General features: G+C 44.6%; 3 protein-coding genes across 3 annotated transcripts; 2 read left to right on the top strand and 1 right to left on the bottom strand.

Moving 5' to 3' along the window:
- Nucleotides 1-1,526: 1,526 nt before the first annotated feature.
- LOC311143802 (NAD(P)H dehydrogenase [quinone] 1-like) lies at nucleotides 1,527-4,606 on the top strand (the record flags this gene model as incomplete). Its single annotated transcript, XM_084179683.1, has 6 exons — nucleotides 1,527-1,530; nucleotides 1,664-1,828; nucleotides 1,958-2,088; nucleotides 2,243-2,356; nucleotides 4,022-4,123; nucleotides 4,307-4,606. The coding sequence occupies 6 exons, from the start codon at nucleotides 1,527-1,529 to the stop codon at nucleotides 4,604-4,606; spliced, it is 816 nt and encodes a 271-aa protein (XP_084035809.1).
- Nucleotides 4,607-49,824: 45,218 nt separating this feature from the next.
- LOC311143454 (putative ribonuclease ZC3H12C) lies at nucleotides 49,825-58,736 on the top strand (the record flags this gene model as incomplete). The annotated part of the gene is made up of 5 exons (XM_084179271.1): nucleotides 49,825-50,516; nucleotides 50,681-50,820; nucleotides 56,715-56,949; nucleotides 57,072-57,178; nucleotides 57,274-58,736. 5 exons carry the CDS (start codon nucleotides 49,825-49,827, stop codon nucleotides 58,734-58,736), a joined length of 2,637 nt encoding a protein of 878 aa, XP_084035397.1.
- Nucleotides 58,737-63,526: 4,790 nt separating this feature from the next.
- On the bottom strand, nucleotides 63,527-124,019 carry LOC311143589 (radixin). The gene is made up of 13 exons (XM_084179439.1): nucleotides 123,993-124,019; nucleotides 103,215-103,298; nucleotides 93,681-93,899; nucleotides 92,455-92,606; nucleotides 91,694-91,777; nucleotides 91,408-91,554; nucleotides 91,031-91,127; nucleotides 72,450-72,613; nucleotides 71,842-71,972; nucleotides 69,265-69,425; nucleotides 67,310-67,402; nucleotides 64,505-64,714; nucleotides 63,527-64,174 (listed from the first exon to the last, which is right to left on the bottom strand). The coding sequence occupies exons 1-13, from the start codon at nucleotides 124,002-124,004 to the stop codon at nucleotides 64,010-64,012; spliced, it is 1,719 nt and encodes a 572-aa protein (XP_084035565.1). The 5' UTR covers nucleotides 124,005-124,019; the 3' UTR covers nucleotides 63,527-64,009.
- Nucleotides 124,020-144,179: the final 20,160 nt, after the last annotated feature.

Genomic DNA, 144,179 nt, shown 5'->3' with positions numbered 1-144,179 from the left:
AGCACAACAAGTTGAGTCCAAAAATGTATTGTATGCTGCTGCATAAATGATGTAATATGCCAGGGAGATATGTATACTGTAGCTAAGAAAGTAAGTCCATGCAAGAGAGTGGCAGTCGTGTGTGTGTTTGTGTGTAAGAGACAGAGAACAAAAGAGAGCGACTGGGAGAGCGAGAGAGAGCCAGTTGAGGAGCGCGGCCCACGCGGGTCTGATCAGAACGGCCTACCGGGAATAGTCCCTCACTTCTCGACATCCAGTCCGCCCCTGGCTGAAACCCTCATATTAAACAACAATGGTATTCACTATATTGATGGGTTATATTTAGGATGTTTTACAGCTTTGTCATTCTATTTTCTATTTTAAAATAATATTTTATTGTTTTATATATATTTTACATGTGATAAGGCCACACAGAGGGCCAGAGATAATTACAGACAACTGTGATAATCTGAGTAACCAAAAAGGCCACTAGATCTCATGTGATAAATTACATAAAATCCTTGAAAGTTACCAAATTAATCTTTGAATGTTACCAGAAATATAACCTCCCTTTGCAACCCTATCTGCACCTAAAGTGAACACACACACACAACACACGTAAACACACTCTGATGCCAGCATGCAAGTACTGTAGGCTCACACACAGATGCACAAACACATGCACACACACACACCTGCACATGTACACATGCACATACACGCGCAAACCCAGGGATATAGACTGGTTGGCCGAGGTCAGTGGTCCCACATTGGCCTGCGCCACAGGATATAGATATTGTCCAGAATAGCTTCAACAATGCTTGGCATGTTTCACAGGCAATAAGGAACACTGTCCAAAACTGTGATTAGTTTAACTTGTGTTCATCACAACAGTACATTGACTAAACAGTTGGCAGGTTGAGTATATAATAGTGTGTGTACGTATGAATGTGAGAGAGGGGGAGATATTCTGAATTGGGAAAGAGTCTCTCCTCCATGAGCCGGAAACCGATAAGTGGTCAAGTAGTGTGTAAATTCGTTAGTAGGGGAACGGAGGAGTGCCCTCCTCTCCTTTATAGCCTCCTCCCGCTGAGGAAGCACAAGTATATCTTCTCTGCTCCCTATCATGGAAGCATTTTGAAATCCGCCACACCCCCTTTGAATCAGCTGTTGTTTTCTCAGAGGAGAAAAGCATGGACATATTTCTAAACAATACGCTCCTTGTCTTTTATCTATAAAATGTATGGGACAATCAGCTCAATTTATTTTTGCCACTTCACACATATATTTTAGGATTCCATGAGAACGCGAGGAGTCGAGCAAAACCAATTGAGCTTCTCCTGGGAGAGGGAGAGAGCGATGACAGACTGATTGATTGAATGACTGACAGATTATTAGCTTGATTGCTGATTGACAGGCAGCTGTGTGAGAGGGTGTGTTTGGTCCAGAGAGCATTACAAGAGCAGCAGTCTCAGCCCTGTCAGTCTCAGCTAGTTTCCCTCCAAGTCACCTTGACCCTTAGCTCATCACAAGCAGCACTCTAGAAAATGGGTGAGTGATTTCGTACGTTCCAGATTGGGTGCCATTTTCACTTTGTCTTTATGCTAGAGAAACTAGTTTCTTTCATTGAGTAAGATTAATTGACTACAATACTTTGTGACTGATCTGTGATCTTGTGTTGCAGCCGAGAAAGTTCTGATCGTGTATGCCCACCAGAGTACTGGGTCATTTAACGCTGCAGCTAAAGATGCAGCTGTGACAGCTCTGACTGCTCAGGGCTGTAAGGTGGAGGTGTCTGACCTCTACGCCATGAAGTTTAAAGCCTCTGCTACTGCTGATGACATCACTGGTAACAGTCTGAACTATGAGTTGCTTAATTACTGTAGTGTGTGCCAATTAAATGCTAAACTTTTTGTGGGTAAGTGGCTTTTATTTTCTACCTCAACTTGCTTAGTCTCAGTCTGTTATGCTTTATCAGGGGAGGTGAAGGATGCTGAGCACTTCCGATATGGAGAGGAGACCATGCTGGCATGGCAGGAGGGCCGACTCTCTGCTGACATCACTGAGGAACACCGCAAACTCTCTGATGCGGAGGTTGTCATTTTCCAGGTGTGCTCTCCTGGGGTAGTGTCTGAGGGAACTTAGCCTCAATTTGAGCCTATAAATTAAATGTAGACCCTTCAGCTCTTTACTTTTTGGATGGTGGCTGAAATGCACCCATTCCAGGTACTGGTTGTTGACTAGTGTCTCCCATATTTCTCAGTTCCCCATGTACTGGTTCACTGTTCCTGCCATCATGAAGGGCTGGCTGGACCGGGTGCTCACACTGGGATTTGCCTACACCTCAGAAAAGAGGTACAGCCAGGGCCTCTTCAAGGTAAGGGACGCAATCCCATAGTCACTGTTAAAGGCCCAATGCAGCTGTATGTGGACACCTGCTTGTCGAACATCAACTTGGTAGTGCGTGTAACTGAGGACAATTGTTACGCACTCTGCGGTCCCGTTCTGAGCTTGTGTGGCTTAGAACTTGCGGCTGAGCTTTTGCTCCTCAACGTTTCCATTTCACAATAACAGCACTTACAGTTGACAAGGGCAGCTCTAGCAGGGCAAAAATCTGTCAAAACTGACTTGTTGGAAAGGTGGTGTCCTATGACTGTGCCATGTTCAAAGTCAGAGCACTTCAGTAAGGCCATTCTACTGTCAATATGTGTCTATGGAGATTGCATGGCTGTGTGCTTGATTTTATAAATCTGTCAGCTGTGACTGAAATAGCCGAATGCATTAATTTGAAGGGGTGTCTACATTTGTGTGTGGCTCAGAACCAGTCGGCCTCATGCAGCGTGACACAGCTCCTTCGCTTAGAGTTGATCAGGCTGATTGTGGCCTGTGGAATGTCCCACTCTTCAATAGCTGTGAAGTTAACTAAAACACTATCGCTCCAGAGCATCCCAAACATGCTCAATGGGTGACATGTCTGAGTATGCCGGCCATGGTAGAACTGGGACATCTTGAACTTCCAGGAATTGTGTACACATCCTTGCGCCATGGGGCCATGCATGATCATGCTGAAACATGAGGTGATGACTGCTGAACGGCATGACAAAGGGCCTCCGGATCTCGTCAATCTCTGTGCATTCAAATTGCCTTAGACTTCAAATGCAGTTGTCTGTAGCTTATACCTGCCCATAACAACTCAACCATGGGGCACTCTGTTGACATCAGGAAACCACTCGCCCGTTACAGATGTAAAGCCCACATCTTCAGCATGACGGTGAGCATTTGCCCACTAAAGTCTGTTACGCCACCAAACTGCAGTCGGGTCAAGACCCTGGTGAGGACAAGCGCACAGATGAGCTTCCCTCAAACGATCCCGCAGGTGAAGCCAGATGTGGAGGTCCTGGGTTGGCGTGGTTGTGAGGCCGGTTGGACATTGTGCCAAATCTCTAAAACAATATTGGGGAGGGTTTATGGTAGAGAAATTAACATTTAAATTCCTACAGTCAGCATGCCAATTGCATGCTCAACTTGACACCTGTGATGTGACAACATTTTAGTGGCCTTTTTATTGTCCTCAGCACCCATGTAATGATCATGCGGTTTAATCAGCTTCTGATATCCCACCTGTCAGGTGGATGGATTATCTTGGCAGAGGATAAATGCTCACTAACAGGGATGTAAACCAATTTGTGCACAACCTATAGAGATGCTTTTTGTGCATATGTTAAATTTCTGGAATCTTTTTTTTTCAGCTCATGGGACCAACACTTTACATGTTGCATTTATATATTTGTATAGTTTATGGCCTGGTGTGACGTCGCTGACACGCCACCCATCCCAAACCTGACTAAAGGTCCTGTGTAATAGTTGCTGGTTGAAAAAACAATCAGGAAATATCACTGAACACTTTTCCTGTCATCAGCTGTTGTACAATATGAAACAAAACACATAAATTAATTGACCGCAACGTGCCTTAAAAATACATGGTTGGAATGTTCCTGTGGTCCATTTTACATTTCTCCTCACCTGGATGGTTTTCCCCCAGGACAAGAAAGCCATGCTGTCCTTCACCACTGGATCCCAGGAGTCTATGTTCAGTGCCAATGGTATCAATGGAGACATGAATGTCACCCTGTGGCCACTGCAGGTATGTTAGGCTTGGCTGGCACTACCAGCAATGAGCTTTTGCTTTGCTCTGGTATCCCCACTGGATAACACACACATGTTTGACTTCCAGGCTGGCAAGCACTCATTTCAATAATTCACTTGGCCAAATCAATTCATATGTATCTACTTGAGCATGCTTAAACCAGTTAATTCCCTCTTCTAGAATGGCATCCTGCACTACTGTGGTTTCCAGGTTCTGGCTCCTCAGATCTTCTGGGCTCCACCCCACATCCCCTCCGAGGCTCGCCGTAGCATGCTAGAGGCATGGTGCACGCGGCTGCAAGGTCTAATGGGAGAAACTCCTCTCACCTTCACCCCCTCGGACAGCTTCGATGGAGGACTGGGCTTCCAGCTCAAAGAGGATATCCAGGAGAAGCAAGCAGCCAGTGAGTTCGGCCTGACTGTCGGAACCCACCTGGGCAAGCCCCTCCCACCCAACAGCCAGGTCAAAGCTGGGGTGTGAAGGATTCTGGAGGACTGTCATCCCTACACATGCTGCTTATGCTCTAAATGACAAATAAAGATTGGCTTCCTTAAACTGAATGGTGTTCACTTTAATAGCAAGTGTGGTATTAAATGCTTAAGGTTGCTTACTTCGTCAATTGACTAATAAAAATGTGTCTGCACTTATACACAAATTCTGGTATTTGGTGTAGTTCACTACTCTTGTATGGTATCTACTGTATTGAGGCTCACTACTTTACAAAAGCAGCGTCATTCAGTTCTGACTAAATGCCTTCTATAGTGCACGTCTACCATCCCCACACAGACATGCTATGATCTGTATGGGATGGCTTGAGGCCTCGGCTCCCTCCCAAAAAATAGCCTTTTGTTTGGATCGCTGGGAAGAGGGGCCCATACACTGCCCCTCAGCCTCCATACATGGGAAGGAAATGGATCCATGTAGGCTTCTCATGGGCAAGGTTGCCCCATGCTTTGTGTACATGTCTAACACTTATTGCGGTATGAATACGCTGCTTCTGATTCCAGTTAAGGATTGTTGCAGCCATCAACTGTTCGGTGACCCTAAATATACCCCAGCCACCTGGTGGCTGCTTGGTGTGAGGCCTGTTCGGAGTCAGTGGGGAACACTCGTTTCGGCAGAAAAGCGTTTGGAGCCTAAACGACGGGTGTGAATTAGAGGTTAACAGCACTGGTTGAAAATATCCAATAGAAGGCAATACTGTCTGGCACTGCATTGCAGCGCCTGAGACGTCACTACAGACCCGGGTTCGATCCCAGGTTGTGTCGCAACCGGGTGACGCACAATTGGCCCAGCGTCGTCCGGGTTAGGGGAGGGTTTGGCCAGGGGGCCTTACATGGCTCCTCTCCAAGTAAAGTTATGTAGAAACAATTATTTGTTACTGAAGAACGATCAATAGAGGTTAATAAGCAGAAGTTATGTAAGTATTTGAGGCCAATTTACCGCTTCTCAGCAGCACCGTCCATAATTATTAAGAATGTATGTGGAACTTTCGTAGAAAGACTTGAGAAACGTACTTTTTGGGTCTTTGCTTGTAGCTAGTTGCTGTTCTGTTTACCTGTTTCCTATTACTTTCCTGTCATTAGCCAGTTATTTCAGCGCTGTACTTAAGTTATAGTTTTACAATAGTTTCAGTGTACCTACTGGGCCTTGACACTATTCTAAAGCGATGATCTGTTCCCATGTAAATGACTATTTCACCATAGTTTGTGTACCATATCGTTACTTTATTTTTATGTATATCCAACTTAATTTCATGCAATTTCTCCACAGACAGATTAACACAATTACAGGTCAATTAAGCTACTATGTTGATTAATGGAACTTAATGTATTGTTAGTGTAGCCAGTCTGGGACCATGCTACTCTGTTCTGGCTTCTGTTCTGCTTGTGTTGTGGTGCATGTAGACTGACTGGACGCGGGACACACTGATGCCGGTTCTGGCCTTTTATTACTAGATGAGATTAACTGCAGTGAATAAATGCAGTGTGAAGCAGTAACATGAAATGGCTAACCGCTCTATGCTGCACTTTTGCTATTATTCAAAAGTAATCAACTGTAATATTTTCCTATTAAATAGTCTGAACAAAATAGTTTAGAATTAGTGTCATTGCAAAAGACCACTGGCTAATATAAATGCATAAAACAATGGCAAGTAGCCAAAAATACCAATAGGGTCTGGCTTCAGCAGATACTGTACCTTCTCAGGGAACAGATGCCATGAGGCATACGAGCTGAGACAGGATGTTGAATGGTCCCAGAGAAGATGATGCGTTACTGCCACCAACAGCACGGTGGTGAGATTACATGACTAGCTAGTAGCTAGCTGCTAGCTAGTGCGGACCAGAGCTAGCTAGATACTTGCTACAACTAGCTCCAGCCTCGACCAGAGTTAGTTAGTGCGGACCAGAGCTAGCTAGCTACTAGCTACACCCTGGACCAAAGCTAGTGTAGCACAGAATTAGTTTATGGGTTTACGACCCTAATATCATATACCATCTGACTCCATTATCATGTGAATGCTATAGGCCCATAATCGTATCCGATGGATCTAGCCAAGGTAGCAAGCCTTAAATCACCACTCGGAATACTATAAGATGCACTTGTCTAGGTTTACCGTTATGCAATTGTTAAGAGGCCAAGGGACAATGAGCTAATATCTTGCAATCAGTGTCCTAGCATTAAATGATTTAGTTAACCTCAGTTCAGAGCTGCACAGTTAGACACCAAACATATATGCAATGTAAATTGTAAATTACATTTACCATTAGACATTTCACCAAATAATAATTCAAGGAATATTACCCAGAAATGTGAGAAATGCAGTTCGTATCCATTTAAAAGTAATCAGATTTATTACAGTTATGCAATAAGAATAAAATAGGCAAATACCAGAAATCTTCACGATAAAAATAATTCAAAATATTCTAAGTCTTAACAGCATAGAAAATCCACTACTATGACATACAAACGTACATCAGGAGAACGATTTACCAATGACTCCATGATCAACGTTTGAACCCAGCTTTTATTATTCTAATAGCTCCAACTCCCAGTATCTCGTCTAATTAACATCACTTGGATGGCCCAAAACATTAAAACAAAAGGCATGAAAACAACACACGCATTATTGGATCTGATCATCACAACTCTTATCTAAATTATACGGGCGCACCCCTGTGCTGCTCCTCTTTGAGCTATCCGCCGTCTGACGAACAGAATAACAGTTTCTCTGTAACAATAAATCCATAGCACTCACAGTACAATGGAACATATAACAATTCATGAAATATTTAAACAATCCAAACATGACAATTTAATTCACACAATAACATGAATTTAGTCGATTCAAGTTTCATCAGTCTTCATACCTCTCCTGGCGTCAGTGACCTCAGGACCTATGACCAGTGCTAGTGTGGACCAGAGCTAGCTAGCTACTAGCTACACCCTGGACCAGAGCTAATTAGTGCAGACCAAAGCTAGCTAGCTAGCTACTAGCGATGCCCTAGACTAGAGCTAGTGGCAGATTATAGCTTTGGTCCAGGGCGTTAGGGCGCTCCATGAGCAAATACCAACTGAGACACAAAAATACCATCTGAGACATTCACAGACTAGGCGCCCTCAGCGCGCACAGTCTGCAGCAGGATGCTTCTAAAAAATACAGCATAAAGAGAAAACAAAATCAAAATACACTTGTGGACCAATTTACCTGGGTGAGATTAAACACATGCAGCAGTGAGTGAATGCACAGCAATTACATGAAATGGCGACTGGCGAGCCTCTCTACGCTGCACTAACACTTAACAGTAAATGGTGTCTATAGAAATGCCAGGGCCACAATGTCAGTGCCGAAAAGCAAATTGGAGAAGGGCTTTAAATTCTACGTGTCGTTCTGTTTAACCGATTACAAAGGTATGTATATATATATTATTTATTTTTTCTTAGGGGGTAGATCAGCTTTAATATTGTAGATAGATTGTAACTTCCATCAATGTAATTGTCTGCATCACTTCCAATCCCCCATATGTTTTTTTTCTCGCATATATATATATATATATATATATATACACATACATACACACATATATATATATATACACATACATACACATATATATCCTTTAAAAATATATATATTTCCCTTTATTACTTTCCAACCCCACTATCCCCTCCCTAATTGGAGTAAACTAGTGAACAACAATGCTTAGGCCTCTACTTCATACTAAATACATTTTATGGACACAGTCAATAATTATATTTTGTTTGTTTTTATTCCTGAACTTCCTCCGATCATTTTCGCATGTCTTACACTAGTTATCTTGTTGTTATTAGTTGTTATTAGTCCCATCCTTCAGCTCCATTCAACACCTACCATCTATCTCTTAACACCATCCATATTGGATTTCTATTTGCCATATATTTTTCAACTGTACTGTGATGTTTTACAAAAGTTCTGAACCTTTCTATTCTCATAGTTTCTACAGTTTGTGAATTTAAAATAAACATCTTTGCTAAAAGTATTATTATATTATTGATCGATTGACTATGACTTTTCAGATCACCCAGTAGTGCTATCTGCAGGGTCGGCGCCATGCAAATATTGCAATCCTTCAGCCATTCCTGGACCTGTGTCCAGAAACAAGCTACAAATGGACAGTACCAAAACAAATGATCTAATGATTCTGTCTCTTCACAGCCAAATCTGCAGAGCTGGGAAGATTGTATCCCCCATACAAATAACAGATGCTGGACACAAACTCTCACACACGCACACACACTCACACACTCAAACACTCTGGTCCCCCGTTGTAACCATTTCCCCAAGCATCTCCGTGCAGTCATACCTTTGATTATTTTGTGCCACCTGGGCCACAATAGTAAGCCCCCTCAATGATTGTCCGAGTGTGACCCCCTCCCCATTGGTTACTGCAGCCAGTGTTGCCAGCACTGCCACTACCTGGGTGGGGGTACCCCACCGGAATCCCCACCGGCTAGGTACAAGGTCGTCAAGGTTCTCATTAGCAGCTTTGAGAATTTCCTTGTATATTATGCTCCCCCATCGGGGGCTCTGGCTTTGTAGGACCAACCCTGCCAGGAAGGCTCAGAATCTTGAGGGGGCGGTGCTGCTCAAGTAGGCCTCTGACCACATTTATTTCTCTGTTTAGGCTGCATATAGGCAATTCACAGCAGGTCCATAAAACTGATGGGAACTTCTCTTTGGTGTATGGGTCGCTCAAGTGGGTGTCCAGGATATAGGGTTGGGGATCGTTCCATCATGATAGGACAATAAAAAAAATAGATTAGATGTATACTATATTTAAAAATGTATATCCCTCATCTACACAAAATTGAAAGCTCCCTCTCACAACCCCTGCTCATAGACACCCGTTGGTTCTGGGATATGCAACCATTTCCCCTCTCACTCACTTAACGCCAGACTTTTCCAAACACAAAAATGCACACCACATGGCTGATTGCGGATATGTCATTAATAGCCAACTAGCTAGCTAGCTAGTCTAGCTCAGTATTTGCCAGCCACGACAGCGTTAGCCAGGTCGCTAAACTAGTAAACAAAACACCAAAGTTAACTTATTACCTGGCGATCTAAGCAGAGTTGTGTCAATGAGGAGATCGGTTCTCAGATGGCTAACACATATCACAAGGCTTGTGCAGGATGAAATATGGTGTGTTGGGATGCTATTGGCAATGGTGTAAACTAAAGTACCGGTACTTAAAGATGCACACCAGGATCTAAAGCACAACAAATTTGTAACATATAGTACGAATTGGATTCGTAACATATCATACGAAATGGATGATGTAGTACACAATTTGATGATGTAGTACACAAAAAACGGGGACCACTTTTGGCTCATGAGCACCACTTTCAAAACTACTGGCTAAAATTATACAAAAGTTTGAGAGTGCATCTTTAATTAAAAATACTTGAACCCTTTGACACATATGATCACCTATTTGTGATCATTGTTGAGTGGTCCCTGCAATGTACAATCTCAAATATGTGATTGGAACAGTAGCAACAGAACGTATGACGCTACAAACACATCTAAACAGCATTGTTGTCTGAACAGCATCTAAATATTTGTTGGTACTGATGGAAAATAAAGGTCTTAAACTTTATTCCTCAATTTTACCTTTTATTGTAAAAGATAAATGCGAACTTCATCATCCAAGCATCACACAGAACACATCCACAGCCAAACTCATTCCATAAACCAGTTTAAATAACAGGTTGCGCTTACAAAAAACTAAACATAAATTAGCAACAAAATCAAAATACACTTGTGGACCAATTTACCTGGATGAGATTAAATACATGCAGCAGTGAGTGAATGCACAGCAATTACATGAAATGGCGACTGGCGAGCCTCTCTACGCTGCACTAACACTTAACAGTAAATGGTGTCTATAGAAATGCCAGGGCCACAATGTCAGTGCCGAAAAGCAAATTGGAGAAGGGCTTTAAATTCTACGTGTCGTTCTGTTTAACCGATTACAAAGGTATGTATATATATATATTATTTCTTTTTTCTTAGGGGGTAGATCAGCTTTAATATTGTAGATAGATTGTAACTTCCATCAATGTAATTGTCTGCATCACTTCCAATCCCCCATATGTTTTTTTTCTCGCATATATATATATATATACACTAGGGGTGTAACGATCCATCTACTACATCGATGTATCGATTTATATTCCTATGATCCAACTACATCGATCTGTGCTCGGCGAGTTGGCCTTTTGGACAACATATATCAATCTAACATCGTTTTAAAATGTAATAAATCGATTGTATCGATACTAGGAAATAACCCATTGGATTTAAGCACGTCAGACTTTATATGGATGTTTTTTCTTAGCACTTTTAATGATAAAGGCTTTAAACATTACTAGATTCAGTCTGCCTATCCGTGACGTCATCGCCCCGCGCCAGCAGCAGCGCAAAGGCGCAAAGACAACAAAACATAGCATGGCGGACGACAGAGGAGAAGCCGACGAGCGAGAAATTATCAAGCCACCATTGCGGTCCTTACAAGAAACAGGAATCTAGGAAACTTCACCTGCACTGTCCAGTATCCAGGTATTTATTTCAGTCACACTGGTTGAATTTTTGGCTAAAAGGTTACTGAATCGAAATCAAGTCACTGAATCGTTTCAAATCGTATCGTTCTAAATGAACCAATATCGTCCTTGAATCGTATCGACAACCACGAATCGTGATACAAATCGAATCGTTGTTAAAACGAATCGTTACACCCCTAATATACACATACATACACATATATATATATATACACATACATACACATATATATCCTTTAAAAATATATATATTTCCCTTTATTACTTTCCAACCCCACTATCCCCTCCCTAATTGGAGTAAACTAGTGAACAACAATGCTTAGGCCTCTACTTCATACTAAATAAATTTTATGGACACAGTCAATAATTATATTTTGTTTGTTTTTATTCCTGAACTTCCTCCGATCATTTTCGCATGTCTTACACTAGTTATCTTGTTGTTATTAGTTGTTATTAGTCCAATCCCTCAGCTCCATTCAACACCTACCATCTATCTCTTAACACCATCCATATTGGATTTCTATTTGCCATATATTTTTCAACTGTACTGTGATGTTTTACAAAAGTTCTGAACCTTTCTATTCTCATAGTTTCTACAGTTTGTGAATTTAAAATAAACATCTTTGCTAAAAGTATTATTATATTATTGATCGATTGACTATGACTTTTCAGATCACCCAGTAGTGCTATCTGCAGGGTCGGCGCCATGCAAATATTGCAATCCTTCAGCCATTCCTGGACCTGTGTCCAGAAACAAGCTACAAATGGACAGTACCAAAACAAATGATCTAATGATTCTGTCTCTTCACAGCCAAATCTGCAGAGCTGGGAAGATTGTATCCCCCATACAAATAACAGATGCTGGACACAAACTCTCACACACGCACACACACTCACACACTCAAACACTCTGGTCCCCCGTTGTAACCATTTCCCCAAGCATCTCCGTGCAGTCATACCTTTGATTATTTTGTGCCACCTGGGCCACAATAGTAAGCCCCCTCAATGATTGTCCGAGTGTGACCCCCTCCCCATGGGTTACTGCAGCCAGTGTTGCCAGCACTGCCACTACCTGGGTGGAGGTACCCCACCGGAATCCCCACCGGCTAGGTACAAGGTCGTCAAGGTTCTCATTAGCAGCTTTGAGAATTTCCTTGTATATTATGCTCCCCCATCGGGGGCTCTGGCTTTGTAGGACCAACCCTGCCAGGCAGGCTCAGAATCTTGAGGGGGCGGTGCTGCTCAAGTAGACCTCTGACCACATTTATTTCTCTGTTTAGGCTGCATATAGGCAATTCACAGCAGGTCCATAAAACTGATGGGAACTTCTCTTTGGTGTATGGGTCGCTCAAGTGGGTGTCCAGGATATAGGGTTGGGGATCGTTCCATCATGATAGGACAATAAAAAAATAGATTAGATGTATACTATATTTAAAAATGTATATCCCTCATCTACACAAAATTGAAAGCTCCCTCTCACAACCCCTGCTCATAGACACCCGTTGGTTCTGGGATATGCAACCATTTCCTTTCTCACTCACTTAACGCCAGACTTTTCCAAACACAAAAATGCACACCACATGGCTGATTGCGGATATGTCATTAATAGCCAACTAGCTAGCTAGCTAGTCTAGCTCAGTATTTGCCAGCCACGACAGCGTTAGCCAGGTCGCTAAACTAGTAAACAAAACACCAAAGTTAACTTATTACCTGGCGATCTAAGCAGAGTTGTGTCAATGAGGAGATCGGTTCTCAGATGGCTAACACATATCACAAGGCTTGTGCAGGATGAAATATGGTGTGTTGGGATGCTATTGGCAATGGTGTAAACTAAAGTACCGGTACTTAAAGATGCACACCAGGATCTAAAGCACAACAAATTTGTAACATATAGTACGAATTGGATTCGTAACATATCATACGAAATGGATGATGTAGTACACAATTTGATGATGTAGTACACAAAAAACGGGGACCACTTTTGGCTCATGAGCACCACTTTCAAAACTACTGGCTAAAATTATACAAAAGTTTGAGAGTGCATCTTTAATTTAAAATACTTGAACCCTTTGACACATATGATCACCTATTTGTGATCATTGTTGAGTGGTCCCTGCAATGTACAATCTCAAATATGTGATTGGAACAGTAGCAACAGAACGTATGACGCTACAAACGCGTCTAAACAGCATTGTTGTCTGAACAGCATCTAAATATTTGTTGGTACTGATGGAAAATAAAGGTCTTAAACTTTATTCCTCAATTTTACCTTTTATTGTAAAAGATAAATGCGAACTTCATCATCCAAGTATCACACGGAACACATCCACAGCCAAACTCATTCCATAAACCAGTTTAAATAACAGGTTGCGCTTACAAAAAACTAAACATAAGTTAGCAACCTAGACTAGTTTACAATGTACCACATCTCTGGTGAGCACAATAGACTAATGTAATGTTTAGAAAAGAAATGCGTGTCAGCTAAATTTACAGCAGCTTTATAATGGCAGCCATGTTTGTTTATGTTTGAATTGGCGAAAACTCCCTAATCCCAGAATGCCATTCACTATAAAACGCAAATAAACAAAGTCAAAGATGGCTGCGCTCATTGCCTGAAAAATATGAATTTAGTTTAGTCACTTTTCAGCATATTACAAATCGTTGATGTACTTGTTACAGTGTATACAAGAACCGGAGCACATGACTTTGAAAGTCATTTACCGTTTTTGACAAATCACAAAGCAAATAAAATGTTTTCACCTCACAGATCATCACACCAAATACAAGCCTACTGCGTAGCCTAACAGGTAGCGCGAAAGCTAAACAGGGATGAAACCATTTTAGGCGGGCTTGTGGGGGGGTTCAAGTCCATGGGGGAAGGTATCGTGGGGGGATATGATGCAGAGATTTATCAATAAATGGGGGCCAACACAGGAGAAGTTTATACACTAAATAAAAATAAAACCCCTCGAAAGGGGGGTCTGAGTTGGCAACCATGAGGTACCACAATTACAATCTGATGCCGCGTTCAAAACAACTGGGAACTGTGAAATCTCCGACTTCCGACCTCAGTGCGTTCAGGACAACTTGCAACTCGGGAAAAAACGAGCTCCGACTGGGTAAAATCGTTTTGAACGGTCATCCAACTCGGGCCTCTTTCTAGAGCTCCGACTTTCCGACCTGAAGATCATTGACGTCATGATTTTACCTAGTATTTTTCAGAGTTCACAGATGTCTTGAAAGCACCATAAATCAGTCGAGTGAACTATTCCTTGTTATAACATCTTTGGTCTGACAGACCCTTACGTGACAACCAGAATTGTCAACAAACATGGCGCCACACATAGCCGGCAAATAGCTTACTTAGCATTAGCTCATCATAATCAGCACAACATTCAAAAAAGTATGTTACACACATCATATGTGTCCATTACAATCTATGCAAGAATCAGAATCCATGATTTGTCACCAGTACTTGAAAACATGTGAATAAAACAGTAAATACATTATGATCCATACATTCATACAGGGTGTGCTACAGCAGAAACGACAACGCCATATACAGAAAATAAGCCACATACTTTGATAGGAACGCACACATGTCCAAAGTCCAATTTGTAAGGAAAACAACCATGAAGGCAATACGGGCGCCAACCAGAACATGTGCTGGGGGAAAACGTTTGTGCAAGGCCTGTTCTGGTATCAGTACTTTACTACTTTTACTTTTACTCCACTACAGTTTTAAAGAAAATAATGTACTTTTTACTCAATATATTTTCCCTGACACCCAAAAGTACTCATTACATTTCGAATGCTTAGCAGGAAAGGAAAATGGTCCAATTCACACACTTATCAAGAGAACATCCCAGGTCATCCCTACTGCCTCTAACCTGGCGGACTCACTAAACACAGTTGCTTTGTCTGAGTGTTGGAGTGTGCCCCTGGCTGTCCATAATATTTAAAAAGTACAATAAAAAAATGTTTTGCTTAATATAAGGAATGTGAAATGATTTACACTACCGGTCAAAAGTTTTAGAACACCTACTCATTCAAGGGACTTTCTTTATTTTAACAATTTTCTACATTGTAGAATAATAGTGAAGACATCAAAACCATGAAATAACACATATGGAATCATGTAGTAACCAAAAAAGTGTTAAACAAATCAAAATACATTTTATATTTGAGATTCTTCAAATAGCCACCCTTTGCCTTGATGACAGCTTTGCACATTCTTGGCATTCTCTCAACTAACTTCACCTGGAATGCTTTTCCAACAGTCTTGAAGGAGTTCCCACATATGCTGAGCACTTGTTGGCTGCTTTTCCTTCACTCTGCGGTCCAACTCATCCCAAACCATCTCAATTTGGTTGAGGTCGGGGGATTGTGGAGGCCAGGTCATCTGATGCAGCACTCCACCACTCTCCTTCTTGGTAAAATAGCCCTTACACAGCCTGGAGGTGTGTTGGGTCATTGTCCTGTTGAAAAACTAATGATAGTCCCACTAAGCCCAAACCAGATGGGATGGCATATCACTGCAGAATGCTGTGGTAGCCGTGCTGGTTAAGTGTGCCTTTAATTCTAAATAAATCACAGACGGTGTCACCAGCAAAGCACCCCCACACCATAACACCTTCTCCTCCATGCTTTACAGTGGGAACTACACATGCAGAGATCATCCGTTCACCCACACCGTGTCTCACAAAGACACAGCGGTTGGAACCCAAAATCTCAAATTTCGACTCATCAGACCAAAGTACAAATTTCCACCGGTCTAATGTCCATTGCTCGTGTTTCTTGGCCCAAGCAAGTCTCTTCTTCTTATTGGTGTCCTTTAGTAGTGGTTTATTTGTAGCAATTCGACCATGAAGGCCTGATTCACACAGTCTCCTCTGAACAGTTGATGTTGAGATATGTCTGTGACTTGAACTCTGTGAAGCATTTATTTGGGCTGCAATTTCTGAGGCTGGTAACTAATGAACTTGTCCTCTGCAGCAGAGGTAACTCTGGGTCTTCCATTCCTGTGGTGGATGTCATGAGAGCCAGTTTCATTATAGCGCTTGATGGTTTTTGCGACTGCACTTGAAGAAACTTTCAAAGTTCTTGACCATATTAACTGACCTTCATGTCTTAAAGTAATGATGGATTGTCGTTTCTCTTTGCTTATTTGAGCTGTTCTTGCCATAATATGGACTTGGTCTTTTACCAAATAGGGATATCTTCTGTATACCCCCCCTACCTTGTCACAACACAACTGATTGGCTTAAACACATTAAGGAAATAAATTCCACAAATGAACTTTTAAGAAGGCACACCTGTTAATTGAAATGCATTCCAGGTGACTACCTCATGAAGCTGGTTGAGAGAATGCCAATAGTGTGCAAAGCTGTCATCAAGGCAAATGGTGGCTATTTGAAGAATCTCAAATATAAAATATATTTGTTTAACACTTTTTTGGTTACTACATGATTCCATGTGTGATTTCATAGTTTTGATGTCTTCACTATTATTCTACGATGAAGAAAATAGTAAAAATAAAGAAAAACCCTTGAATGAGTAGGTGTTCTAAAACTTTTGACCGGTAGTGTATACTTTTACTTTTGATACTTAAGTATATTTAAAACCAAATACATTTTTCTGGGTGACTTTCACTTTTACTTCAGTCATTTTCTATTAAGGTATGTTTACTTTTACTCAAGTATGACAATTGGGTACTTTTTCCACCACTGGCTATCGGTACAAGATAAACTTCATTATAACTAGCCAATTCATGTGTAGCACCTGGTAGTTACATTCTACTTATGTAGATATTACATGTACTCTGTGGTGTACTAGTGTTTTCTCCCACTTGGATCTCGCAGTAACACTTTACTTGACACCCAGAGTCATAACACGTTATGAAACGGTCATAACCATGTCATAATATGTCATAACAGTTGACATAAGTTGTCATAACCTGTAATAATATGGTTATAACACTGTCATGACACATACACTATATTATCAAAAGTATGGGAAACATCTCATTCCAAAATCATGGGCATTAATATGGAGTTGGTCCCCCCTTTGCTGCTATAACAGCCTCCACTCTTCTGGGAACGCTTTCCACTAGATGTTGGAACATTGCTAAGGGGACTTGCTTCCAGTCAGCCACAAGAGCATTAGTGAAGTCGAGCACTGATGTTGGGCAATTAGGCCTGGCTCGCAGTCGGCTTTCCAATTCAGCCCAAAGGTGTTCGATGGGGTTGAGGTCAGGGCTTTATGCAGGCCAGTCAAGTTTTTCCACACCGATCTCGAAACCATTTCTCAATGGACCTCGCTTTGTGCACGGGGGCATTGTCATGCTGAAACAGGAAAGGGCCTTCCCCAAACTGTTGCCACAAAGTTGGAAGCACAGAATCGTCTGGAATATCATTGTATGCTGTAGCGTTAAGATTTCCCTTAACTGGAACTAAGGGGCCTAGCCCGAACCTTGAAAAACAGCCCCAGACCATTATTCCTCCTCCACCAAACTTTACAGTTGGCACTATGCATTGGGGCAGGTAGCGTTCTCCTGGCATCCGCCAAACCCAGATTAGTCCGTCGGACTGCCAGATGGTGAAGCGTGATTTATCACTCCAGAGAATGCGTTTCCACTGCTCCAGAGTCCAATGCGGTGAGCTTTACACCACTCCAACCAACGCTTGATGTTGCGTATGGTGATCTTAGGCTTGTGTGCAGCTGCTCGGCCACGGAAACCCATTTCATGGAGCTCCTGATGAACAGTTCTTGTGCTGACAAATTGACTTGTTGGAAAGGTGGCATCCTGTGAAGGTGCCACGTTCAATGTCACGGAGCTCTTCATTAAGGCCATTCATTGCATGGATGTGTGCTCGTTTTTATACACCTGTCAATAACAGGTGTGGCTGAAATAGCCAAATCCACTAATTTGAACAGGTGTCCACATACTTTTGTGTATATATAGTGTATATTTAGACCTGTTGTGACATATATTGTATTATTTTATGGCTGGTTATGACACCTACATAAGAATGTCAAAACCCACAAAACCTACCGCACAAGGCAAAACATTCCGTTACACCATAGCCTACTTGTCAACAGTATGCTTATGTTATATAAAATGTTATATTCATATTAAATTGTCATTGTAATTGTAATTGCGTACACACATGCACCCCAATGCTCTGTTTCTGATGACTGGAATGATTGCAGGAGAAGATTTCAGGAGCAGGACAAGACACCCTATTTTTTGACTGATGATTGACATAAGGGCATACTAGTGCGTTTATTCTCCCACTTGGATCACACTTCCAGAAGCTTTAAAATGAGTGCCAGGTTGTCAGGATGGGTAATGTACTGTATAAGCACACATTAGTTACAGGTAAGTACCCCTCAAGACTTCATTTTAACTAGCTAAATCCTGTGTAACAACTAGTAATTACATTGTACTTAGGCAAACATTACATGTGCTTTGAAATAGTGTCTTATTCCTCATCTGGGATGACACTCGTATTCAATCGTTTTTTGTAAGCTCAACCAAGTTAACACAGATGGTACGTTTTATTTTGTGGGCAAGTGCTAGCAACGTTGACTGGAGATATATTTTGAACAGTGCACATTCACGGTTAAGTAATTAGAGCCTATTGAGCATAGACTATAATCTCTCAGACACCCAGCGCATCCACAAGGGATCCCAACCTTTGTCATAGTTGTTCATGAATCAGATGCAGCTGAGATGAAGCAAAACACTAAGTTGGTGAATTTAGTGGAAACCTGCCCATTTATAACAAGCATGGTAACAAGCATTTGTTGTTACAGTTCTGTAATTACAGACCGCAATTACTACCAGGTACATGTGTTTATTACATTGTAACTATGAGTCGTTACAGTTAATTACAAACGTTGTTACAGTGTAATTGCACATGTAATTACAGTGTAATTAGGACCCCTTAAAAGGAATTGTTACTATTTTTCATTGTACAGAAGTGCTTATTCAGCCTATACCGGTATAGTATTGGGAGTCATGTAAACATGTAGTTCTTAGTCACACCACATGGGGGGAGTCTATATCGGGCCCGCTCATTGTGAGGTGCAGTAGGCCTAGTCTGCAGTAGGCATATCTGCTCAAAGTAAAGTAATGCTCATTTTGCTCAAATTACTGAATTTAAGTAATAAATCATGGGCCATTTATGATAAAATAACTCAATTTCAGTTCAAATAGAATTGAATCAAATCTCTAGAATCCACTCTTTTCATGCAGAGGTTAGACAGAAACCTCTTTATCTGTGTTTTCAGATGGGAAGGTCTATGATGCTTAAGTTGTCTACCAGATGGTTGGTGTAGACCAAGGCATGGAGGAGAACGTGTCACTCTGTGAGCAACGTTCTGCCCACTGTCCTGGAGCAGAAGTGAGGCTTAGGACTCTTCATCCACAGCAGAGACGACTTACCTGGAGAAGGTTGGTTCTTTTAGACAATGCCCTGCCCTCAAAGTGGCAAATTTAACAGTAATAAACTGTTAAAAATGTAAACTTCTTCCACTCCTCTGTTGTGTACCCAGACCGGCGGAGGCTAATGTATGCGGCCGAGCAGGAGGCTGATGGTCATCCTGACCACCAGCTCAAGCTCAGGGTCAGGCTCAGGGTTGGGAGGTCAAGGGGCCAGTGGGGCTACTCATCCTCACTGACCCCTGCAGAAGACTATGACTGTCTGTCAGGTGGGGCTCCACCAGGCTCTGGTCCACAGTGAGATGAGCGTCATCCTCATCCAGCTGGGGGACATGGGGGAGGGGGGCTACACACGCCTGCCTCCCAGCCTGCAGCACCTGTTCCGCAAGAGCTCCCCTTTAAGGTGGCATGAGGGATGGCGAGTTTCAACGCTGCCCAACTCGAGTTTCGAGAAGAGAGTGCATTACATGATTCCTGTGCCGCGCCACTCAACTAGTATTGACAACCTGGTGAATATGACTTTTTTATGAGAATGAGGACTTGAAGTGCAGTTGGATGTCTGGGATTCTGTTATAGAAGAGAACACCACAGGTTAGCTCTGAAAACTCCTCATACAGGATCAGTGCTGTGTAGAGATGTGTCCGCTTCCATAATAACATATTGACTAAGGAAGAGGGGGAGTATCACATACTCTAAATCAATAGAAAAAAGTTCATTAACCGACATCTGATAACCTTGACTGTCTACTTACATAAGAAAAGGTGTCGACTATTATGAAAATAAACTAAAGAGACAAGATGGTGTACTGTAGGTTGCCCTTGAGTTTGTAAAGAGCTGCCTATCATTTACTCATGACGTGCAATAAAGAGAAATACTGTCATGTTTCTGTCCTTTCTGTCAGTCTTTATTGAGGTCTGTGTGGATTGTTTGGTTAGTGGCTGCACTGATGTTGGTGTGCCATATGTTGCTGCTACTGCTGTATCTAATCAGGCCCCATCTCCCAACCATCTGTTTTCATGACTCTTCTCTGGCACACACCTTCTCATGTTACAAAGCCATCCACACACACCTGGGGACAAGGTGAGCACGTAGACACACACACAAACACACACACACCTGCTTGACGAATATCTCATTCCAAAATCATGGGCATTAATATGGAGTTTGCTGTATAAGAGCCTCCACTCTTCCGGGAAGACTTTCCACTAGATGTTTGAACATTGCTACGGGGACTTGCTTCCATTCAGCCACAAGAGCATTAGTGAGGTCGGGCACTGATGTTGGATTTGATTAGATAGATCCATGGCCTGCATAGTTGGATCGCAGTCGGCATTCCAATTCATCCCAAAGGTTTTCGATGGGCTTGAGGTCAGGGCTCTGTGGAAGCCAGTCAAGTTCTTCCACACCGATCTCGACAAACCATTTCTGTATGGACCTCGCTTTGTGCACGGGGGCATTGTCATGCTGAAACAGGAAAGTGCCTTCCCCAAACTGTTGCCACAAAGTTGGAAGCACAGAGCTGTTGTTGCTCCTAGACGTTTCCACTTCACAATAACAGCACTTGCAGTTGACGAACTGGCTTGTTGGAAAGGTGGCATCCTATGACGGTGCCATGTTGAAAGTCACTGAGCTCTTCAGTAAGGCCATTCTACTGCCAATGTTTGTGGCTGTGTGCTCGATTTTATACACCTGTCAGCAACGGGTGTGGCTGAAATAGCTGAATCCACTCATTTAAAGGGGTGTCCACATACTTTTGTATATATAGTGTAGATGATGTTACCATAGTCTAGGATCAAATCAAAGTTTATTGGTCGCATACCCAGTTTAGCAGGGGTTATAGTGGGTGCAGCGAAATGCTTACGTTACGAGCTCCTAACAATGCAGTAAAATGCCAAACAGGTACACAAATAATCATTTTAAAGCTGCAATATGTAATAAAAATATAAACGCAACATGCAATAATTTCAAAGATTTTACTGAGTTACAGTTCATACAAGGAAATCAGTCAATTGAAATGAATTCATTAGGCCCTACCCTAATCTATGGATTTCACATGACTGGGAATACAGATATTTAAGGTATCTGTTGGTCACAGATACCTTTAAAAAAAGCTAGGTGTGTGGATCAGAAAACCAGTCGACCTTTACCAAATCAGAAAACCAGTCGACCTTTACCAAATTCACATAGAAATGTGTGTTATAGATGTGTCATTCTCATTTAAAGCAAGTCATAAAGCGGTAGATCTGTTCTAAGTGCGCCATTTCTATACGTCTTGTTCTTAAGTGTCGTTTTTGCGTCTTTTACTTTCAGTTTTGTACACCAGCTTCAGACAGCTGAAAATACAATATTGTTGGTTATGGAAAATATATTTCACAGCAGTTTAGATGGTACAATGATTCTCTACACTATACTTGCTTGTTTTGCCACATAAACTGAAATTAGGTGAACTATAAAAAAATTTGCAACCAGGAAATGGCGGAGCGATTTCTGCATAGTGCATCTTTAAAAAACTAAAACAGAAATAACAACAAGAAATTAAGAAATGTCAGAACAAATCCAATTAACAACCCAAATACCACTATAACAGTAGTCAAAATGCAATCTATATGTAACTATACCGGATGAATTTACACAATATATATAATTAATTATATTATGTACATCAGTAGATATATTAGAGTGAGCTATGTCAAGAATCCAGTAGGCTATATAAATAAATGTGCGGTGTGTATAAACAGTGTAACTAAAATGCAATGTATGTCACGCCCTGACTCTGGGGACTCTTATTTGTTGAGTCAGGGTGTGATTTTCTATGTTGTATAGATCTATGTTTTTAGTCTAGTATGTCTAGATCTATGTTGGCCGGTGTGGTTCCCAATCAGAGGCAGCTGTCGCTCGTTGTCTCTGATTGGGGACCATACTTAGGCAGCCTATTGGCACTAGTGGGTTGTGGGATCTTGTTCTGTGTGAGGTATGTTGTTTGTGTACCTTGGACCTTGGTCTGACCCGTCTATGAACGAACATGACAGAAGATCCCACCAAACAAGGACCAAGCAGCGTGCCCAGAAGGAGCAAACGCCGGGGATTCAACGGGAGGTAACTTTAGTAGATGTCCTCCTCGGTTGGGGGAGAATTACTGAGGAGGAGGCCGTCCGTTATCGGGAGGCGATGAAGGTTGATGCCCAGGTAGGAGAGGAGAAATGGCGCCAACAGTGCCAACGACGGAGACCCGAGAGGCAACCCCAATAATTTTTTTGGGGGGGCACACGGTGTGGACGACGAGGCAGCAGGAGGCCGTTAAAGGGCGGGTCTGCAGGTTAGGAGAGGAGGCCACCATGTTACGGGGGCTATTGGTTCAGAGGGAGCAGGAGTTATTCGGTCAGAGGGAGGCGCTACAGGAGGCTAAAAGGGAGAAGGAAAGTGTAGAGGCACGGCGAGAGGAGCTGGTTAAGCAGCAGAAGTAGTGGGGGTTAATAAAGGAACCCAGTCCCGCTCCTCGCACCAAGCAAGTGGTGCGTGTCGCCAGTCCGGTCCGGCCCGTTCCTGCTCCCCGCACTAAGCCAGTGGTGCGTGTTCCCAGTACGGCCTGACCCGTTCCTGCTCCTCGCACCAAACCAGTGGTGCACGTTCCCAGCCCGGCCCGGCCTGTTCCTGCTCCTCGCACTAAGCCAGTGGTGCGCGTCGCCAGCCCGGTCCGGCCTGTTCCTGCTCCTCGCACCAAACCAGTGGTGCGTGTTCCCAGCCCGGTCCGGCCTGTTCCTGCTCCTCGCACCAAACCAGTGGTGCGTGTTCCCAGCCCGGCCCGGCCTGTTCCTGCTCCTCGCACCAAGCCAGTGGTGCGCGTCGCCAGCCCGGCCCGGCCTGTTCCTGCTCCTCGCACCAAGCCAGTGGTGCGCGTCGCCAGCCCGGCCCGGCCTGTTCCTGCTCCTCGCACCAAGCCAGTGGTGCGCGTCGCCAGCCCGGTCCGGCCCGTTCCTGCTCCCCGCACTAAGCCAGTGGTGCGTGTTCCCAGTACGGCCCGACCCGTTCCTGCTCCTCGCACCAAACCAGTGGTGCGCGTTCCCAGCCTGGCCCGGCCTGTTCCTGCTCCTCGCACTAAGCCAGTGGTGCGCGTCGCCAGCCCGGTCCGGCCTGTTCCTGCTCCTCGCACCAAACCAGTGGTGCGTGTTCCCAGCCCGGTCCGGCCTGTTCCTGCTCCTCGCACCAAACCAGTGGTGCGTGTTCCCAGCCCGGCCCGGCCTGTTCCTGCTCCTCGCACCAAGCCAGTGGTGCGCGTCGCCAGCCCGGCCCGGCCTGTTCCTGCTCCTCGCACCAAGCCAGTGGTGCGCGTTGCCAGCCCGGTCCGGCCTGTTCCTGCTCCTCGCACCAAGCCAGTGGTGCGCGTCGCCAGCCCGGTCCGGCCCGTTCCTGCTCCCCGCACTAAGCCAGTGGTGCGTGTTCCCAGTACGGCCCGACCCGTTCCTGCTCCTCGCACCAAACCAGTGGTGCGCGTTCCCAGCCCGGCCCGGCCTGTTCCTGCTCCTCGCACTAAGCCAGTGGTGCGCGTCGCCAGCCTGGTCCGGCCTGTTCCTGCTCCTCGCACCAAACCAGTGGTGCGTGTTCCCAGCCCGGCCCAGCCTGTTCCTGCTCCTCGCACCAAGCCAGTGGTGCGCGTCGCCAGCCCGGCCCGGCCTGTTCCTGCTCCTCGCACCAAGCCAGTGGTGCGCGTCGCCAGCCCGGCCCGGCCTGTTCCCGCTCCTCGCACCAAGCCAGTGGTGCGTGTCGCCAGTCCGGCCCGGCCTGTTCCTCGCACCAAGGCAGTGGTGCATGTTCCTAGTCCGGTTCGGCCCGTGCCTGCTCCTCGCACCAGACCAGTGGTGAGTGTGTCCAGTCCGGCACGGCCCGTGCCCGTTCCACCGGTGCCTGGTCCGGCACCAGTCAGCAGCTCCAGTCCGGAGCCAGAGCAGTCCGCTCCACCGGTGCCTGATCCAGCTCCGGTCAGCTGCTCCAGTCCGGAGCCAGAGCAGTCCACTCCACCGGGGTCCAGTCCAGCTCCGGTCAGCGGCTCCACTCCGGAGCCAGAGCAGTCCGCTCCACCGGTGCCTGATCCAGCTCCGGTCAGCGGCTCCACTCCGGAGCCAGAGCAGTCCGCTCCACCGGGGTCCAGTCCAGATCCGGTCAGCGGCTCCACTACGGAGCCAGAGCAGTCCGCTCCACCGGTGCCTAGTCCAGCTCCGGTCAGCGGCTCCAGTCCGGAGCCTGAGCAGTCCGCTCCACCGGTGCCCGGTCCAGCTCCGGTCAGCGGCTCCAGTCCAGACCCAGACGTCAGCCCCTCTCCAGGTTCGGGGTCTCCCACACCAGGGTCCAGACAGGGCTTGGAGTATAGTGGGAGGAAGGAGAGGGGAAGCAGCGCCGAGGTCCAGTCCAGACCAGGGGCGCAACAGGGAGGCGGAGAATAGGTGGTTGTCACGCCCGGAGCCGGATCCGCCTCCGAGGCGGAATGCCCACCCGGCCCCTACCCTGTTAAGTAAAGGTTGTGCGGTCGGAGTCCGCACCTTTGGGGGGGGGGGGGTACTGTCACGCCCTGACTCTGGGGACTCTTATTTGTTGAGTCAGGGTGTGATTTTCTATGTGGTATAGATCAATTTGTTTAGTCTAGTATGTCTAGATTTATGTTGGCCAATCAGAGGCAGCTGTCGCTCGTTGTCTCTGATTGGGGACCATACTTAGGCAGCCTATTGGCACTAGTGGGTTGTGGGATCTTGTTCCGTGTGAGGTATGTTGTTTGTGTACCTTGGACTTCACGTTTCGTTTAGTTTGTTGTTTTGTCGTTGTTTATTCGGTTCAAATAAACATGTATGCATATCACGCTGCGCCTTGGTCTGACCCGTCTATGACCGAACGTGACAATGTACAGCAGTAGAAATATTAGAATGAGCTATGTCGAGAATACAGTATATAAATACACAGTACAAAACCCCATATCAAAATGGAATTTCAGGAAATTAGCTTCCGGAATATTAGAGTCCGGAATATAAATAATATATAGACTGAACAAAAATATAATGGCAACGTATAAAGTGTTGGTCCCATGTTTCATGAGCTGAAATAAAAGATCGCAGATATTTTCCATACGTACAAAAAGCTTATTTCTCAAAAATGTTGTGTACAAATTTGTTTACATCCCTGTTGGTGAGCATTTTTCCTTTGCCAAGATAATCCATCCAATTGACAGGTGTGACATATCAAGAAGCTGATTAAACAGCATGATCATTACACAGGTGTACCTTGTGCTGGGGACAAAAGGCCACTCTAAAATGTGCAGTTTTGTCACACAACAAAATGCCACAGATGTCTCAGGTTTTGAGAGAGTGTGCAATTGGCATGCTGACTTCAGGAATGTCCACTAGAGCTGTTGCCAGATAATTTAATGTTCAGTTCTCTACCATAAGCAGTACGTCCAATGGCCTCACAACAACAGACCACGTATAACCACGCCAGCCCAGGACCTCCACATCCGACTTCTACACCTGCGGGATTGTTTGAGACCAGCCATCAGCCTGACAGCTGATGAAACTGAGGAGTATTTCTGTCTGTAATAAAGCCCTTTTGTGGGGTAAAACTCATTCTGATTGGCTGGGCCTGGCTCCCCAGTGGGTAGGCCTGGCTCCCAAGTGGGTGGCCCTACGCCCTCCCAAGGCTGCACTCCTGCCCAGTCATGTGAAATCCATAAATTAGGGCCTAATTAATTTATTTAAATTGACTGATTTCCTTATATGAACTGTAACTCAGTAAAATCATTGAAATTGTTGCATGTTGCGTTTATATTTTTGTTCAGTATATGTATGTGACTGAGGAGGTTGGTGTCACCTTAATTGTGGAGGACTGGCTCGTGGTAATGGCTGGAGCGGAATGGGTGGAATAGTATCAATACATCAAACACATGGTTTGAATGTGTTTAATGCCATTCCATTTGCTCCGTTCTATCCATTATTATGAGTCGTCCTCCCCTCAGCAGCCTCCACTTGTATGTGAATGGTGTGTATAAACAATACGGACAGTATGTGAATAGAAAAGGTGTGTATAGCAGTAGTTATATAGGATGAGCCATGACTATAATACAGTATATACATATAAAGTGGGTAAACCAGTATGTTAACATGATTAAAGTGACCAGTGTTCAATGACTGTATACATAGGGAAGCGATCTCTAAGGCGCAGGGTAGAGAAGAGGGTGGTAGCCGGCTAGTGACAGTGTCTGAGTTTCAGAGCAGGGTATTAGGCGGAGGCCAAAAGAAGCCTATTTTTATTCTCAGCTTCTTCACTAACTCATCAATATGCTTTCTAAAAGACAGCCCGTCATCTATCCAGATGCCAAGATATTTGCAAGCAGGGACGCGATCTAATTGGGCACCATCCGAAGTACAAATGCTTAAATCATTTTAGTCCTTTTTACGCGCACTAGAAAACAATATATACTTAGTTTTACCCGCATTCAATACTAGTTTGTGGTCAATAAAGGTTTTCTGTGCAAAATATGTTTTTATTCAACTCATTGATTGATTACTGTTTTATAGGTGCATCAAGGCCAGTTTTGGATTGTTGAATCACAGCCAAAATCAGCTAATGGTTTCTGTTGAAAGATGTCATCATCCAAACGGTCTATCTAAGCAGCATAAGTCTGGAACAGTTGTTTTAGGGTTGTCACCACTCTCTCATCATCCAACAACCTCTGCTTGAAAGACATCAATTTCTCAGTCATCAAGATGAACATAGTTGTGGCTGCTGTACATGTGTATGTTTTTACATGTTTCTCTGCATGTTCCCATGTGCTCTTTCCCTTAGTCTCTAGTGGGACCCAGACATGACCATGGCCCCCTGGGCTGGACAGTGTGTGTGTGTGTGTGTGTGTGTGTGTGTGTGTGTGTGTGTGTGTGTGTGTGTGTGTGTGTGTGTGCACGTGTCGGCAGAAGCCAGCACACTCCCATTCAGAGGGGAGAGGGTGGGTGTTTAGGGGTAGTGATGGTGATGATGTTTGGCCTAACAGCTGGCACGGGGCCATAGGAGACCTGCTCCCCGGCTTTGTTCCCCTCTGGCCCCGGTGACATGGCACTCGCCCTGCTGTCCCCCCACTGCCTCCCCTCTCCTCCTCCTCCACACCCCTCTCTCTGGACCCCCTGAACCCAACAAACCGCTGTCCAAACCCCACCCTTTCAGGGGCAAGGCCAGCAGGGGCCAATCCATCACGACTTAATCAGAGAGCGCCAAAAACAGACAACAGACGCACAATAAATGACCACCACATAGATAGATATATATAGCCCAGGCATGAATCTGTGATCGGCCATATAGTCACTACCACTGCTATGGGTATTCAAGGACTGTCCACCACACCCTATTTGAATGCATTGTGTTAATAGAGAAAGCATATTGAAAGTGGTTGAAGTGAATTTATGGGAATCGTGTGGTGGTACATTTGACCTTGTCTCTGTATCATATATCATAGTGGTGACGGCAGCAGCACCATGTAGAAATGACTGGGGAGGTCTGTATAGGGCATTTCCTGCCAGAGTCTCTGTTAGGGAGGATACTGGGATTCCTAGTGTGCTAGTCTGGCTGGCACAGTGTTTCCTGGATGATGGGGAAAGTGTTGTTGAGTTAGGCCATAGTATCTCAGTGAAGTCTTTTCTCCTTTTTTCTGGGTTTGTAAGGGAGGAATCCACTCCATCACTATTAACCAACAGCTCTGAATGAACAGCAGGTGGTGGGGGGGGGGTCGTAGAGGACCCAGGAGGTACAAAGGACTGGCCTTAGGCCTACTGCCCTCACGATCACTTAAGGGCAATGTGCACAAACACACACAACACACACGGAACACACACACCTCCCAACACAATACTAACAGCCCTCACACATGCTCCCCCCTATGGAGAGGACGGCAAGACTGAGGAATCTAACAGGGCCCCATGCTGTGTGTGTTTGCACAATAGAGAGTGTGCATGTGTGGTAGTGAGCAGAGATAAGGACAGAGCATCAGCTGGGCTTCTGGACTACCTCTTCCCCTTTAGAGGCCTGGGGCTCCCAGTGCAGGTCCAGTAGCCTGAGGCTGGAGTAATCCCCTTTGCCTGAAAAAAGTGTGGCACCGTGGGGTTGAAGAGGAGGCGCTGCCTGGCCATAGGGACTGCTTCTGTTCAGGCAGTCTTTTGGTCAATAGGATTACGAACGCTATCCCCTTTATCCAGCCATCCCCCTCTGTCCCCTTCCTTTCTCCTTCTTCCTCTGACGTGTCTTTTTTCACTCACTGACCGCCTACTCTCTGTTCATCTTTTAGTATCTCTTTCTCGTGGCATGTCCTTCATTTCAGTCAGCATTGATGGGATGGAGTCTCTCTCTCTCTAGATTTTCTATTGGGTTCAGGTCTGGAGACTGGCTAGGCCACTCCAGGACCTTGAGATGCTTCTTACGGAGCTTCTCCTTAGTTGCCCTGGCTGTGTGTTTCGGGTCGTTGTCATGCTGGAAGACCCAGCCATGACCCATCTTCAATGCTCTTACTGAGGGAAGGAGGTTGTTGGCCAAGATCTCGCGATACATGGCCCCATCCATCCTCCCCTCAATACGGTGCAGTCGTCCTGTCCCCTTTGCAGAAAAGCATCCCAAAAGAATAATGTTTCCACCTCCATGCTTCACTTTTGGGATGGTGTTCTTTGGGTTGTACTCATCCTTCTTCTTCCTCCAAACACGGCGAGTGGAATTTAGACCAAAAAGCTCTATTTTTGTCTCATCAGACCACATGACCTTCTCCCATTCCTCCTCTGGATCCAGATGGTCATTTGCAAACTTCAGACGGTCCTGGACATGCGCTGGCTTGAGCGGTGGAACCTTGCGTTCGCTGCAGGATTTTTATCCATGACGGCGTAGTGTGTTACTAATGGTTTTCTTTGAGACTGTGGTCCCAGCTCTCTTCAGGTCATTGACCAGGTCCTGCCGTGTAGTTCTGGGCTGATCCCTCACCTTCCTCATGATCATTGATGCCCCACGAGGTGAGATCTTGCATGGAGCCCCAGACCGAGGGTGATTGACCGTCATCTTGAACTTCTTCAATTTTCTAATAATTGCGCCAACAGTTGTTGCCTTCTCACCAAGCTGCTTGCCTATTGTCCTGTAGCCCATCCCAGCCTTGTGCAGGTCTACAATTGTATCCCTGATGTCCTTACACAGCTCTCTGGTCTTGGCCATTGTGGAGAGGTTGGAGTCTGTTTGATTGAGTGTGTGGACAGGTGTCTTTTATACAGGTAACGAGTTCAAACAGGTGCAGTTAATACAGGTAATGAGTGGAGAACAGGAGGGCTTCTTAAAGAAAAACATACAGGTCTGTGAGAGCTGGAATTCTTACTGGTTGGTAGGTGATCAAATACTTATGTCATGTAATAAAATGCAAATTAATTACTTAAAAATCATACAATGTGATTTTCTGGATTTTTGTTTCTCACAGTTGAAGTGTACCTATGATAAAAATTACAGACCTCTACATGCTTTGTAAGTAGGAAAACCTGCAAAATCGGCAGTGTATCAAATACTTGTTCTCCCCACTGTATATATATATATATATATATGAGTTTCTCGGGTATCAAGTAATTGATGATGCAAGAAGATATTTAACACTTAGGCGGCAGGTAGCTTAGTGGGTAAGAGCGTTGTGCTAGTAACCAAAAGGTCGCTGGTTCTAATCCCCGAGCCGACTAGGTGAAAAATCTGTCGACGTGTCCTTAAGCAAGGCACTTAACCCTAATTGCTCCTGTAAATGCCTAAAATGTAAAATGTTCGTCTAACAAAAGGCGCGTGCTTTGCCTCTTGTCATCCAAACTACCAGACAAAGAAAACCTCTCAGTTTATATATGTCATGTTACACGTTTCTTCAACAACATCTGGTAACCATCTTTGATGTTATTACCTTGTACCCCAAGTCAGTTTATCATATCCATCAACCATTCTAAGATAAACCCCAGTAAGCTCCCTCAACATAATGGAATCCTTGGTATTCAGACTGTGCGGCACCCAGAATCACTTATCTACTAAATTTAACCTGGTTCCCACAACACTATGAAATGACATCATAACAGGCACTTTACAAACAAGTATACTGAATATAAATGTAAAGTGTTGGTCCCATGTTTCATGAGCTGAAATAAAAGATCCCCAAAATTTTACATACGCACAAAAAGCTTATTTCTCTAAAAAAAATGGCGCTAATTTGTTTACATCCCTGTTAGTGAGAATTTCTCCTTTGCCAAGATAATCCATCCAACTGACAGGTGTGGTATATCAAGAAGCTGATTAAACAGAATGATCATTACACTTGTGCACCTTGTGCTGGGGACAATAAAAGGCCACTAAAATGTGCCGTTTTGTCACACAACACAATGCCACAGATGTCTCAAGTTTTGAGGGCGTGTGCAATTGGCATGCTGACTGCAGGAATGTCCACCAGAGCTGTTGCCAGAAAATTGAATGTACATTTCTCTACCATAAGCTGCCTCCAACGTTGTTTTAGAGAATTTGGCAGTATGTCCAACCGGCCTCACAATTGCAGACCACGTGTAACCACGCCAGCCCAGGACCCTCACATCCGGCTTCTTCACCTGCGGGATCATCTGAGACCAGCCACCAGGACAGCTGATGAAGGGTTTACACAATCAAAGAATTTCTGCACAAACTGTCAGAAACCGTCTCAGGGAAGCTCATCTGCGTGCTTGTCGTCCTCACCAGGGTCTTGACCTGACAGCAGTTCGGCGTTGTAACCGACTTCAGTGGGCAAATGCTCACCTTCGATGGCCACTGGCACGCTGGATAAGTGGGCTCTTCACGGATGAATCCCGGTTTCAACTGTACCGGGCAGATGGCAGACAGTGTGTATGGTGTTGTGTGGGAAAGCGGTTTGCTGATGTCAACGTTGTAAACAGAGTGCCCCATGGTGGCGATTGGGTTATGGTATGGGCAGGCATAAGCTAAGGACAATGAACACAATTGCATTTTATCGATGGCAATTTGAATGCACAGAGATACCGTCACAAGCTCCTGAGGCCCATTGTCGTGCCATTCATCACTGCCATCACCTCATGTTTCAGCATGATAATGTACGGCCCCATGTCGCAAGGATCTGTACACAATTCCTGGAAGCTGAAAATGTCCCCGTTCTTCCATGGCCTGCATACTCACCAGACATGTCACCCATTGAGTACGACAGCGTGTTCCAGTTCCCGCCAATATCCAGCAACTTTGCACAGCCATTGAAGAGGCGTGGACAACATTCCACAGACCACAATCAACAGCCTGATCAACTCTATGCGAAGGAAATGTGTCGCGCTGCAAGAAGCAAATGGTGGTTACACCAGATACTGACTGGTTTTCTGATCCACACACCAGCTTTTTTTAAAGGTATCTGTGGCCAACAGATGCATATCTGTATTCCCAGTCATGTGAAATCCATAAATTAGGGTAGGGCCTAATGCATTTATTTCAATTGACTGATTTCCTTGTATGAACTGTAACTCAGTAAAATCTTTGAAATTATGGCATGTTGCATTTATATTTGTGTTCAGTGTAAATAGTTTTGTTACTACCTCAAAATCAATAGTACTTTATTCATTAAATCAATAGTTTATTTCCACTGAAGTAGCAGCACATGTAACAACGTCTTCAAGAGACCCACGCGTCTTCTTTAAGGATTTAAATCAAACCAAGTGAGGCGAGCAGGTTGCATTAGTTCCCTTCAGGCTGAGATAAGCCAGTTAAGGAGAGGAGAGCAGGGCAGTGGTGTTTTCTTCTGTAAACAGACAAGGGCAGAGTTTGAAAGGTGCAGGGCCAGACCGGCAGGCAGAGAGGAGGAGGAGGAGGACACCTGTTTATATTGGCCTTAGCAGCAGATGGCCAGTTCACGGCTCCCCAGGGGAAAGCAGTCAGCTGAGCCTCAAGGAGTCATCCACTGCACCGCAAGTCAAACTGCCCAGGATACCTCGCCCGCCTGCAATTACACTTACATATGGACTCACAGAGTTACGCACATACTGGATGCAGGCACACACACTCATATAGGCAACTGCAAACCCGTATTTTCCTTATGATTTCCTGCCTCAAACTCACCTTCCAAAAACACTTTCACTTTCATGAAGACCCTCCACACGTTAACTACTGGAGCCCCTAAACTATACCATATCACCCCAAACATGTTATTACCTACATTTACAACAGCCCAAGCCTTCCCCCCAGCATACCACACATATACATCAGACTGGCATGAAATATGCTGCCTTCTTGTGCTTGTCGCAAGTCGTAAGTCGGACATGATTGTGTTCAAGTGCTTTTGATGTCAGAACAATTCTTCAACCAATAAGATTTCAGCTAGCTAACGTTGCTAATAATAAAGTTAGCTAACTCGGTTAACATTGACAATATGGTCAAAATAGCTTTTTTAACCAAATTTCTATGTTTGTAGTTGTCAAAAACTGAATTGTCATCATCTTTTGGTTGAAAAGGTGAAAGGTCTCATGAGTTTCCCACTTGTAATTACGAGTCGGGGTGTAGTTCAAGCTAATCTTCTGAGTCTGAAACTCATGTTTTTGATCATTCCGAAGGCACCAATAGGTGTGAGTAAAGGCACCATTAGCAACAGATCTCAACTGGACTGGAGATAGATATGCATCACTGGTTTCAGTCCATTTCACTAAGTCAACACTTTTTTGATATGGAGGACATTTTTATTAAAACGTGTTGGAGCACCTCTAAGATGCCTTTTATGAGAATGTATTTTGTTTTCGATGCAGGTGTTAAGCATGAGTTTGCTTGTTCTGTGTTGTGTTTATGGCGAAGAATCCAATATGTAAATCTCTCTATTGATTGTTAAAGCAGTGTGGACAGTTGGGTTTGGATTTGTGTCTGGGAGATATTGCATTTGGGGTTTCTGTGTTATATGCAAATACAGTTGAAGTCGGAAGTTTACATACTGTACACCTTAACCAATTACATTTAAACTCAGTTTTTCACAATTCCTGACATTTAATCCTAGTAAAAATTCCCTGTCTTAGGTCAGTTAGGATCACCACTTTATTTTAAGAATGTGAAATGTCAGAATAATAGTAGAGATAATTATTTATTTCAGCTTTATTTCTTTCATCACATTCCCGGTGGGTCAGAAGTTTACATACACTCAATTAGTATTTGGTAGCATTGCCTTTAAATTGTTTAACTTGGGTCAAACGTTTCGGGTAGCCTTCCACAAGCTTCCCAAAATAAGTTGGGTGAATTTTGGCCCATTCCTCCTGACAGAGCTGGTGTAACTGAGACAGGTTTGTAGGCCTTCTTGCTTGCACACGCTTTTTCAGTTCTGCCCACACATTTTCTATAGGATTGAGGTCAGGGCTTTGTGATGGCCACTCCAATACCTTGACTTTGTTGTCCTTAAGCCATTTTGCCACAACTTTGGAAGTATGCTTGGGGTCATTGTCCATTTGGAAGACCCATTTGCGACCAAGCTTTAACTTCCTGACTGATGTCTTGAGATGTTGCTTCAATATATGCACATAATTTTACTTCCTCATGATGCCATCTATTTTGTGAAGTGCACAGTCCCTCCTGCAGCAAAGCACCCCCACAGCATGATGCTGCTACCCCCGTGCTTCACGGTTAGGATGGTGTTCTTCGGCTTGCAAGCTGCCCCATTTTTCCTCCAAACATAATGATGGTCATTATGGCCAAACAGTTCTATTTTAGTTTCATCAGACCAGAGGACATTTCTCCAAAAAGTACAATCTTTATCCCCATGTGCAGTTGCAAACCGTAGTCTGGCTTTGTTATGGCGGTTTTGGAGCAGCGGCTTCTTCCTTGCTGAGCGGCCTTTCAGGTTATGTCGATATAGGACTCGTTTAACTGTGGATATAGTTACTTTTGTACCTGTTTCCTCCAGTATCTTCACAAGGTCCTTTGCTGTTGTTCTGGGATTGATTTGCACTTTTCTCACCAAAGTACGTTCATCTCTAGGAGACAGAACGCATCTCCTTCCTGAGCGGTATGACGGCTGTGCGGTCCCATGGTGTTTATACTTGCGTACTATTGTTTGTACAGATGAACATGGTACCTTCAGGCGTTTGGAAATTGCTCCCAAGGATGAACCAGACTTGTGGAGGTCTACAATCTTTTTTCTGAGGTCTTGGCTGATTTCTTTTGATTTCCCCATGATGTCAAGCAAAGAGGCACTGTGTTTGAAGGTAGGCCTTGAAATACATCCACAGGTACACCTCCAATTGACTCAAATGATGTCAATTAGCCTATCAGAATCTTCTAAAGCCATGACATCATTTTCTGGAATTTTCCAAGCTGTTTAAAGGCACAGTCAACTTAGTGTATGTAAACTTCTGACCCACTGGAATTGTGATACAGTGAGTTATAAGTGAAATAATCTGTCTGTAAACAATTGTTGGAAAAATTACTTGTGTCTTGCACAAAATAGATGTCCTAACCGACTTGCCAAAACTATAGTTTGTTAACAAGAAATGTGTGGAGTGGTTGAAAAACTAGTTTTAATGTCTCCAACCTAAGTGTATGTAAACTTCCGACTTCAACTGTATGTGTGGTAAAATACATCTGTTATTTGCATTGGAAAGATTACCAGTACTAATGTTTCTAGTTGGCAGCCAACAGTGGTAAAGATACAGATATGCTCCAGGAAATGCAAACTTGTAGTGTATTCAAGGTTTTAAAAGGTTTCTAAAGTTTGTATTTTCCACTTTAAAATGTCAGACTTGATTTGTCCTAACAAAAAATTTATCAACCCCTACAACAATGTCCATTCATTATAATTCACACAATCATTCACTTTCCTGGTGCTGCAGGATTATTTTCCTGCTGTGAGAAACTGGTCAATTTAAGATCCTACATCTGTAGGTGATAATGGGATACATGTTGTCACGCTAACTGGAGAGGAAAGGTAATGTAACGTCACCCTGGCTCTCAGGGACAGCGAGATACCAACCCCAGTTGTTTAACTGTTGCCTCACACTGACTCTTTGACAACCTCAAAGTCCGAAAGTAATCCCTGTCTGTTGCCATCCGATTCCTTTGAAAAGAGTGCACCATTTTGTTGAAGTGTGTCCAAACAATTAGGATCCCCTCCCCACCCCCATGTGTAATTACATGATTCTGACATGCCAAAAACTTGGTATATTTAGAAAGAAGACATCAGGGAGATTATGAGGAAATGATCCGAAAATCAATAGGAGTTACATATTTCAGAATACACAAGATCAAGCACACACAAAATAACTGTTTTTTTGTTTGTTTATTTTGGAAGTCATCTTTCATTGACAAGCTATAAGTGAATGATTGATTCCCAGAGCTGGAAACACACCAGATGGCTTCCACAACATGTGAACAATATCAGAAAAAAATGGGATTGATAGACCTAACAGCTAGAAATGGGCAGATGTTTTAGTAAGTGATGTCAGGTGAGGTCACGGGACGTTTCCAAGTGTCCCTAAACCTCTCCAAAGTGGCATATGTCTGTAAATTAGATAATTCCAGTGCTATTACATATGTAATTGCAATCCCTAAATGCTATTTGTTCAGTATATAAAAACAATTTCTACCATATCAACCTCACTCAAACATTGTGGTGGTGTTATGGGGTATCCAGGGTACATTCAAGTGTCATTTCAACCTCTCCAAAGTGTCAGAATGTGGTAATTGCACTGGTTTTGCACACTGGATGTGCCTAGAAGTTATTGTTCACTATAAAAACTAAATTTCTACAACACCAACCTCTCTCAAACATTGTGGTGGTGTCGGGGGACATACAGGGGATATCCAAGTGTTTTTTCACCTCTCCAAAGTGCACATTTAGCCTAGGCATATCCAATGTATTGGTCCCACATACAAATGAACTGTTTACAAAAACAATATAAAAAGCAACAGATATACATAAAAAAAGAATAATGTCTTATCGAACACAAACTTGGTTACACACGTGTCCTTCACTAAGAAAGGTGCAAAAATAGAAATAAGCGGAACTATTTACAAATGGCATTCGTGTTCGTTTTACATCCCAGGTGTAGATTATTAGATTTCACTTTCACCGTAGCTTGTGCATGTCGTGATAGTCTTTGAAGCAGTCCCTCTCTGCCAGGAAACAAAAAGCGAACTGGCATTTTGGACAGATGATCTGGCATTTCACCGTTTCCCCCCCCACCCCTGTGTTTTGTGCAATGCTTGCAGTTCTATCTTTTGTCTTTTGGCATGTGTGTTGGATAGTGGCGCTCACCTTGAGTGGGGGGTCTTGTGATGGTTGTGAGGTTGCTTTGGGCCCCCAATTCAGCCATTTCCAACACCAGCTGCTCTCGGAAGGCCAACTGGGAGAGAGGGGTTTTACATTTTGCTTTGGCCATCTGCTTGTGGAGAATGAAAGCATTTACTTTAGCAATGTCCACAGTGGTAAAAAAAAAAAGTATTATACTACTTCCTGGTCTTGTGGAGGACCTGGTAGTAGCCTATCAGAGCATCAGATAGGTCTACACCCCCCCCCATGCTGGCATTGTAGTCCTTCACAGAAACAGGAATGGGGACATCCTTTTTTCACCCTCCTTGAGACATGGTTGTTATTGAATGCCTTATGCTGTGTGGTGAGCATGGTTACTTCCCTAGTGTCCTTCCATTTCACAAAAGGCAGCTTGTTAGTCCTGATCCAACGTATGGTCCCCATCTCCGCTGTCTTTGTCATGTGGTTTACCTTGGTCTTGGGGAAACCCATTCTGTTAGGACGAATGGTGCCGCAAACCCCTATTTTCTTTTTCAAGGGGTCTATGAAAAGTGGATGTTGAACCATCAGACGGGGTGATTGACATAGCAATGGGGGGTAAAGACCTTGACCGGCGGGGGCGCTTGCTGGGGAGGGGTGGCTCCCAAATGTCATCATCCAAATCCTCTGCATCCTCCACTCTGTGGTGAATAAAATAAAGGGATATTGTTGTAAGACACAGAATTACAGTTGACTACATTTACAAAACGACATTACTGTAAAGGAAAAACACCAAGCCTAAACTTTATATGTACAGTGATTCACATTGAAGGTGTGACGCACACACAATGCAAAGAGTAACACTTTGGAAACAAAGGCAGAAGTGAGAACCACAAATAAACAATGGTCATGAGAATTTAGTGGCCTCTCCAAAGTTATAAGGATGAAACTCAGAACAGCAAACAGTGAACTAATATGAAACATAACCAATAACTACTTTGGAATTATATAACATTGAAATGTCTTGTTATATGGGCCTATATAAACTAAATCCAAAGCACTCAACTTATAAAAAACGAAATACATATAGTAAATTAGCAATATAAAGTCTAGAAAATAATTTACTTACAGATCTAAAAGTGGATCCAATCCTTCTAGAAATCAATCTGTCGGCCGAGTCGAAATACTCCTTGTCCAAATCGCTCCCCTGATCCGAGTCCAACCAGTATTTTATTCAAAGCTTCTATGTCGGTATACTTATTCATAGCTGCCTTCTTTTTAGCTTCCTGTTCGATATTCTTAGTTTTTACCTTTTTCCCCCCTTTGAGAAGCCATATTTTATGCTAAAGCGATAAAGTCTGTTTACAATGTAATGTAGCTTGCTTTGTGCTCTCGTCTCTGAGCCAGGTAGCAATACGCATAAAGGGTTCTAGGCATTGCTTTGTCCCACCCAGGTCAACTGCATGTCCCACCCAGGTCAACTGCATATCCCTGGAAAGTTTATCTAATTTGCTGCAAGACTGTCAAGGTGGCATAGTAGCCAATCCCCTGTGTAATGGATGCCTTCAGCGCATAAGCAGGCAACGTCATATTTTTGATGCGCAAAGATATAGTCACTCGGTGGACATTCAATGATGTCATTCAGTCATACATTATCTGATAACATTGGCAATAGGCTAGATTTGTTCCTACCAACGGACGGATTAATTTAATATCCCCCATGTAGCTATAGCTCAAACACAGACCAAATCGAAGCTTACCTTGTAAGATGTTTGCTGTTTGGTGAAAACGTTGTGTGAAAAAAACATTTTGACCCTCAGGGCTGGTAGTTAGTAATGGTAGGTCACAGGCAGACAAATAAGACATCCTCATGATCTGTGGAGTCCCGGCTTTTGGTGTGTATCGACGTATTCCGTGTTTATTTCCTTTATGCTTCACAACGCTAACCGGAATGTAGGTAGCAGCCATGTTGAAAATAGGTCATTAGCTCAGCCTGCCCTCATACATTCGTATGCCCATATATGGTAGTAAGTCACACCAAATATTTTAAGGCACAGATCAATAGCCAAGATACTCAGCTTTCCGCAGATACCCTGCTTTTGCAGACAGGGGCTACCGTTCTCATACCAGACTGAATTGAATAAAACAAATCTAATAGGGTCCCCAAATATGGGGACTTTACATTAACGTGTTGGAGCACCTCTAAGACTTTTTAAATTATTTTTTATTTAACCTTTATTTAACCAGGTAAGCCAGTTGAGAACAAGTTCTCATTTACAACTGCGACCTGGCCAAGATAAAGCAAAGTAGTGCGGTAAAAACAACAACAACACAGAGTTACATATGGAATAAACAAAACGTACAGTCAATTACACAATAGAAAATCTACATACAGTGTGTGAAAATGTAGTAAGTTATGGAGGTAAGGCAATGAATAGGCCATAGTGCAAAATATTACAATTATAATTTAGTATTAACACTGGAGTGATAGATGTGCAGAAGATGATGTGCAAATAGAGATACTGGGGTGCAAATGAGCAAAATAAATAACAATGTAAATAACAATATGGGGATGAGGTAGTTGGGTGGGCTAATTACAGATGGGCTGTGTACAGGTGCAGTGATCGGTAAGCTGCTCTGACAACTGATGCTTAAAGATAGTGAGGGAGATGTGTCTCCAGCTTCAGAGATTTTTGCAGTTCGTTCCAGTCATTTGCAGCAGAGAACTGGAAGGAATGGCGACCAAAGGAGGTGTTGGCTTTGGGGATGACCAGTGAGATATACCTGCTGGAACGCATACTACGGGTGGGTGTTGCTATGGTGACCAATGAGCTTAGATAAGGTGTGGATTTGCCTATAAGTGATTTATAGATGACCTGGAGCCAGTGGGTTTGGCGACGAATATGTAGTGAGGGCCAGCCAACGAGAGCGTACAGGTCACAATGGTGGGTAGTATATGGGGCTTTGGTGACAAAACGGGTGGCACTGTGATAGACTACATCCAATTTGCTGAGTAGAGTGTTGGAAGCTATTTTGTAAATGACATCGCTGAAGTCAAGGATCGGTAGGATAGTCAGTTTTAGGAGGGCATGTTTAGCAGCATGAATGAAGGAGGCTTTGTTGCGAAATAGGAAGTCAATTCTAGATATAACATTGGATTGGAGATTCTGGAAGGAGAGTTTACAGTCTAACCAGACACCTAGGTATTTGTAGTTGTCCACATATTGTAAGTCAGACCCGCCGAGAGTAGTGATTCTAGTCTGGCAAGTGGGTGCAAGCAGCGTTCGATTGAAGATCATGCATTTAGTTTTACTAGCGTTTAAGAGCAGTTGGAGGCCACGGAAGGAGTGTTGTATGGCATTGAAGCTTATTTGGAGGTTTGTTAACACAGTGGCCAATGAAGGGCCAGATGTATACAAAATGGTGTAGTCTGCGTAGTGGTGGATCTGAGAGTCACCAGCAGCAAGAGCGACATCATTGATATACACAGAGAATAGAGTCGGCCCGAGAATTGAACCCTGTGGCACCCCGATAGAGACTGCTATAGGTCCAGACAACAGGCCCTCCGATTTGACACATTGAACTCTATCTGAGAAGTAGTTGGTGAACCAGGCGAGGCAGTCATTTGAGAAACCAAGGCTATTTAGTCTGCCAATAAGAATGCAGTGATTGACAGAGTCAAAAGCCTTAGCCTGGTCAATGAAGACGGCTGCACAGTACTGTCTTTTATCGATCGCGGTTATAATATCGTTTAGGACCTTGAGCGTGGCTGAGGTACACCCATGACCAGCTCGGAAACCAGATTGCATAGCGGAGAAGGTACGGTGGGATTCGAAATGGTCGGTGATCTGTTTGTTAACTTGGCTTTCAAATACTTTCGAAAGGCAGGGAAGGATGGATATAGGTCTGTAACAGTTTGGATCTAGAGTGTCACCCCCTTTGAAGAGGGGGATGACCGCGGCAGCTTTCCAATCTCTGGGGATCTCAGACGATACGAAAGAGAGGCTGAACAGGCTGGTAATAGGGGTTGCGACAATTTCGGCGGCTAATTTTAGAAAGAAAGGGTCCAGATTGTCTAGCCCAGATGATTTGTAGGGGTCCAGATTTTGCAGCTCTTTCAGAACATCAGCTATCAGAATTTTGGTGAAGGAGAAGCGGGGGGAGGGGGGGGCATGGGCAAGTTGCAGCGGAGGGTGCAGAGCTGGTGGCCGGGGTAGGGGTAGCCAGGTGGAAAGCATGGCCAGCCGTAGCAAAATGCTTGTTGAAATTTTTGATTATCGTAAATTTATCGGTAGTGACAGTGTTTCCTAGCCTCAGTGCAGTGGGCAGCTGGGAGGAGGTGCTCTTATTCTCCATGGACTTTACAGTGTCCCAAAACTTTTTGGAGTTAGTGCTACAGGATGCAAATTTCTGTTTGAAAAAGTTAGCCTTTGCTTTCCTAACTGATTGTGTATATTGGTTCCTGACTTCCCTGAAAAGTTGCATATCACGGATGGCTGTTTGATGCTAATGCAGTACGCCACAGGATGTTTTTGTGCTGGTCAAGGGCAGTCAAGTCTGGGGTGAACCAGGGGCTATATCTGTTATTAGTTCTGCATTTTTTGAATGGGGCATGCTTATTTAAGATTGAGAGGAAAGCACTTTTAAAGAACAACCAGGCATCCTCTACTGACGGAATGAGGTCGATATCCATCCAGGATACCCGGGCCAGGTCAATTAGAAAGATGCCTTTTATAAGAATGTATTTTGTTTTTCAATGCAGGTCTTAGGCATGAATTTTGTTTGTTCTGTGTTGTGTTTATAGCAGAGGAAGAATCCAATATGTAAATTCTCTGAGTTTCCCACTTGTAATTTCGAGTCGGGGTGTAGTTCAAGCTAATCTTCTGAGTCTGAAACTCATGTTTTTGATCATTCCGAAGGCACCATTAGGTGTGAGTAAAGGCACCATTAGCAACAGATCTCAACTGGACTGGAGATATGCATCACTGGTTTCAGTCCATTTCACTAAGTCAACACTTTTCTTTTGATATGGAGGACATTTTAATTAAAACGTGTTGGAGCACCTCTAAGATGCCTTTTGTGAGGATGTATTTTGTTTTTCAATGTAGGTGTTAGGCATGAGTTTGCTTGTTCTGTGTTGTTTTTATGGCGAAGAATCCAATATGTAAATCTCTCTATTGATTGTTAAAGTTGTGTTTGGATTTGTGCCTGGGAGATATTGCATTTGTGGTTTCTGTGTTATATGCAAATTAGTGTCGTAAAACACATCTGTTATTTGCATTGGAAAGATTACCAGTACTAATGTTTCTAGTTGGCAGCCAACAGTGGTAAAGATACAGATATGCTCCAGGAAATACAAACTTGTAGTGTATTCAAGGTTTTAAAAGGCTTCTAAAGTTAATAATTTCCACTTTAAAATGTCAGACGATTTGTCCTAACTGAAAATGTATTAAACCCTACAACAATGTCCATTCATTATAATTCACACAATAATTCACTTTCCTGGTGCTGCAGGATTATTTTCCTGCTGTGAGAAACTGGTCAACTTAAGATCTGTAGGTGATAATGGCATACATGTTGTCACACTAACTGGAGAGGAAAGGTAATGTAACGTCACCCTGGCTCTCAGGGACAGAGAGATACCAACCCCAGTTGTTTAACTGTTGCCTCACACTGACTCTTTGACAACCTCAAAGTCCGAAAGTAATCCCTGTCTGTTGCCATCCGATTCCTTTGAAATGAGTGCACCATTTTGTTGAAGTGTGTCCAAACAATTAGGATCCCCCGCTCTCTATCTCTCTGTCTCTCCCTTTCTCCCTCTCTCTGGACCTCCAATTACACTGAAAGCTTTTGCAGTGTCTCCCTCCACAACCCCATCTTAACTTTCCCCCTCTTTTTTCCTTCTTTCCCATCCACCCCTTCCCCGTTCCATCTCTTCTTACACTCTTTAGGAACACGCACTACTTTGAACATAATTCAGCTCATTGTCTGCCCCCCACCCCACCCTCTGGGGGACAAAGGGGCCAAGGGAGACAGTGGTCCCCAGTGAGCCAGGTGTTCCCCAGGGCCGCCGCTCTGTAATGGCTGCAGCCTGGTGCCTCTGCAGCTGCCCGCCGGCCGGGACCCTTTTGTGTGACTGCCATTGTCAGTGCACGCCCCTTGTCCATTCACGGCTCGAGCTGGAGGGGTAGGCTGGAGGGAAGGGAGAGGTGCTTATTTTAAGGCCCTATTGGTGTGTGTGTGTGTGTTTGTGTTTGTGTGTGTGTGTTGGAGGGGGTCGAGGTAGTGGGTTTAGGGTGGTGTGTGTGTGTTGAAGGGGAGGGGGTCAAGGGTGGGGGTTTAGGGTCGTGTGTGTGTGTGTGTGTGTGTGTGTGTGTGTGTGTGTGTGTGTGTGTGTGTGTGTGTGTGTGTGTGTGTGTGAATAAACGTGTGCCGGAGTAGTGGGCTTGGTGGTGGTCACTGCTGTGCTCTTATTGGTCATTAGGCAGACTGTGCGTAATGGGGAAATGAATGGTAGACACTGCAGCTCCATCTGTTCACACTCACATTGTTCAACCCTCCTGCCTTGGGACCAGACTGCAGCACTACCAAACCTAAAAAGGCATTGAGTTTAGTTGAGTTTGGACCACTGTGCTACAAGGAAGCTTATTTCACTACACCTCCCTTTTTCATTTTTTGTCACTTTATCTATTCTCTGCTGTATACAGAGAATCTGGATTTTTATGTACAAAACTTGGAGAAAAATTGAAAAAGCTGAGAAAGTCTTTCTGGCTTGCTGGAATGACCAAAGGTATTCTGTCAGGAGCATATCTTTAGGAGTTCTTTCTGTCTTTGTGTTGCTGATTTATTTTTTCCTTGAAGCCTGTGGTAAGTCTTTTAATAAACTTTTGTATAGGCAGTTATATAAGTTCATTTTATAGTTACAGCAGGTGTAAAAACTACATCTGAAATCTAGTTTTTCTCTGTCTGGTCTCTGTCCGTTGCACAGTTTTGTGCACAATTGTTCATTTTCATTGATTATGTGATTTACTGTAAGAAGTATTTGATTAAGTGTTTTTGTTTTCCAAATTCTAGGTGGGAAACAATCTTAAATATATCTAATGATAGATAAGCTTTATCCCAGTTTGATTATTTATTCATTTGATATCTATGATAATTTACTTGATAAGTAGACTATACTTAATCATACCAGTATACTATCAGTAAAACAGTAAAGACTTAACGTGCTAATTGTACTAAACATAGCTATGTAGTCCTCTGTAGCTCAGTTGGTAGAGCATGGTGCTTGCACCTCCAGGGTTGTGGGTTTGATTCCTGGGGCCATCTAAATGGCATATATTATAATTTTTATACTCGGAACATAGCAACCAGGGAATCCCTACCCCATTGAAGTTTACATTTAAAATGGTTAAGGGAAGGGTTAATGTTAGGGTTAGGCAAGGGTTATGGGGAAGGGGTTAAAGTTAGGGTTTAGTGTATGGATGTCCCAAGGATCGCACTAACCCATAAAACAGTGTTGGAGTAGACAATATAAGATGGAGTATATTGGTGTTGAAGTTTTTCATTTCACTTGTTCAATCCATGTAGTCAGGCGCTTTCAGAGTCATCAGTCTTCATGTTTAATGACAGGGAAAGACAGGTCAGGGATTGCTGACAAATAAAATAAAACTTACTTTCACATACAGTAGTCTATGATACAGTGAATATTTTGTCTGAGAGAGAGAGACAGAGAGAGACTACCTGACCACTGTGACTATGTACAGACTCAGTGAGTGTTGCTATTGAAAGAGACCGCCATGGCAGACTATGTGCCCACTGCCCACAAAATGAGGTGGAAACTGAGCTGCACTTCCTAACCTCCTGCCAAATGTATGACCACATTAGAGATACAGATTTCCCACAGATCACACAGACCCACAAAGAATTTGAAAACAAATCAAACATTGATAAACTCACATATCTGTTAGGTGAAATACCCCAGTGTGCAATCACAGCAGCAAGATTTGTGACCCGTTGCCATGAGAAAAGGGCAACCAGTGGAGCACAAACAACATTGTAAATACCACCAATATTTATCTGTTTATTTATCTTATCTTTATAGTAGTAACTATTCATACTACAACTATTTGCACATTGCTAAAACACTGTACATAGCTGATAATATACCACTTGAAATGTCATGATCTTTGTTAAACCTTTTTGAGTGCAATATTTACTGTTACATTCTAATAGTTTTTTGTTGATGTTGTTTTGTGTCTTCTCACTTTTGTTGATTGTTTATTTCATTTTCTTTGGCAATGTTTCCCATGCCAATAAAGCCCCATTTAATTTAATTTAATTTAATTGAGAGAAAGAGAGAGAGAAAAGCTAGAGAGAGATAGAGACAGGGGGGTCAGAATATAAAGTGAGTGAGCGACTGAGCAAATGGAAATTTGTGTCCATGTCTGTGCTGAGGGGTGAAAGTGAGGTCCATTACCGGGTCACATGACAGTGGTGATATGTATCAGCCTCTACTGAGCGCCAGTTGCCGTGGTCCCCTGTGGTTTCAGTAGGCATCTGTTGCCCCTGCTGCCTATACACCCCCCCCCCCTCCCCCTTTCCCTCCTCCCCCTCTCTCTTTCACTCCTCCTACCTCCCTTTCTTTGTCCCTGGCTCAGTGCAGACTTCAGAGTGTCATGGCTCAGCATTCTGAGACTGCCCTGGCCCAGGGGACTAGGTCAGGTCTGCCCCAGCCCCAGGGGAGATAACAGGGCCCTAGGGGGCTAACCCTGGCTCTCTCCCCCAGCCCCAGGTACAGCAGGCTGGGACACTGAGGAGGAGGCTGCAGCATCTGCTCACTGTAGTAAGACCTTAACTCCCACTTCCATCTCTGTCTCTATCTCTATAGTCATCTCCATGTCTAGATCTAGCTTGCCCTTTATTTCCATATTTCCATAGAATTCTTTGTCTTTATTTGAATCTCTCACAAGCTGGAAGTCTAGCTTCACATCTACCTCCACTCGTCTTTGCTGGAGACTGAGGGAGCGCAGAGGGTAGAGAAGTTTTGGAGTTTTTGGACTGCCTGTGCCTGTGGTTATTGTTTGCAGTTTGGCTAATTGTTGTGTAGATTTTGTGAGTCATTGAGTGATTATGTTTTTCAGTTGGGGATGTAAGGGCATTTTAGGAAAATCTTGGATAGAAACTTGTGGTAAGGTAAGTACCTCCACTCACAACTCATTAAGATGATATATTAGAGATCACATTTTTGTAACTAGTTTTTATTATTATAGTGTCTTGCATCTTTAGGATGCCCAGCCTACAACGAGTTGAAAGCGTTCCACAGGGATGCTGACCCATGTTGACTCCAATGCTTCCTACAGTTGTGTCAAGTTGGCTGGATGTCCTTTGGGTGGTGGACCATTCTTGATACACACAGGAAACTGTTAAGCGTGAAAAACCCAGCAGTGTTGCAGTTTTTGACAGAAACCGGTGCGCCTGGCACCTACTACCAAAGAAAAAGCCATATCTCAGACTAGCCAATAAAAATAAAAGATTAAGATGGGCAGTCTGAGATATGGCTTTTTCTTTCCAACTCTGCCTAGGCCAGCATCCCGGAGTCGCCTCTTCACTGTTGACGTTGAGACTGGTGTTTTGCGGGTACTATTTAATTAAGCTGCCAGTTGAAGACCTGTGAGGCGCCTGTTTCTCAAACTAGAGACTCTATAATGCATTTGTCCTCTTTCTCAGTTGTGCACCGGGGCCTCACACTCCTCTTTCTATTCTGGTTAGAGCCAGTTTGCGCTGTTCTGTGAAGGGAGTAGTACACAGCGATGTACGAGATCTTCAGTTTCTTGGCAATTTCTCGCATGGCATAGCCTTAATTTCTCCGAACAAGAATAGACTGACGAGTTTCAGAAGAAAGTTATTTGTTTCTGGCCATTTTGATTCTGTAATCGAACCCACAATTGCTGATGCTCCAGATACTCAACTAGTCTCAAGAAGGCACAACAGTTTTCAGCTGTGCTAACATAATTGCAAAATGGTTTTCTAATGATCAATTAGCCTTTTAAAATGATAACTTGGATTAGCAAACACAACGTGCCATTGGAACACAGGACTGATGGTTGCTGATAATGGGCCTCTGTACGCCTATGTAGATATTCCATTAAAAATCAGCCGTTTCCAGCTACAATAGCCATTTACAACATTAACAATGTCTACACTGTATTTCTGATCAATTTGATTTTATTCTAATGGACATTTTCTTTCGAAAACAAGGACATTTCTAAGTGACCCCAAACTTTTGAACGGTAGTGTATATAGTATATATATGCACACATATACATACATATACATACATATTCATATATATACACATACATACATTCATATGAAAAGGAAAAACAATAGAAAAACAAAAGAAAAACCTGCAAATTCAATTATATAACTTGAAAATAAAATGTGCAACCAGGAACACTTTCTAAATAGCCATTCAAGTTTCTCTTCATCTCTAATACAGAATAGTTCTGGTTTCTGTTGTTGCATTTAATAAAACAAGATTACTCTTAAGTCATCATATAAAGAAGTAAAATAAAGAAGTAATGGACACAGTCCTCCATAAATGAGTCAAAGGACCTTGGGCATTCATTGATCTGATCTCAAAGCCTTGGACCTCTCTACATTGTAATTTCAGTTCAGTGTGTATCCAGCCATGGTCCTTTACATCTGATTATAGTACCATCGCTGGACTGTGCACTGCACCACACTACTTATCTTCTTACTGATAACATTTCTCTCATATTTATGCAACTTACAGAAGTTATGGGGAGAATGAGTAGATCTATGATGGCTAGAAACATGGAAATAATCTGACCTCCTTATCCACTGCTTGTGGAATATTTTAATGGTGTCTGTGTTTGTTTGGAAGATTGTTTGGGTAAAATGTGTAGGTTGTGTATTTGTGTTTATGCTCGAGAGAGAGAATAAGAGTGTGTGTGTAGTGTTGGTGTATGTGTTGGTGTTGGTGTGTGTGTTCATGTTGGTGTGTGTGTAGTGTTGGTGTGTGTGTTCATGTTGGTGTGTGTGTAGTGTTGGTGTGTGTGTTGGTGTTGGTGTGTGTGTGTTGGTGTTGGTAGGTGTGTTGGTGTGTGTGTTGGTGTTGGTGTGTGTGTTGGTGTGTGTGTTGGTGTTGGTGTGTGTGTTGGTGTGTGTGTGTGTAGTGTGTGTCTTATCATGTTTAAACACTTGTGGATTCCATCTGGTGAGCAGTGACTCAGGCCCGCACAAGTACGTCTGTTCTGATTCTGACGGGGTCATTGTATGTGTGTATGTGTGGTGTGTGTGTGTGTGTGTGTGTGTTTGAATAGCCCCATCCACTGTCTGTGCACACCACACGGCGCTGTGGAACAATGCTCTGTCGGAGGAGTCCAGATTGGGATGGCAGCGGCTTTGTTTGGGGACAGCAAGCCAAACACACTTTAGCCCCACCATATTGCCCCCCCCCCTACACACACACACACACATGCACACACTCTCGCTTTCTTTGTGCCCCTTTTGTTGATGGAGGACTAAATTATTTCAGCTCTCTTGTGGCATTCATAGTGACCCACAATGGGGCAGCAGCTTGGATACTGAGGGGCAGGTCATTAGGGGGCTTTTTTTCCGGTACTGAGATCATACCTTTACCCTACTTATACATGCAGACACACACACACTTATACACACTTATATATCACTCCAGACATTCCCTTAAGTTTGATGTGCCGTGGTCTGGTGTAAATACTGGGCTATAAGACAACTGCTTGTGCACATTGATTAAATAAATAGTATAACGCAAACGTCTAGCAACCCAATGTTTCCGTGTTCGAATCTCATCCCGGACAACTTTAGCATTTTAGCTAATTAGCAACTGTGCAACTACTTACTACTTTTTAGCTACTTTGCAACAATTTTGCATGTTAGCTAACCCTTCCCCTAACCCTAACCTTAACCCTTTAACCTAACTCCTAACCTTAACCCTAACCTTAACCCCTAACCCTAATCGTTTACTATATTACATCTACCCCTGAGTCCAGGTTGCCCTGGATCGCTAGATTAGTGTGTCACTGTGCTCTGATGATGCTGTGATACATGTCCCTTTTAAAGGGGTCACTGAGCAATTAGGAGGCTGGCCCATTAGAACAGGTCTTTCTTTGTTTCAGCCAATCACAAACCCCAGCTGGGGCTGCACGCGACCACTGATCCTAGTTTGAATATCAGGTGGTGGATGTAAAGAGTTCCCTTTAAATCATGTCAAGAACAAAAAAATGCACCCATACTGCATTCTCCTGTTTGGGTGTAGGTGCAATGTAGAGTATGTTATTGAGTGTCAAGTCTGCTTGGTTTGTGTGTCTTAGCACGGTGTGTTGTTAACACCGACGTTGATTGAGAGCTTCTCTGACTGCTGATCTCATCGCTTCTAAAATGTAAATCAGTGGAAGTGAATGATGGAGATGCCGTTTTTAAACCTGCACTTTTGGAAATGCATTTGGTGTATCATTCAGTCTAATGCTTAATAACTCTACTACAGCTCAATGTTACCTACCGCCTGTAGCATGGGTGTTTGAGGGGAGGGCTGGGTCCAGTGATTTACGCTGGCTGTTATAAAGTAGCTCATGTTAGGAAATAGGAGTCAAATCACTCGGGGGTTAATTGTAACATTACGAAAGGTTCAGATAGGAAAGTATTGAAAATTCCCCAGATTTACAGGGGGAAACCAGTCTGATCAATGGGCTAACTTTTTTGCCTCTCACTCTCCCACAGGCTTACATCCCAGGATTGGTCAGAGAGCAGCCCATCAGCAGCAGTGACATTGGGGTCGTCCGGGGTCAGAGGTCCGGTGTCAGACACTGGATGTATGAGACAGCTTCATGGGCCTGAAGGACCATCTGGAGGATGAAACAGGCCGCATCCTCAACCTGGGGCTGGATTTGGACTACCTCCACGTGGAAGGCACCGACCGCCAGGCCAGCTTGAGTGCCACAGTCAACACCCACTCAGGAGCCTTGGAGGGGGATGAGACGGAGGTGGGAGGCACCCATAGCAGTGTCAGTAGTAGCAGCATCAGCAGTAGTAGTAGTTGTAGTAACTCCTCTGAAGAGAGTGCTGCGTCGGACAGCGAGGATGAGCGGGGGCTCCAACATGGCTCTGGTTCTGATGCTCAGACCCCTCACCCGCACCCCTGTCACCCTGCTGAGCTGGGCCCGGCACAGAGCCCCCACTCTAGGGACCCCAAACACTCCACCAACCCCCTCACTGAGTACCACTCCAAGATGGAGTTTGCCCTGAAGCTGGGCTACTCTGAGGAGCTGGTTCTGCTGGTGGTGCGGAAGCTAGGGCCTGACGCCCTCATCAATGACATACTGGGAGAACTGGTCAAACTGGGCACCAAGTCAGAGACGGATCAAGCTGGGGGGTCGGCCGCCTCCCAGTCGCCCTCCTCCTCCTCTTTATCCTCATCCTCTCTGGACTCCTGCAGGCTGGACTTCTCCTCCCAGCTACTGTTGGATGACAAGGAGAACATCAGGCCTGTGGTGTTGGATGGGAGTAATGTAGCCATGAGGTGAGTCAACACCAACTGCTGCTGCATTCAGAAACACTTTATTCAGGTTACTTTTCTCTCTGAAAAACCTCATCCACTCAATCCACTTGCTCTCCTGATCTATATTCCATAGTACTATAGAAATAATGAATAATAACCATGAATTTGTGTATGTTTCTCCACAGCCATGGGAATAAGGAAGTGTTCTCCTGTCACGGCATCCAGTTGGCTGTTGATTGGTTCCTGGAGCGTGGTCACCATGACATCACTGTATTTGTGCCCGCCTGGAGAAAGGAACAGTCCAGACCGGACGCCCTCATCACAGGTAAACCAAAATTTCCATGTGCACCCCCAAAATTCCATAACTCCCCACCAAACCCCCCATCTTATTTTGATTAAACCCCACCCTCACTCCTGTTTTAAATCATAACATTTCCATAAAATGTGCTAATTTTGACGGCAGACATTTTTCTTTTTTACCAGGAAGATAAAGTTGTCAAGGTCACACCCCAAAACATGTGATATCATTGAAAAGCCCAGACACTGTAAAGTCCATGGAGAATAAGAGCACTTCCTCCCAGCTGCCCACTGCACTAAGGCTAGGAAACACTATCACCACCGATAAATCTACAATAATCGAGAATTTCAACAAGCATTTTGCTACGGCTGGCCATGCTTTCCACCTGGCTACCACTACCCCGGCCACCAGCTCTGCACCCTCCGCTGCAACTTGCCCCCCCCCCCCCCCCCGCTTCTCCTTCACACAAATCCAAACAGCTGATGTTCTGAAAGAGCTGCAAAATCTGGACCCCTACAAATCATCTGGGCTAGACAATCTGGACCCTTTCTTTCTAAAACTAGCCGCCGAAATTGTCGCAACCCCTATTACTAGCCTGTTCAACCTCTCTTTCGTAACGTCTGAGATCCCCAGAGATTGGAAAGCTGCCGCGGTCATCCCCCTCTTCAAAGGGGGTGACACTCTAGATCCAAACTGTTACAGACCTATATCCATCCTGCCCTGCCTTTCGAAAGTTTTTGAAAGCCAACTTAACAAACAGATCACCGACCATTTCGAATCCCACCGTACCTTCTCCGCTATGCAATCCGGTTTCCGAGCTGGTCATGGGTGCACTTCAGCCACGCTCAAGGTCCTAAACGATATTATAACCGCGATCGATAATAGACAGTACTGTGCAGCCGTCTTCATCGACCTGGCCAAGGCTTTCGACTCTGTCAACCACCGCATTCTTATTGGCAGACTAAATAGCCTTGGTTTCTCAAATGACTGCCTCTCCTGGTTCACCAATTACTTCTCAGATAGAGTTCAATGTGTCAAATCGGAGGGCCTGTTGTCTGGACCTATGGCAGTCTCTATGGGGGTACCACAGGGTTCAATTCTTGGGCCGACTCTTTTCTCCGTGTATATCAATGATGTCGCTCTTGCTGCTGGTGACTCTCAGATCCACCTCTACGCAGACGACACCATTTTGTATACATCTGGCCCTTCATTGGACACTGTGTTAACAAACCTCCAAACGAGCTGCAATGCCATACAACACTCCTTCAGTAGCCTCCAACTGCTCTTAAACACTAGTAAAACTAAATGCATGCTCTTCAATCGAACGCTGCTGGCACCCGCCCACCCGACTAGAATCACTACTCTCGACGGGTCTGACCTAGAGTATGTGGACAACTACAAATACCTAGGTGTCTGGTTAGACTGTAAACTCTCCTTCCAGACTTACATTAAGAATCTCCAATCCAAAGTTAAATCTAGAATTGGTTTCCTATTTCGCAACAAAGCCTCCTTCACTCATGCTGCCAAACATGCCCTCGTAAAACTGACTATCCTACCGATCCTTGACTTCGGCGATGTCATTTACAAAATAGCCTCCAACACTCTACTGAGCAAATTGGATGTAGTCTATCACAGTGCCATCCGTTTTGTCTCCAAAGCCCCATATACTACCCACCACTGTGACCTGTACGCTCTCGTTGGCTGGTCCTCACTACATATTCGTCGCCAAACCCACTGGCTCCAGGCCATCTATAAATCACTGCTAGGCAAATCCCCGCCTTATCTTAGCTCATTGGTCACCATTGCAACACCCACCCGTAGTATGCGCTCCAGCAGGTATATCTCACTGGTCATCCCCAAAGCCAACACCTCCTTTGGCCGCCATTCCTTCCAGTTCTCTGCTGCCAATGACTGGAACAAATTGCAAAAATCTCTGAAGCTGGAGACACTTATCTCCCTCACTAACTTTAAGCATCAGTTGTCAGAGCACCTTACCGATCACTGCACCTGTACACAGCCCATCTGAAATTAGCCCGCCCAACTACCTCATCCCTATATTGTTATTTATTTTGCTCATTTGCACCCCAGTATCTCTATTTGCACATCATCTCTTGCACATCTATCATTCCAGTGTTAATACTAATTGTAATTATTTTGCACTATAGCCTATTTATTGCCTTACCTCCATAACTTGCTACATTTGCACACACTGTATATATATTTTCTGTTGTATTTTTGACTTTATGTTTTGTTTTACCCCATATGTAACTCTGTGTTGTTGTTTTTATCGCACTGCTTTGCTTTATCTTGGCCAGGTCGCAGTTGTAAATGAGAACTTGTTCTCAACTGGCTTACCTGGTTAAATAAAGGTGAAATAAAATAAAATAAAAAATAAAAAGAATGTCCTCTCAAAGGGACAACAGGACTTAATTCAGTGGCTTGTATGGCCTCAGAGATACGGACCAAGAACTGATGTCCACTAGAGAGGACAAAAATGTATTGCTGGGTCTCAGGAGGATAAGATTCATAATTTTGCTCACAGTGTAATTTCCCTTAATTTAAATTGAGTAACACCAATGATACTTTGTATTTAGGCGCACCAAATTATCAATGGAATCCCTTAAATGTATGACATACAAGGGTTTGATTAGCTAATAATTTTCCTTAATATAGATAACACTTTGCCACTGGAGGGAATGCTCAAGGTCCTTGTATATCTTTGGCGGTGATTTCCAAGGAGGTAACACCAATGACATAAAACTTAGGTACAAGCTCAAGTTGGCCTCTGCAACTGCGTCACACCCTCCATACGGAGCCTCCCCCCAAAATCCGGATCAAGCATAAATTGGCTTTTATACTAGGATAAAGTAATCCTTCTACCCCCCCCCCCCCCCCCCCCAAAATTGTAAAGTGGTTATCCCACTGGCTATAGGGTGAACGCACCAATTGGTGAGTCGCTCTGGATAAGAGCGTCTGCTAAATGACGTAAATGTGCCCTTGAGCAAGGCACTTAACCCTAATTGCTCCTGTAAGTCGCTCTGGATAAGAGCGTCTGCTAAATGACTAAAATGTAAATGTATATTTGTTTACTTTCTATTACTTACCTTCTTTTTGTCTACATTCAAAATATAAGTTAGATGTCTCTAAATCCCCAAAATATGTTACCACAACTCTACTCATCACTACTGGGATAAGCCAATTTGCATGGCCTAGGTACTTTGAACAATACATCTTTGCAGTATAAAGGACTTGCATTATGTTTTATCATTGATAAACCGTTCAATATAAACAAAGACATGTCTGATGTGTAACTATTTGTCATTTTAAAGTGTTTTTCATAGTTGCAAAGGCGAGGGATGCAAATGCCACAGCAATTCAAGAACAACCCTGTAGCCACTTTAGACTGTTATAAACTTGTCTAACCTTTTACCGATATCATTGCTGATTTGCATATAGGTGGGAATTGCGTACATTAACATTCTCTATAGGCAAAAGCCGAGCCATGGTTTTAGGCTACTTGACATTGAAATGTTTCATCAGAGGAGAAACACATGAATTCATTGGTTTTTACATCTCACCAGACTAAAAGTCTGAAGCCATAGTCGATTTCTGCACCCAAGTTCCTAGTTTATCTTATACTGTATAAGTTACACATTTCATATGACATCTCACCGTTAAAGGCGCTGCATGGTCAATCCGACGTCTACATTGGCCATGCAGCATTTAAGGTGATACAGCCTCTGCAGAAGTCAGGGCATTCACACTTCTTGCACTTCGGAGAGCAGCACAGAGCTGTTGTGAAGGAAGTTGTCAAGGAAGTGAGTTTGTGTTTATACAGGACCTCCCGCCCCCACCTACCGTCAACCAATCATGTCAATGCAGAGCTATATGGAGCTATACAGAGCCCTCCGCATTGTTACAAAATTTGAGAGGCGCATGGTGACGTGGTACAGAGCTCAAGTTGGCCTCTGCAACTGCGTCACACCCTCCATACGGAGCCTCCCCCCAAAAATCCGGATCAAGCATAAATTGGCTTTTATACTGTATTGCATAACCCATCAAATCAAATCAAATTTTATTTGCCACATGCGCCGAATACAACAGGTGTAGACATTACTGTGAAATGCTTACTTACAGCCCTTAACCAACAATGCATTCATTTTTAAATAAAAAAGTAGAATAAAACAACAACACAAAAAAAGTGATGAGAAAAAAAGAGCAGAAGTAAAATAAAATAACAGTAGGGAGGCTATATACAGCGGGGTACCGGTGCAGAGTCAATGTGCGGGGGCACCGGCTAGTTGAGGTAGTTGAGGTAATATGTACATGTGGGTAGAGTTCAAGTGACTATGCATAAATAATTAACAGAGTAGCAGCAGCGTAGAAAGATTGGGTGGGGGTGGGGGGGCAGTGCAAATAGTCCGGGTAGCCATGATTAGCTGTTCAGGAGTCTTATGGCTTGGGGGTAGAAGTTGTTGAGAAGCCATTTGGACCTAGACTTGGCGCTCCGGTACCGCTTGCCATGCGGTAGCAAAGAGAACAGTCTATGACTAGGGTGGCTGGAGTCTTTGACAATTTTGAGGGCCTTCCTCTGACACCGCCTGGTATAGAGGTCCTGGATGGCAGGAAATTTGGCCCCAGTGATGTACTGGGCCGTACGCACTACCCTCTGTAGTGCCTTGCGGTCGGAGGCCGAGCAGTTGCCATACCAGGCGGTGATGCAACCAGTCAGGATGCTCTCGATGGTGCAGCTGTATAACTTTTTGAGGATCTGAGGACCCATGCCAAATCTTTTCAGTCTCCTGAGTGGGGAATAGGCTTTGTCGTGCCCTCTTCACGACTGTCTTGGTGTGTTTGGACCATGATAGTTTGTTGGTGATGTGGACACCAAGAAACTTGAAGCTCTCAACCTGTTCCACTACAGCCCCGTCGATGAGAATGGGGGCGTGCTCAGTCCTCTTTTTTTTCCTGTAGTCCACAATATTCTCCTTTCTCTTGGTCACATTGAGGGAGAGGCTGTTATCCTGGCACCATACGGCCAGGTCTCTGACCTCCTCCCTATAGGCTGTCTCATCGTTGTCGGTGATCAGGCCTACCACTGTTGTGTCGTCGGCAAACTTAATGATGGTATTGGAGTCGTGCTTGGCCATGCAGTCATGAGTGAACAGGGAGTACAGGAGGGGACTGAGCACGCACCCCTGAGGGGCCCCCGTGTTGAGGATCAGCGTGGCAGATGTGTTGTTACCTACCCTTACCACCTGGGGGCGGCCCGTCAGGAAATCCAGGATCCAGTTGCAGAGGGAGGTGTTTAGTCCCAGGATCCTTAGCTTAGTGATGAGCTTTGAGGGCACTATGGTGTTGAACGCTGAGCTGTAGTCAATGAATAGCATTCTCACGTAGGTGTTCCTCTTGTCCAGGTGGGAAAGGGCAGTGTGGAGTGCAATAGAGATTGCATAATCTGTGGATCTGTTGGGGCGGTATGTAAATTGGAGTGGGTCTAGGGTTTCTGGGATAATGGTGTTGATGTGAGCCATGACCAGTCTTTCAAAGCACTTCATGGCTACAGACGTCAGTGCTACGGGTCGGTAGTCATTTAGGCAGGTTGTCTTAGTGTCCTTGGGCACGGTGACTATGGTGGTCTGCTTGAAAATTGATGGTATTATAGACTCAGTCAGGGACATGTTGAAAATGTCGGTGAAGACACTTACCAGTTGATCAGCACATGCTCGGAGTACACGTGCTGGTAATCCGTCTGGCCCTGCGGCCTTGGGAATGTTGACCTGCTTAAAAGTCTTACTCACATCGGCTACGTGATCACATAGTTATCTAGAAGCTTGTGGCATGTTTCTGAATGTAAATTATGGCTGCATAATGCATATCCCTCTCTCTCTCTCTTCTCTCTCTCTCTCTTCTCTCTCTAGACCAGGAGATATTGCGACGTCTGGAGAAAGACAAGATCCTTGTGTTCACTCCATCTCGTCGGGTCCAGGGCCGCCGGGTGGTCTGCTACGATGACCGCTTCATTGTCAAGCTGGCCTACGAGTCCGACGGCATCATCGTCTCTAACGACAACTATCGGGACCTGGCCAATGAGAAGCCAGAGTGGAAGAAGTTCATCGACGAGCGGTTGCTCATGTACACGTTCGTCAACGACAAGTATGGAAGTCCCACCAACACAATGGACAAAGAGCCTATAACTATTAGTATCTGCAGTTGTTTTTCCAGGGGGATTGATATGTGGTTATCTGATGGTGTGTCTGGTATGTGGCTGTGTCCAGGTTCATGCCTCCTGATGATCCTCTGGGTCGCCATGGTCCCAGTCTGGAGAACTTCCTGAGGAAGAGACCAGTGATCCCAGAACACAGGAAGCAGCCCTGCCCCTATGGTAACACCTAGCCATTCTCTCTTATGCATTATTCATCCAGCCTCCTCTGGCTTGTCTTATGATTGAGAGTTAACCATCCTGTATTCTCTCCTTAGGGAAGAAGTGCACTTACGGCCACAAGTGTAAGTTCTACCACCCTGAGAGAGGCAGTCAGCCGCAGCGCTCTGTGGCCGACGAGCTGCGTGCCAGTGCCAAGAACTCCTCTTCATCTACCTCTTCCTCCAAGAGCCTGGACGAGGCTCTGATTGTGAAGAGTCATAGCATGTCCAAGAGCTCCAGGGTAGACGGGCTCCCAGACCCCCGCCGAGCTCCCCCGAAGAGACAGTCGGACCCTGGCCTTCGGACTCCCTCCTGCAGCGACCTCCTGGAAGAGCGTCTGGGCAGGAGGACTAAAGCAGAGGCCCGCAGAGGGAGTAGCAGCAGCAGTAGCAGCAGCTCTAGCAGCAGCCTCCTGGCCTCTGCCCCTGGGGGACCTCCTTCCAGCCACGGCTTCTCTCTGCAGGACTGGGGGAACGGCTCCTCCAGAGCTCCAGGGCTGTTGGGGCTTGGTCACTCGAAGTCATACTCCACCTGTGAATCCCCGGAGCTAAGCTACCACTCCCTGATGAGGGCCTACTCCAGCCTAAGCCTGGTGGTGCCGCGGAGCCCCGAGCGGCTGTTCCCAGCTGACCTACGGACTGGCTCACTGGTGTCTGACTGCAGCAGCGAGGGCAGCGTGAGCTCTGACTCCTTCTCCCCTGATCCCCTGCTGGATGACAGCCTCAAGTGCCACTACCACCACCCCCATCACCACCACCATCACTGCCCTAGCCGCTACCCACACCACCCCAACCACCCACCCCCTGGTCTGACCCAGCACCCCCATGGAGGCTCCCACCATGGCTACCCTCTAGCTCAGAGCAGCCTGGAGGATCCTCCCTCCTCTCTCCACCACTTCAAGGCCCAGCTCTCCTTCCTTCCTCCCCATATTCAGCAACCGTCTGTGGGGAGCCACTCTGGCTGTTCTGGGAACTACCCTCCCCAACCTCTATCCCAGTCCTCCAGCCCCCACTCCCACTCTCACAGCTCTCCTCTGGGGCATAACCTGGGGGGCTCCAACTGGCAGGACAACAACAGCCTCTACGAGCAATCCACTGTCCACCCCAGGAGGATCTACCCTGGGCCGGGACAGGAGCAGCGGCTGGCCAGATGGGACCCCCACTACCAGCATCCCTCCCAGGCCTGCTACGAGCCCTTCACTTTCCAGTCCCTGCCTGAGGTCCGCAAACAACCCTGGCACTCGCCCTGGCCCAGGGGAACACACTCGCCCCATCCTCAACCCCCTTCCTCCTCCCATCCTCCCCCTCCACCTCTTCCCCACCCCTCCACGGCCCCCCAGCACCAGGAGCCCCCGGCCCTGGGCAGATACCAGGATGTGAGGGAGAATGTGTTTGTCAACTTGTGTAACATCTTCCCCCCAGAGTTGGTGAGGGTGGTGATGGTGAGGAACCCCCATGTGATGGACGCCCAGCAGCTGGCTGCAGCCATCCTGGCTGAGAAGTCCCAGGCTGGTTACTGAGCACTGACACTACTGTAGTAGAGGAAGGGAAGTGGCGTGCTCAACTCTATAGTCCCTCAAAAACATCTACGATGCAGGGGAAGATGCTTTATCTTTTCCATCAAATTTTCTTTTTTAAACCTTATTGTTGTATGTCACTGCCCTGCTCGTTCGTTACTGTTGTGCGGTATGAGAACACTTCCAGCACTTAAGGTCAGGATGGTTTATGGTGGGTGAGTGTGAGCATGTGTGTCACGGTATTCCGGAGACTCTTTGAATGGGATGTGTTGCTTTAAGTTATTTATTTTGTAATATGTTTTAAATTATTTCTATAGCTTTTTATATTTTGTTATGGCACTTTTCATTGATTTGTTATGATTTATTTTTTATCATAGGGTAAGGAGGGCTCAAGTGTTTCAGGGTGTTTCAGAGTTAGGGAATGTCCTGAGGTGTCAAGACAGGGTGAATTCTGGGATTCCTAGGGTATGGTTTGTCGTCATAAAATTACACTTCCAAACATTTTACACTAAAAGACAAAGGAAATACATAGGTCCAAGCTACACTGATTTCATTTTAGCTCAGTCATTTTTTCATCAGATAATTGTAAAAAAAGGTGGTGAATTTGATATCGTTGTTGAAAGATTTGATTAATTTCCCCTTTAGAGAAGTGAAACACAGGAACTCCAGCTGTTAAAGGCCTGATAAAGTCCATGTGAAAACCCAAGATTATTGTTTACTCTGACATACAGGAGCTAGTTCCTCTCTGGGGAGAGCCCAGCATGGAAGATTGCGATATTGATTTTATTTTATTTTTGTAATCATTTTTCTTTGTCCTCCAAAAAACATTCTGGCCATTGAAATCATATCAAGATGGTTCTTGAGGATATGCAAACTAGTGCAGGTGCGCTGTTAATTTTTAAGTACATTTTTATTATTTTATTTAAACGTATGAATGTGTTAATTTATTATTGTCCCTTTGACAATTTGGTTATGATTAAGAGTATTTTAGTTGAAGAGAGTATCATTGCAAGAGAAGACGTCAGGTGTAACCATCCAGACAAACAGATAGTGCAGTACTGTAACTTCAGTCTGTGGACAGGGTATTTCTAGTCTCTACCTCCTGGCTTAGAATCCATTGCAAGTTGTCACTATCGCTCAGTGAATAGAATAAACAGTTAGGCAATGACACCTCTGTGCCTTACTCACACACAGCAGGGACTACATCTATCCATTACAGTCCAAAACACTGGACTTGTGTTGTCAAGGTAACCTGACCACTACAAACTTTAGTGGACAAGAGAATGCCTCTCCTTGTTGATACAAATTGTATCCTATTAACTTAAACCAGATCATTGTTTTATATGAGAATATTTATACAAAAGGTATTTGAGTATATGTGCCGTAATTGGTCACATTTGTTACTGTTCTAAAATATACTGAACAAAATTATAAAGGCAACATGTAAAGTATTAGTCCCATGTTTCATGAGCTGAAATAAAAGATCCCAGAAATTTTCCATATGCACAAAAAGCTTATTTCTCTCAAATGTTGTGCACGAATTTGTTTACATCCCTGTTAGTGAGCATTTCTTTTTTGCCAAAATAATCCATCCACCTGACAGGTGTAGCATATCAAGAAGCTGATTAAACAGCATGATCATTACACAGGTGCATCTTCTTCTGGGGACAATAAAAGGCCACTCTAAAATGTGCAGTTTTGTCACACAACACAATGACACAGATGTCTCATGTTTTGAGGGAGTGTGTAATTGGCATGTTGACTGCAGAATGTCCAACAGAGCTGTTGAATGTTCATTTCTCTACCATAAACCGTTGTTTTATTTTTGTTCAGTATATATTTTGGGATTTTTTAAATTGTGTTTTAAGAGAGGACAGAAAAAGGTCGGTGATATCTGGGATCCTTGGGACGTCCCTACCCCATTGAAGTTGACATTTGAAATGGTAAGGGTTAAGGTTAGGGTTAGGTAATGGTTAAGGTTAGGATGGGGGTTAGGGTTTAAGGTAGGGATGTCCCAAGCATTCTGGATAGCACTGACCAGCAGGAAAAGGTGGTTGGGTGGTCTCAGTCATGTGAGTCAGCCTGTATTGACAGTCATGATCTTTCACTTAACATATTTCTGTACCGTGGTTCTCAGCTCTCTCTTCAAACTAAGTCTATCCCTTCAGAGGAACAGTGGAACACAGCTGACTTGACAAAGACAGTACTTAGTCTCTGGAGCCAAAAGGTTAAAATATTTTTATTTTTCAATTTTTTAACAAACCATGTCCATTCACACAGTGATAGTATTAGATGACAAGTCACTCAACAACAGTGTTATTTTCTGGTCCCCTGTTGGTTGGCCTATTGGTTTTGAGCTGAGCAACGTCTAGCACCTTTCTAGGGCACTATGTGCCAGTGTGGTCCGGTGTGTGGCAGAGTAGTAAATGCCTCTACATGGCATTGTGCTTTTTTTAAAACACATCTGATGATAGCCTGAACCATGTTCAGTTAAAAAAGTAACTCTTTTTACATGTTCTGATTTTAATTTGTTGTCAGCATTAAGAGATTTGAGGGGAATTGTTTGGGTGGTTTTCCTCAGTGTCACTGGATATGGCCTGTACTGTACCGTTCATCTCTGGTATAATGAAAGACCCTTTGATGAAGTGACTTGTGTTCAGTTTGCAGACAGTGTATGTATACTGTATGTCAGTGGAGGCTGCTGAGGGGAGGACGGCTCATAATAATGGCTGGACGGAGTGAATGGAATGGAATTAAACACATGGAAAGCATGTGTTTGATGTTTTTGATACCATTCCACTTAATCCGCTCCAGCCATTACCATGAGCCCGTCCTCCCCATTTAAGGTGCCACCAACCTCCTGTGGTATATGTGCTGGGTTTTGGATACAGTACTTGGTTGAATTACTTCCACCAATTTCTTTGGATTTTGGTTGATTTTATTTTATTTCGTCTGACTGGTTAGTATATTATTCTATTTGACTGTTTGTTTCATTGTGTCAGTCTGTATCCAAGGCCTACAATTCAGGTAAAAAACAATAAAGTTAATGTCAGACACTTCTCCAATGCCATGTATAATTTATTTAAATATTCATCCCTGCTGTGCTTTAAATCCAACATCATTTGTGCTACAATAAAACTGTTAAATCTAATGAATGCCTTTTAAAAGTGCAAAAAAACAAGGTTGGGATGCAGTATTCCGTCAGGGACCAAAGCAATCCGCAAAATGATTGAGGGTTAGCCTATGATATTTATGTATGTATTATGATGATCCTCTCTTCACAAGTGAACATGGGTCATTTCAAGCCAAAATGTAATGGAGGAAAATGGAGAACTGTGACCTGATGTTTTTGCCTTAGTGACTGTTCTGTATGTGAATGGGGGAGACAAAACAATGAGCTTTAAGTACTGTAACCCCAGAGCATTTGACTCTTTATGATACTCTGGCCTGTGTAGCAGACTTACTTGCCGATTCAGGGAACTGAGGCCAAATGGAAAATGTTGACTCCTTAGTGTTATGAATAATAAAGCAATAAAGCCTTCCTCAAGCTTTCGGGTGGTGACGATGAGTCATGTTTTGGGGGGGAAGGGATGTGTTTGCTGCCAAAATGGTGCTCAGGTTAATTTAGATACGGTAGCATGTTAGTGGGGCATGTGTGTATCATCATGTGATAATGATATTTCAACACTCTGGGGCATATGTCAGACATGTACCGTAGCCTACACTGAATGGCTTGACAGGATAATAATAGTAATTCACTGTAATGACACTTAATAAGAAGCTTGTCATTTCAACATCATGATAATAATGCTAGACTTTCCTCCACCTTTACATGTCAAATCAAGTAGGCCTACCTGAAATATTCTTTACAAGTTTTATATTTTTTTGTATTATTATCATACTGAACGGAATGTCTGAAGATCATGCGTACATAAATCAACTCTGACATCTGAAATTAAATTTAAAATTAAATGGTTGTTCATTTACTGTGGTGATAAAGTTGAATGAATAACCTAGTGTTCTCATCCACAACACTAAATAAAACACTGCACATGTTCTTTGGAAGGGTTACCACCACGTTAGAGTTACGGGTTTCACTTAAATGATTTGACATCAAGAAGAGATCGGTACATATAGTACATACTGTACTGTGGTTGACATTTAAGGAAAACACAGTTGACATTACCATTTTACCTAGTCTCGGAATTCCCAGACTGCAACATTGGTTACATTGTGGGAGGCAACCCGTCGGTCTAGACTAGAGAGACTGTTTTACCAGTTGTAGGAGGTGCTAGACAGATACTTTTTTTACATAACCTTAGTGTCTGTACCATGATTTAGAGCACTAAAATATCTCAGGCAGTTTTATGGTTATTTTCCCTTCTCCCATTCTTAAAATGCCTGGAAGGTGACGCATCTGGAATGTTCAAAATAAACAGTTCCTCATACCACTCCGTCCATATAATATTGAACTGCCGCCTCCCTCCCATTCTACCCTCATCCAACCTGGGATGAATACTTTGACTGACTGGAAGTAAGAAATAAACATGGATTCTTTATCGTGGACCAAAATCTATAAATGTTAACAAAAGCTTCAATGGATGGTGAACACATCAAACGTACAGGTTAGAAGGGACAAATAAAACGCTGTGTCCAAATTCTGGAGGAATTAAACCATTGGTTCAACATCAGCTGACCCATGGCTAGAGCACAGCTAACTCACCACAGTTAAATATGAAACCAAAACTAAAGTAATGTAAATGAAATGAGACAAATAAGGACGTTTTTTTTTTAGAAAACAATTTAAATTATTCAACTGATGACAAACAAAAAAAGTAAGGTACGGTATTTAAAGCTTTACATACAAGCTTGCCAGCGACATCAAAAAGCTACAAATGGCAATTCTCTCAATAAAAGCGATACCAAACAATTTCTCTCTACATTCTTTTTAAAATCCATGCTTACATCAGACGTGCAAGGGTTAAATTAGTCTTTGCTCAAGGAGAAGTTCATTTCGGCAGGATATGTTGCTTGCCATTCCAGATTGGACAATTCCAGATGTGGTTGGACGGAGCTCTAAGCATGGAGTGGTTTGATTGGCCAACCGCTAGTGGGCAGAGCTTTGGCAAGGCGTAGTGGGTGGGACATTGAATCCACACACCTCTGGCCTTTTTGCAAGTAGGGATTTGGGGGAACGGGATGGGAATGGGCAGGATCGGCTGTACAAGAAAGCGAGCTGTTGTCATGGCAATGCGAGGGTGGGAGGGTGCAGTCTCTCACATGGATTCGAACTCGTCAATGCGCTGCTTGGTGTTGCCCTGGCGGATCTGGCGCAGGGTCTTGTACTTGTCCCGCCCAGCCTTCACGTTCTCTGCATGTAGCATGTCATTCTGGGTCTTCTTGGTGTCGTCCCTCGCCTGGGCCAACTCTGAACTCAGAGCCTGACAAAGAGGTAGAGGGGAAGAGAGAGAACACTTCATTTTGATAGTTGCAGACAGATGGTGTATAGTTCAACAAATTATCAGCAAACTGTTGATCTACTAACCCCAACACTAGCCCTAGGCCTAACCATAATCCTAAAAATGTTTTGCAGTTGATGACTACAAGCGTTGATAGCTACAAGCATTTCACTACACCCACAATAACATCTGCTAAATAATTTATGTGTATGTGACCAATACAATTGTATTTGATTTTTAGCTTGTTGACAGTTTGAGCCTCTAGGGGTCTATCCATCCTAATGAAGTGAGACCACGTCTTCCTTAGCCTACCTGCAGCTGTTTCTTGACGCGTTCGTTCTTCTGGGCCTCTGTGACACGTTCCTCCTCGCTGCGGTGGCTGGTGATCCCATCACTGTGCAGCTCGGTGCTGCCCTCTGCGTTAGTCTCATCCTGCTCATCCTGCTCCGGCGCCGGGGGTGATGACATCACAGACTTCAGCTCCTCTTTAGTCTTCTCCAGGTCCTCCTGGGCTGAGATGGCCTGGGGGGGGGGTTCATGTGGGAATCACTGATTGTCACTTGGCGTTCAATAAAGTACTAATCTATTGTATCATAAATAACAATCATACAGTACTGACACATTTCAATATTCTATTTGGAACAGGCAACACAGACATTCTTGCTTACACACACACAAACTCATACACCAACACATTTCAAGACAACTTTGTCAAAAGACAAGGACACCAGTATTTAAAGGGCATGCAGGTGTAGGACCTGAGTAGACCAGAGACTTTCCAAAAACAATAAAACACTCATGCAGACACACACATACTAAACTAGGGGGTTAACATGCAAATAAGGGACACAATTACATCGTAAAAACATCTTGTTCTGGCTCACGCACACAATTTCAACCTCAGTTAGCTCTTACACATACATATACTGAACAAAAATATAAATGCAACATACTACAATTTCAAAGATTTTACTGAGTTACAGTTCATATAAGGAAATCAGTCAATTAAAAGAAATTCATTAGGCCCTAATCTATGGATTTCACATGACTGGGAATACAGATATGCATCTGTTGGTATCAGATACCTTTAAAAAAAAGGTAGGGCCGTGGATCAGAAAACCAGTCAGTATCTGGTGTGACCACTATTCGCATCATGCAGTGCGACTCATCTCCTTTGCATAGAGTTGGTCAGGCTGTTGATTGTGGCCTGTGGAGAGTTGTCCCACTCCTCTTCAATGACAATGTGCTAAATTGTTGGATATTGGTGGGAACTGGAGCACGCTGACGTACACGTCGATCCAGAGCATCCCAAACATGTTCAATGGGTGACATGTCTGGTGAGTATGCAGGCCATGGAAGAACTGGGACATGTTCAATTTCCAGGGATTGTTTACAGATCCTTGCGACATGGGTCCGTGCATTATCATGCTGAAACATGAGGTGATGGCGGTGGATGAATGGCACGACAATAGGCCTCAGGATCTCTTCACGGTATCTCTGTGCATTCAAATTGCCATGAATAAAATGCAATTGTGTTCATTGTCTGTAGCTTATGCCTGCCCATACCATAACCCCACCTCCACCATGGGGCACTCTGCTCACAACGTTGACATCAGCAAACAGCTCGCCCACACAACGCCATACACATGGTCTGCGGTTGTGAGGCTAAATTCTCTAAAACGACGTTTGAGGCGGCTTACGGTAGAGAAATGAACATTCAATTCTCTAGCAACAGTTCTGGTGGACATTCCTGCAGTCAGCATGCCAATTGCACGCTCCCTCAAAACTTGAGACATCTGTGGCATTGTGTTGTGTGACAAAACTGCACATTTTAGAGTGGCCTTTTATTGTCTTCAGTACAAGATGCACCTGTGTAATGATCATGCTGTTTACATTTACATTTACATTTTAGTCATTTAGCAGACGCTCTTATCCAGAGCGACTTACAGTTAGTAAGTGCATACATTTTTCATACTGACATGAGACATGAGGGGTGGGATGTGTGTTCTGGGTGACGGGTCCACACAGTGTCAGAACAACAGCATCCCCATGCTGACTAGTGGGTTGGCTGGCAGTGGACATATTTTTTTGTCCTGTTACTGTGCTACATTTGGACATGCTTAATTACCCTTTTTTCCTAGCTGTAGTTAGTTAGTTTGAATATTACCGTAGCTGCATATCAGACGAGGCTAGCTACTCCTGAAACTCACAGCCAGAGCTAACGCCACCAGCAGCCTAGCCAATACCGCGCAGCTAGCTAACCGTTTATTCATTAAATCAGACTCAGTCACTCTTCAAACAAGAAACTTTAAAATTACAAAAACTGCCCTAACACCATTATTGTTATACTACCATATGAGAGTTTTAAAAAAATCCTTGACGGCTGGTGAAGGAAGGATGAATGGTGGCTTTGAAAGGTGGTTCTGAGGAGTGCAGGGCAAGGTTGGATAACCTTTTCAGCAGGGGAGGCCTTGTTGTCATAGTCCTCAACTGGAGCAGCAGGTTGCTAGTGGCATAGCTGGGTAGCACAGGGACTGGTAATCATAGATGCATTGTGGGCATGGCAGCTTCTTGATATGCCACACCTGTCAGGTGGATGGATTATCTTGGCAAAGGTGAAATGCTCACTAACAGGGATATAAATAAATGTGTGCACAAAATTTGAGAGAAATAAGCTTTTTGTGCGTATGGAACATTTCTGGGATGTTTTATTTCAGCTCATGGAACATGGGGACAACACTTTACATGTTGCGTTTATATTTTTGTTCAGTGTACATTAGATCTTATGAATGCTGTTAAATGATTTGGTTTGAGGCCATACACCCCCACACATTTGGATACAGACACTATTATTTATTAATGTGTCAGTCCCAGGGGGCAGGGCAGGGTGCATGGGGGGGGGGTCAAAGTAGTGGAGGCTGCTGAGGGGAGGACGGCTCATAATAATGGCTGGAACAAAGTATTATGGCTTGAATGGAGTGAATGGAATGGTATCAAACACATGAAAACCATATGTTTGATACCATTCCATCAACTCCATTTCAGCCATTTTTATGAGCCATCCTCCCCTCAGCAGCCTCCACTGGATCAGAGAGCGGTAGCAGAGTTAACCGTTACTTTGTGTTGCCATTCGGTCGCCTCCTCTTCCTTCTTCCTCTTGGCCTCTTCAAGCAGAGCGATTTTGGCAGTGAATTCTCCTAGCTCAGCGGCCTGCGAGAGACAAGCACAAAGCACCCTTCTGTCAGACACACTAACACACTGGCCAGCAGACTGCAAGAGTTGGCCATTGCCTATGAGGTTTAATGGGCCAACCAATATGAAAATGTAATTGACACATGGTTCCGTGGTGAGTACTGTTAACCATGTAATACCACCCATGAAATCTTCCCTGAAATACCAAAGAGAGAGGGGGGGTGGTGAGAGAAGAGAATTCCCCCTGGTGTTACAGGATTGGTTCGCAGTTCCGGACCGACCCACTAGGTGTCATCCTCCGACAACCATAGCCACCTCCTCACTCACAGTCGGGACTAATTATCTGCCTATTGGTGTCACCTGTGGCTATCTGATTCACCTAAGTATTTATGCCCTCACTTCCCCTTTTTTTGGAGACCTATGTGCTCCTCATTTGTTTCGTGTATAGTCCGTTGTTTTGTATCCTGGCTTTTGGACCACCAGTAAAGATCCTTGTTTCACCATCTCTGCCTACTGCCTACTGTCTATCCTGCACCGCACCTGGGTCACACCTCACACCAACCCTTACACCCTAGGGCACGCTTCCTGCACATTAACACCTCAATCACAGATATCTGTAAGGACGCTGAGATTATTTTTAGTTATCAATGCAAAATAGGTAGGTAGCCTGGCGGGTAGGAGTTTTTGGCCAGCAACCGAAAGGTTAAAGGATCGAATCCCCGTGATGACAAGGTAAAAATCTATCGTTCTGCCCCTGAGCAAGGCAGTTAACCCACTGTTCCCCAGGTGCCGATGATGTCGATTAAGGCAGACCCCCGCACCTCTCTGATTCAGAGGGGTTGGGTTAAATGTGGAAAACACATTTCAGTTGAATGCATTCAGTTGTACAACTGACTAGGTATCTCCCTTTCCCTTAAAGGTTACTGCCTCAGGGCCTTCTAACACTGCATTCATCAATGTTATTTTCCATCACTTAACCCAATGACAAGGTGTCTAGTCTCTTTGGCTTATTGTCTCCCTCTCTCTGTAACTCTACCAACTTTGCAGTATATATATATATATATATATATATATATATATATATATATATATATTATTATTATTTTTTTTTTGGGGGGGGGGGGTTATTTCTCATCTTATTACTGTAGCTCAGATCGTCCTTTGCATTATTACATACAGCCGGAAATAACTTTTGGATATTACAGCGGCAGTAACTCACCAGCATTTTGTTTTACAAGCCTTTCGCTACACCCGCAATAACATCTGCTAAATATGTGTATGCGACCAATCAAATTTGATTTGATTTGATGGGGAAACAACTACATGAGCAATAAGCATACTGTCAGTCATTTGGAGCTGTAAATCATTTGTTGAGCTATGCGTTGAGCTATGGCATTTCAGGTTAAATACCAACATGAGGAATAACCAAATCACCTTTGGAATGCATGTCGTAAAAGCATCCATAAATGTAGTGTAAGCAGGGGAGGTGTTTACAAGAGGTCAGTCAGTGCCACTCATTTACATAGAACCGTATGTATTGATGTGATAATAATATAGCAGGTACAGTGCAGATATGTTGTAGGTTAGAGTGTTTACAAAGGTTTTAGTGTGTTGGACAATCCAGAGGAGACCGATGACTTAGAGAATTATACCTGTCTACAGTAGGTATATGTACATGGTTTTAATGACACTAATACCTGTACATCCTTCCTTCAGGTAATCAATAAATAGAAAGTTGAGTAAGGTGTCTATTATATTGCATTCATCAATCATTTAATATAAAATCAGTGATTTCTTCAAGGAAGGAAGGAAAGAAGGATGCACTGAAAGTATGTGAATGGAGCCCTGATCCAAAGTGGTGATGTGAAGTGAAGTGTTACCAGTTGTTCCTGGTTCTTCATCTGGTCAGCGGACTGTTTAGCCAGCGCTGCCTTGGCCTCCTCCGCTGCCTGTCTCTCTCCCTCCAACCTCTCCGCCTCCTCCTTCGCTCTCTTCCTCTCCTGGTCCAACTCCAGGGCCCTGCGCGTCTGCTCCTCCAGCTCTGTATGAGCGTGCACAGACAGACACACACACAATTACTGATTACAACAATGTACTGTATGACAAATATAATCAGATCTTAGCAAGAGTGCACCCATCTTTCCTGACATACACTACCGTTCAAAAGTTTGGGGTCACATAGAAATGTCCTTGTTTTCGAAAGAAAAGCAAATTTTTTGTCCATTAAAATAACATCAAATTGATCAGAAATACAGTGTAGACATTGTTAATGTTGTTGTAGCTGGAAACGGCTGATTTTTAATGGAATATCTACATAGGCGTACAGAGGCCCATTATCAGCAACCGTCAGTCCTGTGTCCAATGGCACGTTGTGTTTGCTAATCCAAGTTTATCATTTTAAAAGGCTAATTGATCATTAGAAAACCCTTTTGCGATGATGTTAGCACAGCTGAAAACTGTTGTGCTGATTAAAGAAGCAATAAAACTGGCCTTCTTGAGACTAGTTGAGTATCAGGAGCATCAACAATTGTGGGTCCAATTACAGAATCAAAATGGTCAGAAACAAATAACTTTCTTCTGAAACTCGTCAGACTATTCTTGTTCGGAGAAATTAAGGCTATGCCATGCGAGAAATTGCCAAGAAACTGAAGATCTCGTACATCGGACAAATACATTAGAGTGTCTAGTTTGAGAAACAGACGCCTCACAGGTCCTCAACTGGCAGCTTCATTAAATAGTACCCGCAAAACACCAGTCTCAACATCAACAGTGAAGAGGCGACTGCGGGATGCTGACCTTCTAGGCAGAGTTGCAAAGAAAAAGCCATATCTCAGACTGGCCAATAAAAATAAAATATGAAGATGGGCAAAAGAACACAGACACTGGACAGAGGAAGATTGGAAAAAATTGTTATGGACAAAGAAGAACATTTGTGAGATGCAGACCAAATGAAAAGATGCTGGAGGAGTGCTTGATGCCATCTGTCAAGCATGGTGGAGGCAGTGTGATGGTCTGGGGGTGCTTTGGTGGTGGTAAAGTGGGAGATTTGTACAGGGTAAAAGGGATCTTGAAGAAGGAAGGCTATCACTCCATTTTGCAATGCCATGCCATACCCTGTGGACGGCGCTTGATTGGAGCCAATTTCCTCCTACAACAGGACAATGACCCAAAGCACAGCTCCAAACTATGCAATAACTATTTAGGGAAGAAGCAGTCAGCTGGTATTCTGTCTATAATGGAGTGGCCAGCACAGTCACCGGATCTCAACCCTATTGAGCTGTTGTGGGAGCAGCTTGACCGTATGGTACGTAAGAAGTGTCCATCAAGCCAATCCAACTTGTGGGAGGTGCTTCAGGAAGCATGGGGTGAAATCTCTTCAGATTACCTCAACAAATGTACAACTAGAATGCCAAAGGTCTGCAAGGCTGTAATTGCTGCAAATGGAGGATTCTTTGACGAAAGCAACGTTTGAAGGACACCATTATTATTTCTATTAAAAATCATTATTTCTAACCTTGTCAATGACTACATTTCCTATGCATTTTGCAATATTTCCTTTTCAAACTCATTTCATGTATGTTTTCATGGAAAACAAGGACATTTCTAAATGACCCCAAACTTTTGAACAGTAGTGTACATTCACACATTCATCTCTTTATGTCATGAAACACAAGAGGAGGACTTTAATAATCTCCCATGGAACACCAGTGTTTATATAGGGAAACAGAGAGATACCTCTGAGAGAGGCCTGACCTATATTTGATGAGAGCATTTCTAGAGGCACCATACTGTAGAAATAAATCAGTCTGATTCTGATATGAATGGCCCTTTCGGGATCGTATAATTTTATCTCAGCCAAGCAAATAAACTCCTGCCTTTTACCTACAGAATGGATCTGCAGTGATTCGTTAGATCTGCTGTGGATTTCAGGGCTGTAGCTAACTCTCTCCCTCCAGCCATTCACTCTATGTAAATACGCCCCAGGTGTGTTCTGCCCTTTTCGGTTATGACGGCTGTTGTGCTACAAGTCAAGGGCCAACAATATAGAGAATGAATGTTCATGTCCCCCTTCCCTGTAACATGATAAAACAGCTAGCAGTCATCCTATGGTCTCTAAATGATAACCCATCTCTAAATGATAGCCCATTCCTCACTCCTCCTAACAAGAGGCTAGTATGCAAATCCCAGTGTTGCGTACTGTAGCTGTGAACTTGTTCTGTGGTAATTGAGTGTCTGAACACCAGCTGTGAACTACAGTGGGTGTTAGTGTTACTCCAAGGTGTTGGTTGCATGGTTAACCTGTGATATTTAAAAAGAAGTGAGATGATGCAAATCAGGCTCCTTTACATTGTTCCTCTGAAGTTGTATCCTTTGCTTGTGTGTGTGTGCGTGTGTGTAATGCGTGTGTGTGTGTGTGTAATGTGTGTTCATGTGTGTGCGTGTTGAGATGTAGATACCTTTCTGGGCCTTTAGCGTCTGTTCCTCAATCTGTCTGAGTCTCTCGACTAGCTCGTCCTTCTCTTTCTCTATCTTCTCCCTCTCCTTCTCTGCATGTGCTCGTTTTTTCTTCTCGTTTTCTAGCTGGGCTCTGTAAAACAAAAGAGGCCAGGTTCAGTTGATGAAAATACCTGGGCTAATAATATATTCAAATTAAATTAAATGAATTGTTGAATATACTACTCATATCATTCAATATCAAACTATATTTTGATGTATAAAATATGATCACAACACAGGTACAACATTCTGCAACTTCGAAATGCTTTACAAAAAGGTAAGACACAAAAATGCACATAAGAGCAATAGAGATATCCAGTCCATGGCTGTCTCTAAATAGCCTCATTGGACACACGAGAGCAGCTGTCAGGATGGTGGATCAGGCTAATATTTCAATTGAATTTCTGTAATTCCCAATGTCCGCTCTTCTCACCTCCTTTGAGGAATCAAGGGAATACAGAGATTCACCCTTTAAGTGGCTCTGGTACAGACCAGACATATTTTAATAAAATGCTGCCCCCTTCTGGTCAGAATCACAACTACATGACTGCACGTGTTCCTCCTGTACCTTTCCATCTGTTTGTGGTGTTTCTCCTCCCGGGCCTGGGCCTTCATCTGCTGAACCTCGATGGTGTCAGGCTTCCTCCTCCTCATGTACAGCTCGTGGTTCCCCATGCACAGCGCCAGGATACGCTTGTTGATCCGCAACCGCGGCGCATAGAACACAAAATCCTACAGAGAGAGAAGGTGAGAGGCAAAGGGGAGAGGAGGAGGGAGAGGAGAGGAGGAGGGAGAGGAGAGGAGAGGAGGAGGGAGAAGCAGGGAGGAGAGAGGAGGGGAGAGGAGGGGAGAGGAAAGGAGGAGGGAGAGGAGGGAGGGGAAAGGAGGAGGGTGAGGCAGGGAGGAGAGAGGAAGGGAGAGAAGGGGAGAGGAGGGAGAGGCAGGGAGGAGAGAGGAGGGGAGAGGAGGGGAGGGAGATGAGGGAGGGGAGGGAGGGGAGAGGAGGGGAGAGGAGGAGGGAGAGGCAGGGAGGAGAGAGGAGGGGAGAGGAGGGGAGAGGAGGAGGGAGAGGCAGGGAGGAGAGAGGAGGGGAGAAGGGGAGAGGAGGGAGGGGAGAGTAGGAGGGAAAGGCAGGGAGGAGAGAGGAGGGGAGAAGGGGAGAGGAGGGAGGGGAGAGTAGGAGGGAGAGGCAGAGAGGAGAGAGGAGGGGAGAGGAGAGGAGGGAGGGGAGAGGAGGGGAGGGAGAGAAGGGAGGAGAGAGGAGGAGGGAGAGGCAGGGAGGAGAGAGGAGGGGAGAGAAGGGGAGAGGAGGGAGGGGAGAGTAGGATGGAGAGGCAGAGAGGAGAGAGGAGGGGAGAGTAGAAAAGGAAAAGAGGAAGGGGTTGACTCAATTTGCTGGTAATTTTACTAATTTACACATTTGTGCAATGTCTTTATTATATTATCAATGTTTATTATACATTGTGTTGTATTATTTCCTCCCGCCTTCCCCTACCTTCCCAGTAGACGGACTAACCCTAAACCTAACCCTAACCCTCCTGCCTTTCCCTACATTCCCATTAGACTGACTAACCCTAAATCTAACCCTAACCCTCCCGCCTTCCCCTACATTCCAAGTAGACTGACTAACCCTAAACCTAACCCTAACCCTAACCCTCCCGCCTTCCCCTACATTCCAAGTAGACTGACTAACCCTAAACCTAACCCTAACCTTAACCCTCCCGCATTCCCCTACATTCCCATTAGACTGCCTAACCCTAACCCGAAACCTCCCACCTTCCCCTACATTCCCTGTAGACTAACTAACCCTAACCCTAACTCTCCTGACTTCCCCTAACTTCCCAGTAGACTGACTAACCCTAAACCTAACCCTACCTTCCCAGTAGACTGTCTAACCCTAAACCTTACCGTACCTTCTCAGTAGAGTGACTAACCCTAAACCTAACCCTACCTTCCCAGTAGACAGACTAACCCTGAACCTAAGCCTATGTTCCCGGTAGACTGACAACCCTAACCCTAAACCTTACATTCGAAGTACACTGACTAACCCTAAACCTTACCTTCCCAGTAGACTGACTAACCCTAAACCTAACCCCACCTTCCCGGTAGACTGACTAACCCTAAACCTTACTTTCTCGGTAGACTGACTAACCCTACACCTAACAATACCTTCCCAGTAGACTGACTAACCTTAAACCTAACAATACCTTCCCAGTAGACTGACTAACCTTAAACCTAACCCTACCTTCCCAGTAGAATGACTATTGATTTGATTTGATTTGACTGACTAACCCTAAACTTAAACCTACTTTCTCGATAGACTGACTAACCCTACCTTCCCAGTAGACTGACTAACCCTAAACCTAAACCTACCTTCCCAGTAGACTGACAAGCCCTATACCTAACTCTACCTTCCCAGTAGATTGACAATCCTTAAACCTAACCCTACCTTCTCAGTAAAGTGACTAACCCTAAACCTAACCCTACCTTCCCAGTAGACTGACTAACCCCAAACCTAACCATACGTTCCCGGTAGACTGACTAACCCTAAACCTAACCCTACCTTTTCGGTAGACTGACTAACCCTACACCTAACCCTACCTTCCCTGTAGACTGACTAACCTTAAACCTAACCATACCTTCCCAGTAGAGTGACTAACCCTAAACCTAACCCTACCTGCCCAGTACACTGACTAAACATAAACCTAAATTTCCGGTAGACTGACTAACCCTAAACATAATCCTACCTTCCCAGTTGACTGACTACCCCTAAAACTAACCCTACATTCCCAGTGGACTGACTAACCCTAAGCCTAACCCTACATTCTCGGTAGAATGACTAACCCTAAACCTAACCATACCTTCGCAGTAGAGTGACTAACCCTAAACCTAACCATACCTTCGCAATAGACTGACTAACCCTAAACCTTACCTTCCCAGTACACTGACTAACCCTAAACCTAACCCAATCTTCCCAGTACACTGACTAACCCTAAACCTAACCCTAACTTTGCAATAGACTGACTAACCCTAAACCTAACCCTACTTTCTCGGTAGACTGACTAACCGTAAACCTAATCCTACCTTCCCAGTAATCTGACTAACCCTAAACCTACCCCTACCTTCTCATTAGAGTGACTAACCCTAAACCTAACCCTACCTTCCCAGTAGACTGACTAACCCTAAACCTAACCGTACTTTCTCGATAGACTGACTAACCCTAAACCTAACCGTACTTTCCCAGTAGACTGACTAACCCTAAACCTTCCCTTCCCAGTAGACTGACTAACCCTAAACCTACGTTTATGGTAGACTGTCTAACCCTAAACCTACTTTCCCAGTAGACTGACTAACCCTAAACCTAACCCTACGTTTACGGTAGACTGTCTAACCCTAAACCTACTTTCCCAGTTGACTGACTAACCCTAAACCTTACCTTCCAGGTAGACTGACTAACCCTAAACCTTTCCGGTAGAGTCTACCTTTCCAGTAGACTGACTAACCCTACACCTAACCCTACCTTTTCCGTAGACTGACTAACCCTACACTTAACCCTACTTTCCCTGTAGACTGACTAACCTTAAACCTAAACATACCTTCCCAGTAGACTGACTAACCATAAACCTAACCCTACCGTCCCAGTAGACTGACTAACCCTAAACCTAACCCTACCTTTTCGGTAGACTGACTAACCCTACACCTAACCCTACCTTCCCTGTAGACTGACTAACCTTAAACCTAACCATACCTTCCCAGTAGAGTGACTAACCCTAAACCTAACCCTACCTGCCCAGTACACTGACTAAACATAAACCTAAATTTCCGGTAGACTGACTAACCCTAAACATAATCCTACCTTCCCAGTTGACTGACTACCCCTAAAACTAACCCTACATTCCCAGTGGACTGACTAACCCTAAGCCTAACCCTACATTCTCGGTAGAATGACTAACCCTAAACCTAACCATACCTTCGCAGTAGAGTGACTAACCCTAAACCTAACCATACCTTCGCAATAGACTGACTAACCCTAAACCTTACCTTCCCAGTACACTGACTAACCCTAAACCTAACCCAATCTTCCCAGTACACTGACTAACCCTAAACCTAACCCTACGTTTACGGTAGAGTGTCTAACCCTAAACCTACTTTCCCAGTTGACTGACTAACCCTAAACCTTACCTTCCAGGTAGACTGACTAACCCTAAACCTTTCCGGTAGAGTCTACCTTTCCGGTAGACTGACTAACCCTACACCTAACCCTACCTTTTCCGTAGACTGACTAACCCTACACTTAACCCTACTTTCCCTGTAGACTGACTAACCTTAAACCTAAACATACCTTCCCAGTAGACTGACTAACCATAAACCTAACCCTACCGTCCCAGTAGACTGACTAACGCTAAATCTAACCCTACCTTCTCGGTAGACTGACTAACCCTAAACCTAACTCTACTTTTTCGGTAGACTGACTGACCCTAAACCTAACTATACCTTCCCAGTAGACTGACTAACCCTAAACCTAACCCTACCTCCCCAGTAGACTGACAAACCCTAAACCTAATCCAATCTTCCCAGTACACTGACTAACCCTAAACCTAATCCTACCTTCGCAGTGCAGTGACTAACCCTAAACCTAACCCTACCGTCCCGGTAGACTGACGAACCCTAAACATAACCCTACCTTCCCGGTACACAGAATAACCGTAAACCTAACCATACCTTCCCGGTAGGCTAACTAACCCTAAACCGTACCTTCTCAGTAGAATGACAAACCCTAAATCTATCCCTACCTTCCCAGTAGACTGACTAGCCCTAAACCTAACAGTACCTTCTCAGTAGAGTGACTAACCCTAAATCTAACCCTACCTTCTCGGTAGACTGATTAACCCTAAAACGAACCCTACTTTCTCGATAGACTGATTAACCCTAAACCTCACCTTCCCGGTAGACTGACTAACCCTAAACCTAACCCTACCTTCCCAGTAGACTGACTAACCCTAAACCTAATTCTACCTCCCCAGTAGACTGACTAACCCTAAACCTAATTCTACCATCCCGGTAGACTGACTAACCCTAAAACTAACCCAACCTTCTCGGTAGAGTGACTAACCCTAAACATAACCCTACCTTCCCGGTAGACTGAGTATCCCTAAACCTAACCTTATCTTCCAGGTATACTGACTAACCCTAAACCTAACCCTATCGTTCGAGTAGACTGACTAACCCTAAACATAAACATACGTTCCCAGTAGACTGACTAACCCTAAACCTAACCCTACCTTTCCAGTAGACTGACTATCCTTAAACCTAACCTTACCTTCTCAATAGAGTGACTAACACTAAACCTAACCCTTCCTTCCCAGTAGACTGACAAACCCTAAACCTAACCCTACCTTACCTGTAGACTGACTAACCTTAAACGTAACCCTACCTTTCCGGTAGAATGACTAACCCTAAACCTAACCCTACGTTTCCGGTAGATTGACTAACCCTAAACCTAACCCTACAGTCCCGGTAGACTGACTAACACTAAAGCTAAACCTACCTTCCCGGTATACTGACTAACCCTAAACCTAACCCTACCTTCCCAGTAGACTGACTGACCCTAAACCTAACCGTACCTTCCCGGAAGACTGACTAACCCTAAACATTACCTTCTCAGTAGACTGACTAAGCCTAAACCTACCATCCCAGTAGACTAACCCTAAATCTAAATCTACCTTCCCAGTTTGTTTAACCTAAACCTAACACTAAACCTAACCCTACCTTTCTGGTAGACTGACTAACCCTAAACCTAACCTTACCTTCTCAGTAAAGTGACTAACACTACACCTAAACCTACCTTCCCTGTAGACTGACTAACCTTAAAACTAACCATAGCTTCCCAGTAGACTGACTAACCTTAAACCTAACCCTACCTTCCCAGTAGACTGACAAAGCCTAAACCTTACCTTCCCATTAGACTGACTAACCCTAAACCTTCCCAGTAGACTGACTAACCCTAAACCTAACCCAATCTTCCCAGTACACTGACTAACCCTAAACCTAACCCTACCTTCACAGTGCAGTGACTAACCTTAAACCTAACCATACCTTCTCAGTAGACTTACTAACCCTAAACCTAACCCTACTTTCTCAGTAGACTGACTGACTGACCCTAAACCTAACCCTACCATCCCAGTAGACTGACTAACCCTAAACCTAACCCTACCTTCCCAGTAGACTGACTAACCCTAAACCTAAGCCTAGTTTCTCGGTAGACTGACTTACCCTTAATGTAATCCTACCTTCCCAATAGACTGACTAACCCTAAACCTTACATTCCAAGTGGACTGACTAACCCTAAACCTAACCCTACCTTCCCAATAGACTGACTAACCCTGAACCTAACCCTACATTCCAAGTGGACTGACTAACCCTAAACCTATCCATACCTTCCCGGTAGACTGACTAACCCTAAACCTAACCCTACCATCACGGTAGACTGAGTATCCCTAAACCTAACCTTACCTTCCAGGTAGACTGACTAACCCTAAACCTAACCCTACCATCCCGGTCAACTGACTAACCCTAAAACTAACCCTACCTTCTCGGTAGAGTGACTAACCCTAAACATAACCCTACCTTCCCGGTAGACTGACTATCCCTAAACCTTACCTTCTAGGTAGACTGACTAACCCTAAACCTAACCCTACTTTCCCAGTAGACTGACTTAACCTAAACCTAACCCTACCTTTCCGGTAGACTGATTAACCCTAAACCTAACCCTCTGTTCCCAGTAGACTGACTAACCCTAAACCTAACCCTATCGTTCCAGTAGACTGATTAACCCTAAACATGAAAATACGCTCCTGGTAGACTAACTAACCCTAAACCTAACCCTACCTTTCCGGTAGACTAATTAACCCTAAATCTAACCTTACCTTCTCAGTAGAATGACTAACTCTAAACCTAACCCTACCTTCCCGGTAGATTGACTAACCCTAAACCTAACCCTACCTTCCCGGTAGACTGAATAACCCTAAACCTAACCGTACCTTCCCGGTAGACTAACTAAACCTAAACCTTACCTTCTCAGTAGACTGACAAACCCTAAATCTAACCCTAACTTCTCGGTAGACTGACTAACCCTAAACCTAACCCTACTTTCTCGATAGACTGACTAACCCTAAACCTAACCGTACTTTCCCAGTAGACTGACTAACCCTAAACCTAACCGTATTTTCCCAGTAGACTGTCTAACCCTAAACCTTACCTTCCCAGTAGACTGACTAACCCTAAACCTAATTCTACCTTCCCGGTAGACTGACTAACCCTAAACCTTACCCTCCTTTCCCAGTAGACTGACTTAACCTAAACCTAACCCTACCGTCCCGGTAGACTGATTAACCCTAAACCTAACCCTCTGTTCCCAGTAGACTGACTAACCCTAAATCTAACCCTATGGTTCCAGTAGACTGACTAACCCTAAACATAAACATACGTTCCCGGTAGACTGACTAACCCTAAACCTAACCCTACCTTCCCAGTAGACTGACTAACCCTAAACCTAACCATATGTTCCCGGTAGACTGACTAAAACTAAACCTTTCCTTCCCAGTAGACTGACAAACCCTAAACCTAACCCTACCTTCCATGTAGACTGTCTAACCCTAAACCTAACCCTACCTTTCCGGTAGAATGACTAACCCTAAACCTAACCTTACCTTCCAGGTCGACTGACTAACCCTAAACCTAAACCTACCATCCCGGTAGACTGACTAACCCTAAAACTAACACTACTTTCTCGGTAGTGTGACTAACCCTAAACCTTTCCTTCCCAGTAGACTGACAAACCCTAAACCTAACCCTACCTTTTCGGAAGACTGACTAACCCTACACCTAACCCTACCTTCCCTGTAGACTGACTAACCTTAAACCTAACCATACCTTCCCAGTAGACTGACTAACCCTAAACCTAACCCTACCTTCCCGGTAGAATGACCAACCCTAAACCTAACCCTACTTTCTCGGTAGACTGACTGACCCTAACCTAACCAAACCTTCCCAGTAGACTGACTAACCCTAAACCTAACCCTACCTTCCCAGTAGACTGACAACGCCTAAACCTTACCATCCCAGTACACTGACTAACCCTAAACCTAACCCTAACTTCACAGTGCAGTGACTAACCTTAAATCTAACCATACCTTCCCAGTAGACTGACTAACCCTAAACCTCACCTTCCCGGTAGACTAACTAACCCTAAACCTAACCCTACTTTCTCGGTAGACTGATTGACTGACCCTAAACCTAACCCTACCTTCCCAGTAGACTGACTAACCATAAACCTAACCCTACCTTCCCAGTAGACTGACTAACCCTAAACCTAAGCCTAGTTTCTCGGTAGACTGACTTACCCTAAACTTAATTCTACCTCCCCAGTAGACTGACTAACCCTAAACCTAACCCTACATTCCCAGTGGACTGACTAACCCTAAACCTAACCCTACCTTCCCAGTAGACTGACTAACCCTAAACCTAAATCTACCTTCCCAGTAGACTGACTAACCCTAAACGTATCCATACCTTCCCGGTAGACTGACTAACCCTAAACCTAACCCTACCATCCCGGTCAACTGAGTAACCCTAAAACTAACCCTACCTTCTCGGTAGAGTGATTAACCCTAAACATAACCCTACCTTCCCTGTAGACTGAGTATCCCTAAACCTAACCTTACCTTCCAGGTAGACTGACTAACCCTAAACCTAACCCTACTTTCCCAGTAGACTGACTTAACCTAAACCTAACCCTACAGTCCCGGTAGACTGATTAACCCTAAACCTAACCCTCTGTTCCCAGTAGACTGACTAATCCTAAACATAAACATACGTTCCCGGTAGACTAATTAACCCTAAACCTAACCCTACCTTTCCGGTAGACTGATTAACCCTAGACCTAACCTTCTCAGTAGAATGACTAACCCTAAACCTAACCCTACCTTTCAAGTAGATTGACTAACCCTAAACCTAACCATACATTCCCGGTAGACTGACTAACCCTAAACCTATCCCTTCCTTCCCAGTAGACTGACTAACCCTAAACCCTAACCCTACCTTTTAGGTAGACTAATTAACCCTAAACCTAACCCTACCTTTCCGGTAGACTGATTAACCCTAAACCTAACCTTACCTTCTCAGTAGAATGACTAACCCTAAACCTAACCCTACCTTCCCAGTAGACTGACTAACCCTAAACCTAACCCTACCTTCCCAGTAGACTGACAACGCCTAAACCTTACCATCCCAGTACACTGACTAACCCTAAACCTAACCCTAACTTCACAGTGCAGTGACTAACCTTAAATCTAACCATACCTTCCCAGTAGACTGACTAACCCTAAACCTCACCTTCCCGGTAGACTAACTAACCCTAAACCTAACCCTACTTTCTCGGTAGACTGATTGACTGACCCTAAACCTAACCCTACCTTCCCAGTAGACTGACTAACCATAAACCTAACCCTACCTTCCCAGTAGACTGACTAACCCTAAACCTAAGCCTAGTTTCTCGGTAGACTGACTTACCCTAAACTTAATTCTACCTCCCCAGTAGACTGACTAACCCTAAACCTAACCCTACATTCCCAGTGGACTGACTAACCCTAAACCTAACCCTACCTTCCCAGTAGACTGACTAACCCTAAACCTAAATCTACCTTCCCAGTAGACTGACTAACCCTAAACGTATCCATACCTTCCCGGTAGACTGACTAACCCTAAACCTAACCCTACCATCCCGGTCAACTGAGTAACCCTAAAACTAACCCTACCTTCTCGGTAGAGTGATTAACCCTAAACATAACCCTACCTTCCCTGTAGACTGAGTATCCCTAAACCTAACCTTACCTTCCAGGTAGACTGACTAACCCTAAACCTAACCCTACTTTCCCAGTAGACTGACTTAACCTAAACCTAACCCTACAGTCCCGGTAGACTGATTAACCCTAAACCTAACCCTCTGTTCCCAGTAGACTGACTAATCCTAAACATAAACATACGTTCCCGGTAGACTAATTAACCCTAAACCTAACCCTACCTTTCCAGTAGACTGATTAACCCTAGACCTAACCTTCTCAGTAGAATGACTAACCCTAAACCTAACCCTACCTTTCAAGTAGATTGACTAACCCTAAACCTAACCATACATTCCCGGTAGACTGACTAACCCTAAACCTATCCCTTCCTTCCCAGTAGACTGACTAACCCTAAACCCTAACCCTACCTTTTAGGTAGACTAATTAACCCTAAACCTAACCCTACCTTTCCGGTAGACTGATTAACCCTAAACCTAACCTAACCTTCTCAGTAGAATGACTAACCCTAAACCTAACCCTACCTTCCCAGTAGACTGACTAACCCTAAACCTAACCCTACCTTCCCGGTAGACTGACTAACCCTAAACCTAACCCTACCTTCCCGGTAGACTGACTAACCCTAAACCTAACCCTACCTTCCCAGTAGACTGACTAACCCTAAACCTTACCTTCCCAGTAGAATGACTAACCCTAAACCTTACCTTCCCAGTAGACTGACTAACCCTAAACCTAACCCTACCTTCCCAGTAGACTGACTAACCCTAAACCTACCTTCCCAGTAGACTGACTAACCCTAAACCTAACCCTACCTTCCCAGTAGACTGACTAACCCTAAACCTAACCCTACCTTCCCAGTAGACTGACTAACCCTAAACCTAACGCTACCTTCCCGGTAGACTGACTAACCCTAAACCTAACCCTACCTTCCCGGTAGACTGACTAACCCTAAACCTAACCCTACCTTCCCAGTAGACTGACTAACCCTAAACCTAACCCTACCTTCCCAGTAGAATGACTAACCCTAAACCTTACCTTCCCAGTAGACTGACTAACCCTAAACCTAACCCTACCTTCCCAGTAGACTGACTAACCCTAAACCTAACCCTACCTTCCCAGTAGACTGACTAACCCTAAACCTAACCCTACCTTCCCAGTAGACTGACTAACCCTAAACCTAACCCTACCTTCCCAGTAGACTGACTAACCCTAAACCTAACGCTACCTTCCCGGTAGACTGACTAACCCTAAACCTAACCCTACCTTCCCGGTAGACTGACTAACCCTAAACCTAACCCTACCTTCCCAGTAGACTGACTAACCCTAAACCTAACCCTACCTTCCCAGTAGACTGACTAACCCTAAACCTAACGCTACCTTCCCGGTAGACTGACTAACCCTAAACCTAACCCTACCTTCCCGGTAGACTGACTAACCCTAAACCTAACCCTACCTTCCCAGTAGACTGACTAACCCTAAACCTAACCCTACCTTCCCAGTAGACTGACTAACCCTAAACCTAACCCTACCATCCCAGTAGACTGACTAACCCTAAACCTAACCCTACCTTCCCAGTAGACTGACTAACCCTAAACCTAACCCTACCTTCCCAGTAGACTGACTAACCCTAAACCTAACCCTACCTTCCCAGTAGACTGACTAACCCTAAACCTAACCCTGCCTTCCCAGTAGACTGACTAACCCTAAACCTAACCCTACCTTCCCAGTAGACTGACTAACCCTAAACCTAACCCTACCTTCCCAGAAGACTGACTAACCCTAAACCTAACCCTACTTTCCCGATAGACTGACTAACCCTAAACCTAACCGTACTTTCCCAGTAGACTGACTAACCCTAAACCTAACCGTATTTTCTCAGTAGACTGTCTAACCCTAAACCTTACCTTCCCAGTAGACTGACTAACCCTAAACCTAATTCTACCTTCCCGGTAGACTTACTAACCCTAAACCTTACCCTCCTTTCCCAGTAGACTGACTTAACCTAAACCTAACCCTACCTTCCCGGTAGACTGATTAACCCTAAACCTAACCCTCTGTTCCCAGTAGACTGACTAACCCTAAATCTAACCCTATGGTTCCAGTAGACTGACTAACCCTAAACATAAACATACGTTCCCGGTAGACTGACTAACCCTAAACCTAACCCTACCTTCCCAGTAGACTGACTAACCCTAAACCTAACCATATGTTCCCGGTAGACTGACTAACCCTAAACCTTTCCTTCCCAGTAGACTGACAAACCCTAAACCTAACCCTACCTTCCATGTAGACTGTCTAACCCTAAACCTAACCCTACCTTTCCGGTAGAATGACTAACCCTAAACCTTACCTTCCAGGTAGACTGACTAACCCTAAACCTAACCCTACCATCCCGGTAGACTGACTAACCCTAAAACTAACACTACTTTCTCGGTAGTATGACTAACCCTAAACCTTTCCTTCCCAGTAGACTGACTAACCCTAAACCTAACCCTACCTTCCCAGTAGACTGACTAACCCTAAACCTAACCATACGTTCCCGGTAGACTGACTAACCCTAAACCTTTCCTTCCCAGTAGACTGACAAACCCTAAACCTAACCCTATCTTCCATGTAGACTGACTAACCCTAAACCTAAGCCTACCTTTTCGGAAGACTGACAAACCCTACACCTAACCCTACCTTCCCAGTAGACTGACTAACCCTAAACCTAACCCTACCTTCCCGGTAGAATGACCAACCCTAAACCTAACCCTACTTTCTCGGTAGACTGACTGACCCTAACCTAACCCTACCTTCCCAGTAGACTGACTAACCCTAAACCTAACCCTACCTTCCCAGTAGACTGACAAAGCCTAAACCTTACCTTCCCAGTACACTGACTAACCCTAAACCTAACCCTAACTTCACAGTGCAGTGACTAACCTTAAATCTAACCATACCTTCCCAGTAGACTGACTAACCCTAAACCTCACCTTCCCGGTAGACTGACTAACCCTAAACCTAACCCTACCTTCCCAGTAGACTGACTAACCCTAAACCTAACGCTACCTTCCCGGTAGACTGACTAACCATAAACCTAACCCTACCTTCCCAGTAGACTGACTAACCCTAAACCTAACCCTACCTTCCCAGTAGACTGACTAACCCTAAACCTAACCCTACCTTCCCAGTAGAATGACTAACCCTAAACCTTACCTTCCCAGTAGACTGACTAACCCTAAACCTAACCCTACCTTCCCAGTAGACTGACTAACCCTAAACCTAACCCTACCTTCCCAGTAGACTGACTAACCCTAAACCTAACCCTACCTTCCCAGTAGACTGACTAACCCTAAACCTAACCCTACCTTCCCAGTAGACTGACTAACCCTAAACCTAACGCTACCTTCCCGGTAGACTGACTAACCCTAAACCTAACCCTACCTTCCCGGTAGACTGACTAACCCTAAACCTAACCCTACCTTCCCAGTAGACTGACTAACCCTAAACCTAACCCTACCTTCCCAGTAGACTGACTAACCCTAAACCTAACGCTACCTTCCCGGTAGACTGACTAACCCTAAACCTAACCCTACCTTCCCGGTAGACTGACTAACCCTAAACCTAACCCTACCTTCCCAGTAGACTGACTAACCCTAAACCTAACCCTACCTTCCCAGTAGACTGACTAACCCTAAACCTAACCCTACCATCCCAGTAGACTGACTAACCCTAAACCTAACCCTACCTTCCCAGTAGACTGACTAACCCTAAACCTAACCCTACCTTCCCAGTAGACTGACTAACCCTAAACCTAACCCTACCTTCCCAGTAGACTGACTAACCCTAAACCTAACCCTGCCTTCCCAGTAGACTGACTAACCCTAAACCTAACCCTACCTTCCCAGTAGACTGACTAACCCTAAACCTAACCCTACCTTCCCAGAAGACTGACTAACCCTAAACCTAACCCTACTTTCCCGATAGACTGACTAACCCTAAACCTAACCGTACTTTCCCAGTAGACTGACTAACCCTAAACCTAACCGTATTTTCTCAGTAGACTGTCTAACCCTAAACCTTACCTTCCCAGTAGACTGACTAACCCTAAACCTAATTCTACCTTCCCGGTAGACTTACTAACCCTAAACCTTACCCTCCTTTCCCAGTGGACTGACTTAACCTAAACCTAACCCTACCTTCCCGGTAGACTGATTAACCCTAAACCTAACCCTCTGTTCCCAGTAGACTGACTAACCCTAAATCTAACCCTATGGTTCCAGTAGACTGACTAACCCTAAACATAAACATACGTTCCCGGTAGACTGACTAACCCTAAACCTAACCCTACCTTCCCGGTAGACTGACTAACCCTAAACCTAACCCTACCTTCCCAGTAGACTGACTAACCCTAAACCTAACCCTACCTTCCCAGTAGACTGACTAACCCTAAACCTAACCCTACCATCCCAGTAGACTGACTAACCCTAAACCTAACCCTACCTTCCCAGTAGACTGACTAACCCTAAACCTAACCCTACCTTCCCAGTAGACTGACTAACCCTAAACCTAACCCTACCTTCCCAGTAGACTGACTAACCCTAAACCTAACCCTGCCTTCCCAGTAGACTGACTAACCCTAAACCTAACCCTACCTTCCCAGTAGACTGACTAACCCTAAACCTAACCCTACCTTCCCAGAAGACTGACTAACCCTAAACCTAACCCTACTTTCCCGATAGACTGACTAACCCTAAACCTAACCGTACTTTCCCAGTAGACTGACTAACCCTAAACCTAACCGTATTTTCTCAGTAGACTGTCTAACCCTAAACCTTACCTTCCCAGTAGACTGACTAACCCTAAACCTAATTCTACCTTCCCGGTAGACTTACTAACCCTAAACCTTACCCTCCTTTCCCAGTAGACTGACTTAACCTAAACCTAACCCTACCTTCCCGGTAGACTGATTAACCCTAAACCTAACCCTCTGTTCCCAGTAGACTGACTAACCCTAAATCTAACCCTATGGTTCCAGTAGACTGACTAACCCTAAACATAAACATACGTTCCCGGTAGACTGACTAACCCTAAACCTAACCCTACCTTCCCAGTAGACTGACTAACCCTAAACCTAACCATATGTTCCCGGTAGACTGACTAACCCTAAACCTTTCCTTCCCAGTAGACTGACAAACCCTAAACCTAACCCTACCTTCCATGTAGACTGTCTAACCCTAAACCTAACCCTACCTTTCCGGTAGAATGACTAACCCTAAACCTTACCTTCCAGGTAGACTGACTAACCCTAAACCTAACCCTACCATCCCGGTAGACTGACTAACCCTAAAACTAACACTACTTTCTCGGTAGTATGACTAACCCTAAACCTTTCCTTCCCAGTAGACTGACTAACCCTAAACCTAACCCTACCTTCCCAGTAGACTGACTAACCCTAAACCTAACCATACGTTCCCGGTAGACTGACTAACCCTAAACCTTTCCTTCCCAGTAGACTGACAAACCCTAAACCTAACCCTATCTTCCATGTAGACTGACTAACCCTAAACCTAAGCCTACCTTTTCGGAAGACTGACAAACCCTACACCTAACCCTACCTTCCCAGTAGACTGACTAACCCTAAACCTAACCCTACCTTCCCGGTAGAATGACCAACCCTAAACCTAACCCTACTTTCTCGGTAGACTGACTGACCCTAACCTAACCCTACCTTCCCAGTAGACTGACTAACCCTAAACCTAACCCTACCTTCCCAGTAGACTGACAAAGCCTAAACCTTACCTTCCCAGTACACTGACTAACCCTAAACCTAACCCTAACTTCACAGTGCAGTGACTAACCTTAAATCTAACCATACCTTCCCAGTAGACTGACTAACCCTAAACCTCACCTTCCCGGTAGACTGACTAACCCTAAACCTAACCCTACCTTCCCAGTAGACTGACTAACCCTAAACCTAACGCTACCTTCCCGGTAGACTGACTAACCATAAACCTAACCCTACCTTCCCAGTAGACTGACTAACCCTAAACCTAACCCTACCTTCCCAGTAGACTGACTAACCCTAAACCTAACCCTACCTTCCCAGTAGAATGACTAACCCTAAACCTTACCTTCCCAGTAGACTGACTAACCCTAAACCTAACCCTACCTTCCCAGTAGACTGACTAACCCTAAACCTAACCCTACCTTCCCAGTAGACTGACTAACCCTAAACCTAACCCTACCTTCCCAGTAGACTGACTAACCCTAAACCTAACCCTACCTTCCCAGTAGACTGACTAACCCTAAACCTAACGCTACCTTCCCGGTAGACTGACTAACCCTAAACCTAACCCTACCTTCCCGGTAGACTGACTAACCCTAAACCTAACCCTACCTTCCCAGTAGACTGACTAACCCTAAACCTAACCCTACCTTCCCAGTAGACTGACTAACCCTAAACCTAACGCTACCTTCCCGGTAGACTGACTAACCCTAAACCTAACCCTACCTTCCCGGTAGACTGACTAACCCTAAACCTAACCCTACCTTCCCAGTAGACTGACTAACCCTAAACCTAACCCTACCTTCCCAGTAGACTGACTAACCCTAAACCTAACCCTACCATCCCAGTAGACTGACTAACCCTAAACCTAACCCTACCTTCCCAGTAGACTGACTAACCCTAAACCTAACCCTACCTTCCCAGTAGACTGACTAACCCTAAACCTAACCCTACCTTCCCAGTAGACTGACTAACCCTAAACCTAACCCTGCCTTCCCAGTAGACTGACTAACCCTAAACCTAACCCTACCTTCCCAGTAGACTGACTAACCCTAAACCTAACCCTACCTTCCCAGAAGACTGACTAACCCTAAACCTAACCCTACTTTCCCGATAGACTGACTAACCCTAAACCTAACCGTACTTTCCCAGTAGACTGACTAACCCTAAACCTAACCGTATTTTCTCAGTAGACTGTCTAACCCTAAACCTTACCTTCCCAGTAGACTGACTAACCCTAAACCTAATTCTACCTTCCCGGTAGACTTACTAACCCTAAACCTTACCCTCCTTTCCCAGTAGACTGACTTAACCTAAACCTAACCCTACCTTCCCGGTAGACTGATTAACCCTAAACCTAACCCTCTGTTCCCAGTAGACTGACTAACCCTAAATCTAACCCTATGGTTCCAGTAGACTGACTAACCCTAAACATAAACATACGTTCCCGGTAGACTGACTAACCCTAAACCTAACCCTACCTTCCCAGTAGACTGACTAACCCTAAACCTAACCATATGTTCCCGGTAGACTGACTAACCCTAAACCTTTCCTTCCCAGTAGACTGACAAACCCTAAACCTAACCCTACCTTCCATGTAGACTGTCTAACCCTAAACCTAACCCTACCTTTCCGGTAGAATGACTAACCCTAAACCTTACCTTCCAGGTAGACTGACTAACCCTAAACCTAACCCTACCATCCCGGTAGACTGACTAACCCTAAAACTAACACTACTTTCTCGGTAGTATGACTAACCCTAAACCTTTCCTTCCCAGTAGACTGACTAACCCTAAACCTAACCCTACCTTCCCAGTAGACTGACTAACCCTAAACCTAACCATACGTTCCCGGTAGACTGACTAACCCTAAACCTTTCCTTCCCAGTAGACTGACAAACCCTAAACCTAACCCTATCTTCCATGTAGACTGACTAACCCTAAACCTAAGCCTACCTTTTCGGAAGACTGACAAACCCTACACCTAACCCTACCTTCCCAGTAGACTGACTAACCCTAAACCTAACCCTACCTTCCCGGTAGAATGACCAACCCTAAACCTAACCCTACTTTCTCGGTAGACTGACTGACCCTAACCTAACCCTACCTTCCCAGTAGACTGACTAACCCTAAACCTAACCCTACCTTCCCAGTAGACTGACAAAGCCTAAACCTTACCTTCCCAGTACACTGACTAACCCTAAACCTAACCCTAACTTCACAGTGCAGTGACTAACCTTAAATCTAACCATACCTTCCCAGTAGACTGACTAACCCTAAACCTCACCTTCCCGGTAGACTGACTAACCCTAAACCTAACCCTACTTCCTCGGTAGACTGATTGACTGACCCTAAACCTAACCCTACCTTCCCAGTAGACTGACTAACCATAAACCTAACCCTACCTTCCCAGTAGACTGACTAACCCTAAACCTAAGCCTAGTTTCTCGGTAGACTGACTTACCCTAAACTTAATTCTACCTCCCCAGTAGACTGACTAACCCTAAACCTAACCCTACATTCCCAGTGGACTGACTAACCCTAAACCAAACCCTACCTTCCCAGTAGACTGACTAACCCTAAACCTAAATCTACCTTCCCAGTAGACTGACTAACCCTAAACCTATCCATACCTTCCCGGTAGACTGACTAACCCTAAACCTAACCCTACCATCCCGGTCAACTGAGTAACCCTAAAACTAACCCTACCTTCTCGGTAGAGTGATTAACCCTAAACATAACCCTACCTTCCCAGTAGACTGACTAACCCTAAACCTAACCGTACTTTCCCAGTAGACTGACTAATCCTAAACATACGTTCCCGGTAGACTAATTAACCCTAAACCTAACCCTACCTTTCCGGTAGACTGATTAACCCTAAACCTAACCTTACCTTCTCAGTAGAATGACTAACCCTAAACCTAACCCTACCTTTCCAGTAGACTGACTAACCCTAAACCTATCCCTTCCTTCCCAGTAGACTGACTAACCCTAAACCCTAACCCTACCTTTTAGGTAGACTAATTAACCCTAAACCTAACGCTACCTTTCCGGTAGACTGATTAACCCTAAACCTAACCTTACCTTCTCAGTAGAATGACTAACCCTAAACCTAACCCTACCTTCCCAGTAGACTGACTAACCCTAAACCTAACCCTACCTTCCCGGTAGACTGACTAACCCTAAACCTAACCCTACCTTCCCGGTAGACTGACTAACCCTAAACCTAACCCTACCTTCCCAGTAGACTGACTAACCCTAAACCTAGCCCTACCTTCCCAGTAGACTGACTAACCCTAAACCTAACCCTACCTTCCCAGTAGAATGACTAACCCTAAACCTAACCCTACCTTCCCAGTAGACTGACTAACCCTAAACCTAACCCTACCTTCCCAGTAGACTGACTAACCCTAAACCTAACCATACCTTCCCAGTAGACTAATTAACCCTAAACCTAACCATACCTTCCCAGTAGACTGACTAACCCTAAACCTAACCCTACCTTCCCGGTAGACTGACTTACTGGGGCTTTCTTGTCAATGGGTTTGATGACAAACTTCTTGTCGCTGAAGGAGATGTTCCTGATCTCGCTCCAGGGGAAGCCAATCTTTGGTGTCAACCTGTGGAAGAGGGAAGGAAAAACACTGACTGTCTCAACACTATGCTAGTACAGTACTATGCCATGTGAAGGAACTACCCACCTATATCAGTGTAGTACGAAATGAAACTAGAGGTACCATCCATGGCCAGAAGAGGGCGATAGTGTCATGGAGTATATCTGACAAGGCCATGCTCATGTAGCCACAAAGGTTCTCTTACATTCCACCTTAGTGGATGAAATGCATATTCCACATTCCACTCTAAAATAACTCAAAAACTGTATATGTCAGTATTGCGTACTTGTCCTCGTGTTCGTAGATATTGAGTCCCAGTGCATCCACACCCAGCCACAACTCAGTTCCCTTTTTGTTCTTGATCTCAAAGTAGTTGACTCCATACATCTCTAGGTCCTGGGCTATCTTCAGATATTCCATAATTGAGTCCTCTCTGTGTACACAAACACACGTTAGAAACATTTAGAACTTGTGTACAGGAGCAAGTATGACACTAACACCCTCATACAAACACACTCACATATAGACACCCTCATACATTTACATTATTATTATATCATACAAAGCCCTACCTGAGCATGCCTCTGTGTTCCTCGTGCCAGGTCTGTATTCTGTCCTCCCACTGCTCCTTAGTCAACTTGTGCTGCTCCAAGACTCTGCAGGACACACAAACACACACAACGGGTTATTCAAACAGAGCCACACTAGAGGCCTGGCATCAAAAGACAGAACAGATTTATAGTGAGGGAGGGTCAAGTCACTCTACTAAAGAACAACTCCTTTACAAAGCACACACTCCCTCCCTCCCTCCAGCACACACTCTAAAGGGGGAGTATGGAGAGAATTAATTAAGTAGAAGGACATTCCAGCCTCCTCAACCATAGTAGGGACAATTTCAATAGAGACTCCTCTGTGTTACTATGACAGCAAGGTTACTATGACAAGAAGGTTACTATGACAGCAAGACTCTTCCCCTGGTATTCTTTGAGTGGGACAGAGAGGGGCAGAGGAAGTGTGGGGGGAGATGTGGAGGTCTCTGCTGTACAGAGAGGTTTAGAGGGGAACAGAGAGGGGACAGAGAGGGGACAGAGAGGGGACAGAGAGGGGAACAGAGAGGGGACAGAGAGGGGACAGAGAGGGGAACAGAGAGGGGACAGAGAGGGAACAGAGAGGGGACAGAGAGGGGACAGAGAGGGGAACAGAGAGGGGACAGAGAGGGGACAGAGAGGGGACAGAGAGGGGACAGAGAGGGGAACAGAGAGGGGACAGAGAGGGAACAGAGAGGGGACAGAGAGGGGACAGAGAGGGGACAGGGTGTGCGTGGGGTACAGACCTCTGTGGCAGCAGGCGGTCGGAGGTGAGGTAGCCAGGCCTGTGGAGGTCTCTGCTGTAGTCTGTGTACTTGGCCTGGACAGAGTAGGAGGCCAGCAGCACGGCTGTCTCTGGAGGACAGTAGTTCTCATCGTTCAGGATGGCCTCCTTTACCTTGCATGGGCAGGGAACACACACACACACATACTTGTTTAAATACCTTTTTGGATCTGCAATGTACATTGTGAGTACAAAGGACACCAATAAACACTGAACAAAAATATAAATGTAACATGCAACAATTTCAAAGATTTTACTGAGTTACAGTTCATTTAAGGAAATCAGTCAATTGAAATAAATTAATTAGGCCATAATCTATGGATTTCACATGACTGGGAATACATCTGTTGGTCACAGATACCTAAAGGTAGGGGCGTGGGTCAGAAAACCAGTCAGTATCTGGTGTGACCACCATTGCATCATGCAGCGTGACACATCTTCTTCGCATAAAGTTGATCAGGCTGCTGATTGTGGCCTGTGGAATGTTGTCCCAGTCCTCTTTAATGGCTGTGCGAAGTTGCTGGATATTGGCGGGATCTGGGACTCACTGTCGTACAGGTCGATCTAGAGCATCCCAAACAAGCCCACTGAAGTCGGTTACGAAGCCGGACTGCAGTAAGGTCAAGACCCTGGTGAGGACGACGAGCACGCAAATGAGCTTCGCTGAGACGGTTTCTGACAGTTTGTGCAGAAATCTTGCGGTTGTGCAAACCCACAGCTGCTCGGGTGGCTGGTCTCAGAGGATCCCGCAGGTGAAGACTCCAGATGTGGAGGTCCTGGGCTGGCGTGGTTACACGTGGTCGGTTGGACGTACTACCAAATTCTCTCAAATGAAGTTGGAGGCGGCTTATTGTGGAGAAATGAACATTAAATTATCTGGCAACAGCTCAGGTGGACAATCCTGCAGTCAGCATGCCAATTGCATGCTCCCTCAAAACTTGAGACATCTGTGGCATTGTGTTGTGTGACAAATCTGCACATTTTAGAGTGGCCTTTTATTGTCCTAGCACAAGATGCACCTGTGAAATTATCATGCTGTTTAATCAGCTTCTTGATATGCCACACCTGTCAGGTAGATGGGTTATCTTGGCAAAGGAGAAATGCTCACTTATGAAACATGGGAACAAAACTTAACATGTTGTGTTTATATTTTTGTTCAGTATAAGTGTGTGTGTGTGTGTGTGTTACCTGCAGGAAGAAGAGTCTCTGTGTGATCTCCTGGATGAGTTCCTCAGACACGTCCTCAGGGAAGAACTTGGCTCTGAACTTAAACTGTAGAGGGTTCTCCTTCTTAACATCCTGCTGGGTCACCTTCTTGTTGAGTTTGAGCCACGTGCTGTAGCCTTTACTGTCTGTGTACTGCATGCCAAAGAACCACACCTCCCGGAGACCCACTGTCTTCACCACCTGAAAACACAAACACATGTAGCACAGAGAACCCAGATTCACCCCAGCCCAAAGCCTGCTCACCATGGAGGCTCAAGTGTGCGAGCCACTTCACTGTTTCACCCATAAGTGTGAGAACATCATTTTATTACAACACTCCTCTCTTTTCTTCAATCACACATTTCCAACTCTCTTTCCATCTCTCTTGCTCCATTCACAAATTACCAGATCTCTTTCTCTCGCTCTCTTTCTCTCTCTCAGAAAGGCCCCTGAGGGTGTGTTCTCTCAGGCGCTGGCTCAACCATCAGGCCTAATGTGATTTACAGTCAATAGAACACCACTGACCAGGGAAATCATTCACTAACACCACATCATTAACTCTCCTCTCAATCTCGCTCTGTCCATTTCTCACTCACACCGTGACCCTATTCTCTCAAACACACATTCTTATTGAATGAAGCCTGCTTGTGTTTTATTATATATATATATATATATATATATATATATATATATATATATATATATATATATATATATATATATATATATATATACAGTGAGGGAAAAAAGTATTTGATCCTCTGCTGATTTTGTACGTTTGCCCACTGACAAATAAATGATCAGTCTATAATTATAATGGTAGGTTTATTTGAACAGTGAGAGACAGAATAACAACAAAAAAATCCAGAAAAACGCATGTCAACAATTTTATAATTTGATTTGCATTTTAATGAGGGAAATAAGTATTTGACCCCCTCTCAATCAGAAAGGTTTCTGGCTTCCAGGTTTCTTTTATACAAGTAACGAGCTGAGATTAGGAGCACACTCTTAAAGGGAGTGCTCCGAATCTCAGTTTGTTACCTGTATAAAAGACACCTGTCCACAGAAGCAATCAATCAATCAGATTCCAAACTCTCCACCATGGCCAAGACCAAAGAGCTCTCCAAGGATGTCAGGGACAAGATTGTAAACCTACACAAGGCAGAAATGGGCTACAAGACCATCGCCAAGCAGCTTGGTGAAAAGGTGACAACAGTTGGTGCGATTATTCGCAAATGGAAGAAACACAAAAGAACTGTCAATCTCCCTCGGCCTGGGGCTCCATGCAAGATCTCACCTCGTGGAGTTGCAATGATCATGAGAACGGTGAGGAATCAGCCCAGAACTACACGGGAGGATCTTGTCAATGATCTCAAGGCAGCTGGGACCATAGTCACCAAGAAAACAATTGGTAACACATTACGCTGTGAAGGACTGAACTCCTGCAGCGCCCGCAAGGTCCCCCTGCTCAAGAAAGCACATATACAGGCCCGTCTGAAGTTTGCCAATGAACATCTGAATGATTCAGAGGAGAACTGGGTGAAAGTGTTGTGGTCAGATGAGACCAAAATCGAGCTCTTTGGCATCAACTCATCTCGCTGTGTTTGGAGGAGGAGGAATGCTGCCTATGACCCCAAGAACACCATTCCCACCGTCAAACATGGAGGTGGAAACATTATGCTTTGGGGGTGTTTTTCTGCTAAGGGGACAGGACAACTTCACCGCATCAAAGGGACGATGGACGGGGCCATGTACCGTCAAATCTTGGGTGAGAACCTCCTTCCCTTAGCCAGGGCATTGAAAATGGGTCGTGGATGGGGTATTCCAGCATGACAATGACCAAAAACACACGGCCAAGGCAACAAAGGAGTGGCTCAAGAAGAAGCACATTAAGGTCCTGGAGTGGCCTAGCCAGTCTCCAGACCTTATTCCCATAGAAAATCTGTGGAGGGAGCTGAAGGTTCGAGTTGCCAAACGTCAGCCTCGAAACCTTAATGACTTGGAGAAGATCTGCAAAGAGGAGTGGAACAAAATCCCTCCTGAGATGTGTGGAAACCTGGTGGCCAACAACAAGAAACGTCTGACCTCTGTGATTGCCAACAAGGGTTTTGCCACCAAGTACTAAGTCATGTTTTGTAGAGGGGTCAAATACTTATTTCCCTCTTTAAAATGCAAATCAATTTATAACATTTTTGACATGCGTTTTTCTGGATTTTGTTGTTGTTATTCTCTCTCACTGTTCAAATAAACCTACCATTAAAATTATAGACTGATCATTTCTTTGTCAGTGGGCAAATGTACAAAATCAGCAGGGGATCAAATACCACAACACTTTCACCCAGTTCTCCTCTGAATCATTCAGATGTTCATTGGCAAACTTCAGACGGGCCTGTATATGTGCTTTCTTGAGCAGGGGGACCTTGCGGGCGCTGCAGGATTTCAGTCCTTCACGGCGTAGTGTGTTACCAATTGTTTTCTTGGTGACTATGGTCCCAGCTGCCTTGAGATCATTGACAAGATCCTCCCGTGTAGTTCTGGGCTGATTCCTCACCGTTCTCATGATCATTGCAACTCCACGAGGTGAGAACTTGCATGGAGCCCCAGGCCGAGGGAGATTGACAGTTCTTTTGTGTTTCTTCCATTTGCGAATAATCGCACCAACTGTTGTCACCTTCTCACCAAGCTGCTTGGCAATGGTCTTGTAGCCCATTCCAGCCTTGTGTAGGTCTACAATCTTGTCCCTGACATCCTTGGAGAGCTCTTTGGTCTTGGCTATGGTGGAGAGTTTGGAATCTGATTGATGGATTGCTTCTGTGGACAGGTGTCTTTTATACAGGTAACAAACTGAGATTAGGAGCACTCCCTTTAAGAGTGTGCTCCTAATCTCAGCTCATTACCTGTATAAAAGACACCTGGGAGCCAGAAATCTTTCTGATTGAGAGGGGGTCAAATACTTATTTCCCTCTTTAAAATGCAAATCAATTTATAACATTTTTGACATGCGTTTTTCTGGATTTTTTTGTTGTTATTCTGTCTTTCACTGTTCAAATAAACCTACCATTAAAATTATAGACTGATAATTTCTTTGTCAGTGGGCAAACGTACAAAATCAGCAGGGGATCAAATGCTTTTTTCCCTCACTGTAGTAGGTTGATTAAATATGTTATCAAATTTTATTTGGAATTCAGTTTAGTTTCAGTTTTCAGACCTGTTATGCTAGTTTTTGTTTAGTTTCAGTTGTAAAAAAATATTTATATTTTTCAGTTTTAGTGTAAGGTTCAGAAAGCATGCATGGGCCAGGCTAGGAGCCATTTGTGTTGTATAGTGTTTTTTGGGATGTCACTTCTTGCAACTGGGGGGCAGTAATACATATTAAGGTGATAGGTCAGGTCATAGGTTGAGTTAAATCCCTCGTGGACAGACTACGTCAACAGAAATGGTACCATAGATCTGTCATGGTACAACAGGATGCGTAAGATAAAAAGCAGCATTAGTTCCGGTGCTTTGAACAAATCATGATTTCAGAAGGGGAGGGGACATGCGGCCATCAGACTAGGATCAACAGTTGGCCCAGTGTAGAGTGACGCTTATGTTAGAGAGAGAGAGAGAGAGAGAGAGCGAGAGAGAGAGAGAGAGAGAGAGAGAGAGAGAAAGAGCGAGAGCGAGAGAGAAATTATGTTGTAGAAAATGCAACGGAGTATCTTATAGTGTGTGTTGTAGCGATTATGACATAGTGTGCATGCGAGAGTGTAAGTAAAGGTCACTGGAGTCCAGTGACTGAGTGTGTTTGCATGCCTCCACTGATGTGACTTTACCTGTGTGACACACACACACACACACACACACACACACAAGCAAACACAAAAATTATATACTAGGGAAAACCAGCAAAGCCTAGTCAGCAGAAGAGGATCCCTGCTGAGTCAGAGCTTGGCTCCAATCCACCACTACAGAGATAACTAGTTTCTGACATTCTTTGGACTGGAATGGAGCCGCAAATTGAGCTAAACCACATTACGAGTTAAAAGGTTTCAAATATCAGCATTTCCTCCACTCACATACACAGCCATTTCCTGTCTCAATCAGCTTCCATGGGAAACACATGTAAACAATATCTGTCTCTACATCTCTCTGCCTCTCTCTCTCACTCTCTGCTGCTCCAGCAGTCTCCTGTAGCCCACCCTGGTTCTGCTAATGAAAGCTTCCCTTTCTGCTCAGAGACACACAACACACTCCACTGACCTCCCACCTCTCTGTCTCAGTTTCCACTGACCTCCCACCTCTCTGTCTCATCTCCACTGACCTCCCACCTCTCTGTCTCATCTCCACTGACCTCCCATCTCCCACCTCTCTGTCTCAGTCTCCACTGACCTCCCACCTCTCTGTCTCAGTCTCCACTGACCTCCCACCTCTCTGTCTCAGTCTCCACTGGTCTCCCACCTCTCTGTTTCAGTCTCCACTAAACCTCCACCACTCTATCTCGGTCTCCACTGGCTTCCCACCTCTCTGCCGCAGTCTCCACTGACCTCCCACCTCTCTGTCTCAGTCTCCACTGACCTCCCACCTCTCTGTCTCAGTCTCCACTGACCTCCCACCTCTCTGTCTCAGTCTCCACTGGCCTCCCACCTCTCTGTCTCAGTCCCCACTGGCCTCCCACCTCTCTGTTTTAGTCTCCACTGGCCTCTCTCTGTCACTGCTCTGCACAATGACTGTTCTGTTTCTCTGTCTCAGTCTCTCCCTCTCTGTTCCTGACAATACCCAAACAGGCACTAACTAGACCAGCTCCCAGCCTTGTTGACCCTCTGTAGTGTGTGTGTTCTAATTCAACCTAGGGATGTTGCGGTGACCTTATTACCACCACACCGGCGGTCACGAGTCATGAAGGAGGTCAAATTCCATATTACCGTTTAGTCACGGTAATTAGGCTTCTCCAAGCTCTGATGCCGCTCATGGTCATTAGTAGCCTACCAAACTTGCTAACTGCCTGGTACTCAGCACTCTATTGTCCCTCTAATCCCTCTGACATCAATGCAAATGTATTCGAAAATCTAATCAAACACTTCATGATAGCCCATGAGCTCATGTTGTGCAACATTTCCATAGGCTATGCAATTGGGTGAGAAAACGGAGTGATGGCCGCTAATAAAAAGAGGCTCCCATCAGCTTTCTATAGGGTAGACCTACTATATATATACTATATATAAAACAGGAGTATAGCCTACCTGGCTGGCATGAAAATAAACCACGGGGAAAAGCATCCTCCATTCGCTATTTAAGTGCATAGATGACATGTATTTTTTCCCGCTGCCCCTGTTTCAGCAGGGGATCAAATACTTTTTTCCGTCACTGTAGGTATTTGTAGTTGTCCACATACTCTAGGTCAGACCCGCCGAGAGTAGTGATTCTAGTCGGGTGGGCGGGTGCAAGCAGCGTTTGGTTGAAAAGCATGCATTTAGTTTTACTAGTGTTTAAGAGCAGTTGGAGGTTACGGAAGGAGTGTTGTATGGCGTTGAAGCTCGCTTGGAGGTTTGTTAACACAGTGTCCAATGAAGAGCCAGATGTATACAAAATGGTGTCGTCCACATAGAGGTGGATCCGAGCGTCACCAGCAGCAAGAGCGACATCATTGATATACACAGAGAATAGAGTCTGCCCGAGAATTGAACCCTGTGGCACCCCTATAGAGACTGCCAGAGGTCCAGACAACAGGCCCTCCGATTTGACACATTGAACTCTATCTGAGAAGTAGTTGGTGAACCAGGCGAGGCAGTCATTTGAGAAACCAAGGCTATTTAGTCTGCCAATAAGAATGCAGTGGTTGACAGAGTCGAAAGCCTTGGCCAGGTCGATGAAGACGGCTGCGCAGTACTGTCTTTTATCGATCGCGGTTATAATATCGTTTAGGACCTTGAGCGTCGCTGAGGTGCACCCATGACCAGATCGGAAACCGGATTGCATAGCGGAGAAGGTACGGTGGGATTCGAAATGGTCAGTGATCTGTTTGTTAACTTGGCTTTCAAATACTTTCGAAAGGCAGGGCAGGATGGATATAGGTCTGTAACAGTTTGGATCTAGAGTGTCACCCCCTTTGAAAAGAGGGATGACCGCGGCAGCTTTCCAATCTCTGGAGATCTCAGACATTACGAAAGAGAGATTGAACAGGCTAGTAATAGGGGTTGCGACAATTTTGGCGACTAATTTTAGAAAGAAAGTGTCCAGATTGTCTAGTCCAGCTGATTTGTAGGGGTCCAGATTTTTCAGCCCTTTCAGAACATCAGCTGTCTGAATTTGTGTGAAGGAGAAGCTGGGGGGGGGGGGGGGGGGGGTGCATGGGCAAGTTGCAGCGGAGGGTGCAGAGCTGGTGGCCAGGGTAGTGGTAGCCAGGTGGAAAGCATGGCCAGCCGTAGCAAAATGCTTGTTGAAATTCTCGGTGGAGATTTATCGGTGGTGACAGTGTTTCCTAGCCTCAGTGCAGTGGGCAGTTGGGAGGAGGTGCTCTTATTCTCCATGGATTCCCCAAAACGTTTTTGGAGTTAGTGCTACAGAATCTGTTTGAAAAAGCTACCCTTTGCTTTCCTAACTGATTGTGTATATTGGTTCCTGACTTCCTTGAAAAGTTGCATATCGCGGGGGGTGTTCGATTCTAATGCAGTACGCCACAGGATATTTTTGTGCTGGTCAAGGGCAGTCAAGTCTGAGGAGAACAAGGGGCTATATCTGTTCTTAGTTCTGAATTTTTTGAATGGGGCATGCTTATTTAAGATTGAGAGGAAAGCACTTTTAAAGAACAACCAGGCATCCTCTACTGACGGAATGAGGTCAATATCCATCCTGGATACCCGGGCCAGGTCAATTAGAAAGGCCTGCTCGCTAAAGTGTTTTAGGGAGCATTTGACAGTGATGAGGGGTGGTCGTTTGACCGCGGACCCATTACGGACGCAGGCAATAAGGCAGTGATCGCTGAGATCCTGGTTGAAGACAGCGGAGGTGTATTTAGAGGGTAAATTTGTCAGGATGATATCTATGAGGGTGCCCATGTTTACAGATTTAGGGTTGTACCTGGTAGGTTCGTTGATCATTTGTGTGAGATTTGAGGGCATCTAGTTTAGATTGTAGGTTGGCCGGGGTGTTAAGCATATCCCAGTTTAGGTCACCAAGCAGTACGAACTCTGAGGATAGATGTGGGGCAATCAGTTCACATATGGTGTCCAAGGCACAGCTTGGGGCTGAAGGGGGGCTGTAGCAAGCGGCAACAGTGAGAGACTTATTTCTGGAAAGGTGGATTTTTAGAAGTAGAAGCTCAAACTGTTTGGGCACAGACCTGGATAGTATGATAGAGCTCTGCAGGCTATCTCTACAGTAGATTGCAACCCCACCCCCTTTGGCAGTTCTATCTAGACGGAAAATGTTGTAGTTGGGGATGGACATTTCTGAATTTCTGGTGGCCTTCCTAAGCCAGGATTCAGACACTGCTAGAACATCAGGGTTGGCGGAGTGTGCTAACGCAGTGAATAACTCAAACTTAGGGAGGAGTCTTCTGATGTTAACGTGCAAGAAACCAAGGCTTTTACGGATACAGAAGTCAACAAATGATAATGCCTGGGGAGTAGGAGTGATACTGGGGGCTACAGGGCCTGGGTTAATACGGCTAAAGGCTTTAAAAACGGGTCTTCTAGTGCGTTGGGTACAGAGAATAAAAGGGGCAGATTTCCGGCCGTTGTAGAATAGATTCAGGGCATTATGTACAGACAAGGATATGGAAGGATATGAGTACAGTGGAGGTAAACCTAAGCGTTGGGTAACGATGAAAGAGATAGCATCACTGGAGGCACCGATTGAGTCAGTCTCCATGTGTATGGGGGGTGGGACAAAGGAGCTATCTAAGGCAGGTTGAGCTGGACTGGGGAATCTACAGTGAAATAGTACAATAAGAAATAACCGAAACAGCAATAAGCAAGGCATAATGACATGGGAGAGAGGCATAAAGCAATCACAGGTGTTATTCGAGAGAGCTAAGACAACAGCTGGTAATTTCGACACAGTTTGGGCTGAGGCTAAACATAAACAGGATGCGGTACCGTATAAAGGAACAGCCCAGCAGGCATCAGCTGTGTAGCTGAGTTATCATAAGGTCCAGTGAACAGCAATAGGAGAGTTCGGAGGTAGTTCTGGGGCTGCTACAGCACTGGCGAGCAAGAGGCACGGCTTGCATGTGCTAGCGGGCCGGGGCTAGCAGATGGATCTTCGTGGTCGACGTCGTAACGGGAAGCCTGTTGAAACCACATCAGACGATTTCGTCGGCAGACCAGTCGTGTTGGATCGGCGGGGCTCCGTGTCAACACTAGGAGGTCCCGTCCGGTTGACAGAGAGGTAGATAGCCGGGAGATGGGCCTGGCTCGAGGCCAGCTCAAGGCTAACTGGTGCTTGCTAAGGGGCAATGGTAATTAGCCAACGACAACCGCCATTCGGTTGCCGCTAGCTGGTTGCGATGATCTGGCGTTAGGGTCCAGTGATTCCGGCAGAAAATCTGATATGCTCTGGGTCAATAGCACGCTGTGCAGACTGGCCGACAAATATGTTTTAATAAGGTTTGTATCACAAGTAAAGTGCCCAAATAACTTCTTAAAATTAAGCACATTAATCCGCTTTACAAGGGGTGTAGTGCCTGACTGGCTCACTCAGGGAGAAGGGCACAACGCAGCACTCTGGGCCGCAAAAGGCAAGGATTTGTTTAGGGTGCGTTACGGCCACAAAGGGGATGCCGCCGTGAAATTTGAGGCATTATCAAGTGCTTGTCAAATTGTGAATGAGAGACTATTGGAGTGTGTACAGCCTGCGCAAAAAAAACTAAGCAGAGCTCATGCCTTTCAAGCAACTTTTTTCAAATCATCCTTAGAGTCTCATCATGCAGCTTTACAATGTATTAAAAATCAAAACATATAGCCCAACATTTGTAGAACAACTAAAGTTACAATGAATAACTCTAAATTAAGCATATAGGAGTACCTATTTCTTTGTTAACCGCTCAACACAGAATAGCCGCATGTGCGCACTCCCTCAAATCATTTGGAGAAAATATGTATATTTTATTCAGCTTCGTTCAATTGTATTCTTCATACTATAAAATAATGCCACGGAATTATAAGCAAATCTTGTCTGCTAAATGAACTAGTGTAGCCCACAGCCATTTGGCATAGCCACATCAGGACCTAACATAAGGAAAACTCAGAGTTTTCTATTATTTTCTTCTGAAATAGACTACATTTTCATCATATCATGCTTCTTTCGACCTGTCTAAAATAAATAATGGATTTATTGTGAAGATGTAGGCTATATTACATGGATTTATTAGACTTTTTTAAATGGCTTGTAGGCTATTTGTGGAAGCCAGGAGATCCTAAATGTGTTCATGTTCATTAACGGTCAATTACCTATAGACCGACAGTTATCTGCTTGATAATCACCGGCTGACTAAATTTCGTGACCGCCACAGCCCTAAGTCAACCCCATGCTTACCTGGTCAAAGAGCTGTTTGCCGGTGGTGTTGGGCTGGATGGCAAACTCCAGCTCTGCATCCATGGTGGTGACCCGCACATTGATCTACACAGACAGACACAGACAGAATACCCATTAGTAACTCATATCGCAACATGTTCATAAACACAGACAGTACTTTAAGCAAAAGGAGAGGAAACATTTGTGCACAGCAGGACCATTCTCTTCCAAGGTGCTGGTTTTGACAAGACCAATATGAGCACAGAAAATTAAAAGGAAACAGATACATATGTTAACGTCCCACAGATATGTTTACATGTGTCACACAGAGCCCACATGGCAGCATGCTCCCCCCCTCCCCCCCTCCCCCCTCTTATCTCCTTCTATCAGTCTCCTCAGCTGCATCCCTCCATCTCACAGCTGGAGAGAACAGAACACATACTGGTAGGGTACAGCAGTAAAAAGTGAGAATCCACTACACTGACACACCACCACTGCATGGGAACTAGAGAGAGGGCCAAGGGCATTAGCTGCATATACTGTAGCCTAATGCGTGTTCACTTGGATGTTGGAGTTATCGGACTGTGTTGAGTGGGCACCTGTGCAGTCTTCTGCTGAAGACGTGTGAGTGTGTGTGCTCCACTTCTTATCATTCTTCTATAAATATCTCTAACCTCTTGTAGGACATCTACTCACACACTGCATATGCATGCCACGCACACACAAGTCAGACAGGCTCTCATCCTCACTTTATAATTTGGGTCAACTACCCCTTTAAGTTGAGCAACGATGCAGCCAAGAGGGCTGTGCCACAGACATACCGAAGACAAAACACACTAAAAAAAAAAAAACTTCTGCCCAATTCACACAATGCAGCTCATATGACACAAAAGAAACCAGAAAGTGCTCCGGGCCAGAATCTAAGTGAGTCACACTTGCTCTGTTGAAATGATCCCCTCTCTCTCTCTGTCCCATTTCTCTCCCCCTCCCGTCCCGAGGCACTGAGCTTCACAGAAAGAAGGTACAATAGCAGTCATTTGGCACCAGAATAGCAGCAGCAGCCATTTGACTGAGGATTCTCTGATGTCCCTTTAGTGCATCGATGAGTAAACACTACTGGTACAGAAACATAACTCCATGGATTTGAATTATTCACTGCTTTAAAAATAAATCCTCCATGCCAGCTGAAATTGAGGAGTGAATAGTGCAGTGTAGTTCTGTTCTAGGAGCTGAGAGGTAGGCCAAAGATGGAGACGGAACAGGGAATAAATTAAGTGGTTCAGATTTGCACCAGGGGCAATATTGGACTCAATCCAATGCAATCCAGGATATCATAACTATGTCTGCGCCACAGCTAAAAGTCATAAGACCTTTTAACCGTTAATGAAAACACACGCTATCTTAATCCCATCTATAGAACACAGAGGCCTCAGAACAGGCAGACAGCAGTAGCAATACAAGGATATAACATCTACAGAAAAAACAGGAATGCCTATGGGGAGGTGTTGCTGTATATGTTCAGAGCCATATTCCTCATATTTGATCTCATGTCAGATGTTTTTGAAGTGTTGTGGTTGCAAGTTCACCTGCCTCATCTAAAGCCTCTTCTTTTGGGGTGCTGCTATAGGCCACCAAGTGCCAACAGCCAGTATTTGGATAATATGTGTGCAATGCTTGATAATGTGTGTGATACAACAGAGAGGTCTATTTTCTGGGTGACCTGAACATTGACTGGTTAGCAACTAGCTGACGTCTCAAGAGGAAGCTTCTAACTGTGCCTAATGCCTGTAATGTAACCCAGATTATCACTCAGCCAACTAGAGTGCATACCAACAGTGTTGGATCTGTGAAAACAACTTTGATCATATCGTCACTAATGCTGCAGAGCTTTGCTCCAAAGCAATATTAGTTTCCATCGGCTGTAGTGACCATAACATTGTGGCAATTACAAGGAAAGCCAAAGTGCCAAAGGTTGAGCCTAAATAAATGCATAAGAGATCATACAAAATGTTTTCTTTGGATTATTTTGTTAAAGATGTAAAAAAATTATGTTGGTCTGATGTGCATGAGGAAGTGAATCCAGATGCAGCACTGGAAGTATTTGTACAATTATTCATGCCAATTGTTGACAAGCATGCACCTGTTAAGAAACTAACTGTGAGAACCATTATATTGCCAATATTTTCAATTGCTATTTCACTAGTGAAGTGGAAAAACTCAAGTGATATTACAACATTGAACAGTGAACCATCATATTTTGGTATAAAGATCTAATAATGAAAGAGAAGGATTGCTGTTTTGAATTTGGTCAAGTTAGTGTGGGAGAGGAGTAAAAACTATTGTTATCCATCAATAATGATAAGCCACCAGGTATAGACAACCTTGATGGGAAACAGAAAATAGTAAAGCACCCTTTGCTGGCTCTAAAAGCCGCCCAATCAGTTTGCTGCCTGTTCTTAGTAAAATGATGGAGGATAGTGTTTGACCAAATACAATGCTATTTTTCAGAGAACAAGTTAACTACTGATTTTCAGCATGCAGATAGAGAAGGACACTCAACTTACACTGCACTGACTCAGATGACTGATGATTGGTTATAAGATGATAGTTGGAGCTGTATTGTTAGATTTCAGTGCAGCCTTTGATGTTATTGATCATAAATAAAAAATAAAAAATACTTGCTATGGCTTTACATCACCTGCCATCACATGGTTGGATAGTTATTTATCCAATAGAACCTAGAGAGTGTTCTTCATTGGAAGCTTCTCTAACATAAAATATGTACAGTGTGGTGTCCCTCAGGGGATGTGCCTTGAGCCATTACTCTTCCCTATTTTTTATGATTTGCCACTGGTCTTACACAAAGCTAGAATGACTATGTATGCGGATGATTCCACACTCATGTCAGCACCCAAAGCCAGTGAGCTCACTGAAAATCTATATAAGGAGTTATAGTCAGTATCATAATGGTGGATTATTAATAAACTCGTCTTAAATACATCTAAAAGTAAAATCATTTTTTTGGTTCAAAACATTCTCTAATATCTAAACCTCAACTGGAGTTGTAAATAAAGGGTGTGACCATTGAGCAAGTCGAGGAAGCTAAACTCCTAGGTATAACATTGGATGGTCAATTATCATTGGCAAGACATATTTACAAAGTCGTTGTGAAGATGGGGAGGGGTATGTCTGTTATAAAAAGAGGTTCCGTGTTTTTGACACAACAATCAACTGTACTAGTTGTTCAGGCTCTGGACTTTTCCCATCTTGATTACTGTCCGTTAATATGGCCAAGTGCAGCAAAGAAAGACCTAGCAAAGCTGCAGCTCGCTCAAAACAGAGCAGCATTCCTTTAACTGCACATGCAGAACTAACATCAACAACATGCATGCCAGTCTTTCCTGGCTGAGGGTTGACAAGAGATTAACTGCTTCTCTTCTAGTATTTATGAGAAATATTACTGTGAAAAAAATTCCAGATTGGGGCCTCCCGAGTGGCGCAGCTGTCTAAGGCACTGCATCCCAGTGGTAGAGGTGTCACTACAGACCTGGGTTCGATCCCAGGCTGTGTCGCAGCCTGCCGCGACCGGGAGACCCATGAGGCGGCGCACAATTGGCCCAGCGTCGTCCGGGTTAGGGGAGGATTTGGCCGGCCGGGATGTCCTTGTGCCATCGCGCTCTAGCGACTCCTTGTGGCGGGCTGGGCGCATGCACGCTGACTTCAGTCGCCAGATGTATGGTGTTTCCTCCGACACATTGGTGCGGCTGGCTTCCGGGTTAAGCGAGCAGTGTATCAAGAAGCAGTGCGCTTTGGCGGGGTTGTGTTTCGGAGGACACATGGCTCTCGACCTTCGCCTCTCCCGAGTCCATATGGGAGTTGCAACGATGGGACAAGGCTGTAACTACCAATTTGATATCACGTAAAACGTACAACCAAAAAATAATTCCAATGTGTTTTGGGTTACCAACCGGTCCTGGCACCGTGGCACCAGAGCCAGACCGAGGCTCCTGCGGTGGATGACTGGTTTCGGCGAGCGGAGGAGACTTGGGACGCTGCCCACGTTCGCCTCCAGCGCGCCGTGCGTCGTCAGAAGGCCAACGCTGACCGCCACCGCAGGGAGGCGCCGGTGTTCATACCGGGGGATCGGGTCTGGCTCTCGACCCGGAATCTGCCCCTCCGCCTGCCCTGCCGGAAGCTGAGCCCGCGGTTTGTGGGGCCGTTTAAAGTCCTGAGGAGAATAAACGAGGTGACATACAGGTTGTTACTCCCCCCTGATTACCGTATTAACCCCTCGTTTCATGTGTCTCTCCTCAGGCCCGGTGGTAGCTGGTCCGCTCCAGGAGTCTGAGGTACGGGAGGTTCCTCCACCTCCTCTGGACATTGAGGGGGCCCCGGCGGTCCGTTCCAACTGGATTCGAGGCGTCGGGTGGGGGGCCTTCAGTATCTCGTGGAGTGGGAGGGGTACGGTCCGGAGGAACGGTGCTGGGTCCCAAGGCGGGACATCCTCGATCCCTCCCTGTTGAGGGATTTCCACCGTCGGCATCCGACTCGCCCTGCTCCGCGTCCTCCTGGCCGTCCCCGAGGCCGGGGTCGACGCACTGCTGGAGCCGCACGTCGGGGGGGGGGGGGGGGGGGGGGGTACTGTCACGACTTCCGCCGAGGCTGCCCCTCCTCCTGGTTTGGGCAGGCTTCAGCATTCGTCGTCACCGGAGTACTCTGGACTTCGGTATTTTACCTCCTGCACCTGACTCCTTCTTTCACACCTCGTCACAGTTTTATACAGAGAAATGATCGCATGGAACTCCCTTCCATCTCCAATTTCTCAAGAAAACAGCAAAATTACCTTTAAAAAAATAGATTAAAAAACAACTCATGGAATGGTGGGGACTGTGAGGACACACACACACACACACACTGTTTGTTGTATTTTAAATGTATGTGACTGTCCTTGTCTATCAATGTATCAGTGATTTGTTACTTGTTATGTTCTGTGCTTTTGTGGACCCCAGGAAGAGTAGCTGCTGCTTCTGCAAAAGCTAATGGGGATCCTAATAAAAAAATAAAAGAATTGACAAATAAATAAAAACAAGTCTCATACCCAAACATCAAGATGCATTTAGCCCATCATAACAAGATGCATTTAGCCCATCATAACAAGATGCATTTAGCCCATCATAACAAGCTCAGTTGGTAGAGCATGGCATTGCAACGCCAGGGTTGTGGGTTAGTTTCCCACGGGGGGCCAGTATGAAAAAAATATAAATAAATAATAATGTATAAATAATAATAATAATAATAATAATATGCCATTTAGCAGACGCTTTTATCCAAAGCGACTTACAGTCATGGTAACCTGGGTGACTGTATGCACTCACTAACTGTAAGTCGCTCTGGATAAGAGCGTCTGCTAAAATGTAAATGTAAGATGCATTTAGCCCATCATAACAAGATGCATTTAGCCCATCATAACTATATTGGTCATTTGTAGTTTCAGCGCAAATATGTGGCCATCTATCTCCCTTCCAGTCAGTGTGTAATAACTTTCATTGCTTCAGTGTGTGTCTGTGACTGCAGCCAGTCAGTGGTACAGTTTCAGCCAGACAACAGTAAAATACTGAGCAGCAAGGTAAGACACTGTGTCCTGATATAACCCCAGTGAGGAAGGAAGAGGAGAGGCTGGCAGAGAGAAGAGACTGGCACATGGAGAGAGAGAGAGAGAGAGAGAGAGAGAGAGAGAGAGAGAGAGAGAGAGAGAGAGAGAGACAGACAGACAGAGAGAGAGAGACAGACAGAGAGAGAGAGACAGAGAGAGAGAGCAAGCTAGAGCAGAGTGGAGAGCTGCAATAAGACATGTGACAGAGGGAGTAAATATCCCAGTGCATAGTTAGCCAACTCAGCAGACAGACTGACAGCACTGGCCTTGATATACAGTACAGTACAGTACAGTACAGTACAGCACTGGCCAGTAGCAGCAGAGATGAGGCTGGGGACAATGCACTAGCAGTAAGATGGGTGTGCACACCAGAGATAGAAGCTTGAAGGGCATGCACAGACTTAGAGCAGTGTGCACAAGCAGAGGATGGGCTTTTGAGTGTGCACTAGGAAAGAGGAACAAGAGAATATGCTAAGGAAGTCAGGCTAAAGGAGTGTGCACAAGGAGAAAGGATCTATCAGGAGCGTGTACGAGGAGAGAGGATCTATCAGAAGCGTGCACAAGGAGAGAGGATCTATCAGGAGCGTGCACGAGGAGAGAGGATCTATCAGGAGCGTGCATGAGGAGAGAGGATCTATCAGGGGTGTGCACCAGGAGAGAGGATCTATCAGAAGCGTGCACGAGGAGAGAGGTGCAATGCTAGAAGAGCATTCACATAGAAAGGAGGCTAAAGAAATGCAGTAGGTCAAGTATTATTAGAGGAGGATGTTGACATGTTGGTAGTCAGTGAATTAGCAGGTCAGGACAGGGCTGTCGGAGGATTAGTGGGTTACGGCTTTGGTGTCTAAATATAGTAAGTACTGTGTCTATTTTTGTGTTGTGTACGTTAGGGTTAGGGAGGGTTAGGACGGGGCTGTATGAAGGTTTTGGTTGTGCCTTCAGAAAGTATTCATACCCCTGGACTTATTCCACATTTTGTTGTGTTACAGCCTGAATTCAAAATGTTTTAAATAAATAAAAAATATTCACCCATCTACACACAATATGCCATAATTACAAAGTGAAAACATGTTCTTGCCATAATATGGACTTGGTCTTTTACCAAATAGGGCTTTCTTCTGTATACCCCCCCCCCCCACACACACACACACACACACACCTTGTCACAACACAACTGATTGGCTCAAACGCATTAAGAAGGAAATAAATTCCACAAATTAACTTTTAAGAAGGCACACCTGTTAATTGAAATGAATTCCAGGTGACTACCTCATGAAGCTGGTTGAGAGAATGCCAAGAGTGTGCAAAGCTATCATCAAGGCAAAGGGTAGCTACTTTGAAGAATCTCAAATACAACATATATTTTGATTTGTTTAACACTTTTTTGGTTACTACATGATTCTATATATATCATTTCATAGTTTTGATGTCTTCACTATTATTCTACAATGTAGAAAATAGTAAGAAAATAAAGAAAAACCCTTTGACTGGTACTGTATATATGTTATATATATATATATATATATATATATATATATATATATATATATATATATATATATATATACTACATGACCAAAAGTATGTGGACAGCTGCTTGTATTACATCTCATTCCAAAATCATGGGCATTAATATGGAGTTGGTCCCCCCTTTGCTGCTATAACAGCCTCCACTCTTCTAGGAAGGCTTTCCACTAGATGTTGGAACATTGCTGTGGGGACTTGCTTCCATTCAGCCACAAGAGCATTAGTGAGATCGGGCACTGATGTTGGGCGATTAGGCCTGGCTCGCAGTCGGCTTTCCAATTCATTCCAAAGGTGTTCGATGGGGTTAAGGTCAGGGCTCTGTGTAGGCCAGTCAAGTTCTTCTACACAGATCTCGACAAACCGTGTGTGTGTGTGTTTGTGTGAATAGTAAACAAAACATTTCACCAACTTTTGTTAGTCCCAACAAGGTCAAACGCTATTTCTAGGGGGTTTAGGGTTAAGGTTAGAATTAGTGTTAGGGTTACAATTAGGTTTAGGGTGAGGAGCTAGGGTTAGTTTTAGGGTTAGGAGCTAGGGCTACTGTGGGTTTAGGGTTAGGGTTAAGTTTAGGTTTCGGGTTAAGGTTAGGGTAAATAGTATTTTGAATGGGACTGAATTGTGACCCCCCACAAGGTTAAATATACAAGACTGTGTGTGTGTGTGTGTGTGTGTGTGTGTGTGTGCGTGTGTGCACACGTGCATGTGTGCGCGTGCGTAACAGGTGGCTGACAACGTGGCAGACACCTTGTGGGCTTGGTTTAATGTAATTGTAAAAAGCTGCCCCACACCACTAAGCAGGGATTTAAACACTGACTGGGGCACAGAAAACAATGACTGTAGGATTAACCTCTTAGGCTGGGAAATGGGACCTTAGTAACACTGCACCATTAACACATGATGGACCACATTAAAGGAAAGGTTGCACGATATATATTCCACAAATCTAACAACGTAGATTGATTATGTTCGATGTAAACTGTCTTTATGCAAAATATATATAATTCTACAACTCTATAGCTACAAGACCTCTTTTTCCCTTCAGCACACAGTGGTCCAATTGAACACTACAGTATATTGTGAACTAAGTATGATTATGTGCCCTGGATTCTGGTATTGGAGCTAATTCTGGTGCTGTGTAAAGATAATTCCCTTTGTGTCGTAGCATTGCCCATCCTATAGCCCATAAATACAGTGAGGGAAAAAAGTATTTGATCCCCTGCTGATTTTGTACGTTTGCCCACTGACAAAGACATGATCAGTCTATAATTTTAATGGTAGGTTATTTGAACAGTGAGAGACAGAATAACAACAACAAAATCCAGAAAAACGCATGTCAAAAATGTTATAAATTGATTTGCATTTTAATGAGGGAAATAAGTATTTGACCCCTCTGCAAAACATGATTTAGTACTTGGTGGCAAAACCCTTGTTGGCAATCACAGAGGTCAGACGTTTCTTGTAGTTGGCCACCAGCTCTTGCACACATCTCAGGAGGGATTTTGTCCCACTCCTCTTTGCAGATCTTCTCCAAGTCATTAAGGTTTCGAGCCTGACGTTTGGCAACTCGAACCTTCAGCTCTCTCCACAGATTTTCTATGGGATTAAGGTCTGCTTCTTCTTGAGCCACTCCTTTGTTGCCTTGGCCGTGTGTTTTGGGTCATTGTCATGCTGGAATACCCATCCACGACCCATTTTCAATGCCCTGGCTGAGGGAAGGAGGTTCTCACCCAAGATTTGACGGTACATGGCCCCCGTCCATCGTCCCTTTGATGCAGTGAAGTTGTCCTGTCCCCTTAGCAGAAAAACACCCCCAAAGCATAATGTTTCCACCTCTATGTTTGACGGTGGGGATGGTGTTCTTGGGGTCATAGGCAGCATTCCTCCTCCTCCAAACATGATGAGTTGAGTTGATGCCAAAGAGCTCGATTTTGGTCTCATCTGATCACAACACTTTCACCCAGTTCTCCTCTGAATCATTCAGATGTTCATTGGCAAACTTCAGACGGGCCTGTATATGTGCTTTCTTGAGCAGGGGGACCTTGCGGGCGCTGCAGGATTTCAGTCCTTCACGGCATAGTGTGTTACCAATTGTTTTCTTGGTGACTATGGTCCCTAGCTGCCTTGAGATCATTGACAAGATCCTCCTGTGTAGTTCTGTGCTGATTCCTCACCGTTCTCAACTCCACGAGGTGAGATCTTGCATGGAGCCCCAGGCCGAGGGAGATTGACAGTTATTTTGTGTTTCTTCCATTTGCGAATAATCGCACCAACTGTTGTCACCTTCTCACCAAGCTGCTTGGCAATGGTCTTGTAGCCCATTCCAGCCTTGTGTAGGTCTACAATCTTGTCCCTGACATCCTTGGAGAGCTCTTTGGTCTTGGCCATGGTGGAGAGTTTGGAATCTGAATGATTGATTGCTTCTGTGGACAGGTGTCTTTTATACAGGTAACAAACTGGGATTAGGAGCACTCCCTTTAAGAGTGTGTTCCTAATCTCAGCTCATTGCCTGTATAAAAGACACCTGGGAGCCAGAAATCTTTCTGATTGAGAGGGGGTCAAATACTTATTTCCCTCATTCAAATGCAAATCAATTTATAACATTTTTGACATGCGTTTTTCTGGATTTTTTTGTTGTTATTCTGTCTCTCACTGTTCAAATAAACCTACCATTAAAATTATAGACTGATCATTTCTTTGTCAGTGGGCAAATGTACAAAATCAGCAGGGGATCAAATACTTTTTTCCCTCACTGTAGCTTATTTCTGTGAGGAAATAATTGAATATGTTTGTGTGAGCGTGTCTGTGCGTGTTCGAGAGCCAGAGAGAGCGAGATAATCTGAGCGTGAGAGCGTGAGAGAGAAACTGAGGGAGAGAGAGGGAGAGAAACTGAGTGGGAAAGAGAGGGAGAGAAACTGAGCAGGAAAGAGGGAGAGAAACTGAGGGAGAGAGAGGGAGAGAAACTGAGGGAGAGAGAGGGAGAGAAACTGAGCGGGAAAGAGAGGGAGAGAAACTGAGCAGGAAAGAGGGAGAGAAACTGAACGGGAGAGAGAGCGAGAGAAACTGACAGAAACTGTAGAGGAGAAGAGCAGACGGAGCAAGATGTCTCTGAACTGATAGGAGCTGATCACCAACTGACAAACCACATGGAGAGCAGAGCAGTGCACAGTGAATCCTAGAACCCTCCATTCTCTGACTGATACTAGGCTATACATAGCCACGTCTGCTAGCTAGGGGTCAATTCAGTTTCTGTTCAGCTAATTCAGGAAGTTAATTGGAAATGGCTTAGAAAACCAGGCAGAAGAACAGATAACACCATCTCTATGCTTGAGTGGCTATTTCTATAGGTCCAGTGACCCCCAAGGCAGCCCTTTACATATCCCCCACCCAAGCAACACTTGATAAGTATTGGTAAAATTGGTTAAAGAAAATTGTGAGAAATAAAAAAATACCAGTTTAATTTAAGGACCCCAAAATTGACAGCTGTGACATATAGATTGCAAAATAGTTGGGAAGAGATTTTTGATGTACCGATTCAATGGCACATGGTTTATGAACTGATACACAAGACAACGCTGGATTAAAAACTTTGAGTTTTTCAGTTTAAATTATTATATACAATTATTGTAATCAATAGAATGTTATATATATGGGGGATACAACCATCCCAGCTCTGCAGATTTTGCTGCGAAGAAACATAATTATTAGATCATTTGTTTTGGTTCTATATGTAGCTTGTTTTTGGTAACAGGTCCAGGAATGGCTGAAGACTTGCAACATTTACCTGGAGCTAACTGAAAATAGCACTGCTAGGTGATTTAAAAAGTCATAGTCAATCGATCAATAATATAATAAAACTCATAGCAAAAATGTTTATCTTTAATTTACAATATGTAGAATCTATGAGAATAGAAAGGTTCAGAACTTTTGTGAAACATCACAGCACAGTTGAAAAATATATGGCAAACAGAAAACAAAACTGGATGGTGTTCAGAGACAGATGGGAGGGGTTGAGTGGAGCTGAAGGATGGGACTAAAAACAAACTATACTGTGTCCGTAAAATGTATATAGTATGTATAAGCTAGAAGTAGAAGCCTAAGTGTTGTTGTCCATAAGTTTACTCCAATTAGGGGAGGGGTGGTAGGGTTAGGGGAAAATAATAAAGGAAAATATACAAGAAAATATATATTTTATAAACATATTTACAAATAATATATATGGGGGATTGGAAATGATGAAGACAATTACATTGATGGAAGCCACAACCTGCAACATTGAATCTGATCTACCCCCTAAAAAAACACTTGATAAGTAGGGATTTTACATATGGTAAACTCTGTCTGTGTGTGTGTGTGGTACCAGACAGGCCTAATTAAATGCACAGCTGTTTGTTGCTAAGCCGGTTACCAGGGGCTTTAAGGCACAGAGACCAGGCTTTACCCCTCTTCACCCCTCACCCATCCTCCTCTACCTCACCCCTCTTCACCCCTCACCCATCCTCCTCTACCTCACCCCTCTTCACCCCTCACCCATCCTCCTGTACCTCACCCCTCTTCACCCTTCACCCACCCCCCTCTCTCACCCCTCTTCACCCCTCACCCATCCTTCTCCTCTACTTCACCCCTCTTCACCCTTCACCCTTCACCAATCCACCTCACTCCTCTTCACCCTCACCCATCTCCCTCTGCCTCACCCCTCTTCACCCTCAACCATCGCCCTCTACCTCCTCTACCGCACCCCTCATCCATTCACCCCAACCTCCTTTACCGCAACCCTCCCCCTCTACCTCACCTCTTGACGGGATCTACTAGATTTGCTTTACCTAGCAAGACATATAGTGGGGAGAACAAGTATTTGATACACTGCCGATTTTGCAGGTTTTCCTTCTTACAAAGCATGTAGAGGTCTGTAATTTTTATCATAGGTACACTTCAACTGTGAGAGGCGGAATCTAAAACGAAAATCCAGAAAATCACATTGTATGATTTTTAAGTAATTCATTTGCATTTTATTGCATGACATAAGTATTTGATCACCTACCAACCAGTAAGAATTCCGGCTCTCACAGACCTGTTAGTTTTTCTTTAAGAAGCCCTCCTGTTCTCCACTCATTACCTGTATTAACTGCACCTGTTTGAACTCGTTACCTGTATAAAAGACACCTGTCCACACACTCAATCAAACAGACTCCAACCTCTCCACAATGGCCAAGACCAGAGAGCTGTGGAAGGACATCAGGGATAAAATTGTAGACCTGCACAAGGCTGGGATGGGCTACAGGACAATAGGCAAGCAGCTTGGTGAGAAGGCAACAACTGTTGGCGCAATTATTAGAAAATGGAAGTTCAAGATGACGGTCAATCACCCTCGGTCTGGGGCTCCATGCAAGATCTCACCTCGTGGGGCATCAATGATCATGAGGAAGGTGAGGGATCAGCCCAGAACTACACGGCAGGACCTGGTCAATGACCTGAAGAGAGCTGGGACCACAGTCTCAAAGAAAACCATTAGTAACACACTACGCCGTCATGGATTAAAATCCTGCAGCGCACGCAAGGTCCCCCTGCTCAAGTCAGCGCATGTCCAGGCCCGTCTGAAGTTTGCCAATGACCATCTGCATGATCCAGAGGAGGAATGGGAGAAGGTCATGTGGTCTGATGAGCCAAAAATAGAGCTTTTTGGTCTAAACTCCACTCGCCGTGTTTGGAGGAAGAAGAAGGATGAGTACAACCCCAAGAACACCATCCCAACCGTGAAGCATGGAGGTGGAAACATCATTCTTTGGGGATGCTTTTCTGCAAAGGGGACAGGATGACTGCACCGTATTGAGGGGAGGATGGATGGGGCCATGTATCGTGACATCTTGGCCAACAACCTCCTTCCCTCAGTAAGAGCATTGAAGATGGGTCGTGGCAGGGTCTTCCAGCATGACAATGACCCGAAACACACAGCCAGGGCAACTAAGGAGTGGCTCTGTAAGAAGCATCTCAAGGTCCTGGAGTGGCCTAGGCAGTCTCCAGACCTGAACCCAATAGAAAATCTTTGGAGGGAGCTGAAAGTCCGTATTGCCCAGCGACAGCCCCGAAACCTGAAGGATCTGGAGAAGGTCTGTATGGAGGAGTGGGCCAAAATCCCTGCTGCAGTGTGTGCAAACCTGATCAAGACCTACAGGAAACGTATGGTCTCTGTAATTGCAAACAAAGGTTTCTGTACCAAATATTAAGTTCTGCTTTTTTGATGTATCAAATACTTATGACATGCAATAAAATGCAAATGAATTACTTTAAAAATCATACAATGTGATTTTCGGGATTTTTGTTTTAGATTCCGTCTCTCACAGTTGAAGTGTACCTATGATAAAAATTACAGACCTCTACATGCTTTGTAAGTAGGAAAACCTGCAAAATCGGCAGTGTATCAAATACTTGTTCTCCCCACTGTATAATAGGCAAGATACAGAGACGGATGTAGGGACATACGGCCAAGGGTTGAGAGAGTTCTTATGGGTCCAAACTGCTGCAGAAGACTCTTGATTTACCACCACCAGCTGTCCTGCCAGGCACCACAACACCAAGTCCATGTTTTCCTGGGAGATGCTGCTTTCCGCCTACATGAGAACCTGATGCGCCCTTATTCAGGTATGTTGATAATAGAATGTTGGAACCAATTTCACTTTTTCTATTTCTAATTTCCCTTGTTACTGCATACATGTATGCACATCTATATGAGAAATGCCATTTATTATCAAGGCTTTTGGAATATGATTCCTGGAAAATGGTATGTTCTTATTTTCTTGGACCAAATAGGCTATATTTATAGGCTATAGTTACCTCTCATTCACAGGTGTCCATCTCAATGAATCTGGGCATACCTACAACTACCGCCACTCTCGTTGTCCTAGAGAATGCATTCGGCATAATGGCTGCAAGGATGAGGATTCTTGTTCGGCCGATCGAGTGTACCCCTGAAAATGCTAAGGACATTCTGAAGGCATGTCTGACCCTCCAAAACTACCTGTCCTCCACAAATGAAGCTCATGAGCCGAATGCAAGATACGTGTCTCCTGCTTTTGCGGACACGCCACTCCCGTCTGGCAACTACCAACCTGGAGAGTGGAAGAGGGTTGGCAGGGGACAAATATCTCCAAGAGCCAGGGAAACTATCTTGTGCCAGGGTGACACGGCTTGCAAGCGAAACAAGAAACAAGCTCAGGGACGTCTTCTCCCCCCCTGGACATGGCAGAAAGACATGGTTAGGAGAGGACAACTCAACCCAAGACCAGCCAATCATACAGAATAGGCCTTTGTTCGGACTGCTCACACACACCCCCCTTGATGGAGGCACACATTCTTTGTGTGCACTGTGAACCAAAGTACTTTGTACTAAAATGTAGTTTTAATCTTGCTAATAAAAATAAACTGGATTTTCATGATGTCTGTGTGCAGCAATTTAGATTAGTTTGAACTACACAAGTAGAAGATAGCCAGTAAAGTCTGCGGCACACAGCTCTTCTCAACGCTGTCAGCACTTGATGTTCAAATAGAATGCATTGAAACACCTTGTATCGAGATGAAGAAACAGAGCTTTTTCAAAAAATTGACCTTTATTCTTGCATCTGGGCTCTGAAAGTAAACCACAATACAACGGTGTCTGCTAAGAACAGACACGTAAACAACGTGCCAATTAAATATAATTAAAGTGTCAGACAAATGCAATTATTTGTACAATAGTACAAATGTGTCCATGAAAAACAGACATGTAAACAAAAGTGTCTATGTAATAAAATGAAAGTGTCTAGTGTCTGACTCCTGAGATGTCTGAACAACAATAACAAGTTGTTAATGTCACTGTGGTCCCGGTCGTTCGGTCCATGTCCTATTCTTGAAGTCATGCACAAACTCATGCAGCTGGTGATCGAATTCCTCCCGGAGTTTTGGCGATAGTTCATCCATGAAATCAGCTATAGGTGCCAGGGCCCTGTGGAGAGGATGAGAAGAGGGGGGAAATGTTAGGTCTGTGGAGAGCAGTGTGCATGGGGAGGAGAGGAGGGAAAAAAGACAACAGAAGACAGGAAAGGGAATAAAGAAATAAAGAAATTATTTACCTCTGGGACAAGCTGGTGGCTCAATGCATGACGTTCTCCAGATCTTGAGATCGGTCTTTGCAATGCTTTTGCGAGTGATGTGTCAAGGGCTGAGTCTGCAGCTCTTTCCTCCCTTCTTCTCACAACCCTGCTACTATTGCTGCTGCTCTGTGGCATTGGTGAGGAGCTAGCCAGTGGAGTAGGTCTTGGAGGTGGGCCCAGGATAGAGCTTCCCAGGTCCTACAAAGAGATGGTTTCCCATTCTGCACTGCAGCTCAGTGCGGGAGATGGGCTGGGGGCCGATGACCAGTCAGTGCTGGGGGTCAGTGAAGAGGCAATGCTGGGGAGCAGAGAACACAACCTGGTGCTGCCACCATTCACTTTGTGTTTGTGCCTTGAAAAATTAAAAAAGTAGAGGACTATTTAGTACACATAATCAAACCATCCAAAACGATCAATGAACAACATATCAAATATCATTAACCGAGAATAAAATGTTGCAAATGTTTGAGTAGAGTTGAGTAGGCCTAGCTACTCAAAGCAGAGTTGAGTAGGCCTAGCTACTCAAAGCAGAGTTGAGTAGGCCTAGCTACTCAAAGCAGAGTTGAGTAGGCCTAGCTACTCAAAGCAGAGTTGAGTAGGCCTAGCTACTCAACTCTGCTCAAACATTTGCAACATTTTAGCTAGCTGGACCTTGATACCGAACTTAGACTTTGGTGTTACCAATGTGGGACACTTATGATTTTCTTTCTCTGACAAAATGATGTTTGATCAAAAAGTTGTAAAGATCTTTAGTTTAGTTGGTTGGCTTGCTTGCTTGCTTTCGCTGCATGAGTATTCTGCTAGGCTAGCTAGCGCTACTTTTCCTCGACTACAATAGAAAATACAACATACCTCATTCTCTGGTGAAGACGGCATGTTGCTTTCCATCTTGCTTCCTTCTGTACCTCCTCGGCCAAGCAATGTTTGAAGTTGTCGTTCGCCATGTTGAGAAGAAGAAGAAACTCGCGTCACCCCTACAGTTGACCAATCGCCAACGAAGGAGTGTAGACTTCGGCTACCAAACTTCGGTTTGCCTCGAGAAAAAATGTTGTGTGCACGAAAAGATGAACAAAACCATTGCTGAAGACCAAAACGAACCAAAACATCACAAAATGTCTTCATAATATATACACGAACTGTTCCGGATGGGAAGCATGAGGACGCCTTAACTGAGAGGTGGAGGACAGAGAGAGAAAGGAAGGAAGAAGAGAAGGAGAGCTAGGCAGAGAGACTGGGAGAGGATGAGAATAGAGAGGGAGGACTAGAAGGACATCAAAAGGTAAAGATAATATAAAGAGCAGGGGAGAGAGATGGTAGAAGTGGGGAGTGGAGGTTTATGTAGAGCCTACATTTTTCTATGTGTTTGGGCTAAGGTGAGGCTGATGGAAAGGGATGGGTGAGTGAACTTCACACCTGATAATTCGATTTAGTGACTTGGATAATTCCCATTATATTAATGAAAACTGGGTTATGAAATATTTAAAGCCTGCCTGGTGGGTGGGCGCAGGCATGCTGGTGTGGAGCAGGGAAAGTAGTGAGGCGGACCATAGGAGGGGCGACATGTGCAAAACGCTTCAGTAAATCAATAATGCATCAAGTCCCACCATGCCCCACACCATAGTTCTACAATGGTGATACATGCTTACAAGCCAGACAAATATACAGATCAAGTACACACACAACAAACAAGCACTCACTAACACACACACACACACACACACACACACTACCCCCCCCCCCCCCATAGACTCCCTGCTGTGTCCTCCCACAGATTGGCCCTCCAACTCTAGTTAACAAGGACCCCCTTTACAGCAGACATGAAAAACAGGCACACCTTCGGACGCCTATTAAGTGGTGTTACAGAGGAATAATCCATCATTAAAACATGCCCAGAGCGAAGGAAGGGTCCAACACTGAAACCCACTGATTTAATGGAGTGCCTCAGGCAAGCTAGAGAGGCCAGAGGTCCCTGTATCCCCCCTTTTAAGAGCACAACAGACCTGTCTGCCTCTCTCCCCTAAAACACACTGCAGCCTGATGGAGGCATTATTCACTCTCACCGTGTCTTTGTTGAGTGTATCTGGAGGGGCCACTTAGACAGAACCTCTTACAGTAAGTGCAGACAACAAGACGTCTGAGTTACAAGCCACAGTAATACAATACATTTAATCCAACAATATATTGACATATGATGAACATCTTTCCCCTGAGGGCGTCTTGGGGAATAATTGGCAAATGTATTGCTCAATGAGCACAATGTGAACAAATGTCTGATGGACTATCCATGTCTGTAGAGTGGAGGGTTTACAGTGATTGATGGACTATCCATGTCTGTAGAGTGGAGGGTTTACAACACACGTGTCAAACTCATTCCACAGAGGGCCGAGTATCTGCAAGTTTTCGCTCCACCCTTGTACTTGATTGATGAATTAAGGGCACTAATTAGTATGGAACTCCCCTCACCTGGTTGTCTAGGTCTGAATTGAAAGGGAAAAACAAAAACCTGCAGACACTCGGCCCTCCGTGGAATGAGTGTCACACCCTGGCTCTGGGGACTCTATATGTTGAGCCAGGGTGTGTAGATTCTATGTGTTGTTGTTCTATGTCGGGATTCTAGTATTGTGTTTTCTATGTTGGCCAGTATGGTTCTCAATCAGAGGCAACGAGTATCAGCTGTTGCTTGTTGTCTCTGATTGGGAGCCATACTTAAGCAGCCAGTTTTCCCACAGTAGTTGTGGGATCTTGTTCCGTGTTCCGTATGGTTTTTTGTAGCCAAGGACTTCACGTGTCGTTATCGTTTGTTGTTTTGTTTATTGTGTTGTACACTTAATAAAATAAGTATGTTCGCTCATCACGCTGCGCCTTGGTCCACTCCGTTCAACGATCGTGACAGAAGATCCCACCATACCAGGACCAAGCAGCGTGTCCAGGAGCAGGCAGCCTGGACGTGGGAGCAGATAGTGGACGGGCAGGGGTCCTGGACCTGGGAGGAAATCCAGGCCGGGATGGATCGCCGTCCGTGGAAGGAGACGGTGGAGGCGCGACGGAGAGAGGAGCAATGGCGTCAACAGTGTCGTCGTCGGACGGACGAGAGGCAACCCCAAAAAATGTTTAGGGGGGGGGCACACGGCATGGGCGACGGGGCAGCAGGAGGCAGCTACAGGGCGTATTGGGAGGTTGAGTGATGAGGCCACCAGGTTAAGGGGGCTATTGGTCCAGAGGGAGCAGGAGTTAGTGGTTCAGAGGGTGGAGCTACTGGAGGCGATAAGGGAGAAGGTGAGAGTAGAGGCACGGCGAGAGGAACTGTGTAGGCAGCTGAGGGAGCGGAGGGTTATGAAGAAACCCAGTCCCGCTCCTCACACCAAGCAAGTGGTGTGCGTCACCAGTCCGGTCCGGCCCGTTCCTGCTCCCCGCACTAAGTTGATGGTGCGCGTCGCCAGCCCGGCCCGGCCTGTTCCTGCCCCTCGCACCAAGCCTACGGTGCGCGTCGCCAGCCCGGCCCGGCCTGTTCCTGCTCCCCGCACCAAGCCAATGGTGCGCGTCGCCAGCCCGGCCCGGCCTGTTCCTGCTCCCCGCACCAAGCTAATGGTGCGCGTCGCCAGCCCGGCCCGGCCTGTTCCTGCTCCCCGCACCAAGCTAATGGTGCGCGTCGCCAGCCCGGCCCGGCCTGTTCCTGCTCCCCGCACCAAGCTAATGGTGCGCGTCGCCAGCCCGGCCCGGCCTGTTCCTGCCACTCGCACCAAGCCTACGGTGCGCGTCGCCAGCCCGGCCCGGCCTGTTCCTGCCACTCGCACCAAGCCTACGGTGCGCGTCGCCAGCCCGGCCCGGCCTGTTCCTGCCACTCGCACCAAGCCTACGGTGCGCGTCGCCAGCCCGGCCCGGCCTGTTCCTGCCACTCGCACCAAGCCTACGGTGCGCGTCGCCAGCCCGGCCCGGCCTGTTCCTGCCACTCGCACCAAGCCAGGGGTGCGAGTCGTCAGCCCGGTACGGCCCGTTCCTGCTCCACGCACCAAGCCAGGGGTGCGAGTCGTCAGCCCGGCCCGGCCTGTTCCTGCCACTCGCACCAAGCCTATGGTGCGCGTCGCCAGCCCGGCCTGTTCCTGCCACTCGCACCAAGCCAGGGGTGCGAGTCGTCAGCCCGGTACGGCCCGTTCCTGCTCCACGCACCAAGCCAGGGGTGCGCATCGTCAGCCCGGTCCGGCCAGTTGCTGCTCCACGCACCAAGCCAGGGGTGCGCATCGTCAGCCCGGTCCGGCCCGTTCCTGCTCCACGCACCAAGCCAGGGGTGCGCGTCATCAGTCCGGCACAACCCGTGCCTGGGTTACCGGTGCCTGGTCAGGTACCGGTCAGCTGCTCCACACCGGAGCTTAAGCAATCCGCTCCTACGATGTCCAGTCCAGCTCCAGCCAGCGGGGCCAGACCGGACCAGGGGCGCTACGGGGGGATGGTTGAAGGGTGGTGGTCAAGCCCGGAGCCGGAACCGCCTCCGAGGAGGAATGCCCACCCAGCCCTCCCCTGTTTGGTTTATGTTGAGGCGCGGTCGCAGTCCGCGCCTTTGGGGGGGGGGGGGTACTGTCACACCCTGGCTCTGGGGACTCTATATGTTGAGCCAGGGTGTGTAGATTCTATGTGTTGTTGTTCTATGTCGGGATTCTAGTATTGTGTTTTCTATGTTGGCCAGTATGGTTCTCAATCAGAGGCAACGAGTATCAGCTGTTGCTTGTTGTCTCTGATTGGGAGCCATACTTAAGCAGCCAGTTTTCCCACAGTAGTTGTGGGATCTTGTTCCGTATGGTTTTTTGTAGCCAAGGACTTCACGTGTCGTTATCGTTTGTTGTTTTGTTTATTGTGTTGTACACTTAATAAAATAAGTATGTTCGCTCATCACGCTGCGCCTTGGTCCACTCCGTTCAACGATCGTGACAATGAGTTTGACACCCCTGGTTTACAGTGATTGATGGACTATCCATGTCTGTAGAGTGGAGGGTTTACAGTGATTATGTAAGCTCTAAACCACAGGGAGACTCTCTGGAGCTCTCCGTCTGTCTGTCCCCAAGCTCTGAGCCTGTTACAGACAAAATAAGTGTTTTTTGTGTGTTTGTGTGCGTATGTGTATGTGTTAGGGGGGGGGGGGGGGCTGCTGAGGGGAGGACGGAGTAAATGAAATGGCATCTAATACATGTGTTTGATGTATTTGATATCATTCCACTGATTCCGCTCCAGCCATTACCACGAGCCCGTCCTCCCCAATTAAGGTGCCACCAACCTCCTGTGGTGTATGTGTACGTTACAGTCAGATTACTGTGTCCTAACATGTGGCTGTTGTTCTTGCATGGTGTGAAAGATACTTTGGAACAAAGCCTGAGGTGTTGTGGTGGAAAATACATTGTGAAATTCACAACACAATCTGAACATTCACGTCTCCTGTGAATATTGTTTCCCCAATGTGTTTACACATCTATATTTTCATAATTTTTTCCCCGAGGTGAGTCTCACCGGTTTGGGCATCTTTGTCCTCTCTCCAGCCTTGCCCTTCTGCTGAGAAAATGCAAAGAAATCGTCCTCCGTCTCGTTGCCTCGCCCTTGGCTCCACTGCCTGGAGGAGAGAGCAGATCAGTTATTATTAACACTATAAATAACAGAGGAGAGAGCAGATCAGTTATTATTAACACTATAAATAACAGAGGAGAGAGCAGATCAGTTATTATTAACACTATAAATAACAGAGGAGAGAGCATATCAGTTATTATTAACACTATAAATAACAGAGGAGAGAGCAGATCAGTTATTATTAACACTATATATATATATAACAGAGGAGAGCGCAGATCAGTTATTATTAACACTATAAATAACACGCGATAGCGAGAGAGATCATTTTTTTTAAATAACATCGATGTCAGTGAGGATTGACAGTTGAGGATGACAAAACTCATGTAAAAAACCTTCACATTTGAAATTATTTTGTATTGAGTCAGTTGTAGTGGTTACTACACTTCCCAACTGAAAACATATGCTGGCTCCTGAACAACAACTCCAAACAGCGAGAAGAGAAAATGGGAGGGAGGGAGGGGGAGGGATAGAGCACCAGCGGTAGGTAGGCCTTGAAGTAGTCCCTGTGGTGCCAGGGCCATGAGATGGCGAAGGCCAGAAATAGGCTCTGCTAATGAAGTAACGAAAGTCATCCCAGAGAGAGAGAGCAGAGAGATGTGATAGCAGTCAGCCAGGCAGGCAGGCAGGGCTGCAGAACTAAGCAGCAGCAGCAGCGCTTTAAGGAAATGAGGAGCAGGCTTACTGAGGGACGGTAATCTGACTCTATCTTTACCTCTCTCTCTCTCTCTCTCTCTCTCTCTCCCTAGCAGAGACTGGGGGAACAGATATACTGCAGTGTGATAGGGGAGGTAGAGAACCCAAGCTGGGCCTGCCCCACTTACCTGGCACAGAGGAGATAAAGGAGTGGACAGACTAGAGAGTGATGGTGGCAGAAGCTCCACATTGCTTCCTAACTTAAACTTTCTCCCTCATTGAGCACAAAGAAGACAATAAGGTTATTCTAACTTCTGAGTGAGAATGCCCCTTTTGAAGGACACAGGAACTATTTTAGATAAGGTATTGAGTCTACACCTCTACTTTTAAATCTCCCTCTTTTGTCTCCCTTTAATCTCCCTCATAAATGACAGGGTGTAGTCAAGTCCCTGGACTCCCTGGTCCCTATCTAAAGCAGGACTGCGTTTAGTAGGGCACAACGTTGTGGTACGCTGAGGTAGAAATATATCAGGAAAGACATGCCTCTCTAACATGTATAGGAAGCAATCATATCTATCACCGTCCTCAACGTGACACAGGTGCTTAGATTTCATCACTAGAGCAGGACTGATTTCTATATATTCTAGCTAATTATATTAGTCTCTATAAGGACCTCTGGTGGGTCTTTGGGAGAAAGATGACCTGTGATTTCCCCACCCACCTCAGGGCAGCCTTAACCTGTGACTTTGTGACATCAGTAACTAGCATCCGGTGCCAAACATAGGTACTCCCTGTTTACCCCACTCACTTATAAACCTGCCTGGCAGAGAAAAGCTATAATCCTGTCTGCAGTGTGTGTGTGTGTGTGTGTGTGTGTGTGTGTGTGTGTGTGTGTGTGTGTGTGTGTGTGTGTATGTATGTGTGTGTGTGTGTGTGTGTGTGTTACCTGACCCCTCCATTCACCAAAGCCTGAGCGTCACTCTCAAATGGACACAGCTTCCAGGTCACAATTCATACGGAAAGTAACAGGCTCTGGCTCTGCTCTCCACACACACATTACTCTCTCTCATCTCTCTCCTGTTCTCTCTCTCTTTCTTTCACTCTCTCTGACGCAGTAGCTCTTAGCAGGACATGGCATATAGTTCTCATAAAACTAGTTCCAGGTGTTTTAGTAACAAGCCTTTTCCACACCCTGTCGGTGTACCCCTCACAAATCCTGTTTCCCTCTTCTCCCTCCATTCCCTTGTTCCCTCTCTCATCTCATTCTATCACTGCAGTGGTACAAGCGAGTGTAGAGGGGCTGCTGGGCCAGTGGGTTTGCGGGGTGTGTGTGTGTTTACAGATCTGATGGCCACATCTCCAACTGTGGTGTGAGTGATACTACAGCGGGTATACAAACAAAGGAGATGTAGCACCGCTACAACAACTGACAACAAACTGTACTCTCCTTATGGGGGCATTACAACTTCCGGATAGTTGGGTGAAAGGCTCACAGGAGTGACACTGTGTACCCAGCTAATAATTATAGGGAGAGAATGTTTTTGTAATGTTACCCGTAATGTTCCCCTAATGTTTGAGTGTCCAGTTTTCTATTAGTTAGGGGAACATTCTATGTTAACAAAAACCTTCTTAGAACCTTTTTAGCATGTTCTGGTATTCAAGTTAGGAAAACATTCCCTTAATGTCAAGCAGAACTTATCCAGAACGTGGTTACAATGTTCTCAAAATATACAACAATATTCTAGACGCGTGTTATGGGATGTTGAAAGAGCATTCATGTGTCCAGTTTTCTCAGGGTTAGGACAATATTCCATCAACGTCCCACCAAACATACACAGAACATAGTTGCCATGTTCTCAGAATGGAAGATATTAATGTTCTAGACACATTTCATTGGAAAGTTGCAACAACATTTCTGTGTATCAGTTGTCAGGACCTCGCCTGGTGGTCCCAAAGAAATGTTCTCCCCCCCCAAATTGTTTTTTATCATTACACATCACGCCTTGTTACTGTTGCCAAGCCCTTCAAGCCCCTGATTGGTGAACCACTGCTACATTCATAGCTCTTTTTGTCTGTTGGCAAGGATACTCACACACACACACAGTGCTTTTAACATAGTGTTTTCAACTTACATATTTGACACACTATGACACATTGTGCATGTTCATTTATACAGTAATTAGCATTCACCTGCGATTTGAACTCACAACCTCTTGGTTCACATCTTGCTGCGACGCCACCATGTCTGTGTCAGTTATCATTTAGTTAATTTGAAAATTCTTTCATCATTGATATAAGGGTTTTCTGTATAGTTGTCTAATGTTGGTGGGGCATATTAACCTGTTTTAATTATACTCCTGAATCACTATGATCAATACACGTTTTTCTTGAGTGTACCTTTAACAGAGCTGAGATTTATTTCAAAGTGCATTCACCCTATTGCTTACACCTATCAAGTTGTTTCAGATCTACACAAATGCTTAGGGTGGAGGGGTTAGGGTTTCTTCTGGACAGGGTCTAACTATACTGGCCCAATAAGCACATGCCCTAGAGATATCCCGTATTGGGACAGCAGTTAGGGTGTTTGTCATTGCGGCTGGTGGCCTGGGTTTGAGACCCGCTTGGGGAGTCCCCCTACTCTCACGTTCTTAGCAATACATGTTAATGTCGTTATTTGGCAGTAGTTACAACACACCTATCTGGTCTCATTCAAATGAGTTTCTCATTGAAATTCTAGATAGCTGAGCATCTGAAAGAGAACTCTCTATCGTCTTCTTGAAATCCACACCACATATACAGCACCATGTAGAACAAACGTGTCTCTGATAAGGATTGACATTAGCTCTTTTACTAATTTGTTGCTGAAACATGGCCCAGGTGGTAGTGCTACTTCTGATAGAAACATACTCAGAACATGGTGGCCAAATTCTCAGATTATCAGAAATGTGTTTATTTATAGTAGCATGTCTGTACTTTCTCACATTAGCCATTTAAGCAACGATGATGCCAGTTATAACAAAACAATACACAACACAGAGTTCCATCTCCAACTTTTAATGTGGAAAAATTGACAAATTGCAACAGAATCACTTCGGAAGAGTATTGGGGGTAATATGTTACTTTTATAGTTAGGCCCTGTCCAGAAGAAACCCTAACCCCTCCTCCCTAGCAGTGGTGTAAAGTACTTAAGTAAAAAAACATTAAAGTACTACTTACTACTTTGGGGGTATTTGTACTTTACTTTACTATTTATATATTTTTTAAACATTTACTTTTTACTCCATACATTTTCCCTGACACCCAAAAGTACTCGCCCGTTACATTTTGAATGCTTAGCAGGACAGGAAAATGGTCCAATTCGCACACTTATCAAGAGAACATCCCTGGTCATCTCTACTGCCTCTGATCTGGCGGACTCAATAAACACAAATGCATTGTTTGTAAATGATTTCTGAGTTTAGTGTGCCCCTGGCTATCCATAAATTTAAAAAACATGAAAATTATGCCGTCTGGTTTGCTTAACATAAGGATTTTGAAATGATTTATACTTGTATTTTTACTTTTGATACTTTAGTATATCTAAAACCAAATACTTTTATCCTTTTACTGAAGTAGTATTTTACTGGGTGGCTTTCATTTTTACTTGAGTCATTTTCTATTAAGGTACACTAAATGGCCAAAAGTATATGGACGGCTTCATGAAATGGGTTTCCATGGCCGAGCAGCCGCACACAAGCCTAAGATCACCATGCGCAATGCCAAGCGTCAGCTAGAGTGGTGTAAAGCTCGCCGCCATTGGACTCCGGAGCAGTGGAAACGCGTTCTCTGGAGTGATGAATCACGCGTCACCATCTGGCAGTCCGACGGACTAATCTGGGTTTGGCGGATGCCAGGAGAACGCTACCTGCACGAATGCATAGTGCCAACTGTAAAGTTTGGTGGAGTAGGAATAATGGTCTGGGGCTGTTTTTCATGGTTCAGGCAAGGCGCCTTAGTTCCAATGCAGGGAAATTTTAACTCTACAGCATACAATGATATTCCAGACGATTCTGTGCTTCCAACTTTGTGGCAACAGTTTGGGGAAGGCCCTTTCCTGTTTCAGCATGACAATGCCCCTGTGCACAAAGCGAGGTCAATACAGAAATGGTTTGTCAAGATCAGTGTGGAAGAATTTGACTGACCTGCAGAGCCCTGACCTCAACCCCATTGAACACTTTTGGGATGAATTGGAACGCCGACTGCGAGCCAGGCCTAAGTGCCCAACATCAGTGCCCGACCTCGCTAATGCTCTTGTGGCTGAGTGGAAGCAGGTCCCCGCAGCAATGTTCCAACATCTAGTGGAAAGCCTTCCCTGAGGAGTGGAGGCTGTTATAGCAGCAAAGGGGGGACCAACTCCATATTAATTTTCCATGATTTTGAAATGATATGTTCGACGAGCAGGTGTCAACATACTTTTGGCCGTGTAGTGTATCTTTACTTTTACTTAAGTATGACAATTGGTTACTTTTTACATCTCTGCTCCCTAGGCACTTGTGTAGATCTGAAACAACTTGATAGGTGTAAGCAATAGGGTGAAGACACTTTGAAGTAAATATCAGCTCTGTTAAAAGTACACTCAAGAAAATGGTGTATTGATCATAGTGATTCAGGTTAATATGCCCCACCAACATTAGACAGCCCTTAAATTGCTGAAATAAATAAATAAAATCAACAATGAAATAATATTCAGATGAACTGATACTGGACATGTTGGCTTAGCATGTAGGAAGATCGGAATACTGTAAACCAAGAGGTTGTGAGATCAAATCCCAGGAGAGGCCATATAATAATTACTGTATAAATTAATATGCATAATGTATGTCAAAGTGTGTAAAATATGTAAGTTGAAAACACTGCATGTTAAAAGCACTGTGAGTATCCCTTGCCAACAGACAAAGAGCTATGGATGGATCAGTGGTTGGCCTTGATTGGCTTGGCAAAAGTAACAAGATGTAATGGGACACAAATGTTCTTGCAACTTTCAATGAAACGTGTCTAGAACATCAATATCTTATATTCTGAGAACATGGCTACCATGCTCTGTGTATGTTGACGGAACATTCTCTTTACCCACAGAAAACTGGACACAATGTTTTTTCCACATTCCCATGAAACGTGTCTAGAACATTAATATCTTAATTTCTGAGAACATGGTAACCACGTTCTGGGTAAGTTCTAATTGACATTAAGGGAATGGTCTCTTGGAAACATTCCTTGCACAACACGGGAACATTCCAATGAAAACGTTAATTAAATTACCTAATTAGACTCTTAAGGGAACGGTCTCTAAAGTTGTGGAACGTTTGTTGTTAGTTGGGTAAGGCCTACTTCAAATCCCTGATACAGCCATAAGAGAGCAGAGTCAGGTGAACCATACCCTACCTTTCTAACCATGACAAATAGTGTCTTCTTGTAATATCCTGGTTCATTTCCTGAGTAATATGATCCTGTGTTTCAAGGTAATCACGTTGGAATGACAGGGATGGGATTCCCCTGAGGCCGCTAGGAAACCAAATGCATCGCCAAGGTAACCAGATAGCATCAGTCTGTGACCCAGCCGGCGATGCGGTCACGCCGGTTCAGAACACCCTGTACAAACTGTTGCAGGGCCTTATCTATGCTACTTATATGGGTTTACTGTATGGCAGTCTGTGAGGAGGAGCATATTTGGAAGAAAAAGTGGCTGACATTTGAAGTTTAATATATTGAATACAAGTATACGGTCGTTGTTTTCAGTTCAGTTCCATAACCATGAGCAACCTCAATAATGCATTAGGCTACTATAAAAAGTGAGTAGCTTTCAAGTAAATGTATGAATGTACTGTAGCCTTCCAATATTCAACTGGAGGACAGTGTCCATGTGTAACACTTCCGCAGGCACAGGAATCTTCAACACGCTATAGCGCTGGAAAAACATAAAAACAGCAGTAAAAAAGGATCCCTTCTCATGTTGGTGAGTACTTTCTCAATCGAGTTTTAACCAATTATTTATATATACACTAGATGACTAACAGGGGGAGCTGTTTTGAAGTCACCGCACCTTGATCTTGGCAATCCCCCACTACTGTAATGTTTTGGGGGAAGCTATAGAAATGCATTTATTAATGTCTACATTTGTTTTTGCCACGTTTAATCGATTACAGACACCTTAATGCATACTATCAAATGATATGATGTGAGCTAAACATAAAAATTACAAATATACACTACCGGTCAAAAGTTTTAAGGGTTTAAGGGCATTCAAGGGTTTTTCTTTATTTTTACTATTTTCTACATTGTAGAATAATAGTGAAGACATCAAAACTATGAAATAACACATATGGAATCATGTAGTAACCAAAAAATTGTTCAACAAATCAAAATCTATTTTATATTTTAGATGCTTCAAAGTAGCCACCCTTTGCCTTGATGACAGCTTTGCACACTCTTGGCATTCTCTCAACCAGCTTCACCTGGAATGCTTTTCCAACAGTCTTGAAGGAGTTCCCACATATGCTGAGCACTTGTTGGCTGCTTTTCCTTCACTCTGCCGTCTGACTCATCCCAAACCATCTCAATTGGTTTGAGGTCGGGGGATTGTGGAGGCCAGGTAATCTGATGCAGTACTCCATCACTCTCCTTCTTGGTCAAATAGCCCTTACACAGCCTGGAGGTGTGTTGGGTCATGGTCCTGTTGAAAAACAAATGATAGTCCCACTAAGCCCAAACCAGATGGGATGGCGTATCGCTGCAGAATGCTGTGGTAGCCATGCTGGTTAAGTGTGCCTTGAATTCTAAATAAATCACAGACGGTGTCACCAGCAAAGCACCCCCACACCATAACACCTCCTCCTCCATGCTTTACGGTGGGAACTACACATGCGGAGATCATCCGTTCACCCAGACCAAGTCTCACAAAGACACGTGGTTGGAACCAAAAATCTCAAATTTGGACTCCAGACCAAAGGACAAATTTCCACCGGTCTAATGTCCATTGCTCATGTTTCTTGGCCCAAGCAGGTCTCTTCTTATTATTGGTGTCCTTTAGTAGTGGTTTCTTTTCAGCAATTTGACCATGAATGACTGATTCACACAGTCCCCTCTGAACAGTTGATGTTGAGATGTGTCTGTTACTTGAACTCTGTGAAGCATTGTCCCATGTAGCTCAGTTGGTAGAGCATGGCGCTTGCAACGCCAGGGTTGTGGGTTCGTTTCCCACGGGGGGGCAGTATGAAAATGTATGCACTCACAGTTAGTGAGTCGCTCTGGATAAAAGCGTCTGCTAAATTACTAAAATGTAAAATATAAAATTTGAGCTGTTCTTGCCATAATATGGACTTGGTCTTTTACCAAATAGGGCTATATTCTGTATATCCCCCCTACCTTGTCACAACACAACGGATTGGCTCAAACACATTAAGAACTGTCGTAGCCGGCCGCGACCGGGAGACCCATGGGGCGGCGCGCACAATTGGCCCAGCGTCGTCCAGGGTAGGGGAGGGATTTGGCCGGCAGGGGATGTAGCTCAGTTGGTAGAGCATGGCGTTTGCAACGCCAGGGCTGTGGGTTCGATAAAATAATGTATGCACAACTGTAAGTCGCTCTGGATAAGAGCGTCTGCTAAATGACTAAAATGTAAAAATGTAAATGTAAGAAGGAAATAAATTCCAAAAATTAACTTTTAAGAAGGCACACCTGTTAATTGAAATGCATTCCAGGTGACTACCTCATGAAGCTGGTTGAGAGAATGCCAAGAGTGTGCAAAGCAGTCATCAAGGCAAAGGGTGGCTATTTGAAGAATCTCAAATATAAAATATATTTTGATTTGTTGAACACTTTTTTGGTTACTACATGATTCCATATGTGTTATTTCATAGTTTTGATGTCTTCACTATTATTCTACAATGTAGAAAATAGTAAAAAGAAAGAAAAACCCTTGAATGCCCTTAAACCCTTAAAACTTTTGACCGGTAGTGTATATAAAAACATTTTTCTTAAAGTATAATTTTTTAGAAGGTACTGATGTTACTGTCCCCACTACAACAACAAAATACTTAAACACGTGTAATTTGGTCCAAGAAACATTTAATTGAAATACTGTAGAATTACATTCATTCCTATGGTGTGACAATATGGCCGACCTGTGGCTTCTAGCCTCTTATTGGCCAATACATAGCCTCAGCAATCCAGGTTTATATATGATTGGTTGTAACTCAGCCCCACAAGGGGGGACGAACTGAGCAACAGTATAGGGTTTGAGTGACAGGGACAATGGCCAATAAAAGATGGTATCCCACTGTGACCAGGCCAATCCACAGGTCTAATTAATAAGCGTCATCATAGCATCTGTTCGCTCTGCGCTATGGTTTACACTAGTTACCACAGCCACAAACTCCAAATTGGCTATATTGTAAAAGTTCATGAAAATAAATATTTGCTTTTTGGTCTTAATTTAATGCCAGTGTTAGTCATAAGGTTATCAGTGTGGTTAAGGTTAGGGTAAGGTTTAAAATCGCATTTTAAGAAGAGAAATTGTATAAATAGGCGGGGTTTATGCCTTTATGGCTGTGGTAACTAGTGACAACCAGTGCAAATACGGGATCCTTGGGTGTCCCTACTCTAAATCCTAACCCCTAACCTTAAACATACCCACAACCCTTACCTAAACCTAACCATTTCAAACGACAACTTCAATGGGGTAGGGACGTCCCAAGGATTCCGGATAGCACTCACCCATCTGTTCTAAGCTGTCAGGGTACGCACTTAGTGGCGATATTCAAGGACATGTTTGCATAAAAAAAGCCACACTAGGCCTAACCCATATTGTAGTTTCTAGGATCTGAAGTATTTGGTGGCCTGAGGACAGTGTTGCCATGTTCTCGGTTTTCCCCTCAAATTGGGCTACTTTGAAAACGATGTCGCGGGTGAAAATAAATTTTTCCCGGGATGCAGGTTTTTGAGCAATTTCTAAATTGCACCGCGGCCGCCATGGCATTTCTCTTTAAAAAAAATATATTTCACTGTGACCTGCTGCTGACTGTCAGGCAGTGAGGCAGGCTGTTGCTGAGTGAGTGAGTGGTGGGGAGGGCCGGAGGGCCGGAGGGGGTCTGTGTGTGAGAGAGAGAGAGAGAGAGAGAGAGAGAGAGAGAGAGAGAGAGAGAGAGAGTAGCACGCATGCACGTTGTGACTTTTTACCAGTTGTATGTAGGCTATTTAGATTGTCATTATGGAGACACCTATTTCCAACCTTTTTTCCATAAAACATGTTAATACGCTAGAACTGATGCACATCAAGAAATAATGGAGACAAAGCACTGGAAAAAGACTTTGGCCGCACAAGAGCGTATTACATGAATTCGGTCAGAGGTGGTTTAAACTGCATTCTAATGTTTACTGCTTAAAGAAAACGGTATCAAGCGAAGTGCTTTATGCATGCTCAGTTCTTGGGTCTCGGGGGCTGCCAGAGTGGAAATTTGAAATGGAAGTTATGGAACTCCCTTGCGTGGCTCTTTTTATGGGGAAAAGTCCTCCATGAAACTGACATTAGGCTAAATGTGAAGAATGATACATTTTCCTCTGTTGGCCATCAAGTAGCCTATTAATGTATATGCCATTGTAGGCTACCATTTGATACAATAAATATGTTGAAATGACGAGATCACTAGAGTCATTGCAAATCAATGTGTGCCACTTGTGTAGCCTACCTGGAGCTGGCAAACCAATTAAATAAATAGCCTATTACTTCAGTTTATTATTGCTGTAGCCTTGTGTTATTATGCAATTATTAATGGACATGTTTAGTTAATTAAATGGAAATTATCAAAGCTCTATCGCAATTGCCGATCAGTTGTTAGAACGCATTAGATTGACGGTAACAGTAGTCAGATTAGGTTACAGGTCAAACAAATTCAAAAAAAATAAACACTGGCTGTTGTTGACAAGCATATTCAGTTCATATACATATTATTAATATTTAATTCAGTGATTGAAATTATGACCCCATCCCCAGTAGCCTATTCCAGCAGGCTATTGGGAAACACAAACACTTCTTACCTCGCTATTCATGTTGAATAAATTAGTCTGTTAATTTGAACTAAGCAAGCTGATAAATCGTTCAGTTTTCATCTTGCCTACATCTTGTCTAGGCTACTGTAGACTATCTGAAATGAGACGTAGGCCTATCAGGGGCTATAGGCTACCTGCCTTTATCTAAGCAATTACAATCATAAACCCAGATTTTTGTCCGTAGCCTACGCCTATTGCAATGACAAGTCAATCTCGCAAATGGGCCATTTGTAGTCTTAACATTTGGCACATAATAACAGCACAATTGGCAGAAAAACTTGTTCATTAAGTTTTTCTTGCTTAGAGATTTCGAGATCCTCAAACTCTCCTGTCGGATTTATCTATAGTTATGCACATGCCCAAAGGGGATTTATTTACAATTATAAACCTGGTTCGGAGCCCTGAATGCTGATTGGCTGAAAGCCGTGGTATATATTAGACCATATACCACGGGTATGACAAAACATTAATGTTTACTGTTCTAATTATGTTGTTAAGAACAGCCCTTAGCCGTGGTATATTGGCCATATACCATACCCTCTTGTGCAAATGATCTGGCGAGTTTAATAAGGGTGAATTATATTTTCTCTTGGCACATATTGAAATTCCTTTGTTATGGTATGTCATAGCTTGCAATAATTATTATTTTGAGGAAACACGAAATTTGCTTCTAAGGTCGTTACAAGTTACTATGATATTCCTTCTTAGTTGTCTCGATTACGTTATGGAAAAAGGGTTTATAGTATAAATAAGGCAACTCCTCTCTTGCTGTGAAAAAATAATAATTGGGCTAGTTTTCAGGCCTTTTGGGCGGGTTTTGAGTAGTCATTAGGTTAGACATTTTAGCTTAACCTGGCAACCCTGCAAGAGGAGACAAGTGGAATTAAACTACTACAACAAAACATTTCTAAAGCCAAAGAAAAACACTCCACTGGCCAGCTAATTTGAGGACCCTGGTCGCGAGAGTGCAAAAAGAAACTGCTGTTACAAATGCTGCATACTTAAAGGAACGCCTTTAATCAATAATCACTTGCAACAAAGTTGCAAACCGTTGTTTCCACTATGCCACAATGGAGGACATGTCCATGAATCTCATAAATGATAATATATATATACAGTACCAGTCAAAGGTTTGGACACACCTGCTCATTCCAGGGTTTTTCTTTATTTTTACTATTTTCTACATTGTAGAACAATAGTGAAGAGATCAAAACTATGAAATAACACATATTGAATCATGTAGTAAGCAAAAAAAGTGTTAAACAAATCAAAATATATTTTATATTTGAGATTCTTCAAATAGCCACCCTTTGCCTTGATGACAGCTTTGCACACTCTTGGCATTCTCTCAACCAGCTTCACCTGGAATGCTTTTCCAACAGTCTTGAAGGAGTTCCCACATATGCTGAGCACTTTTTTGCTGCTTTTCCTTCCCTCTGCCGTCCAACTCATACCCAAACCATCTCAACTGGGTTGAGGTCGGGGGATTGTGGACGCCAGGTCATCTGATGTAGCACTCCACACTCTCCTTCTTGGTAAAATAGCCCTTACACACCCTGGAGATGTTTTGGGTCATTGTCCTGTTGAAAAACAAATGATAGTCCCACTAAGCCCAAACCAGATGGGATGGCGTATCATTGCAGAATGCTGTAGTAGCCATGCTGGTTAAGTGTGCCTTGAATTCTAAATAAATCACAAACAGTGTCACCAGCAAAGCACCCCCACACCATAACACCTCCTCCGCCATGCTTTACGGTGGGAACTACAAATCAAATCAAATTTTATTGGTCACATGCGCCGAATACAACAGGTGCAGACATTGCAGTGAAATGCTTACTTACAGCCCTTAACCAACAGTGCATTTATTTTAAACAAAAAAAGTAAGAATAAAACAACAACAAAAAAAGTGTTGAGAAAAAAAGAGCAGAAGTAAAATAAAGTGACAGTAGGGAGGCTATATATACAGTAAAATAAAGTGACAGTAGGGAGGCTATATATACAGGGGGGTACCGTTGCAGAGTCAATGTGCGGGGGCACCGGCTAGTTGAGGTAGTTGAGGTAATATGTACATGTGGGTAGAGTTAAAGTGACTATGCATAAATACTTAACAGAGTAGCAGCAGCGTAAAAAGGATGGGGTGGGGGGGCAGTGCAAATAGTCCGGGTAGCCATGATTAGCTGTTCAGGAGTCTTATGGCTTGGGGGTAGAAGCTGTTGAGAAGTCTTTTGGACCTAGACTTGGCACTCCGGTACCGCTTGCCGTGCGGTAGCAGAGAGAACAGTCTATGACTAGGGTGGCTGGAGTCTTTGACAATTTTGAGGGCCTTCCTCTGACACCGCCTGGTATAGAGGTCCTGGATGGCAGGGAGCTTTGCCCCAGTGATGTACTGGGCCGTACGCACTACCCTCTGTAGTGCCTTGCGGTCAGAGGCCAAGCAGTTGCCATACCAGGCGGTGATGCAACCAGTCAGGATGCTCTCGATGGTGCAGCTGTAGAATTTTTTGAGGATCTGAGGACCCATGCCAAATCTTTTTAGTCTCCTGAGGGGGAATAGGCTTTGTCGTGCCCTCTTCACGACTGTCTTGGTGTGTTTGGACCATGATAGTTCGTTGGTGATGTGGACACCAAGGAACTTGAAGCTCTCAACCTGTTCCACTACAGCCCCGTCGATGAGAATGGGGGCGTGCTCAGTCCTCTTTTTTTTCCTGTAGTCCACAATCATCTCCTTTGTCTTGGTCACGTTGAGGGAGAGGTTGTTGTCCTGGCACCACACGGCCAGATCTCTGACCTCCTCCCTATAGGCTGTCTCATCGTTGTCGGTGATCAGGCCTACCACTGTTGTGTCGTCGGCAAACTTAATGATGGTGTTGGAGTTGTGCCTGGCCATGCAGTCATGGGTGAACAGAGAGTACAGGAGGGGACTGAGCACGCACCCCTGAGGGGCCCCCGTGTTGAGGATCAGTGTGGCAGATGTGTTGTTACCTACCCTTACCACCTGGGGGCGGCCCGTCAGGAAGTCCAGGATCCAGTTGCAGAGGGAGGTGTTTAGTCCCAGGATCCTTAGCTTAGTGATGAGCTTAGAGGGCACTATGGTGTTGAATGCTGAGCTGTAGTCAATGAATAGCATTCTCACGTAGGTGTTCCTCTTGTCCAGGTGGGAAAGGGCAGTGTGGAGTGCGATTGAGATTGCATCATCTGTGGATCTGTTGGGGCGGTATGCAAATTGGAGTGGGTCTAGGGTTTCTGGGATAATGGTGTTGATGTGAGCCATGACCAGTCTTTCAAAGCACTTCATGGCTACAGACGTCAGTGCTACGGGTCGGTAGTCATTTAGGCAGGTTATCTTAGAGTTCTTGGGCACGGGGACTATGGTGGTCTGCTTGAAACATGTTGGTATTACAGACTCAGTCAGGGACATGTTGAAAATGTCAGTGAAGACACTTGCCAGTTGGTCAGCACATGCTCGGAGTACACGTCCTGGTAATCCGTCTGGCCCTGCGGCCTTGTGAATGTTGACCTGCTTAAAAGTCTTACTCACATCGGCTACGGAGAGCGTGATCACATAGTCATCCGGAACAGCTGGTGCTCTCATGCATGCTTCAGTGTTGCTTGCCTCGAAGCGAGCATAGAAGTGGTTTAGCTCGTCTACACATGCGGAGATCATCCGTTCACCCAGACCGCGTCTCACAAAGACACAGCAGTTGGAACCAAAAATCTCCAATTTGGACTCCAGACCAAAGGACAAATTTCCACCGGTCTAATGTTCATTGCTCGTGTTTCTTGGCCCAAGCAGGTCTCTTCTTATTATTGGTGTCCTTTAGTAGTGGTTTCTTTGCAGCAATTCGACCATGAAGGCCTGTTTCACACAGTCCCTTCTGAACAGTTGATGTCTTGAACTCTGTGAAGTATTTATTTGGGCTGCAATTTCTGAGGCTGGTAACTCTAATGAACTTAGAGTTGAGAGCTAGTTTCATCATAGCACTTGATGGTTTTTGCGATTGCAAAAGTTCTTGAAATGTTCCGTATTGACTGACCTTCATGTCTTAAAGTAATGATGGACTTTCATTTCTCTTTGCTTATTTGAGCTGTTCTTGCCATAATATGGACTTGGTCTTTTACCAAATAGGGCTATCCTCTGTATACCACCCTACCTTGTCACAACAAAACTGATTGGCTCAAACGCATTAAGAAGGAATTAAATTCCACAAATTAACTTTTAAGAAGGCACACCTGTTAATTGAAATGCATTCCAGGTGACTACCTCATGAAGCTCTTTGAGAGAATGCCATCACAACAGCGCCGGAGAAGATGGCTGCCGTTTTACAGCCCTCTAACCAATTGTACTATTATGTGTGTTTTTCCGCATTATTTGTAATTTATTTTGTACATAATGTTTCTGCCATCGTCTCTTATAACCAAAAAGAGCTTCTGGATATCAGGACAGCGATTACTCACCTCGTATTGGACGAAGATTTTTTCTTCAACGAAGCGGCCGCCAAGGATATCATACAGACACCTGACAAGGCCCAAATCCCCGTCATTTGCGTGAGGAAGAGACGGAGATATCGTGGACGTAGATCGGGGTGCCTTGTAAGGATCCGACGGCGAGCGAGTAAACTGCCTCTTCCATCAATCCTATTAGCCAACGTTCAATCATTTGAAAATAAATTGGATGACCTAAGATTACGGTTATCCTACCAACGGGACATTAAAAACTGTAATATCTTATGTTTCACCGAGTCGTGGCTGAACGACGACATGGATAACATACAGCTAGCGGGCTATACGCTACATCGGCAGGATAGAACGGCTGACTCCGGTAAGACAAGGGGTGGCGGTCTGTGTATATTTGTAAACAACAGCTGGTGCACAAAATCAAATACTAAGGAAGTCTCGAGGTTTTGCTCGCCTGAGGTAGAGTATCTTATGATAAGCTGTAGACCACACTATTTACCAAGAGAGTTTTCATCTATATTTTTCATAGCTGTCTATTTACCACCACAAACCAATGCTGGCATTAAGATTGCACTGAATGAGTTGTACAAGGCCATAAATCAACAGGAAAACGCTCATCCAGATGCAGCGCTCCTAGTGGCCGGGGACTTTAATGCAGGGAAACTTAAATCCGTTCTACCTAATTTCTACCAGCATGTTAAATGTGCAACCAGAAGAAAAAAAACTCTAGACCACCTTTACTCCACACACAGAGACGCATACAAAGCTCTCCCTCGCCCTCCATTTGGCAAATCTGACCATAACTCTATCCTCCTGATTCCAGCTTATAAGCAAAAACTAAAGCAGGAAGCACCAGTAACTCGGTTAATAAAAAAGTGGTCAGATGACGCAGATGCTAAGCTACAGGACTGTTTTGCTAGCACAGACTGGAACATGTTCCGGGATTCTTCAGACAGCATTGAGGAGTACACCACATCAGTCACTGGCTTCATCAATAAGTGCATCGATGATGTCGTCCCCACAGTGACCGTACGTACATACCCCAACCAGAAGCCATGGATTACAGGAAACATCCGCACTGAGCTAAAGGGTAGAGCTGCCGCTTTAAAGGAACGGGACTCTAACCTGGACGCTTATAAGAAATCCCGCTATGCCCTCCGACGAACCATCAAACAGGCAAAGAGTCAATACAGGACTAAGATTGAATCGTACTACACTGGCTCTGACGCTCGTCGGATGTGGCAGGGCTTGAAAACTATTACAGACTACAAAGGGAAGCACAGCCGCGAGCTGCCCAGTGACACAAGCCTACCAGACGAGCTAAACCACTTCTATGCTCGCTTCGAGGCAAGCAACACTGAAGCATGCATGAGAGCACCAGCTGTTCCGGATGACTATGTGATCACGCTCTCCGTAGCCGATGTGAGTAAGACTTTTAAGCAGGTCAACATTCACAAGGCCGCAGGGCCAGACGGATTACCAGGACGTGTACTCCGAGCATGTGCTGACCAACTGGCAAGTGTCTTCACTGACATTTTCAACATGTCCCTGACTGAGTCTGTAATACCAACATGTTTCAAGCAGACCACCATAGTCCCCGTGCCCAAGGACTCTAAGATAACCTTCCTAAATGACTACCGACCCGTAGCACTGACGTCTGTAGCCATGAAGTGCTTTGAAAGGCTGGTCATGGCTCACATCAACAGCATTATCCCAGAAACCCTAGACCCACTCCAATTTGCATACCGCCCCAACAGATCCACAGATGATGCAATCTCTATTGCACTCCACACTACCCTTTCCCACCTGGACAAGAGGAACACCTACGTGAGAATGCTATTCATTGACTACAGCTCAGCATTCAACACCATAGTGCCCTCTAAGCTCATCACTAAGCTAAGGATCCTGGGACTAAACACCTCCCTTTGCAACTGGATTCTGGACTTCCTGACGGGCCGCCCCCAGGTGGTAAGGGTAGGTAACAACACATCTGCCACACTGATCCTCAACACGGGGGCCCCTCAGGGGTGCGTGCTCAGTCCCCTCCTGTACTCTCTGTTCACCCATGACTGCATGGCCAGGCACGACTCCAACACCATCATTAAGTTTGCAGACGACACAACAGTGGAAGGCCTGATCATCGACAACGATGAGACAGCCTATAGGGAGGAGGTCAGAGACCTGGCCGTGTGGTGCCAGGACAACAACCTCTCCCTCAACGTGACCAAGACAAAGGAGATGATTGTGGACTACAGGAAAAAAAAGAGGACTGAGCACGCCCCCATTCTCATCGACGGGGCTGTAGTGGAACAGGTTGAGAGCTTCAAGTTCCTTGGTGTCCACATCACCAACGAACTATCATGGTCCAAACACACCAAGACAGTCGTGAAGAGGGCACGACAAAGCCTATTCCCCCTCAGGAGACTGAAAAGATTTGGCATGGGTCCTCAGATCCTCAAAAAATTCTACAGCTGCACCATCGAGAGCATCCTGACTGGTTGCATCACCGCCTGGTATGGCAACTGCTTGGCCTCCGACCGCAAGGCACTACAGAGGGTAGTGCGTACGGCCCAGTACATCACTGGGGCCAAGCTTCCTGCCATCCAGGACCTCTATACCAGGCGGTGTCAAAGGAAGGCCCTCAAAATTGTCAAAGACTCCAGCCACCCTAGTCATAGAATGTTCTCTCTGCTACCGCACAGCAAGCGGTACCGGAGTGCCAAGTCTAGGTCCAAAAGACTTCTCAACAGCTTCTACCCCCAAGCCATAAGACTCCTGAACAGCTAATCATGGCTACCCGGACTATTTGCACTGCCCCCCCCCCGCCCCATCCTTTTTACGCTGCTGCTACTCTGTTAATTATTTATGCATAGTCACTTTAACTCTACCCACATGTACATATTACCTCAACTAGCCGGTGCCCCCGCACATTGACTCTGCAACGGTACCCCCCTGTATATATAGCCTCCCTACTGTTATTTTATTTTACTTCTGCTCTTTTTTTCCTCAAAACTTTTTGTTGTTGTTTTATTTTTACTTTTTTTGTTAAAAATAAATGCACTGTTGGTTAAGGGCTGTAAGTAAGCATTTCACTGTAATGTCTGCACCTGTTGTATTCGGCGAATGTGACCAATAAAATTTGATTTGATTTGATTTGAAGAGTGTGCAACGCTGTCATCAAGGCAAATGGTGGCTATTTGAAGAATCTCAAATATAAAATATATTTTGATTTGTTGAACAGTTTTTTGGTTACTACATGATTCCATATGTGTTATTTCATAGTTTTGATGTCTTCACTATTATTCTACAATGTAGAAAATAGTAAAAATAAAGAAAAACCCTTGAATGAGTAGGTGTGTCCAAACTTTTGACTGGTAGTGTATGTATACAGTGGGGGAAAAAATTATTTAGTCAGCCACCAATTGTGCAAGTTCTCCCACTTAAAAAGATGAGACAGGCCTGATCCGTGTAAAGGAAAGAATGAATGGGGCCATGTATCGTGAGATTTTGAGTGAAAACCTCCTTCCATCAGCAAGGGCATTGAAGATGAAACGTGGCTGGGTCTTTCAGCATGACAATGATCCCAAACACACCGCCCGGGCAACGAAGGAGTGGCTTCGTAAGAAGCATTTCAAGGTCCTGGAGTGGCCTAGCCAGTCTCCAGATCTCAACCCCATAGAAAATCTTTGGAGGGAGTTGAAAGTCCATGTTGCCCAGCGACAGCCCCAAAACATCACTGCTCTAGAGGAGATCTGCATGGAGGAATGGGCCAAAATACCAGCAACAGTGTGTGAAAACCTTGTGAAGACTTACAGAAAACGTTTGACCTGTGTCATTGCCAACAAAGGGTATATAACAAAGTATTGAGAAACTTTTGTTATTGACCAAATACTTATTTTCCACCATAATTTGCAAATAAAATTACAGGCCTCTCTCATCTTAAGAGGGAGAACATGCACAATTGGTGGCTGACTAAATACTTTTTTCCCCCACTGTATATACTGTATATACAGTGGGGGAAAAAAGTATTTAGTCAGCCACCAATTGTGCAAGTTCTCCCACTTAAAAAGATGAGTGAGGCCTGTAATTTTCATCATAGGTACACGTCAACTATGACAGACAAATTGAGGAAAAAAAATCCAGAAAATCACATTGTAGGATTTTTAATGAATTTATTTGCAAATTATGGTGGAAAATAAGTATTTGGTCACCTACAAACAAGCAAGATTTCTGGCTCTCACAGACCTGTAACTTCTTCTTTAAGAGGTTCCTCTGTCCTCCACTCGTTACCTGTATTAATGGCACCTGTTTGAACTTGTTATCAGTATAAAAGACACCTGTCCACAACCTCAAACAGTCACACTCCAAACTCCACTATGGCCAAGACCAAAGAGCTGTCAAAGGACACCAGAAACAAAATTGTAGACCTGCACCAGGCTGGGAAGACTGAATCTGCAACAGGTAAGCAGCTTGGTTTGAAGAAATCAACTGTGGGAGCAATTATTAGGAAATGGAAGACATACAAGACCACTGATAATCTCCCTCGATCTGGGGCTCCACGCAAGATCTCACCCCGTGGGGTCAAAATGATCACAAGAACGGTGAGCAAAAATCCCACAACCACACGGGGGGACCTAGTGAATGACCTGCAGAGAGCTGGGACCAAAGTAACAAAGCCTACCATCAGTAACACACTACGCCGCCAGGGACTCAAATCCTGCTGTGCCAGACGTGTCCCCCTGCTTAAGCCAGTACATGTCCAGGCCCGTCTGAAGTTTGCTAGAGTGCATTTGGATGATCCAGAAGAGGATTGGGAGAATGTCATATGGTCAGATGAAACCAAAATAGAACTTTTTGGTAAAAACTCAACTCGTCGTGTTTGGAGGACAAATCTTTCAT

The sequence above is a fragment of the Coregonus lavaretus genome, assembly GCF_964263955.1.
Source record: "Coregonus lavaretus genome assembly, chromosome: 16".
NCBI lineage: Eukaryota > Metazoa > Chordata > Actinopteri > Salmoniformes > Salmonidae > Coregonus > Coregonus lavaretus.
This window is presented reverse-complemented; position numbering and strand designations above follow the sequence as displayed.

Excerpts from the sequence above, each read along its gene's own strand:
- LOC311143589 (XM_084179439.1), bottom strand. Across the intron at positions 93,900-103,214 it reads GCAAACAGCTCTTTGACCAG|GTGGTGAAGACAGTGGGTCT; the intron begins GTAAGCATGGGG and ends TTGTGTTTTCAG. Across the intron at positions 91,555-91,693 it reads GAACACAGAGGCATGCTCAG|AGAGGACTCAATTATGGAAT; the intron begins GTAGGGCTTTGT and ends TTGTGTACACAG.